The 121,896-nt window shown below is 44.5% G+C and overlaps 7 protein-coding genes and 1 non-coding gene across 28 annotated transcripts in view; 1 reads left to right on the forward strand and 7 right to left on the reverse strand.

The window, feature by feature from the left end:
- Positions 1–4,966, reverse strand: part of BAG6 (BAG cochaperone 6) — a 46,185-nt gene extending 41,219 nt beyond the window's left edge. For 4 of the 10 annotated variants that reach the window (XM_061619415.1, XM_061619412.1, XM_061619414.1 and 1 more), the window contains exon 1: positions 4,437–4,689. The gene's annotated coding sequence lies outside the window, so the exon portion shown is untranslated. Of the gene's footprint in view, positions 1–4,060; positions 4,149–4,407; positions 4,690–4,709 lie in introns of those variants that run through there. The other 6 variants (XM_061619417.1, XM_061619416.1, XM_061619411.1 and 3 more) reach the window with 4 other exon arrangements.
- A 3,543-nt stretch (positions 4,967–8,509) lies between these two features.
- Positions 8,510–17,413, forward strand: APOM (apolipoprotein M). 2 transcript variants are annotated; one of them, XM_061619419.1, is made up of 7 exons: positions 8,510–8,681; positions 10,833–10,975; positions 13,198–13,271; positions 14,011–14,109; positions 14,223–14,321; positions 15,019–15,059; positions 17,288–17,413. In XM_061619419.1, the coding sequence occupies exons 1-6, from the start codon at positions 8,571–8,573 to the stop codon at positions 15,042–15,044; spliced, it is 552 nt and encodes a 183-aa protein (XP_061475403.1). In that variant the 5' UTR covers positions 8,510–8,570; the 3' UTR covers positions 15,045–15,059; positions 17,288–17,413. The 2 variants fall into 2 exon arrangements, with proteins under 2 accessions (XP_061475403.1, XP_061475404.1); XM_061619420.1 differs by lacking the exon at positions 17,288–17,413 and adding an exon at positions 16,140–17,281.
- A 3,839-nt stretch (positions 17,414–21,252) lies between these two features.
- Positions 21,253–32,883, reverse strand: C3H6orf47 (chromosome 3 C6orf47 homolog). Of its 2 annotated transcripts, none has more exons than XM_061619423.1 (3): positions 32,266–32,883; positions 23,127–26,796; positions 21,253–22,980 (listed from the first exon to the last, which is right to left on the reverse strand). In XM_061619423.1, the coding sequence occupies exon 2, from the start codon at positions 26,762–26,764 to the stop codon at positions 26,132–26,134; it is 633 nt and encodes a 210-aa protein (XP_061475407.1). In that variant the 5' UTR covers positions 26,765–26,796; positions 32,266–32,883; the 3' UTR covers positions 21,253–22,980; positions 23,127–26,131. The 2 variants fall into 2 exon arrangements, with proteins under 2 accessions (XP_061475407.1, XP_061475405.1); XM_061619421.1 differs by having other exon boundaries at positions 23,127–27,400; positions 32,266–32,882.
- An 8,418-nt stretch (positions 32,884–41,301) lies between these two features.
- On the reverse strand, positions 41,302–53,434 carry DDX39B (DExD-box helicase 39B). Of its 3 annotated transcripts, none has more exons than XM_061619424.1 (11): positions 53,300–53,434; positions 49,894–50,127; positions 49,660–49,787; positions 49,428–49,520; positions 48,115–48,298; positions 47,008–47,126; positions 45,158–45,289; positions 44,489–44,598; positions 43,469–43,613; positions 43,005–43,152; positions 41,302–42,101 (listed from the first exon to the last, which is right to left on the reverse strand). In XM_061619424.1, the coding sequence occupies exons 2-11, from the start codon at positions 50,102–50,104 to the stop codon at positions 42,085–42,087; spliced, it is 1,287 nt and encodes a 428-aa protein (XP_061475408.1). In that variant the 5' UTR covers positions 50,105–50,127; positions 53,300–53,434; the 3' UTR covers positions 41,302–42,084. The 3 variants fall into 3 exon arrangements, with proteins under 3 accessions (XP_061475408.1, XP_061475409.1, XP_061475410.1); XM_061619425.1 differs by lacking the exon at positions 53,300–53,434 and adding an exon at positions 52,854–53,293; XM_061619426.1 differs by lacking the exon at positions 53,300–53,434 and adding an exon at positions 50,654–50,746.
- LOC133382651 (small nucleolar RNA SNORD52) lies at positions 43,317–43,382 on the reverse strand. Its single transcript, XR_009762036.1, has one exon. It is a non-coding gene; the product is annotated as a small nucleolar RNA SNORD52 (small nucleolar RNA).
- Positions 53,435–63,840: 10,406 nt separating the features above from the next.
- Positions 63,841–67,811, reverse strand: ATP6V1G2 (ATPase H+ transporting V1 subunit G2). 3 transcript variants are annotated; one of them, XM_061622125.1, is made up of 3 exons: positions 67,730–67,811; positions 67,489–67,511; positions 63,841–65,510 (listed from the first exon to the last, which is right to left on the reverse strand). In XM_061622125.1, the coding sequence occupies exons 1-3, from the start codon at positions 67,809–67,811 to the stop codon at positions 65,376–65,378; spliced, it is 240 nt and encodes a 79-aa protein (XP_061478109.1). In that variant the 3' UTR covers positions 63,841–65,375. The 3 variants fall into 3 exon arrangements, with proteins under 3 accessions (XP_061478109.1, XP_061478108.1, XP_061478107.1); XM_061622124.1 differs by having other exon boundaries at positions 63,841–65,549; positions 67,411–67,511; XM_061622123.1 differs by having other exon boundaries at positions 63,841–65,549; positions 67,411–67,514; positions 67,712–67,811.
- Positions 67,812–74,564: 6,753 nt separating this feature from the next.
- Positions 74,565–101,023, reverse strand: NEU1 (neuraminidase 1). Of its 3 annotated transcripts, none has more exons than XM_061622126.1 (6): positions 100,607–101,023; positions 83,928–84,120; positions 80,458–80,720; positions 79,000–79,185; positions 77,410–77,629; positions 74,565–75,297 (listed from the first exon to the last, which is right to left on the reverse strand). In XM_061622126.1, exons 1-6 carry the CDS (start codon positions 100,805–100,807, stop codon positions 75,077–75,079), a joined length of 1,284 nt encoding a protein of 427 aa, XP_061478110.1. In that variant the 5' UTR covers positions 100,808–101,023; the 3' UTR covers positions 74,565–75,076. The 3 variants fall into 3 exon arrangements, with proteins under 3 accessions (XP_061478110.1, XP_061478112.1, XP_061478111.1); XM_061622128.1 differs by lacking the exon at positions 100,607–101,023 and adding an exon at positions 95,257–95,349; XM_061622127.1 differs by lacking the exon at positions 100,607–101,023 and adding an exon at positions 89,700–89,813.
- A 3,559-nt stretch (positions 101,024–104,582) lies between these two features.
- STK19 (serine/threonine kinase 19) lies at positions 104,583–121,539 on the reverse strand. Of its 4 annotated transcripts, none has more exons than XM_061619433.1 (8): positions 121,431–121,539; positions 110,853–110,954; positions 110,226–110,371; positions 108,645–108,740; positions 108,405–108,544; positions 107,359–107,456; positions 106,274–106,421; positions 104,583–105,115 (listed from the first exon to the last, which is right to left on the reverse strand). In XM_061619433.1, the coding sequence occupies exons 2-8, from the start codon at positions 110,935–110,937 to the stop codon at positions 105,070–105,072; spliced, it is 759 nt and encodes a 252-aa protein (XP_061475417.1). In that variant the 5' UTR covers positions 110,938–110,954; positions 121,431–121,539; the 3' UTR covers positions 104,583–105,069. The 4 variants fall into 4 exon arrangements, with proteins under 4 accessions (XP_061475417.1, XP_061475418.1, XP_061475419.1 ...); XM_061619434.1 differs by lacking the exon at positions 121,431–121,539 and adding an exon at positions 121,287–121,373; XM_061619435.1 differs by lacking the exon at positions 121,431–121,539 and adding an exon at positions 121,219–121,238.
- Positions 121,540–121,896: the final 357 nt, after the last annotated feature.

Raw genomic sequence — 121,896 nt, forward strand, 5'->3', positions numbered from 1 at the left:
TAGTTAACAGAGAACCAGAAGAACTATGGAGTGAAGTCAGAGACATTATCAGGGAAGAATGCAAAAAGACAATACCTCTTGTTAAAAAGAGAGAAAGACCTCAATGGATGACTGAAGAAACTCTTCAAATGGTTAAAGAGAGAAGGAAAGCAAAAGCAAAAGGAGATAGAAACACAGTCAGAACCCTAAATGCAACAATACAGTGACTAGTATGTAGGGACAAAGAGAACTATTACAATAGTTATTGTATAGAAATAGAAGAGAACAGCAAAAAGAGAAGAACAAGACTCCTATTCCAAAAGATTAGAGAAATGAAAGGGAAATTTAAACCGAGAGTGAGGATGTTGAATAATCAACAAGGGAACACACTGACTGACTGAGATGAAATAAAAGGAAGATGGAAGCAATATACTGAAGAACTCTATAAAAGAGATGCCAGATTCATTCATGGAAGAACCGTATGATGAAGAACCAGCAATTCTAGAATGTGAGGTGAAAGCTGCTCTTAAAATACTTGGAAGAAACAAATCACCAGGAACAGATGGCATACCAACAGAGGTGCTACAAGCAACTCAATCTGTCCACATTTTGACAAAAAACTGTCAACAAACACGGAAAACTAAACAATGGCCCACAGACTGGAAGCATTCAATATACATCCCAATTCCAAAGGAGATCCCAGGGAATGCAGTAATTATCGAACCAGTGCCTTAATATCCCATGCAAGTAAAGTAACGCTCAAGATTCTACAGTAAAAGCTCTTATCATATATGGAGCGAGAAATGTCAGGTGTCCAAGCTGGATTTAGAAAGGGAAGAGGCACAAGAGATCATATCGCAAACATAAGTTGGATAATGGAATGGATCAAGGAATTACAGAAGAAAATCACCCTGTGTTTTACAGATTACAGCAAAACCTTTGATTGTGTAGATCATGAAAAACTATGGAATGCTTTAAAAGAAATGGGCATGCCAAAGCATCTGATTGTCCTGATGCACAACCTATACTCTGCACAAGAGGCTACTGTAAGGACAGAATATGGAGAAACCGACTGGTTCACAATCGGAAAGGGTACGAGATAGGGGTGTATTTTATCACCCTATTTGTTTATATGCAGAACATATACAGAAAGCGGGATTGGACCAAGATGTAGGAGATGTGAAAACTGGAGGGAGAAATATCGATAATTTAAGATATGCAGGCGATACCATACTACTAGCAGAAACCAGTAATGATCTGAAGCAAATGCTGGTAAAAGTTATAGAGGAAAGCACAAAGGCAGGACTACAGCTGAACATCAAGAAGACTAAAGTAATGACAACAGAAGATTTATGTAACTTCAACGTTGATAATGAGGACATTGAACTTGTCAAGGATTATCAATACCTTGGCACAGTCATCAACCAAAATGGAGACAATAGCCAAGAAATCAGAAGAAGGCTACGACTGGGGAGGGCAGCTATAGAGAGCTACAGAAGGTCCTCAAATAAATCACTGAACACCAAAGTCAGGATCATTGTCACCATGGTATTCCCGATTTCTATGTATGAATGTGAAAGTTGGACAGTGGAAAAAAATGGATAAGAGAAAAATCAACTCATCTGAAATGTGATGCTGGAGGAGAGTTTTGCGGATACCATGGACCGCAAAAAAGACAAATAATTAGGTGTTAGAACCACAACTGTCACTATAAGCTAAAATGATGAAACTGAGGTTATCATACTTTGGCCACATAATGAGAAGACATGATTCACTAGAAAAGACAAATTCTGGGGAAAACAGAAGGGAGTAGCAAAAGAGGAAGACCAAACAAGAGATGGATTGATTCCATAAAGGAAGCCACAGACCTGAATAAGACTGAACAGGGTGGTTTACAACAGATGCTATTGGAGGTCACCAATTCATAGGGTCACCATAAGTCGTAATCAACTTGATGGCACATAACACACATACACACTAAAAGAGTACAGCGAAGTTATCTGCCTCATGTCAATGGGCAGGGAGTTCCATAGTGTCGAAGCTGCCATGCTCAAAGACTGATTCCTTCCATGTAAAAGAAAACATTATGTGGCACTTGTAAAACTGCCAGTATGCAGATTGAAGTGGGCACATATAGGAAAGGAAATTCTTCAAGTAAACTGGTCCCAAATTGTTAAAGGGCCTTATATACTAATAGTAAGACCTTGAATTTCACTCAGTAACAAATCGGTAACCAGTGCAGATTTCTGAGCTGGGGTGTTTTATGCTCACGTGTTTCACTCTCGTCAGCAACAGTACTGCAGCAATCTGTGCTAGCTGCAGTTTTCAGACCACACACAAGGGATGCCCCAAATAGAGTATATTGAAGTAAATCAAATTGTGAAGTTGCCAATGCCTGCATAATTTTACTGTTTACTTTCAGGCTCATGAAGCCTGGTGGCATTTGTTTCTTAAAGTTACAGAGGCTGTTCAGGGGGAGGAAGAGCTAAAAGGAGCTGGATTCTTATTACAGCTAATGGAATGGTCCTATTTCCTATCTCCACTGCAGCCTGATGGAATGGCCATTGTTAGTGAGAGTTACAGGAGAAGAACCAAAAGCAGCAGTCTCTGCCTCATTCTCTCCCATAACATTCAAAACATCTTGCATCAGGGATGGGGAAGCTGTGGCCATCCAGATGTTGTTGCCCCAGGAAACATGGCCAATTGTAAGGGACAGTGGGAGCTGTCATCCAACATCATCTGGAGGGCCACACGTTCCCCAATCCTGTTTTTCACAATAGTAACTCACATGCAGGAGATCAGGTAGCTCAGAGTGGCATAAATGGATCAGCAAAAGCCACAGGGATATATTGTTTTATTGTTTCTTTACCACATTTCTACTATGCCCTTATTCTTATTCTGCGGAGCTCATGTTGGGTAGTTAAGCATTAACCCATTTTAAGTTAGGTTGCAAGATAGTGACAAACCCAACAACGCTCAGTTTCGTTCATGGTTGAGCAGAGATTTTAACATCATGTTTCCTAATATTCTAGCACCACTACATAATACTGCTATCTCCCCAATGTCAAAACTGAAGTTGTAAACTCCTCTGGCTAGAGGCCTTTTTTTTACTACTCTAGAAAGCACCATAAACCTCAAAGAAGCTACATAAATACTGTTCATCTGAACACCACAGAAAGCAAACCCAATCCAGTCACATTCTCTCAAAAAGTCTTCTCTGTAGTACACTTCTCTCTTATCTGCAAAGCCAGAACAAAGGGAACCTGTACTGCCTTCAAGTCAATTCCGACTTAGGGTTTTCATGAGGCTGAGAGGCAGTGACTGGCCCAAGGTCACCCAGTGCGCTTCATGGCTATGTGGGGATTCAAACCCTGGTCTCCCAGGTCATAGGCCAGCATCTTAACCACTACACCACACTGGCTCTAGAATACAGCCAATTACAATCACAGTGAGCAAAGGGCCATTAGAGGAGAGTGAGTGATCTGGTGGCTTACGATGAAAGCCTAACAGCAGTAAAAGCCCCATCCACTAGCGTATAGCTGTATAATTGGGTTTCAGGAACATTTAGCTCTCCAGACATTGCTGAACAACTAGTATTAAACTCAGCAAGCATGGCCAATAGCTAGGGGTGATGGAAGATATAGTTTGGCAACATGAGAAGGGCTAAAGGTTCCTCACAACTGCTATATATAGTTACGAGCTAGCAGATCTCTGGGGCTTGACATGAAGTTTCTGGATTTTAGCCTCCTAAAAGGGGAGGTGCGATATCTCAGGGATAAGAGCCTTAATAAAGAGGCTAGAACAATTTCTATATAGTCTCAGAGCTTTTTTCCCTTTAATCCCTACGCAACCTACACCAATGGGGCTCTTCCTCTGAAAACCCTGCCCCAGAGACTCCACCCCATAGGTCCAAGGGTTTGCCACCACGTCGCAGGTTCTGAGCCTCGGGAGATCTGGGATCTATGTATCTTTATACTACCACCTGTCAGCCACGGAGACGGAAACATCCCCCCTTCTTTTTCCCTCCTCCTCCTCCCACCATTTTTGTTAATATACTGAACCACAACATTGTTTTTCCAACCTGCCCTCCGTCCCTTCACTTCACGTCGCCGAGCACAAAAATCCCTATTTCCGCTCAAATACAAGACACTTCCGGTCAAACAAACGACCGTTCAGAAGCCTATCCACTGATGCACTATAGAGATACAAAATGAAGAGTCATGCGCCATTAATATTCTCAATTAATATTCCCGATGTCAAACAGAACCTACTTTTCACACTTTGCGTCCATTCAATCCATAGCATAGAGGTGATTTCAGCACAGAAATGCCAAGAAACTAAGCAACGTCATTACGCAACAAAACAGAGTAACATAGACGAAGACTTTCAAGTATTATATCGGAGGATCAACTTCTATATCAGTCTAACCTTTTACTATCTCTATGCCATTCACTTGCCTCTCTCCCAAGATGGCAGCGTTTCCGCTTCCCTCGGCGACGATAGGCAAAGGGGGTTTACTTGATTGCCGGATTTCTTCCGGTTTTTTCCTTTTCACGAAATTCCTCTCTACACCGCCACCGCCACCCTCTAAATCCACAAAACCCTGAAGAGGCCGTTGGTGACGAAACTGCCGCCAGCCTCGCGCCTGGAGCGAGACCTGCCTCGGCGCCGCTGCGTGCCCCGCCTCCTCACTACTACGCATGCGCGAACAGCCCAGCAGGCCTGCTTACTTCTTATTCTTCCGTTTCTGATGTAGTTGACTGAAAAGGTGCCTGCTACTTTGCTTGCAACATGACTTTTCGGTTTTAGCTTCCTTAGTCCATACTTTTAGTCAAAGTACGATTTAAAATAATTCTTAGTATCTAAACGGAGACCGTATTGTCTCTAAAGATATGTTTAACTATTCAACCTCCGAACGAAGAGGGAAGATTTCGGTAGCTTGACGCCTGCGCGCTATTCACTTGACGTCGGTATGTCTTTCTATGACGCAATGACCTCTTCGTCAGTCCGTGGCTTGAAAAGCAATTTATAAGGAACTGAAGGGCCCTACGGAGGCGGGTTTTGAGGATGGCGCAAGGCAAATAGCTGTGATGAAGCAAGCTTGTCTGCCATCTTACTTACAGGCATGGGAAATCGCCTTGTCCGCCATGTTTGTTTAGGACAATTTCCCTCCAATCCTGAAAACTACCCTTTCGCTACCATCTTTGTTTACCTTGTTTCCTAGCAACTTTTGGCCGAAGGGGAAATCTGGAGAGGACTACAAAGAAGTACAGTCTGAACAGATCCTATTGAATACACATGTGACATTAGTTTGCCAATCCCCTAAGTTCTTTGTAAGTTCTTCCCTCTTGAAATATTTCCAACAAACCAGATAGCTTTATTACAATGAATTCATGTATATTTATAATTTTACAGATACCGCCCATCTCATTGTCTTCATGTCTTCTTAGATTGATGTCAATCTGTCCCCTTGACTGATTACCCCTATTCTACTGTCATAGTTACTGATGATTTTGTACTATACAATCCATTCTGTCATGGCTCCTGATCAGTCAAGCTGGCCAGGGACATCCCTAGAACATTACAACATGTTCTTTTGATAATACCATGATGTAAGGCCAAGTTCAGTTCACTTAAAGTGACTGGAAATTCTATGTGAAATTCCACTTGTAACTACCTTGCTATAGAGAAATATTAATTTTAAATCACCATATTATAGCTGAAAATCACACAACATAAAGGATTATTAGGGAACACAGTAAAGAAAAAGGGGTAACTCTGAGCCAGCCACTCTCCATCAAACACAGAGGGTTGGAGGAGGAAGCCCACCTCAGAACTCCTCACATTTCATATATTTATGAAATAAGATTATACACATCATGCTATTATTAAAAAAAATTAGTATCAAGCTCTCCTTAATTCCACCATGAAGACTTCCCTTAGCTGAGGCCATTGCTCTTTCCTCTTTCCCAGGAACAAATAGTAAAAAGTATATTAATCAAGAGATTGTAAAACAATACCAAATTAATGATCTGCTGTCATGCATTAGCCAATTTTGGCACAGAAAAGAGCTCAGGAATTTGCAGTAAGGTGAGCTTGACCTTTTCCTGCTTTTCCCTACACACACAGGCCTGCTTTAATGCCTGTTGTGTGTGAATGAGGGAAAGAAATCCATTTTCCCTTCATCACTTTCAAGGGCCCAAATTGCTTGAGGCCAGGATGCTTAAGGGGTCCCATCAGACCTAAATGGGGGCATGACCTCCACCACACACACAAATGGAGTCGTCGTAGATTATCACACAACCAATAGAAAGTGCTAAATACCCCATTCATTGTCATAAGATTTCTGGCATTAGGGGTGGCTCTTTTGGATGTACCACCTTTAGTTTAAGCCTGCTATATGGCCAAGTGGGGGTAGAGCCTTCTTGGGGGTGGCACCCTGGTTTTGGTCTCTCTCTCCTCTATGATAAGGCCGGCCCCCACTTTTAGACACAAGCTATAGCCCTGGATATACTCCCCAGTCTTTTGGTGGAATCTGATGCTAAAATTTATGTTTTTACTTGGCAGGCTATAACTTTCCTGCTTTCTTTTTAGTAACTCTACTGTGAATTTGAAACTCTTTTAATTGTAGTGTGTCCTGAAATTGCTGTACAATGAAACACAGATAAATGTTTTAAATAAATGCTTTTTTTTTATTTGTAGGGGTCCCCAGTCAGGGCAATAACCCTAGGCTAATCGTAAGCCAGTGTGGTGTAGCAGTTAGAGTGTTGAACCTCTAACCTGGGAGACCAGCATCTGAATTCCCACTCAGCTATGAAGCTCACTGGGTGACCTTGGGCCAACCTCACAGGGTTGTTGTGAGGATAAAATGGAGAAGAGATAACCATGTATGCACCACTTTTAGCTCTTTGGAAGAAAGGTGGAATATAAATGTAATAAATAAATCTTTTGTGTCATATTCCAAAAAACACATCCCTCTGCCCCAGCATGCTTCTTGTTTTTCTCCCCATCACTGTACCTGTACACTATGAAAAACTGCACCAATGTTTTTGCTGGAATAGGAGGTATGCCAATAAGATGGCATATTTTAAGGGCAGAAAGACTGGTCTACAAAGCAGAAAGCACTCAGTTTCTATCAAAAAAATTCCATGAACTGGCTGGGGGGTGGGGGTTAAGACAACTATTTATTTGTTTGTTTGTTCCTTTTCTACACATATATGAACACTCAAAGTGACTTACAGTTAATAAAAAATTAAAACAGTAAAATATTTTTTTTAAAAAAGGTAAAAACAAATTAGTGTATAAGACAGTGGAGCAACCTTCTTAGGAAGGCTACACAACAGAAGCCTTCGAAAAAAACTTCCAAAGTTAAGAACCAAATGCCTGGGAGAAGAGAAATGTTTTTGCTTGGCACCTAAAGATGGATAATGATGGAGCCAGGAGTAGGGAGAGCATTCCACAAACACGGCACCACTAAGAAGGCCCATTCTCATGTTGCCACTCTCCGCACCTCCTTTAGAGGAGGCATACAGAAAAGGGCCTCTGATGCTGAGCACAGGATCCGAGTTGGTACATTTAAGGAAAGGTGGTCCTTGAGGTATTGGGGTCCTGAGCCTTATAAGGCTTTATAGGTCAAAACCAGGACTTTGCACTGGGCAAACATAGGAAGACAACAGGCTAAAATGCACCTACTGATTTTAACCAACCAGCCACTATCTGTGGATCAAAGCAACACACAGCAGGTGAGAACCACCACCCCTCCAATGAATGAAATTGCACAGGATAACTGGAATGGTCAAACTAATCCAGAAGAAATTCCTCTTTGATTTCAAATATTTATTGTTTCTATTTATAGACTCAACCTTCATTGCGTAGGATCCCAGGATGGTGAACACAAGATAAAACAATAACACAAATAATTGAAACCATTAAACCAATAAAATAATTCACCAGCAAGCGTCAGATTAACTATGCCCACTTACAGACCTTTTTCCAAATGCCTATGTGAAAAGTTGTGTTTTAAGCTGTCATTGAATTGTAATTGGGTATATTAATTATGTATATATTTTATCATTGATACTATGTTGTAAATGCTTAGAAGCCATTTTGGCATATAAGTGGTGTATAAATCAATAAATCATCTTCATCTAAAAACCATCAGTGAGGGGGACAGTCTTATCTCTAGAGGGAGTTCTACAAATAGGGGGCTACGGCAGAGAAAACCTTACCATGCTTCACCATGCAACAGGCGAATCTTGCCATTGGGATGGCAAAACAGGCCTTCCTGGCAGATATGGAGAGAGGCATTCCATCAGGTAATGATTATCTTCTCCTACCATGATAATATCGTCTCCATCACCAGAAGCACTGCTGAACTCATGAACCCCTTTGTTTGCTATCAGGGCCCCTGGTTTTGCCTACTAGGGTCTTTCTGGATTTCAGCTTCAGCCACAGCATGAACCACACGACAGCCCAGGGTGGACTCTAGACCCCAGAGAGCTAAACATTTAACAAGCAGGGGGCAAAGGTGAGCCTTGCAGGGTATTAGTGCAGAGGCTGATTCCCTGCGCAAGTTGCCAGCAATTCCAGCGATGGAGGGCCCGTGGTCCTGTCTCTTCTACCTCTACGGGGTCCTTGTGGATGCTCTCTCCCTGTGTGAGAGTCCCGTGAAGCTGCATGCCAGTGAGCTAAACCGAGACCAGGTAGTTAAAATCTAGGGAAGGCAGCTGGGGTTGATTGCAGGTGCATGGAGGAGGAACATCTTCAATTACTTCTAAGTCCAAGCTGGCTCCGGTCAGGAGCAGGCAGAACCCTCTAAGAAAGAAAAGATATTCAGCTGGCAAGGGTGGCAGGGGAGGCACACTAGATGTACCCAGTGCTAGTTCTTCCCAGAATAGACCCATTTACAATGTTATAGCCATCCTCTCCTATCACCCCCATTGCTGTGAGGTTACTCCTCTTGGGGCCATTGCTCACAAAAGGGCAGTCACTTCCCCTGCCTGGCGCTTCCCCAGCCAGACCTGTTATAGCAGTAAGAATGGGCTCTGACTGGTCTTGCTTCTGGATAGAGGCACCCTTCCACAGGACTCCAGTTTCTCTTCAAAGTTTACCAATTTGGGTTATAGCCATCCGCTATAGAATTAATTAACCTAAATTAGTCACGTCCATTAATTTAGTTTGCTCTACTGTGAGTAGGACTAGCATTCGATACAACCCCAGTTTTTATCACTTCTATATTATTATTATTATTATTATTACACTAGAAGCAGTATTTTGTAATAATGAAAGCAAAGTATATGGATGAAAATTAAGAACATTAAGAAAAGCCATGCTGAAACAGATCAAAGATCCATCCAGTCCAGGGAATGGGGAATCTGTGGCCCTCCAGAGGCTGCTGTATATCAATCCCAGCCAATAATCAGCTATGATGGGAGTTGTAGTCCAGCAACATTTGGAGGGCCACAGATTTTCTTTTCCTGATTCTGTCAATAATCCTATTTCTAACAGTGGTTGACCAGATGCCTCCGGGGGGCACACAAGCAGGGCACAATTCCCTTCCCTGCTCTTCCCACCCCTGCTCACAAGCTGTTTCACATCCCTTGTGGTTCCAAATGTGAGAGCAGAAATACCGTGGCTGTCATTTTTTCTGCTGAAAATAGCCCCTTGTAAAACTCCTTTTCTCTGGGGCTCGGGTCCCCAACATGGTGTCCGTGGGCATCACAGTGTTCTCAGATACCTCTCTTGGTTCCCACCAAGGCCCCCTGACCCTCCAGAGGTGCATCTGGCACCACAGCTGTGGAATGCACTTCCTATAGTAAATCACATCAATGCCTATTTTATATTTTCAGCAACTGGCAAAAAAAATTTTTTTTAAGTGTTTAGTCCTCTTCAAAGTAGTTTCATGCTGCTTTTCAGCACTGTCTTATTTTAATGTCTTTATTTTTCTGCATTGTGTTGTATTTGTGTGTATGTATACATGTGTGTATATTTATTTTATTTATTTAACGATGTATATGCTGCTTGAATAGGTTAGGTTTTATTATTATTGGTCGAGATTTTAATATTTTAATGTAACTCTATGTTTTAATTTTGTACGTCGCCCAGAGTGGCTGGATTGCTAGCCAGATGGGTGACTAATAAATTTAATAAATAAATAAATAAATTTATTTTTTTAAATCAGATTAGGGAGGTGTTTTATGGGTTGTATCTAACTAACTCAGGGATTCTTAACAAGGGGCGGGGCTTCAGGGAGTCTGTGAACAGGGCACAAAATTTGGGGGTGTATGTGGGTTTATGTGCATTTTTCAGGGGAGCGGGTCCATAGCTTTCATCAGATTCTCAAAGGGCTCCATGAACCCCCAAAAAGGTTAAGAACTACTAAACTAACTGTTACCTAGAGTAGACCCACTGAAATGAATGGACCTAAGTTAGTTATGTCAATTAATTTCAATGAGTCTCCTCTGAGTAGGACTAACATTGAATACAACACTTTGTGTTTTACAGATGGTAGTCCTGCTGTGTAGACCCATAGACATTAATGGATGTAAGTTAGCCATGTCCATTAACCTCAACAGGTCTCCACTGTAGGACTAGCGATGAATACCACCCTATATGTTTTGGATGCATCTAGGTGTTTTGATTCGGGTTTTGGGGAGTTTTCTTAGTACCATCAGTTTTTCTTCTGTGATATGAGTATTTTGTGAGAGCCATGACAGTTTCTTAGGTTTCCAAACATGTCCTAGTCCCAGAAAGATTGTGAAAAGCTACGGAAACAGCCATCAAAGGTAAAATACACATGTTTACATGTGACATGTTATCTGTCCCCAAGAGTGACCTGATGCTCACTTTTGCAGTATCTTGGCAGATGGCTCTTCATAGCGGCAGCTTCATCATCTCCTTCCTCGCTGGCGACATTCACCACCACCGACAGCACCGTATTTAGCATGACTCAGAGCAAAAGTCCGGAGCAGTTGCAACTACAGGCTGCCATCCAATTGTGAGTCCCACCTCCCTCAGAGCTTTTGACCTCTCCATCCAGAGCACAGCCCCTTCTCAGCCCTCCTGGGATAAGTTTGGACCAAGGCTGTCTAGGACTATTGAACCAGCCTATGGACTGAAGGCACATAAGGCCAGCTCTCTGCTAAAGCTAAGCAGCGTCAGGTCTGGTCAGTGTCTGGATGGGAGACAGCCTGGGAACCATATGTAAGCAGCCTTGGGTTTCTATTATGAAGAGAAAGGCAGGGTATAAATGTAATAAATAAACTTTGGCGTATGGGAATAATAAAAGTGCTTATTGAGCATGTGCAGAGAGTAGGATATTTTGACAAGGCAAAAAAAACCCACGTGGAACTTACTCTGTGGGATCCCCCCACTCACACACACTTTGTAGAAAATGTGGGAGCCTAAACTGGGGAGGTAATGTACAGGGATTGGGTAAAAATGGATCTCTGTGTTGGTAGACACCCCCTGTCCTTGCAGAAAAATACCAGGGGGTCACACATAAGAAAAAAACAATAAAAAGCAAGAGTTGTACATGTGCACTGCCCTGATTCTTACAGAGGCGGGGCCAACATCAGGAGTTTGCATCACTGGGCACACTTGCCAAGGCCCTCACACTCGTCCAAGGGGTCCACTGTCACTTGGGAACCTTCTTCCTCTTTCTCCTTGGTGTTGCTGCCTCATACCCTACTTTCCAAACACGCAAGAATTTCTCACTTGCTGTGTGCTCTCCTGGCAGGGGGAGCAGGGACTTTTACAGCCCAAGGGCCGTGTTCCCTTTTGGGCAAACTTCTGAGAGCCAAATGCCAGAGGTGGGTGGTGCCAGAGGCAAAAGCGGGCAGAGCAACTGATGTTAATATTACCTTTGTACAGTAGGTCAGTTTCTACACACACTCACACACCTCTCTCTATCCTCCAGTTGGGCAAGCAAGAGGCATTGTGGAAGTTCAGGGACACATTCCAGCCAGGCAAAAGGGTGTGAAGAATGGCCAGAGGGGGTGGGGGCTGGGGAGAATGGCTGTGGCATGGGGAGAGTTTCAAGGGCCAGAAGAGCCACATTTGGCCCCCAGACTTGTGGGCCGAGAGGGAGAGGGCAAGTGAGCAGGCAGTGGAGAAGAGCAAGAGGTGGGTTCATTCAGAGAGGGAGGCCCAACAAGGGCAATTTCTCAAGAGCCCCCCAAAACCTGGAAGTGACACTGCTCTTACAGGGAAGGCTGCCAGCAGAGAGAGGGCCAACCAGCTGTGGCTGCTTCCTTTCAGCCTGGAGCCTAAAAGGGGGGATTTATCATTCTCCCCTACACCCCAGTCCTTTAAGATGAAAAGGGGACTAGTCCCTTGCAGCTTAAGTGACCTTAAAGAGAAGGGGGGGGACACGAGCCTTGAATGACATCCTCTGAGACTGATCCTGCATTCCTTTGACCCATGAAATAATCACAGGTCCCAACTTTAGTAGTAAATTAAACAAGTTTTAATTTGATGGCAGGCAAAATATGATGCCTTAGGCAGATGTTTGGGTTTTTTTACTTTGTTTTTGCTCTATTACAGGGATGAGGAAACTGTGGCCCTCCAGAAATTGTTGGACTATGATTCCCATCAGCCCCAACCAGCATGGCCAAGGATCAGGGACGATGGGTGTTACAGTCCAGCGACATTTGGAGGGCCACAGATTCCCAATCTCTGCTCTACTGCCTCATGGCAGGGGCCGAGTTCTGAATGCCCATGGCCACAGGAAAGGCTTCCAGGTCAGAGGTCACAATTTCCAGGTAGAGTCCAGAGATCTCACACCTTGTAACTTATTTACCAAATCTGTTATTTTACCATCTTATCACACGTTCATTTAGCTAGATGCTCAAACATCCGTTGCTTATTTTCTGTATTAACTAAACCCATCCCTCTATCCGTGTGTTTGCTCATTTGGCTGTCCAATTCATTCTTTTGTCAAGGAAAAGACTATTGGGTACTTCCCATAGATATATGTAGTAGCTGTGAGGAATCCTGACCTGGGATTTTAAATTTTTGATTGAATGTATTGTTAAGTTAGCTGGAGGGACCTTGACAAATCTGAAGGATTTAAAAATAAAGAGGTGACATGTTAAGGTTTCACATTTCAAACCTCCCAGTTCTCTCCGATTCCCTAATTTATCAACCCAGCCTCAAAGCACCCATTACATTTGGCTGTTTGTCCATTCGTCTCTCTCTCTCTCTCTCTCTCTCTCTCAGGAAGACCGGTCAGTGTGTTCCCAGATCATGGATTTACTTGCTTAAGGACCAAAGTGCTGATCTGGCTACAGAAGGTAAGACAGAGCTTTTTTTTCCTGACAGCCCTTCTGATAACCCCACTCTTTAAGCTAAGCTGAGAACAGGGCCGGTCCTATCATCGGGCAGAGTGAGGAGGGCTGGGGGTGAGGAGCAGCAGCACGATGTTGGGAGAACAGGGCTGTGTGTGTCATATGGCTTGCCTGCTGACTCAAGTACAGTGGAAGACCCTGTTTGAAGATCCAACTGCAAGTCCTGTCAGCTTCTCCATGTGGAAATGGGAGGGGAGCATCATCTTTTTTTTTGCCTCATGCAGCAAACTGCCTTGAAGCAGCCCTGGCTCATAAGAATCACATGATATAGCCCAGGAGGTGAGGAACCTTTTCCAGCCTGAGGGTCTCAGAGACCATCCCTACAGACCCTCTTGGGTGTTAAGATCAGCAAAGGGGGCCTTTTGGTAGTTCAATCATCCTTAGCAGTTCTGAGGATGGTGGCCCAGGAGAGGACTTTCTCTGTGGCGGCCCCTAAGTTGCGGAATTCCCTCTCTAGAGAGGTGCATCTGGCATCTTCTTTTTACAGTTTTCAGTGACTACTAAAGACATACCTCTTTACCCTGGCCTTTGGCACTTGAGATGTATGTTTTCAGGACTCGCCCTATTCTTGTGAACGTAATGTGTTTTAATACTGTTTTTAATACTGTGTTTTAAATTTCTGTAACCCAGCCTGGGACCTACTCTCAGCAAACCAACATATTTTTCTCTGACTTCACCATTACAGGCCGGCCCCACATGAAGACAGAGCTGTTCTCTGGCAAGTGTCCCAACTCCATCATTGTTCAGGAAACAGACCAAGACTATCAGAGGATCCTTCTGTATTGTAAGTCCTTCCCCCAGATGTCCATAGTGGAGTTTGACAGTGTTAAGGTACTGGGATCCACGTATCCTGAGCTCTCTCCTTGGACCTGAGCTGCACCCATCTTCTCTCCCCAGCCCGAGTTCTCCATCCTGCTGAGGACTGTATTGCTGATTTCAAGGACAAAGCTGCCTGCCTTGACATGGACGAATTCCTGCTTATACCCAGGACCCAAGGTAGGTATGACTTGAGAATTAGGTGGTAAGTTACATCTGTTACATCTTACTCATTTTTAGTGCCTGTTTAAGGGTTCCTCTCTGTCAGATGTGGGGTGGCCACATCCATCACCCCAAAAAAGGACAAAAGACACCAATATCCTCATTTATATTGATAAATGCAAATTTAGAAATAATTATTATAATTTTAAATAGCAGTACAGTACAATAGGGCTCACACCACAATGGGGAAGAATGACCAAATGAACTGTGTGTCTCTCTTCTGCTTCTCTTCTTAGGGTTCTTTATCTTTGCATTGGACTTGAACTGGCCAGCCCTTTCAACAGAGGACTCTTTCAAATAGAGGACTATCCTTTGTCATGTAGGACACCTGGCCACCTTAGTCAGATGTGATAGGTTGTTGTGTCCTTACTTCTTCCTATAAAGACTGTTTGGGAGCATCTCAAAATCAACATTGTACATCCCACAGCAACCCTAAGCAAAAGAGTATCTTGACATTATAGCTCAGGGCTGGACAGCAGAATTCCTTGTCTGTGACACGCCTGGCTGTGAAAACAACTTCACATTCCCATCCCTCGTTCATCCCAGCTAACTGCAGACTCAAATTCACTTCTGGATTCCAAAGACCAGAGTCACAAATAACACTGCAAAAATTGAGCTCCTAATAATTGTCTTCTGTTCTCTCTCTCTCTCTCAGGGACCTGTGGATTCCAAGAACCTTGACCCTCAAACTCTTGGGTAAGATAAACCACTCTGCCCCCATCCTATATACATACATAGATTCCTCACTGGCATCCTAGAATCACAGGCTCCCTGTTCTGTGTCAAAACATCTTACTTTAGGGTGCCAAATAGCAATGAATCATATCCTGACTCTGTAGATCAGAGGTGGCCCACCAGATGTTGTTGGACTCCAACTCTCATCAGCCCCAACCAGCATAGCCATTGTAAGGGATGATGGGAGTTATAGTCCAACAACATCAAGTTTCCCCATCTTGCTTTAGATCAGGGATGGGGAACCTACAGCCTATGGGCCAAATTTAGCCCACCAGGCCTCCCCATTTGGACTACAAGGGCATTTCCCCCAAACTACAACCATCTGCCTCATACCTGATGTCATACATGATGTCAGGTGTGGGCCAGGTAGAGACGCAGCCAATCCTTGCAGAAAGCAGGACTGAACTCCCCACACATCAGCTGTTGTGTAGAGTTCAATCCTGCTTGTTTTCAGTCCACCAATTCCCCACAGGGAACTCTCTTGGCAGCCAAACCCTGCAGAAGGCAGGACTGAACACTGATATGTGGTGAGTTCAATCTTGTTTGGTTGCTATTTCTCCCCACTCGCTTGGGCCACTTTGACAGGTGGGTGGGACATGATGATTGAAAAGTTGAGTGATTGAAAGTTGGGTGGTCCCACCCACTTGACGAAGTTGGCCTGTGGGGTGGGGAGAGAGAAAGGTTTGGCCCACAATCCAAAAGGTTTGTTGCAGATGAATGGGTTTAAACTGTGTTCCATGGATCCTTGGTGTTCCATGAAGATAATAAGGGGCACCTCTAGAACCAGTGTCAGCACCTGGCATCTTTCGGCAGTTGTCAGGAACTGAGCATCCTGGGGGGTGGGCAATGCTGATGCCCAACCTGGGCTCTTAAAAAAAAAGGTTTTTGCATAGCACTCTAAGAAGCACCAGGCTGCTGGTGCCATTTTAATTTGCCACAGAGTAACACCACATAAAGGGCATTGTGGGAAATTAAAATGGCAGCTAGTCCCACACAGCTGGCACTGCTTGGGAACACTGCCAATGCTGCTCATTGCCTCCAGGTTAGACAACCAGGGCCCACTGAGGGATGACGGGAGCCATCAGTCAGCATGTTGTCCAAGACCCCATCAAACCTGGAGACTGCCCAGTGTACCTCAAAAAGACCAGTAAGAAACATAAGAACTGCCTCATACACAGTCTGACTACTGGTCCATCTAGGTCAGTATTATCTATTCTGACTGGTTGTGACTGTCCAGGATTTCAGGCAGGGCAGATTCCCTGCCATACCTGCAGACACCGGAGATTGAACCTGGGTCCTTTCTACATGCAAAGCAGATGCTTAGCCACTGAGCTGCAGCACTTCTGGAGCTGCAGACAGACTTCTCTGACAGGCAGCTGGCTCAGCAATATCAATCTCTCCCTGGAATGTACAACTGTATTGTGCATTCTTCCCTAGGGTGTGTTCTTCAGGCCACACTCTCAATTCAAGTAGAGAAAAGAATGAACACCTTGGGGAAAAGGCCATAGGTTAGGTGATTGTTGTTGTTATGTGCCTCCAAGTCGACTACGACTTATGGCGACCATATGAATCAGTGACCTCCAAGAGCATAAATACTATGCACGGTGTGGAGAAAGGAGAAATATATATATATATCCTCCTCTCATAATGCTAGAATCCAGGTTCATCTAAAGTGCTGAATAATGGAAGATTCAGGGCAAAGAAAGTATTTGATCACATAGTTAAAACTATGGAGTTCACTCCCACAAGCGGCTATGATGACCACCAACTTGGATGGCTTTAAAAGAAGATTAGACATATTCATGGAGGAAAGGGATATCAATGACTACTAGATGGGCCTTTGGCCTGACCCAGCAGGCTTTTCTTATGTTCTTATTAAGCTAACCACAATTAACATGTATGTCAGTGATCATGTAACACTGCACCATGGCTAGGTTGGAAAAGGGAAAGGAGGGGTAATCTGCACACTGGGCAGAGGGAGAAGGAATGTACAAGCCTGCAGGGCACTCCTGATATCCCGACAGACTGGAAACATGAAGTCTGCAACAGGCCTTTGTTTTCTAGAATCTCCCTCTTGGTAGATCCAATTCCCCACCTGCCCACACAACCAATGAAATGTGAAGCTTCAATTTTTTTCATTATCACACACACCTCACTTCCTCATTCATTCCTTTCTTGTTCTGTCATCAGCTTCAGACCCGCTGTGGCAGGACTTAATCATCCACTGAAGTTCATTTGCCTCGCTCACTTGGAGAAGTGATTGTTTTACTCATCTTGTGGTGTTGAATAAAGTTCCTTTTCTGGTAGCCAAAAGAACCCCCATCCTCAACTGTTATAGACCATGCGTCAGGAACCTCAAGCCCAGGAGCTGTGGCCCTCTAGGTCTATCTAGCCCTTGGGACTCTCCCCAGGCTGCGCCTCTCCTCAAATGCTTTTGCCTGGCTGGAATGTATCCTTGAACTGTGATATTGCCTCTTGCTTGCCTGGATGGGGAGATGTGTTTGAGGATACAGAAAACTCTTTTGAGTTTTACATGGTTAGAATGTAGCCTAGTGTACCAATCTAAGGGTCATATCAGTTGCTTCTCCCATTTTTGTCGTCGTCCCCCCCCCCCCCAGAATAGGGCTCCTAGGCTGAAAAAAGTTCCACACCCCTGACACAGACAATTGAATACCAATATAACATTACAGTGGGTGGCATTACGGATGATTGAGGCTAGGACCCACAAGAGTTGCTGGCTAGATCATAGGCATGCTCAAGAAATTTGAATTCCAATACGAAACGCTTTCTCATCCACCCCTCTTGAACTAATAGGTAAATCGTAAATAGCTATCCACTGGCCTTCACACCTCTCCAAATGTTGCAACACCTTTTTTTTAGCAGGTTACACATATCAAAAGGTTTCAGTATGAATTTTGAGAGGGTTTTGTGTTTTTTTAATTGAAGATGAATGCAGAAACTGAACAGGTTTATGGGTTAAAATGTGAACATGACATGGACTGGAAGCAGACAGATTTGCCCAACCCTATCCTGAAAGAAAATACAATCACTGGGAGAGAGTTATGGAATGAAGGATTTAGACAGAATCTATTAGGATACTAAATAACTTGCAGACTCGGTCCTTAGTACTGCTTCCTCAGAATGGAAGAATATTTCTGGGCTCTCAGTCATGGGTCTTTCCACAATCCTGTCAAAATCCTCTAACTCAGGGTAGGGGATCTGTGGCCCTTCAGTTGTTGCTGAACTCCAACTCCCATCATCACTGAGTACTGGTCATACTGTCTAGGGTTGATATAGTTCAGCAATATGAGGGCCACAGGTTCTCCAGTCCAGCATGAAGGACTGAGCACAGGAATACATAGAAAGCATATACTCTGCTGTTGAGCTAGAATCTGAGGGAGGAGATGTGTGTTGGGAAGACCAGAGTCCAAACCTTAGATAGAGAGGTTTTTCCCTCGCTCATACTAGAACCCAGGGTCCTCCAACAAAGCTGAATGTTAGAAGACTGAGGATAAACAAAAGCTAGACTTTTACACAGTGCGCTAGTTAAACTTCAGTTTGCTCCCAAAAGATGTAGTGATGGCCACCAACTTGGGTGACTATAAGAGAGGATTAGACAAAGTCATGGAGAAGATTATCAATAGCTACTAGTAGTGTATACTTCTGAATACCAGTTGCTAGGAATCACATATGGGGAGAGTCCTACTGTGCCCAGGTTCTACTTGTGGGCTTCCATTTGGCATGGGTGGCCACTACAAGAACAGGATGCTGGACTACATGACTTTTGGTTTGATACTGCAAAGCTCTTCTTATGTTTTGATAAACCCTGTGATTCCCTCATAGGATGAATGCAGGAGAGACTCAGCAAACAGGAAAGGCTTAACCTGCCCCACCCAGAGTCACCACTGCAGATGCCCCACCCCAGCCATTTTAAGGCTGCAATCCTATGCCCACTCACCTGTGATTCAATGGAACTGAGTAGGCATGTGTCGGATTTCTTTGTAAATTATCCCCGCCCCCAGCTAAGCTACAAAATGTAGAAGTAAACCCAGCTGAAGGGGGGGGGGAGAACCCAGCAGGTATTTGCAGAAGAGAACTGGCAGGCACCTGAGGGGTTATGACCCCCTTTTCCTCTCTTATCTGTCCTGCAGGTGCCCTCTCTCTCTCCCCTTCCCATAATCTTTGCAAATGCAGGTTTTTGTGTTTTTGCTGAGACAACATATTCTGAACTGCATAAGGGAACCGCATCCAGCCTCAGTTTTGAACAAAAGCTGTCTCCTTGCTTGACCAGTTGCCATGAGGATTAGCGGTTGCAGTTGAGTATTGTGGAGCAGGCAGTGTTTTTTGAAGTTTTCCCTTTTATTTAAATATATAGATATATTAACACAAGTTGGAAAAATAAACAGTTCCAAAACAATAGTGTTTAAGCTGTTAAAACAGCAGTCAGGATAAAGATACACAGGTTAGTTTGTGTAATTCTCACACCCACAGCCCCCCCCCATGCATTCCCAAGGAAAAGAGAGTAATTTGGTCCCCCCTGAATGAAGAAAACACAACACACACAGAGCGACATCCTTTCTAGAGCAGGCCCTGGAGAACATTGAGACTTCCAGAGTAGTGCAAGACTGAGCAGGACAGGGAAGAGGTGGTGGTGGTGGGTTTAGCTATCAAGGGTTTGTAAGGATGCTTCATTTTTTGGAGACACAGAAGCACTCCTTCTCCTGCTTTGCATGATACACACATTTATTTTTTTCCTCTTGCATTTCCTTAACTGGCACACATTTTCCTCACAGTTTTCATAAGAATGCCTCAGGCTGGACCCTATTGAAACCCTAGCATCCCCCCTCTTGACACACACAAGTGCAAGTGGCGTCACTGATGAGTACACAATCCCTCATCTGTTAATTCCTGACATACCGCAGATCAGAAAAGGTACCGCCAGGGCCAAGAAGATGCCAGCATGGTTAACAAGCAAAGTCAAGGAAGCTCTTAGAGGCAAAAAGTCTTCCTTCAGAAAATGGAAGTCTTGTCCGAATGAAGAAAATAAAAAAGAACACAAACTCTGGCAAAAGAAATGCAAGAAGACAATAAGGGATGCTAAAAAAGAATTTGAGGAGCACATTGCTAAGAACATAAAAACCAACAACAAAAAATTCTATAAATACATTCAAAGCAGGAGACCATCTAGGGAGACAATTGGACCCTTGGATGATAAGGGAGTCAAAGGTGTCCTAAAGAACGATAAGGAGATTGCAGAGAAGCTAAATGAATTCTTTGCATCTGTCTTCACAGTGGAAGATATAGGGCAGATCCCTGAACCTGAACTAACATTTGCAGGAAGGGATTCTGAGGAACTAAGACAAATAGTGGTAACGAGAGAGGAAGTTCTAAGCTTAATGGACAATATAAAAACTGACAAATCACCGGGCCCGGATGGCATCCACCCGAGAGTTCTCAAAGAACTCAAAGGTGAAATTGCTGATCTGCTAACTAAAATATGTAACTTGTCCCTCGGGTCCTCCTCCGTGCCTGAGGACTGGAAAGTGGCAAATGTAACGCCAATCTTCAAAAAGGGATCCAGAGGGGATCCCGGAAATTACAGGCCAGTTAGCTTAACTTCTGTCCCTGGAAAACTGGTAGAAAGTATTATTAAAGCTAGATTAACTAAGCACATAGAAGAACAAGCCTTGCTGAAGCAGAGCCAGCATGGCTTCTGCAAGGGAAAGTCCTGTCTCGGTAACCTATTAGAATTCTTTGAGAGTGTCAACAAGCATATAGATAGAGGTGATCCAGTGGACATAGTGTACTTAGACTTTCAAAAAGCGTTTGACAAGGTACCTCACCAAAGGCTTCTGAGGAAGCTTAGCAGTCATGGAATAAGAGGAGAGGTCCTCTTGTGGATAAGGAATTGGTTAAGAAGCAGAAAGCAGAGAGTAGGAATAAACGGACAGTTCTCCCAATGGAGGGCTGTAGAAAGTGGAGTCCCTCAAGGATCGGTATTGGGACCTGTACTTTTCAACTTGTTCATTAATGACCTAGAATTAGGAGTGAGCAGTGAAGTGGCCAAGTTTGCTGACGACACTAAATTGTTCAGGGTTGTTAAAACAAAAAGGGATTGCGAAGAGCTCCAAAAAGACCTCTCCAAACTGAGTGAATGGGCGGAAAAATGGCAAATGCAATTCAATATAAACAAGTGTAAAATTATGCATATTGGAGCAAAAAATCTGAATTTCACATATACGCTCACGGGGTCTGAACTGGCGGTGACCGACCAGGAGAGAGACCTCGGGGTTGTAGTGGACAGCACAATGAAAATGTCGACCCAGTGTGCGGCAGCTGTGAAAAAGGCAAATTCCATGCTAGCAATAATTAGGAAAGGTATTGAAAATAAAACAGCCGATATCATAATGCCGTTGTATAAATCTATGGTGCGGCCGCATTTGGAATACTGTGTACAGTTCTGGTCGCCTCATCTCAAAAAGGATATTATAGAGTTGGAAAAGGTTCAGAAGAGGGCAACCAGAATGATCAAGGGGATGGAGCGACTCCCTTACGAGGAAAGGTTGCAGCATTTGGGGCTTTTTAGTTTAGAGAAAAGGCGGGTCAGAGGAGACATGATAGAAGTGTATCAAATTATGCATGGCACTGAGAAAGTGGATAGAGAAAAGTTCTTCTCCCTCTCTCATAATACTAGAACTTGTGGACATTCCAAGAAGCTGAATGTTGGAAGATTCAGGACAGACAAAAGGAAGTACTTCTTTACTCAGCGCATAGTTAAACTATGGAATTTGCTCCCACAAGATGCAGTAATGGCCACCAGCTTGGACGGCTTTAAAAGAAGATTAGACAAATTCATGGAGGACAGGGCTATCAATGGCTACTAGCCGTGATGGCTGTGCTGTGCCACCCTAGTCAGAGGCAGCATGCTTCTGAAAACCAGTTGCCGGAAGCCTCAGGAGGGGAGAGTGTTCTTGCACTCGGGTCCTGCTTGCGGGCTTCCCCCAGGCACCTGGTTGGCCACTGTGAGAACAGGATGCTGGACTAGATGGGCCACTGGCCTTATCCAGCAGGCTCTTCTTATGTTCTTATCTTGACATGGTGTTACCTTTTTTTTTATTAGCTTGGCTGAGGGTGAGTGCTTACTAGCTTTTTCACATCAGCGCTTGTATAACTCTTTAATAAGAGAGGGTTTTTTTAAAGTGTTGTGTTGAAACCAGCATAAGTCAGTCACAACTAAGAGGGTAGAAACTTCATGGTGTGTAAAAAACACAAGGTTTCCAGCTTCGTACATTCCTTTCAATATGTGTGTGCGGTCAGGACACTTGCAGGGAAAAATCAGTGGTTAGGCAGAAAGGCTTAACCCTTCCTCCATTTGCTCATTCTTCTCAAAAATGCCCTCTTTTGCAGTTGTCATGGGCTCCAACATCACCCCCGCTCCTGGCTCAGTTTGGCTAAGGAAAGAATGGTGTGGGGAGGGGGAGAGGCAATTGTAGCTGGAAATCAACAGGCGCAGGAAGGATTAAAGCACCTCCCCTAGGAAAGTTTCCATAAACTCACATTCAAAGATAAGTTCTCCCCTCAAGTGCTTCAAAGTTTTTAAATAAGACTTATTTGAAACTCATTTTAACTGGATAGTGAGAGGGGGAAGAAAGGGGCTTGTCTGTCTGCCCCTTAGTAACACTGTTATATTTTCCTTCTCTTCCACCCCACCCCATCCCTCTTTTTCTTTTAAAAACAAGAATTTCCCCTGCTGGAGGGGGAAAGTCATTCCCATTGCTCCAAAACAAAAAAACAATCATTTGTACAAGCCCTCAGAAACCCTGTTCTGCCAGCTTCTAAAGTGTGAAGGCTATAGATCCTCCCCATCTACTGTCTAGATCAGCCTTTCCCAACCAGTGTGCCTCCAGATGCTGTTGGACCACAACTCCCATCAGCCTCAGCCAGCATTGCCAATGGTCAGGAAAGATGGGAGTTGTGGTCCAACAACATCTGGAGGCACACTGGTTGGGAAAGGCTGGTCTAGATTGACCCTTCTTCTAGGAATAACCGTTAACTGACATTTCAAGACCACATGGTGGGTGGGTGACTTCATTCTAGACCAGAGCTGCATGCACATCGTACTTTTAAAGCACATGACTTCCCCCAAAGAATCTTGGGTACTGTAGTTTGCCCCTCACAGAGCTACCATTGCCAGCATGCATAACGAACTACAGTTCTCAGGATTTTTTTCGGGGGGGGGAGGAATAATGTGCTTTAAATGTAAGCAGATGTGAGTTAATAAAGCCCATGGTCAGAGATGATAGGAGCTGTAGTTCAACAACTGGACGGCCACAGGTTCCACATTTCTGTTCTAGAATTAGAATCTAGAGGACACAACTTAACACGTCTTAGGCGAGAGGGCATCCAAGCAGCACAAGGGGAAGAATTCTGTAAGACTTTGTACTAAGGAAGAATGGACACTGATGATTTTGTTCTGGCCTGGCTCTCGCCATTCTGGATTGCATTAGAAATTTGATTTATTATAGTTCTACTGTATGCCAGACCCTGATGTGCTGTGGTGAGGTCTCTTGGTCAATTTGAGGACACAGCCAATTCAGCTGCAAGAGCCAATTGGTGAATGCATGCATGCATGAATTGTACAGTTGCATGGCTGCTCTACAGCTCCTGATGTACATCAGAGAAAATTAGAAGGGGGGGGCTGAGGTGATAGACTTCTTTGTACCACAACTGTACATCACAAGAGGAGATTTTATGAATTATTCAAGGCCATGGTATCATAGATAAATGTTGTACATGACTGGCACTAGTGATCAGCTTGATTGGTCAGCTGCTAAGGCCCTGATATTGGGGGGGAGGGGGTACCAGTACTTTTTCTGTTTGGCTAGCATGATGTCCAATGCACCCTCCTCTCTCACTGCTCTCCAGAATAAAGTAAAGGTGTCCCTGCACTTATAGTGCGAGTCGTTTCCGACTCTTAGGGTGATGTCTTGCGACGTTTTACTAGGCAGACCGTATATATGGGGTGGGATTGCCAGTTCCTTCCCCGGCCTTTCTTTACCCCCCAGCATATGCCGGGTACTCATTTTACCGACCACGGATGGATGGAAGGCTGAGTGGACCTCGACCCCTTTTTACTGGAGATTCGACTTCCTCCTTCCGTTGGAATTGAACTCCGGCCATGAGCAGAGCTTCGGCTGCGTTACCGCCGCTTACCACTCTGAGCCAGAACAACAGGAGAAAAATTGTGTCCCACCTCTGGACAGGAGACAATCATGATGCACTCTCAGTGGGAGGAGCCTGCTCCTGTTTGCCTCATGATGCAATCCTCACCAGCCTCCCTCCTGACTGCTTTCCTCAATGGCAGGCAGCAATGGAGAGGGATGGGAAGGGACACACACACCCCATCGACAAAACCATGCCGGTTGCTTGCACTCCTCCTTCAGCAAGGGGGAGGATGTGGGGGGCGGGGGGGGGGAGGAGTGAGGGAAAAATGGTGGGCACTTCAGATTTCATATCTGGATACCTAAAGACCCAGAGATACCGGGCGAAGAGAACAATTTTCTTTCAGTTCCTGACTCCTTCTGATTCAGTACTGGGGAACCTGTAGCCCTCCAGATGTTGCTGGACTACAATTCCCATTCCTGATTATTGACCATTCTTATCCTTTGGTAGATTGATCCTCTTGCCAAGTGACAGGTCGAGTTTTGTATTCTCTGCATGGCTCAAGCAGAACTGGACCAGCAAGAGGCATGTTTACCTCCTCTCTCAACTGCACACAGCTCCTTGAGGCAACGCACCTCCCACACTACTGTGGGCTCCAGATCCAGTGGAAATAATATTGCCAGGGGAGGGAGAAGGAAGAGATCAGGAAAACAGAATGAAGAGCTAGTTCCACAGCTGAAGAAAGTTCTAGATGCTGGTGACTGTGGAGCAGGTGGGATCTAGCTGAAATTTTAGGCTCAGAATTGCTTATCCCTGAGGTTTGGGATGGAAGAGATCAGCTTTCTAAACATCCACCCAGACCCATCAGCATCTCCTTCAGAATAAGCTATGGAGAGTCAGCCCTCTTCTAACAGGGAATAGTGAAGATTCCTTCCCAGTAGTTATACTCTTTTCCCCTTGGCTGGATTCTCCTTCAGTAGATGTATGTCATAGCAGTCAGAAGACTCTGCCCCCTCCTAACATATAGTTCTCCCATGGGCTCATTTGAATCCTCTTGTTCAGGTACAACAGGTCTCTCTCATACATACACTATATTGCACCTCGTTTTTCTGATGAAGGTAATTTGTACAGTCTACTGGATCTGATCTTTCGTTCTCCAATCCATCACACTCTTACCCTGATTAAGAGTCTACTGCGGCTCAGATAACGATAGATAGATCCACTCTTTGGTCCCAGTTAGAGCAAAGAGGGCAAGTGGCCAGGCAGAAGGGTCCAAGAAAGGATGACATCACCAGCCTGGAGTTTATAGGACCTGAGTATGTACTGGTCACCCATCTACTCTCCTTCAAAACTGCCAGCCAAACATACTTCAGCTATAAACCAGTGCTCAAATGGCTCTCCATTAAGGAACCCTGGAAACCCTCACCCCTCCCTCCAACACACAACTACAAGGTCCTCTGGAAGCAGACATGGCAGGAAAACCAGTTTCAAACTGGTTTAGATGTGTAGAATAGCTGCACCCAACTCTCTTCCACACCATGATTTCTGCTCTCCAAGACCCACTAGGCAGTAACAGGTCTGGCTGGGTTACCCTCCCTGCCTAATGGAGTCTCCCTTCAAAGCTATTCACAAATTGGACTCCTTTCAAAGTAATTCACAAATTGGACTTGAAACTAGATCTTATTGCCTGAGCCATTACCACTTACTCATTTTTGCAAACATATACACACCACAAAACACTCTTTTTTTTTTGTCTGTCCAGCCATCCTAATCAGGGACCACCTCAGTTGATCTCTTTGGCTTCCATCCCTCATTTCTTCCCCAACATCCACAGGAGGTGGATCAACACAGTCTTCCTCCATACAGGAGCAATTACTGGTTGCACGTGTCAGTTGTCGACAGTTCCTCTTCCTTGTCTGGGTCAGGGCCAGTGGCCTGTTCAACCTCTTGGGGCTCCGACGCACCAGCCTGGATGCTGACACACAAGACCAGGGTCTGTAGGAAACCGTAGAGGCAGGCAAACTGCACAAGATACTCCTGCACCAACCAGAGGGCCAAGTACATCCCATAGGCGGTGACCAAGAAACAAGCAACGCCATGGATCCAAACCTTAAGGGGACCCCCAAAGCCCAGGATATCCAAGGCCAGCCGGAAAGCTGGTGAAGATGCACAGAGCAAAGTCACCACACACAAGTCAAAGAGGTGGCGAGTGAAGTTGAAGCAGATCTGGAAGTGCTCTGGCAATTCGACAGATGGCTTTGGGGGGCTGAGAGGCTGAGGTATCCCAGACAATAGGGAATGCTCTCCAGCAGCGGAACTTTGGCCCCATCCAATGGCTTCCAAGAGCTGGTGGCCGCTCCACCACCTCACTTTGGGAGGCACCATGCACTCCTGCGGCTCCTCAAGCTCCTCCTTCAATCCTCCCACCTGTTTTTTTGAGTCCTTTGCCTTTCCTCGCTGCCAAGGCAGTCCGGGGAGCCACGACTTGACTCTGCTGAAGAACATGACACAGGGAAAGGACTTGGGCTCTTTCCAGCCTAAGAAAAATAAATAATAATAATAAAAGTAAAGAGCTGAGGTGGGAGCTTATGCCCAGATCAACCAAAGCAAACTTGAGCCCCGACGTTCTGGAAGATCAGCTTCCTGCCACAAAGGATATGTGCTAGCACTGCATGTTTTCCTCCTCCTGCGGGCATCAGCTTGGCTTGTGATGTTTCAGATCTCAAGGCTGCTGGCTCAGTCTCCAAGTAAACCACAATTGTGCCTTATCCATAAATCAGGGCTTATCTGGGCTTGGAGCTGTCCTAAGCTTTGGCTATTGAGAATATAAATTTTCTCTGTCCAAGGAAATACATGTGGTGAGATTTGGTTGACTCACACAGAAGGAAGGTCAGCTGCCTGCCACATCACACTGACTTTTTCCAATACCCTTGACAAACTAGCCATCTCACGACATGCAGGTTCATTTCTCAAAATGAGCATATTGGGGGGGGGAGCTCCCTCCCCCGTTTCCAAAGGGGTATATTGGTGCCTCCCCAAAAAGAAAAAAAAACAGCTTCTTATTAATTCAGAGGCTCCAAAATCTCACATCACACCACCTCCAATCAAAGATGGGATCTTTCGCTCCAGAACAGGTTCCCTCTGAAACAAAGCAAGAAATTTTCGATCAATGGAACTGCTTGCACCAGGGACAGAATGGCATTATCAGGAAGCTAGTCAGGAATCAGGCAAAGAGTGGGCTCCCAGAGCTATGGAAACAGGTGAAAGAGAACACAGGAAGGAATAGAGGAAGCTGCCTTATAATCAGTCAGGGCACTGGTCCATCTAGCTCAGCACTGTCCTCACTGACGGGAAGCAGCTCTCCATGGTTTCAGACAGTCGGGGACTGAACCTGAGACCTTCTGCACGCAAGGCAGATGCTCTACCTACCACTGAGCTACAGCCCTTCCCGTAGCTTAAATTCTATTTTGCAGCTCTTAAAGAAATAGGTAGGATCTTCAGATCAGTGGCTGGTAACTTTAAGGGCACGTATCCAGCGAAAATGCAAAAGGCTCACTTTTATAATTCTGATTCCTTTTTTTACCTAGTTTGTATCTTGAAAAATGGGGATAATAGTGTCCCACTAGCTTGTTCTGAGGGTGAACATGAAATAAAAAGACTAAAAAGTGCTCTGTAAACCAAAAGTTAATTAAACTTTAATACTCATTCCTTATCAAGATTTTCTCTCCAGCTAGCAGGGAATGTTTTGTGTCCCAAAATACTGACAAGAGCCTGAAAGCAACTGTGTCCCCTGGTTGCTTCTTTAGAAGATTATCATTTAAAAACCAAAGACATCACCGACCAATATTCACATAGGCAATGACCGAAAACAATTCACCACACGTTCTCAATATTGAAAAAGAGTCAGTGTGGCTTAGTGGTTACAGTGTTGGACTACGATCTGGGAGACCAGGGTTCGAATCTCCACACAGCCATGAAGCTCACTGGGTGACCTTGGGCGAGTCACTGCCTCTCAGCGTCAGAAGAAGGCAATGGTAAACCACCTCTGAATACCGCTTAGCATGAAAACCCTGTTCATAGAGTCGCCATAAGTTGGAACCAATTTGAAGGCAGTCCATTTCCATTTTCTCAATATTGATTGTATCCAATAATAAAACCATTATTTCATTGATCAGGTCTGTAGACTCATCCTTCCTACATCAAGCTCAGGGTGGCATATGAAGGGGCTATCTCAACAACCCTGCACAATAGATTACTCTTCTGTTTGCTTGTCTATTAGGTATATAAGCCTGCCCTTTACCTAATGGTCCCAAGGCGGGTTACACATAAAACATTAAATACAAGTATAAAGCAATACCTAAAACTTAAAAGAATACAAATCAGCAGAAATCAATTGAAAGTATATGACTGGCACATCACTCCAGCCCTCCAAAAACCTGAGCAAGGAGGTACGTCTTTAACTACCCATCAAAAAATAAATAAACAATGCACCTCAGAGGTGAGGTCATTCCAAAGGTGGGGTGCTTCTACTGAGAAGGCCCTATCCTACACCATCATCCCACATTCTTCACCTGGCAGTGTAACCCAAAGAAGGGCCTACCCTGTTAATTGTAACACATGGCCAGGTCTATCTAGAGCAGGGATGGGGAACCTGTGGCCCTCCAGATATTGCAGGACTACAATGCCTATCAACCTTGACCATTGCCCAGGCAGGGTGGTGGAAGATGGAGTCCAAAAACATCTGGAGGGCCACAGCTTCCACACCTTTGGTACAGGGAGAGGTATTCCTCCAGATATTTGGGGCCCACATCATTTTGGACTTTAAACATTGACATCAGCACCTTGAATTGGGCTTAGACTACCAAGTGAGTTTTCACAGACGAATGGTAATTAAGAGCCAGTTTAAAATAAAATGGTAAAACTTTTCCAGGTGCAGGTGAGGGATGAATGTTTGAATGCATGCGCGCACGCACGCACGCACGCACACACACACACACACACACATACACACAGAGTGTGTCCCCACATGTAGAAAAGTAGCATGTTGGAAAACAGTTCAACCTAGCCTTCTCTCCATTCTTCCAATTGTCTGGAGGATTTTCTGGTAGGGAAACATCTAAACATATTCCCCCACCTGCTGCCTGAAGCAGTACAGTAAAAAACAACCACCCCAAATCCCTTTAAGTCACTATTTCTGCTGATTCTATACACTGACCCTCATTTCTCTCTACTTTCTTCTGGCATTTTCCATTCAAAATACATTCAAACAGCCAACAATCCCCCCCTAAAAAAACCCTCTTGATTGCATTGGAATTTCATTGCAACACTCTAGAAGGAGTTTTTTATTTATTTATTTATTTATTTATTTATTTATTTATTTATTTATTATTTGATTTATATCCCACCCTTCCTCCCAGCCGGAGCCCAGGGCAGCTCCAGAATCTTCTTGACCATGTAATAGACAAATCTTAGGGTTTTTTCTCTTCCTCTAATCAACTCCTTTGGATGGCATGAACCCAAAATATGTAGAATATAAGCAGATGGCTATCAACCGGCTGCTGCCACAAAACAATATTCCCATTGCGTAATAAATGGGTGGCATATTTTGCAACATCAAGCTGAAACCTGTTTTTGTCTTTTGACATATTTCTGCTGCTGTGGGGGAAAACCATGCCACTAAAATAGTTTCAGTCCTCAAGATGCAAGAACATCGATTAAAAAAGGTATTGAACTCTCAAAAAAGAGACAGAATAGTTTTTATTACTACATAAAGCAATATGGTGCCGTCCAGATATCATTGCACTATAACTCCCATCAGCCCCAGCCGGCATGGCCCATGGACAAGGATGATAAGGGCTGGAGGGTGCCCCATTGGCTATCCCTGGATTAACTGTTGGCTGCCAGGAGGGAAAGTGTATATACACCACTCAGCAGCCAACTACATGATTGCTGGAAACTAGGGGTTCACAAAGAGGGACCGCAAACACCTCAGAAGTAGTTATAATGAAACAGAATGCTTCTGAGCATGTTCAGAGTGTTTTTCTGCTCACACAGGAACACAGGAAGCTGCCTTATACTGAGTCAGACAGACCATTGACCTATCTAGCTCAGTATTGTCTACACTGATTGGCAGCGGCTCTCCAGAGTGTCAGACCAGGGGTCACTCCCAGAGCTACCTGGAGATGCCATTCAAAGCAGATGCTCTAGCACTCAGCTACAATCCTTCCCCATCATAATTTGCACTAATCGCACCCTCACACCTGGAATTAAGGAAAATGGCCAAATAATAAATAAAATTTATTTATTATTAAATTTATATCCCACCCTTCCTCCCAGTAGGAGCCTAGGGCGAATCTCTGACCAATCTACCCCATGTCTGAAATGGAACAGCTTCCCAACAGAGAATTACCCACAGCCGCCTTACTTTTTCACAGGCGGTAAGGTCAGTTTTAATGAAGTGCAACTTTTTGAAAACCTGGATATCATCCTGTATTCCACTGTTGTTTTAAACTGCTGTTCATTATAACTGCTTTGGATTTGCTCACCAGTTTTTTTATCTTATTGTCTGCTATACTGATTTTATATAAGTTGCCTTGTGTATTTTTCGTTGTAAAAATAGGTAAGATATAAATAATAATGAAAACACAAAGAGCTTCATAACCAACCACACACACAAATACCTGCAAGCAATAGGAAGCTTCAAACCTTTCATGCAGAGTCCACCTCAAAACATGTTTTTTAAAAAAAAAAAAATAAGAAGGAACTATTGCTCCTTTTGACATTATTATTTGTATGTGTATGAGACAGGAAGGGAGGTATACCTTTGGGATCCCTCTTGTGGGACTTCCAAATTGGCCAGGGAGTCTGGGTCTATGGTAATGATGAGGTCACATGCATGCTTATGGTGCTGGGGGGAAAGGGGAAGGACCATCCCAACCCATGAGGTTTTATCCAGCTTAGAGGAAATTGGGTCTACGGAGCTACAGGAAATTGGGAGAGGAGATTGTGATGTGGGAATAATTATATTATCAGCCATTTACTCTCTATGGCTCTGGGATGTGCATGCATGATTTTTGCAGGGTATAGATGCTTGAAATCTTCATCAGAATCGCTTTTGCAGGAGTTTTGCATGTGTATATTTCTAGCCAAACACTCTAACCTTTAGAGAGGCATCCGGTATTGATCGCTTTAAGTTCTACAAATTGTGTGTGTGTGTGTGTAGGTGGGTTATATTATTTGGTGCTCTATAATAAAGATACCTAGAATTTATCTAACACATTGCAAGTGATCAAAGTATTTCTCACACGCACCCACACAAACACATTTAGCTCAGAAAGGTTTGACATTGTGTGTGGTGCCTGCATGGCGGTGTGTTGGGGGGATGTGAACCAACATCTGATCTATTTATAGACGTGTATGTCTGTTTATGAGGCTCTCGGTGAAGGGAATTGTCCTCATAGGCCTTTATTGCACATAATACACATTTTCTAAATTAAGGAATCCTCACAACCCCCGGCTTCTCTCTTCAACCCTAATCCATGCAAACACCCTCTGTTCCCCCCCCCCAAGAGCAAAATATCAAGAGCTTCAAACCTTGTTTGCTGCTCTTTTTCCTCAAAGATTCCCGCTCCCCACAGGAATCGATTTAAGTCCCCCCACAGTTCCTAAACTATGGTATCCAACGATCCTAATAAGGGTCGTTCTCCCGATTTACCCCACCCCTCCAAATAAACCTCATGCACATCTGTCTAGGAATATCCCCCAGCTTGCGAGAGACCGCAACGCTGCAACAACACCCCCCTTCCCCGGATTTAGCACGTATCAGGAGCGAGACAGAGAAGATGCCTCCAGAGCAACTCCCCCGCCCCCCGGATTTCTTTCTCCTTTCCTTTCGACCTCAGATTTGTCTTGCAAAAAGGAAGAGTAGGATAATCTGATTTTAAAGGGGCTTCGTCCTTTCTGCGGGGAGGAGGGTGGCGAGGCTCTTTTTTTAAATGTCCCCTTACCTTGTTTTTTAAAAATAAAATATATAAAATAAAGTCCAAACACCAGCAACGCAGAGGATTTTCCGAGGATCTTTGGCCCCGCCGAGCAAACAAGAGAAAAAGGAAGGGAAGAGGAGAGACTTGCCCAGCCCTAGATGTGGAGAGGGGAGGGGTAAACTCTCTTCCTTCGGATTTTCTGGTGGGGCTGGATGAGAAGCAGAAGCGCCACCCGAAAGACGGGAGGAGCCTCAAGGGGGAATGCATCTGGGAGGAAACGAAGGAAACTGCCTGGGGGGTGGACCGGGGAGGAATTAGGAGACATGGAAGGCCGGTTGGGGTGTCTCCCGGGGCCTAAAGGGCGGGAAAGCCTCCCCCCAGGTAGGGCACTTAAAACTGGCAGCCGGGACTCCTGGGTTCATTGAGAGGGAGTCAGAAACTAGGTGGCTCCTACGCTGAAGTAATAACGAGGCTGGGGGCAAGCCCGCACTCCTGGGTTCTCATAGAGCTGGAAGTTTCATAAGTTTTAGTAATAAGGGAGGCTGGAAGCCAGGGTTCTCCTGAGAAAGAGCTGGAGCCGGTTGTGGCCGTCTTAATGGTGGTGAAGCAGGGGCTGCGGGCTAGGACTAGGGTAGCCAGATGCACACAGGGTTCCTGAGCCTTTTATGTTGTTGTTACAACAACTTTTATAGTTGGGTGGAAAGCAGGAATTTCAGCAGGCTTGTCGTGCTATTAAAACTGCTGCTGCTCCTGCAACAATTCAAAGTGCCAGAACCCTGCCCACTTTTTGCATCTGGCTACTCCTAGCTGTTGGGTTTCCAGGGAAGAAACTAAGGCTGTATTTGGTACTGCAGTACATTTGGAGCAGTATTATACCCCTTTAAACAGTCATGGCTTTCTCCAAATAATTCTGGGAACTGTAGTTTATTAAGGGGGCTGAGAGTTGTTGGGAGACCCCCGTTCCCCTCACAGAGCTACAATTCTCAGCGTGGTTTAACAATTGATCCCTCTTCCCAGGGAACTCTGGGAAATGTAACTCTGGTAGGGGTCTCCTAACAACTTTCAGCACCCTTAATGAACTACAATTCCCAGAATTCTTTGGGGAAGCCATGACTTTTAAAAGGGGTATAATGCTTCTTTAAATATACGGTGCAAATGGAGCCTAAGATGAGAGTAAGGACTCCCCAAGTTATGGTGGGAAGAAGCAGAATGCCTGGGTTGTTTGACATCAGGACTACAAGCTTGGACTTGTGTGTTCTTTTGAGGAGAAGCTAATTGGAATTCCTTGGGGCTTGTAGTAGTAAGGCTGGAGGAGGGGTTGGGAATTAGGACTTCTGAGTTCCCTGAGAAGGAGTTTGGATGAGCTCTAGGACCTGGGAGTTCTAGATTTGTTTGTTTTTGATGTTGGAAGGGGTGATTAGGTGGTTAAAAAGGGCAGGAGTGTAAAGTGGAAAACTGGGTGCTGGATTTTTTTACTAGCAGAAAGAGGAATGGGAGCCAGAATAAAATATTGTCTGGGATTCCTTTGGCATTAAGGTTTGGGTAGGAGGTGAATGTAGAAAGGAAATCTGACAGTTGAGTAGTTAGAGGAACAGATAGGTAGGGTCTATGTGCCTAAAACAGGGATGAGAAATCTCAAGCCCTGGGGCCAAATGCATTCCTCCAAGCCTCTCTCTACCCTTTCGGACTGTCACTAAAAACCCCTCTGCACTATACATTTAAAGCGGTATCATACCATTTTAAACAGTCATGGCTCCCCCCAAAGAATACTGGAAACTATAGTTTAAGGGTGCTGAAAGGTGTTAGGAGACCCCCTCACAGAACTACAGTTCCCAGAGTTCCCTGAAAAGGACTGATTGTTAACCCACACTGGGAATTGTAGTTCTGTGAAGGCAATGGGGTCCCATAACAACTCTCAGCACCTTTTGCCACACTCCTCACTAGCCCTACTCCCTTCCCTCCTTGGCTGCTTTTGCCAAGCTCAAATGTGTTCCACTGTGATTAAGCCTTCTGCTTGCCTGGATGGGTGATGGAGGGGTGTGTGTGTGTAGACAGCTCTGACTTCTGTGTGGCTGGAATGCAGCCCAGTGTATAAAGGTGAGAGTTGCATCCATTACTCCATCCACTTTTGCCTCTGGCCACACCTATCATTAGCAGGCTGCCCCCAGAACATTGCCCACAAGGGAATGTGGCTCCTGGCTTGAAAAAGATTTTTCACCCTGGCTTAAAACATCTGGATTCTATGAACATACAGAGAGTTATACCACATTCACACCATACATTTATTCCACTATTGTTCCACTTTAAATCCTCATGGCTTCCCCCAAAGAATTTTGGGAAGTGTGGTTTGTGAAGGGTGCTAAGAATTGTAGGAGACCCCTATTTCCTCTCATAGAGCTACAATTATCAGAATTCCCTGGACAGAGGGATTGACCCTTAAACCACTCTGGGAAACGTAGCTCTGTGAGGTGAATAGAGGTCTACAGCTCTCATCATCCTTCACAGGCTACCCTTCCAAGGATTCTTTGGGGGAAGCCATGATTGCTTAAATAGTGGGCTAAATGTATGGTGTGAATGTGGCCTTAAAGTATAATTTATTTAGTGTTTATAACTATATAATGCCATTGCTGTATATTGGGGCTATAGGAAAAGGAGGCAATAACAGCAAGAGATGGATGTGAGTAACTGCATTTTATCCATTTAAGCTTTGTTTCAACCGAGATTGACCTATCGTATCTGATCATACCTATCCTGCAAGGTGCTCAGGGTGAGGTACAAAGTTCAAGCTCATTTTATTCTCACAATAGCCAAATGAGGTAGATAGAGAGCAACTGCCCCCAGTCGCATAGAGGAATTCCTTTCATGGAGGAGGAATGCTTCCAAACACCAGTTGCTGGAAACCACAGGAGGGGAGAGTGCTCTTGCAGTCAGGTCCTGATTGCAGGTTTCCCATGGTAACTGGTAGGTCACTGTGAGAACAGGATGCTGGACTAGATGGGCCTTTGGCCTGATCCAGCAGTGCTGTTCTTACAAAAAGGATCACCTTTCCCAGAAAAGGAGTTATAGGAAGCTGATGACCCAAGACTCGTGAGTTCTCTTTAAGAGGGGAAGAAGCTGCACTGAGTGGCCAGCTCCACAGCCTCAAAGAACCCTTGTATATTTACGCCTTGTTGAGGCAGGCATGGTGAACCTGTAGTCCTCCAGATGCTGCTGGCCATTGCTGGCTGAGGCTGGTGAAAACAAGTACAACGTGTGGAGGGCCTCAGGTTCTTCATCCCTGCCATAACTGCTCATGTGCTAATTGTACCAAGGCTGACATTCGAAACTTGGTGGCTTTGACTTTGAGGATGCATAATTTACAATAGCACACTTGTTTTTAAAGAAATCACTTTGAAACAAATGGTCAGAACCCTGTCAAGAGGATTTTGGGGAAGGGCCATTGCTCAGTAGCAGAGCGTCTGCCTTGCATGCACAAGGTCCCAAATTCAGTCCCCCGCAAGCAGGGCTAGGAGAGAACCCAGTCTGGAATCCTGGGTAGCTGCTGTCAGTCAGTGTAGACAGTACTGAACTAAATGGAAAAGTGGTCTGACACAGTATAATGCAGCTACTTATGAAATACGACACCCCATTTTATTTTTCAAATGAATATTGGGTTTTGTTAAAACCAGCCAGAAAATATCCATCAGATATCTTATTAGGTGCCATGTCAAAACTATGTTATTTTCTCATGCTTCTGGCCAATTATAATACTTCTTGCTAGTTTAATGCTGCTACTAATTCTTTTCTACTCTGTGACTGTTTTTCTGGTATATGGTTTTATTAAAAACGCATTAATATTTTGGGGAGTACTTTTTTCTACATGGGAGAAGATGACAAACTGGTTTGTTTTTTTAAAAAATATATTCTCTTTGAATATCTAAGGGAGCTCCTGTAACAGCTCAAGTCTCCTCAACGTGTAGATGCGGGAGCTTGCAAAGGAATTTCGTTTTACAGGATTACAGATCCTTCCTTTCCCCTTAGGGGTCAGAGCTGCTGTAAACTGCATCCTATCAAATAGTTTTAACTGGGGGGAAAATCAGAAGGGTCAAATAAGGTATTTCGGGAGATTAATACAAGAAGAGCTATTTTAATAAACAGAGGGGAACTTTTCAAGCATTTACAGTATTCAGTTGGCACCAAAACCAATGGGGTTTTTGCAGCTACTGCACATGCTCCTTTTTAGCAAGGAGTGCAAGGGAGAAAACAGGTGCTTCCGTTGCTATAGAAACAGTGGCTGAGGCCTGTTCTAGCTTTAGCAGAATCTGTGTTGTGTTACTGTAATCAAGACAGGACCCTGTAATAATAACTTTAAAAATATTGTCTTCAGGTCTGGATTGGCCATTTGATAGTTCTGTCAAGGGGTCAGTGCACTCAAGGGCCAGTCTTCCTGGGGGATTTGTTTATACAGATATATCAGAGGAGGCAGACGCACACATCTTGCAAAATTCTTGTCACTTTAAAAGGGTTTCTTTTGGAAATGCGGGAGGCGGCAAGATTCACTCCTACCCATCAGTCACTCAGCAAAAATATATTTAGCGCATATTATCCTAACTTATTTGTGAGTCCTTGCACAAGGGGAAGATGGGGTGTGAGCTGGAGATCACCCTATTTGTTTAATCTATATGCAGAACATATACTGAAAGTGGGACTGAACCAAGAAAAACGTGTGAAAATTGAAGGGAGAAATATCAATAATTTAAGATATGCAGATGATATACTACTAGCAGAAACCAGTAACTATTTGAAATGAATCCTGATGAAAGTTAAAGAGGAAAGCACAAAAGCAGGACTACAGCTGAACGTCAGAAAGACTAAATGACAACAGAAGATTTATGTAACATTACAGTTGACAACGAGGATATTGAACTTGTCAAGGATTATCAATACCTCGGCACAGTCATTAACCGAAACGGAGACAATAGTCAAGAAATCAGAAGGCTAGGACTGAGGGAATTAGAAAAGGTCCTCAAATGCAAAGATATATCACTGAACACTAAAGTCAGGATCATTCAGACCATGGTATTCCCGATCTCTATGTACGGATGTGAAAGTTGGACAGTGAAAAAGGCAGATAAGAGAAAAATAAACTCATTTGAAATGTGGGGTTGGATGAGAGCTTTGCACATACCATGGACTACGAAAAAGACAAATAATTGAGTGTTACAACAAATTAAACCAGAACTATCACTAGAAGCTAAAATGATGAAATTGAGGTTATCATACTTTGGACACATCATGAGAAGACATGATTCACTAGAAAAGACAATAATGCTGGGAAAAACAGAAGGGAGTAGAAAAAGAGGAAGGCCAAACAAGAGTTGGTTTGATTCCATAAAGGAAGCCACAGACCTGAACTTACAAGATCTGAACAGGGTGGTTCATGACAGATGCTATTGGAGGTCACTGATTCATAGAGTCACCATTAAGTCGTAATCAACTTGAAGGCATGTAACAACAGCACTGCTCCATCTAGTTCAGGATTGTCTACACTGACCAGCAGTGGCTCTCCAGGATTTCAGGCTGCTGACATTCCTAGGCCTACCTGGAAATGCTGGGGATTGAACCTGAAAGCTTAAGGATGCAAAGCAGATGCTCAGCCACAGAGCTATGGCCCTTCCTTTGCTGTAGATTCAACAGCTATCTGATAGGGAGACCAGAAGTGTGGCAATAGGGATATGCTCCACAAAGTTTGTAGAATTTACTTCCTAATGAGAAAAGCATTCCTATTTTCCAATTCCACCCCATCCTAACCACAATTGATCTGGGAAGAAGCCTCATGAAGTTTTCCTTGCAGAGCAGTCTCTTTAGGAATGCAGCCTGTGCGATTTTGGATGGAAATGGTTCCACTTCACTAGGAGCTGCTGGGGGGGGATTAAGTTTCTTCTTTTATTCTGCTCTGGTTGGAGGCGGTGTATAAACGTAATTGTGCAAGCACAACACAAGCCAACTCCTCACCACCACCTCAAATTCTTTTAGTCTTTAAAAATGCACCAGTTTGCAACTCCTAAGACTAGATGAGGTTATCATACTTTGGACACATCATGAGAAGACATGATTCACTAGAAAAGACAATAATGCTGGGGAAAACAGAAGGGAGTAGAAAAAGAGGAAGACCAAACAAGAGATGGATTCATTCCATAGAGGGAGCCACAGACCTGAACTTACAAGATCTGGACAGGGTAGTTCATGACAGATGCTCTTGGAGGTCACTGATTGATAGGGTCGCCATAAGTCGTAATCGACTTGAAGGCACATAAGACTAAATGCTCAAACTGTGCAGGATCACACCCGGCAGGAAGGTGCACCCTCAGATTTTAGCTTGCAGAATGAAACAAAACGGGGGAATGTGTGAAAGAAGCAGTAAACGTCACACACAACTTGAGGGAATAAATTTTAGGTGAAAGAAGTTTTTGTGTGCATCATGGAATGGTTTGGAAGGCTCGGGATCTTCTTTGCTTAAACCAAGAGTGCTGGGCTGGAAAAACTGAAAACGAAGCTTCAAGCAACACATTAGGGATGAAGGGGAAACGCGTGTGACAGTTGTGTTTCTGTAGGGTTATCACTTGAGTGAATTTATGCATTTTGGGATTGCTCAGAACTGGTTTCGTAGGTAACTGTACACCTTTTTCCATTCTGATCTCCCCACCACCTCCAACATTATTTATTTATTGGATTTATTAGTCACCCATCTGGGAGGTTGTCTCAACCACATTAAACAGTAATATAAAACATTAACAGATTAAAATCACAACCGATCTCTACAGAACCTAACCCATCTCAAAAGCCTGTTTGAACAACCAGCGAAAACTCAACAGAGAGGGGGCCTGGCGGAGGTCATTTGGTAAAGAGTTCCATATGGTGGGGGCTACAATTGAAAAAGTTCTCACTCTAGTCCTCACCAGCCTAGCTACTTTGACTGGTGGGATAATGAGTAGGCCTTTCAAGACCGATCTTGTTGAGCAGCACCCATGATGGTGATGAAGGCGTTCCTTTAAGTTGGACCAGCACCATATAAGGTCTTAAAGGTTAAGGCTAATACCTTGAATTGGGCCCAAAAAAACTACCGGTAGCCAGTGCAACTCCTTCAGCACTGGAGTGATATATCGGCGGCAGCTGCCTTTATTCAGGCGAGCCATTGCGTTCTGTACCAATTGCAGCTTCCAGACCGTTTTCACGGGTAACCCCATGTAAAGTGTGTTACAATAGTCTAGGCGGGAAGAGACCAAGGCATGTACCACCGAAGGGAGCAAATGGTTGGGGAGGTAGGGGCGTATCCTCTGTATTAGATGAAGTTGATATAGTGCCGTCCAGCTCACCACAGAGACCTGAGCCTCCATAGACAGCTGGGAGTCAAGAATGACCCCCCGACTGCAGACCTGGTCTTTCAGGGGCAGTTGTATCCCATTGAGCCTCAGATCAAAACTCCCCAAACTTGTCTCCCACCAACAGCACCTTGGTTTTATCAGGGTTCAGCTTTAGCTTATTCCTTCTCATCCAGTCGCTCACCAACTCCAGGCACTTGGATAGGGCTTCTACAGCCAGCAGTGAAGATTTAAATGAAAGATAGATCTGCGTGTCATCTGCACATTGATGACATTGCAGGCCAAATCTCCTGATGACGTCTCCTAGCGGCTTTATATACATGTTAAACAGCATCAGGGAGAGGATGGAACCCTGAGGCACCCCCCACAAGAGGCCAGGGACCCAAGACCTCATCCCCCAACGCTACTCTCTGGTATCTCCCAGACAGGAAGGAGCGGAACCACTGTAATACAGTGCCACCTGTACCTAACCCAGCCTTTTTCAACCAGTGTGCTTCCAGATGTTGTTGGACCACAACTCCCATCAGCCTCAGCCAGCATTGCCAACGGTCAGGAAAGATGGGAGTTGTGGTCCAACAACATCTGGAAGCACACTGGTTGGGAAAGGCTGACCTAACTCCTCCAGGCGATCCAGCAGGATACCGTGATCGAAGGTGTCAAATGCCGCTGAGAGATCAAGGACGAGGAGGGTGCATTCGCCTCTATCCAACGCCCTCCTCATATCGTCTACTAGGGCAATTAAGGCTGTTCCCGTCCCATGTCCAGGTCTGAAGCCTGATTGGAATGGATCCAGGTAATCCGCTTCCTCCAAGTATGCTTGCAACTGCTTCGCCACCACTCGCTCGACCACCTTACCCAGGAATGGTAAATTTGAGACTGGGCGGAAGTTGTTCAAATTAAGGGGGTCTAAGGACTTCTTTAAAACATTTATCTACAGATAAAGCTGAGTAAAAGATTTGTGTTATCGAGAATATTATCTCCCTTTATCCTGCTAGTCTCTGCTTTAGTGCACAGCCATGATCAACGAGATGCAGGTAGCCTGTTGAAAGCTGAATTTGAATACAACTGAAAGAATAGGAGGTCTGTATTTGGAGAAAACAGGAACTGTCTTGTATTTCAAGTTACCTCATTGATGATGACAACCAACAAAATGGCATTCAGTGTAAATGGGGGGGGGCTAGGGCAAGCCCTCCATACCTTCTGTGGCCAGCATAGAAATCAAGGGGATTGGCAGAGAGACAGGCTTGCTCTTCTGCAAGCCCCCAGTCAGTTAAAACCTTTTGGTATCTTACATGTACCAAACAGCAGCCAGTGGGGTTGCATTGCTCTCTTGGCTTCCCAACACTGTATTGCTGCAGCTTACCAAAGGGGAGAAAGGGCAAGGCACAAGGCAAGCCACATGGCAGCAGCAGCATCCAATTGGCTGTCATTGCATGCCACGCCCTGCTGAGCTTCCCCCACCTCCCTGCAAGCTGAAGTTTTGTCTATTCTTCTGCTTCATTTTATATTTATAATTTTTTCTTGTAAACTGTCCTGCAAGTTTCTACAATTCCTTTACTCAGAGTCACAGCCTTCACCTGCATGTGTATTTTTCCAATGTTTTACACACTCATCTATATAAGCACTCCCCCACCAGGAAAGATAAGCTCCTACCCTAAAGAATGAAGCCACACCCACAAAAGGTTACTCACAAGACTAGTTTAATTCAACACCCATAAGAGCTGGGCTCCTTTATTACCAAAAAATAAAAGAGGATATCAAAGGGAGAGAGAACAAGCCACAGATAAAACATTACTGATCTTTCACTACAAGTTTACCTGCCAATAGATACCAGCTGGAACAGGGGATCAATTTTAACATGCAGACAAAATTATGAAGTGATGGGGCATACACACACACACACATACATGAAAAACAAGAGCTTTAAAACAGGATGAACAGACATACAAAAGAATGTTCGTGTTTTTAGTTCCCCCCAGCCTCAAGGTTTTTTTTCTATAAAACAAAATGTAATTTTAAATGCCAGGTATTCACAGAGCACCCCACCTGGACTCCTCCCCCCCTTTCATGTTTCCCATCACAGAGGCAGATCACTGAGTAGTGCTGACATAAGGGTGAAGTAGGGCAATGCAATAGGTGCAGTCCCAAAATCTTGTTGGCAGGCAGGCAGTGGAAGTCCATTTGAATGAGTCTCTTGTGGAGGCACCAGCAGCAGGGACCTTCTTTGTCATCTTAGTGCCAGTTGAACAGTGAGACTTTTGCCCTGAGGGAGCGCAGGAGGTCTGCTGATGTCAGCCCCATCTCCACTACACACAGCTTAGTGATAGAAGTTCTATATCTGCCACAGGAACGGGGTGTGTTTGCATGTTCCAGACTGTCAGTCACCTTATTCTCCATCAGATGAAATTAAACGTGAAGTTCCAGGGAAGTGGAGAAGGTCAGGAATTAAAACCAAGGTCAACATCGAGAGGCAAAGCCCCCTTTATCGGGTCTGTTCAACTGTAAGAGACACCACATGTTAGGCAGAACATGGCAAACAAGCTCTGGCCGCTGATTCAGTTCTGTTTCTGAACACCCTTTTCACCAGTCTTCAAATTTCTGCTGGAGTGACCACCACTACCAAACCAAGTACTCCCCTGCCCAATTCCACATGGCAAATAGCAACCCTCCTGCGCCAGCAGCCTGTTTCTAGTTGCATCCGAACACTCATTTCATCTGGCAATTTCTCTTCCCAGCTTCCCTTGCTCTCTTGTACTGCTCATTGTACCATTCTACTTAACCAGCTTAAACAGTTAAAATAACTTTTGGAACCCCAATATTTATAATTTCTTTGGGGGGGAAATTAAGTTTTTCTTAAATAGCTTGGTTAGTATTAAATAACTGGGTATGTACTGTGTAATGCTGCCCTTGAAGATCACTGATACCTGAAGGAGCACCTCTTCCAATATCAGTCTGCCCAATGTCTTAAGGTCAATGGAGGATCTACAGCTACCCTCAAATTGGGCTCAAAAGCCAACAGGCAGTAACTCCTTCAGAATCAATGTAACATGAAAGCACTTTTCATGCAGAAGGTCCCAGGTTCAATCCCTGCCATCTCCACACAGGGTTGGGAATGGCCCCCGTCTGAAAGCCTGGAAAGCTGTAGCAAGTAGGTGTGGACATTACTGAGCTAGATGGACCCATAGTCTGACTCTTCCTAGCCCATCTGGCTGTGCCGATTAACGTTCTGGCAGCCGCATTCTGCACTAATTAAGGCTTCCGAGTCAGACCACCTTGCCAACGTATGCCTCCTTCAGTCCCAAAATCCCTGTTTGACTTCCAGCCCCAACCAAGCTCTTCCAGGAGAAACCAGATCTCCCCTCCTCGTTCCAGCTGCAATAGAAGGTCTCCTGCTGCACTCACTGTAGGAGGAGATGTCGATCTCATCAGGCAGCTCACTGATGTTCACCTCAAAGCGGTCCTGCACTTCGTTTAGGATCTTAGCGTCATTCTCATCCGATACAAAAGTGATTGCCAGACCTTTTGTGCCAAAGCGCCCAGCACGAGCCACCTGCAGAGTCCACAAAGGAGAAGATGGGCCCAGGTGCCTATGCAAGTAGTCCCAGCTAGGAGCTTCAGGAAAGAAAGAGGAAACTCTGCTCCCTCTAAGGCTAAGGAAAGAACTGGAAGCAAGAGGCACTGGGACATATCCAACCCCACCTTGGACTTAGGTGCTGCTCAGGGCTTGGAGAGACATCAGAACAAGTCAGAGACTCTAGTCTGAGCAAACTCATCAATGCAATGACACCTTGGACTTTTCTACCCTTCCCAACTTAGGCCTCAAACCTCAGACGGTTTGGAATCCACTTCTGACTAGCCTCACTCACCCGGTGCAGATAAGTGTCTGAATCCTCTGGCATGTCATAGTTGAAAGCAATGTTGACTCGTTCAATGTCCATTCCACGACCAAAGAGATTGGTGGCCACCAAGATCCGGCGCTGGAAGTCCTTGAATTGCTGGTATCGTGACAACCTGCAAGACCCACCTCTTAGAAAAACAACAGAAGCGCAACTCCCACTCACCCCCTATTCTACCAAACCACCAGACACAACTGCCAAACAGACAAAGAAATAAGACAGAGGTGCAAACAGATGGCCTAGGCCAGCCATGAGCTATGCTTGGACCTGTTCCCTCGAGTAGGCAAGAAAGACTGAAGGAGGTTGCTGTCACACAGAGGACTCACTGCTTGCCTAATTTAAATAGCCCCACCTTCTGAAGTGAGTGGGAAGAGCAACCTAACCAAGGATTTCCTCCATCATAAAGGAAGTGCAGCTCCCACTCACCGTCTGTTCTAACCCATCAGACATGACCACCCTTACTAGGCTCACATTACACCATTGCAAAACTGGACTTTGACCTCCCCCCAACTAGCCTAGTCAACATTTTGCCCCAAAGCCCTCCTTTAAGACAAGGCATTTAATCTTGTATTGATCCTGACCAGATTCTTGCTGAATTTAAGGATCAGTTTTCCAGCTCCAAATGTCAAACGTAAGACAAAATGCTTCTTTTTTTCCTGGATCCCAAGGGCAACTTAGATGCCAAGAAAGATGAGGACTGCATCACTTTCAACAAGGTGAATCACAGGAATAGTGCTCTCTTTTGCCTGCATGTGGGACTAGACACCTTTTGTTAAACATCTTTTCCTGCCTACACTTGGCAGACTACACTTGGCAAGAGAAGGAACTTCTGCCTATGTCTCAGCAACACAGCTTCTGCAGGAGCTATTGCTCAGGGCTTAGAAAAGCATCACTTAAGAGTCAGAGACTCTAGTCTGAGCAATTTCATCATAGCAAATTAGCCACCTGCAGCTCAATCCCATCCCTCCCACAGCCTTGGGCCCTTCTCACCTCTCTTCCTGGGGCATGCCCCTGTGGATGGCAATTGCTGGGAAGTTCTGCTCCACTAGTAACTGAGCCAATGCTATGCAGCGCTGCACAGACTTCACAAAGATCACCACCTAGATGCAGGAGGGAAGGATCAATCACACCTATTCACTGCTAGGGGGTTGCCAGTGACATTTTACGGTTTTGTTTGCTTTGTACAGGCCCTCCTGTTAAGTCTGTTCCCAAGGATGGCCAGAGTGGGCATTGAGCTTCCACTCACAGGAAGCCATGAAGGCAGAACCAAACTTCTCCACAGCCAGGCTATCTCCAGGCCAGTCACTTTGTGCTCATTATTTGGGCCATCATTAAGCTTCAAATTAAACCTGTAGGACTCAGTTCATCAGATCTTAGGCCAGTCACTTTCTCTCAATCTAACCTACCTCAAAGGATTGTTGTGAGGATACAATGGGGAGAGGGGAATCACATACACCACCTTGAGCTCCTTGGAGGAATAGTGTGGTATAAATTTAAGAAATAAAGATAAACAATCCAACCAGGACAAAGTCAGCAACAGTTCCCCACATTCCACCAAGTCAACCCTCTTATCTTTGAAAGTGGTCTGGATTTTGCAAGGTCTGGTCCCTCCCTCACTGGCCACCCGTCCCTGGAGCAGAATCTACTCCCAGAAGGCACCTGGTTGAACTCCAGCACGTCAAGCAGATCAAAGAGCTTGCGGTTTTTCTCGTTGTCTTTCAGTTTGACATAGTACTGCTGCAGGCCGTGCAGCGTCAGCTTGGTCTCGTCATCCACGAAGATCTCCATGGGCTGAGGAGCAAACCCAGGGCCGGTTAGACCAGGGCAGGGCTGACCTGGGCTTGGAGGGAGGGGTGAGGGGGACAAGAAGCACAAAACGTGCACAGGAACAGCTTCCCCTGCCACATGCACACCCGTGGTCCTATATTCCCTCAGGGAAGATTAGAAAAGCAGAGATGCCCCACCTGCTTCAACCTCCAACAAATTCAAAAGCCAAAACGCTTCCAAAATGCAAACGATCCTGGGAGACAATAGTCTCCTTGCTCAGCCAAAAACATCTCCTGCAAAGCATTCTGGGGGGAATGGCTAGCACTATCACCTCCTGAGACAATTCTTCCCCTTTACAAAGCACTAGTAAATCAGCCACCTTCACAAAGCCAAATTTGGCAGGATACAAACTTTAAACATGAAAACAGAAGTCACATGTTTTCCTCCAAAAACTTAAGATTTCCTTCCAACCCCCCAGAAACCCTAGAGTTAAAAAAAAAAAAGCAACAGCACTTGTACAGAAACTAAATCAGTGCATGTTAAAGAGCTCCTTTGGTCTTTGACCCTTCCTCACAGGTTTTTCCTAAGAGTAAATGGGGGAGCTTTGGTCCAGTGTAATGTACCACTTCCCGTGTAATTTCCAACACGCGCTATCTAGTGACTCTAGCATTGGCATCAAGAGCCAGTGAAGTATCTCTTTTCCCTTTTGAACAAGTACACATGAAAAAGTTTCTGCTTCGACCATTCCTTCCCAAGAATTCGTCTCTCCAACTGACTCCTCAAGCCCACTATTTGCCTCACAAATCCTGTTTATTTCAGGCATTCCCACAGCTACTTTTCAGAGCGGAACTGATTCCAGCACCTTCCCTACCACACAGTTTGATGGCTCTTTCAGGGTAAAAGCCGTTCTCTTCCCCCTCTCACAACGGGAACCCTTCAAGCCAATCCCTTTCCCACATGGCACTCGGGGGGGGGAGGAGATAGACAATAAAACGCGCTTTCCCCAGTTCAGAACAAAAAAAGGATAAAACTTCTCCAGGTCGCCAGGCGTCTGCTCCGCTGGCTGCTGCCGATCTCTCGGATCCCTCGGGGAGTCCTTCGCCGCAGGTCTCCAGAGTGCCAGCCAGAGTGAATGGGCAGGGTGGGACAGGGCGAGGAGGGCAGGATCGTGTACATGCATGCTGCCAGTGCGTGTGAACCTAATCGCAATGCATGGCAGTGAGGAAAAAAGGAAGCCACACTTGCCTGGGTGTGTGTGGGCCAGGATCTTCTGAACACGGTGCTGACAAGCAGGTGGATCCCACGCTGAGGGAGTGCAGGGAAAACAGGATAGCAGGGAGGCGCTATGAATTCTGCGCCCCCCGCCAGGTGTGAAGGCACAAGAGGATCCTTCTGGGATGGATCCCCCTTTGAACAAAGGTGGACGATCTCTAAGCCTTGTGTGCCAGCTGGGCGGAAGAAGGTCATAGTGTGAATGCTCTCTAGCCCTATCGGGAAAGGCCTGTCGTTCATGTGTGCAAATATGCTGGCTAGTGTAACCCGAATGATCTTCCGGAAGGTATGTGCCCTACAAGTGCCTTGGGGGGACTGGGGTAGCCGATGGGCCGCAGCGATGCAGCCCAGGGTGCTGTAGACTGTGGTGGTGTTCTAAGCTCTGGCCCCCTGCTCCTTCCCTGGATGGGGAGGAAGGGAGGCTGGCCAGCCGGCCAGGTGGATAAAGAAGGTAGAAGGGATTTAATTACGTCTTGCATGAATTTGCGGCACACAGGGCGGATTTCCTTGCTGAGAGTGGCACTGAACATCATGACCTGCTTTTCATGCGGGGTCATGCGGAAGATCTCCTGGACATCCCGGCGCATATCTGTGAGAGAAAAAAGGGCCAACAGGTTAGAAACGGCTCTTTGTACTACTCCAAGAATCCAACAGGCCTACTCTTCTCCATTACCAGGCCTTGTTCACGTAGAGGATTACTTCCAGCCTCACAAACTCTTAACAGCTCCTTGTGCTGCTCTTTCAGGAGTTAGCATTAAAGGGAGGGACAGGAGTATGGGCTGCTTTTTAAAGAGTGCATTTCTGTATGTTGTTGGATATGTTTGTTGGTCTTCTGTTGTTTTCACTGGGCAGTAACTAGGCTGCTGCTTTTACTTTAAGATTTGTATTTGATTATAAGCTGCCCCAAGGAAAATTTTCTTATAAATTGTTCATGAGGATGCTACCTGAAGAGGCCAAGGGAAGGGCTACTTTTCGCCAAAAAGCAATGGTGACAGAGAATCAGGGGAAATTTCCCATGACTTTATTCTAGCTGCAGCTGCTGTATTGCAGTTATCTGGTGATGCGTGCCAAGATACAGTTGCACAAAGTTACATCCACCTATCATATTTTCCGTCAAGAATAAAAACTACTGTCTTCCTCTTCCTATCTGAGGTAAAGAAAAACTGACCTCAAGGAGAAAGATAAGCTACTTCCTTGTCCAACCCATGCCCAACTCTTTCAGAAGTTTGCCTCCAAGAGGAAGGAATAATAATAATTAAAAAAGCGCCACAGTGGGAACCACTGGCTTGAGGAGAAAAAAAATTATTGCACCGTTTGTCCATTCTTTGGATTGGATCCTGACTTGCACTCAAGCAGAGTTCAGATTCCTCCTTTCCCCATAGACCCCTGGATCCAGTGTGTTCAGAAATAGCACCCATCCTTTTGTTCATGAAAACATAGTTTCCAAGAAGTCAAAAGTCTGGACTCCCAGCTATCCCAAGCAATGCGTCTGGTACGGAAGTAATGAACTGGCTGTCCATTAGACTAAGCCCAGCCCACCTGAAGTGCACATCTGCATACGCACACACAGAGCTCACCAAGCTGCTCAAGCATCTTGTCGCATTCGTCCAGGATGAAGTGTTTTATGTGCTTGAGATTAAGGCTCTTGTTGCGGGCCAAGGCCAGGATGCGGCCCGGGGTCCCCACCACAATGTGGGGGCAGTTCTTCTTCAGCACCTCCTCATCCTTCTTGATGGACAGGCCCCCAAAGAACACCGCCACCTGGGGAAGGAGGGAGAGAGAGAAGGGAGACTCTCACATAAAGGCTGGCTACTAGGAGACACAATGAGCCCAAGGGTGCAGAAATTGGCAGTGGGAAAAATGATAACAGGACAAAGGCAGAATGCAAATTCTGTTGCATTTGTAACTGATGGAAACTGTCAACGTTATCTCCAAGTTAGTTTCAGCCCCAAGCCAGGAAGTCTTCCATCCCTCTCCCAAAATTCTGTAGGTATTATTGTTGTAATTATTATTATTAATTGCATTTATATACTGCCCCATAGCCAAAGCTCTCTGGGCGGTTTACAACAATTAAAAACATTAAAAACAAATACAGTAAGGCCCCACTCATACGACGGGTTACATTCCAGACCCCCACCAAAAAGCAGAACTCATTCAACAGAATGGAGCCCAACACCCGAAAAATGCCGTAAAAGCGGAACAAGCGCTGTATGAGTGGGGCCTTACTCTAGTTGAAAGCCGCTGTATTAGCAGAATGCCGCAAAGCAGGGCCCTACTGTATTCAAATTTAAAAACACATTTTTAAAAAAACAATTTAAAAGCATATGCTAAAATGCCTGGGAGAAAAATCTTGACCTGGCGCCGAAAAGATAACAGTGCTGGCACCAGGCACACCTCGTCAGGGACATAATTCCACAATTTGGGGGCCACCACTGAGAAGGCCCTCTCCCTTGTTGCCAGCCTCCAAACTTCCCTTGGAGTAGGCGCCCAGAGGGCCTTAGATGTTGAGCATAGTGTACGGGTGGCTTTGTGTCGGGACAGGCGTTCCATCAGGTATTGTGGTCCCAAGCCATGTAAGGCTTTATAGGTCAAAACCAGCATCTTGAATTCAGCTCGGAAACATACAGACAGCCAATGCAAGCAGGCCAGAATTGGTTTTATATGTTCGAACCGTCTGGTCCCTGTTACCAATCTGGCCACTGCATTTCGCACACGCTGCAGTTTCCGAACCGTCTTCAACGGCAGCCCCACATAAAGCACACTGCGCTAATCTAACTTGGAGATATACTTTCTACTGATCACTCTCATGATACTTTCACTCCCATGCAGGAAAACATTGTGCATAGGACTTGAGAGACAACAGCAGCAATGGCCATTCCATGTCTCTTACCTTGACGCTGGGCATGTACTTGGAGAAGCGCTCATACTCCTTGCTGATCTGGAAGGCCAGCTCACGTGTGTGACACATCACCAGCACTGACACCTGTCAAGGAGGTCAGAAATACCTTTCAAGCCCCTACTGATTATTACTCCTAGTCAACTCTCACCCAGATCTATTTACCTGGCAGGTTACCATGTTCTCTCTGCATTCACCCACCCTTACTTTCCTTTCTCAAACATACCTGTCCAGTGACTGGTTCCAACTGCTGTAGTGTAGCAAGAACGAAGACGGCAGTCTTGCCCATACCAGACTTGGCCTGGCACAGGACATCCATGCCCAAGATTGCCTGTGGGATACACTCATGTTGCACTGCGTTGAGAATCAAAGAATATAATGAATATCTCCTGGCAGTGCATTCAGCTCCCCTTTGCTAACTTCCCCAAATCTCCCCACCAGACAAGGCATCTGGCCTCACCTTCAGAGGGGTGCTCAAAGCCACAATCGACAATGGCACGCAGCAGCTCTGGTTTTAACAGGAAGTCACGGAAGCCAGAACTGTGGATGGAGACATACGATCCCTTGACATCTTTCTTAGACGGGACCTCCACCCCATCTCCAGTTGCCTGGTTTTCCACCTCATCATCCTCATAATCCAGCAGCTCATTGTCAACATCATTCTCAGTCATGGTGATGCCTCTCTCTCTCAAAACTGAAAAGAAAGATTTGTGTGAAACTGGAGGGGGAAATCCTAGGCCACCACCCTGACAGAGCAGGACAAGATAAACCAAACCACTGCACACTTCAAAGAGATTCACCCTCCATCCCTACTTCTAAGTTGTTAATATCCACAGGGGTAACTGTTCTAGCTATGTTGTAGCAAGACCAATAACGTGTCCTGCAGCACTTTATATGCAAACAAATTTATCATGGCACAGGTTTTCTTGGATTACAGATGTATAAAGTGTTACCTCAGCGAGTAGGCAGATATATTTACAAGGGTACGGGGGGGGGAAGTATAAATATTGGAGCCAAATCATGTAAGGGCTAAGAGTGCAATGATTCTACATAAAGCCTGAATGTATACAAGAAACGCACAGTGAACATTCACATCAGCAGCGACAGCACAACTTTCCTAGCTTGGTTTATGTTAATTAACATTTGTATTGTGTGAGGAAGCTATTGTCTTGCTTCAGGCCTCAACACACAGAATCAGATTTACTGGTACAAAGCCTCACTTTGGAGGGAGCAGAGTGTCCTGGAAGTCTATAATGTTCTCCAACTGGTTACGTAGATTCTTTTGCTGTCTGCATACGCAAACAGGTCAGTCTCTACACACAAAAAAAATGGACATTTGATATCAAAATTTCTGTGCCCCAGTCACAATCTTTGTTTTATTATGATACCTGTATTTATACAAGCATTTTCAATCTGCCCTTTTTATTACTCTTACAAAAAACAAGAAAAGGATCATTTAAAAAAATGGCAGGATTCAAACCAGCAGAATATTACAGTTCCCACAGAAAACTATGGTTAACACCATATACCTCATGCTTTGCGTTTTATTTATCTGTCAACATCTGATCATGCCTGTTGCGTTCGTCTTATACCACAATATATCTGCATCTCTTGGGAAAGCATTTCTGCCCATCACAGCTAGAATATTTTGAATTCTAAACGGCAAAATTAGCATAAAACACACAAGACCCTCACATGTTTTTACTTAACATGATTCTCCTTTATGAGGAACAGACTGCTCATAACCACATAAAACACTAGAGAAGTAAGGCAAACCCTCCTGAGCAGCACTAAAGTCAGGCATAGGGACTGTGGTCCTCCAGATGTTGCTGGGATGGAGTCCAATTTCCATCAGCTCCAGCCAGCATGCCAAGATTCAGGGATGACCCGAGTTCTAGTTCAGCAACATCTGGAGGGCCACACATAGTCACCTATCACTAGTTTGAGCACAGAATAGTAAATTTGAAAGAGATGGAACTGTACTGCCCAAGGGTAGACTGACCTACATAAAAATTACTACCTAATACGTTTTAATGGGCTTGAGACCACAAAAACATGTACCATAATAAATTTGTCAGTTATTATGGTGCTATATTATTATTTGTTACTTTACCTACAACAGACCAACGTGGCTATCCTTCTGTAAGAGGTCTTGGAAAGTGCATGGAAGGGGTACAACTAGGACCCCTAAAAGTTAAACAGGCTGTATTCAGCAGAAACAATTCTAACTTCACTATGTCCTAAAAGGTAAGTTACCCTTCTACTCCCTCCTCACTTAACCCCATGAAAACATGCTTTACTTCAGGCTCATAACTCAAATGCTGGGGCCCCTGCAGTGCAGTTCAAGATATGCATACTCACCTCACTCCTAAGCAAGCATTTCAAAAGTGAGAAAAAGAACAAGGAAGCTTGACCCACACCCACGCTTTCCCATTTCCAAAACCATGCAGGAGCCAAACTTTAAGACACTGGGATTCTAACATCCAGGCATATGCCATAGCAGGAATAACAGACTGACACCATGAAACTGAAATTCACAACCCTTATGAAGATCCCCATTCCTGAGGTGCTGTCTGTGCTTGAGGCACAGATGGGATCAGGGAGAGGCAGTGAAGAGATTTAGGAATAGCCGCCTAAAAATCCTCCTAGGCAGATTTCACTCACCAACAGTGAACATTAGACTAGATTTTATTATGGTGAGACCAGTAACAAATTTCTTGTGGACCTCATGACTTTCCTGCACAAGCACAGCTTTTTCTTGTTACCCTACAAATCCACCTTAAAAAAAAAATCTGTATTTCAACACTATAAATACCTAGAGGAACACCCCCTCACTACAATAATTTAGCCTCTCGCATCCCAGTAGCTTCCGGAAAACCACGTGGATGTGATTGAAAAAGATGTTTACACGGCTAGGCCCTGTCCACACCATACAAAGGACAATAAGAAACAGTAAACGGGGACGGGGGGAGGGATCTGGCTTCCTATCCAAAGCCACGCTCCCAGGATAAGCCCCATACTGTCACATAGCTCCTGTTAGGCCCCACACTTTTTAGGAAATAAAGAACAGCCCTGTCTTACCTGCCATTCACTGCCCTGCAGGCTTATCAGTTCTGCTACAGTACAAGCCATACTCCCCAAACCTCCGAACACACCCAGTGAATGTCAGACCACCTACCCCCCTTCTCCAAATAGAGAGCGAGGCCCTAAAAATTTTAATTTGCAGACCAACACAAATGCACGTAAGGAACTGTTCGGGCAAATCCTCCTATATGGATGCACTAAAAAGCAACATTTGCAACGGTCCCTAAAAACCCCGTTATAAGAGGCAAGAGATCCATCCGCCTCCGCTCCCACTCCCCTCACTCAGTATCATTAACCTGCACCACCCATTCCCTATTATTTCCTTATTATACATACCGTGCTATTAAACACGTGAAAATGGAAACGGGGGGGAGGTAGTCACACCACAAGTAAACCTCTGTATTTCTAATTTCTCCACTTTCTGGAACAAAAGGGAACACGCAAGAGGCCCCTCTATCCAAATGACCAGGTTTGGAAGGCCTAGGTGACACCACACGGCGGATGTCTATCGATTACAAACACCTCCGGGGAGCAAAAACTGCGCGCAAAAGAAAAAGGCGCCATCTTAAATTCTGCCGCTTAGCCCTACAATGGCAGGGATGAGGCATCCCTTCCCCCCGCCCACACCCGACACAATTTTTGGAGACCGGGACGGGAAAACGCCTCCCCAAAAAACGAGCCATCAGACAGAGAATAGCCTGGAGAAAAGATATCCGCCCCCATAAGGGGCGGATGACTAAACCGAGAGCCGATAGAGGTGCGATTGTCGGTGAGAATCTTACCTCTTGCAAAGGGGAGGGGCTGGACAAGTACGCAGAGCAGCGACCGCAGTACAGACTGCGCAGCTTCCGGTAGAGGAGGTCGACAGCGGAAGCCCCGGGGGGGGTGAAATCAGCTATGAGGACCCCGCTGGTTTTTCATCTGATTCAGAGCCTGTCTAGATATATGCCAGTCTATATATAGCTAGATATCAACTTGAACGCACATAACAACAAAATAGAAATACAATTAGTAGACGTTTCTATTGCCGAAGCCATGTTTAAAAAAACCACATGTAAGTTCAACTCGTACTCGCAGTATTCAGAACACGGTGTAGTGGGGGGGTTACAGGCGTTTGTAATGTTCATCCTGTGGGAGTAATTTAGTGCAGGTCTAGGATTGGTCAATTTCAAATAAATCTGGGGTTGTGAGCATTCAAATACAGGGCTGCTACCAGCTTGTTTACACAGCGTGGTTTGTCTGCATTTCTGACAGCAGCAATGAAACAGAAATTTAACAAGAGCGGTTTCTCCTAACTTTGCACTCTATGCTGGGAATTTGCACCTGTTGAGTGTATATTGTCAGGCAACTGTTAAAAGTACAATAGCTCTGCCAGAAAAAACCCCAAAACAATTAACAACCATTATCTTGTCATCATAATGCTCAAGATTCTACAACAAAGGCTCTTACCATATATGGAGTGAGAAATGCCAGACGTCCAAGCTGGATTTAGAAAGGGAAGAGGCACCAGAGATCATATCGCAAACATATGTTGGATAATGGAACAGAGCAAGGAATTTTGGAAGAAAATCACCCTGTGCTTTATAGACTACAGCAAAGCCTTTGACTGTGTAGGTCATGAAAAACTATGGAATGCTTTAAAAGAAATGGGGGTGGCTACACCATCTGATTGTCCTGATGCGCAACCTATACTCTGGACTACTGTAAGGACAGAATATGGAGAAACCGATTGGTTCCCCATCGGAAAGGGTGTGAGACAGGGGTGTATTTTATCACCCTATTTGTTTAATCTACGCAGAACATATACAGAAAGCGGGATTGGACCAAGATGAGGGAGGTGTGAAAAAGGGAGGGAGAAACATCAATAATTTAAGATATGCAGACGATACCATACTCTTAGCAGAAACCAGTAATGATGATGTGAAACGAATGCTGATGAAAGTTAAAGAGGAAAGCACAAAAGAAGGACTACAGCTGAACGTCAAAAAGACTAAAGTAATGACAACAGAAGATTTATGTAACATTAAAGTTGACAATGAGGGCACTGAACTTGTCAAGGATTATCAATACCTTGGCACAGTCATTAACCAAAATGGAGACAATAGTCAAGAAATGAGAAGAAGGCTAGGACTGGGTAGGGCAGCTGTGAGAGAACTAGAAAAGGTCTTCAAATGCAAAGATGTATCACTGAACACCAAAGTCAGGATCATTGTGACCATGGTATTCCTGATCTCTATGTATGGATGTGAAAGTTGAACAGTGAAAAAGGCAGATAAGAGAAAAATAAACTCATTTGAAATGTGGTGCTGGAGGAGAGCTTTGCACATACCATGGATTGCGAAAAAGACAAATAAATGGGTGTTAGAACCACAACTGTCACTATAAGCTAAAATGATGAAACTGAGGTTATCATACTTTGGACACATCATGAGAAGACCTGATGATAATGACAATAATGCTGGGAAAAACAGCAGGGAGTATACAAAGAGGAAGGCCAAACAAGAGATGGATTGATTCCATAAAGGAAGCCACAGACCTGAACTTACAAGATCTGAGCAGGGTGGTTCATGACAGATGCTCTTGGAGGTCACTAATTCATAGGGTCGCCATAAGTCGTAATCGACTTGAAGGCACATAACAACAACAAATGTCCGATTGAATTCAGTGGGGCTTACCTCTGAGTAGACATGTATAGGATTGCTCTGCACAACAATGTCTACTCAGAAGTAAGCCCCAAAATGTAGCTACCTCATTATCATCCCAGTATTAGAAAATAGATGGCTGACAGAATAGAAGCAGGTCTACTGAGTTCATAGCTGGGGGAGTTAAGCCTGGAACACAAATCCTGCATAAGGCCATGACAATATGGGAATGGAGAGAGAATAACTGTGGGAACTATTTCAACAGGCCCTGCTCCTGGGTTTTTAATATCAGCCTATTATATTCCCCCCCTACTTTACTTAGAAATAAAAACAATTAATAGATTTTTTTGTAAAGCAAAATGAAGATTGTTCTGTACATTTCATTGGAAAAAAGTTTACCAAAACCTGAAGATTTTTCTATGCATATCAATCCTAGTTTTATTTATTTATTTAACAAAATTTATGTCCCTCAATTGTGAAAAATCTCTAAGCGGTTTACAAGAAACATTTCATCAGTTTCATGCTGCTCTGGAGGGCTGGCTCTGTTGGCTCATGATTAAGCTGAGTCATTCCCCATGTTGGGAATGGGTTAACTGAAGCTCAATTAAGTCAAGGACACACAGCTGCAATTGATCTAAGGGGCTGGCTATAAATTGGAAGCCGAGAGAGCCAGGCGGGGGGGGGGGATAGTAGGAGCATGTAATGTTGGTGAATGTATTTGTATTTGTTAACTGCACGTTGATAAAGATTTCTGTTACTGGCACGAAGCTGGACTGTGTCGGAGTTCTTCATTCCTGTTTGCCGCCTTACTGGAACTGTGTTGGCTGTAAACCTCTGTGTCCTGTGCAGCAAGCTAATTCTGCCTTGCCTGTGCAGACTAGAGCTCAACAAAGGATTATGGGCCCAGTCATTGCAGCTGACACAACGATCCTGTGAGGTTGTGCTACAGGCAAAGAATTACAAAGTGCAAAAGAACTGAACAGCCAAGAAGGGTGAAAAGGATGGCAGCGTTAGGAAGCGTGTCTTATCCCTTGGAGAGGCTGGGGAGCACCAACTACTCCTACTGGAAGGTAAAGACTGAAATGCTGCTGGTGAAGGAGGCCGTCTGGCACACTGTTGCAGAAGACCCCCCAGCAGCCCCACCGGCACAGTGGATAAGAGCAGCAGAGAAAGCTAAAGCTCTGCTTATCCTAGCTCTGGAGAATGAACAGTTAATACATGTCAGTGGCTTAAATACAGCAAAGGAAGTTTGGAATGTTTTACGTGCTGTACATGTGAGAAAAACTGCAGGCTCTAAAGTTTTACTTGCTAAAAGACTGTACCAGACCCGATACAAAGAGGGAGAGTCCATGCAGAGGCATTTACAGAACTTACAATGTTTGTTTGCTGACCTGCAAGAAATGGACATGCAGCATACACAGGAACAGATGGCATATATTACGCTGTCTACTCTAAATGATTCCTGGGAAGGAGTGATAAGTACATGCAGTATTTATCAAACCTGATTAAAGGGGAATTGGCTGAGGTATACCAATATTTCCCCTCAGACAGGCCCGTCACCTATGCTGAATTCAAAGAAGCAGTGTTTAAAAGATTCAGACTGGGGCCTGATTATTTTAGAAAGCTTTTCAGAAACTGCCAGATACAGACAGGGAGGTCTTTCGTGGAGCTGGGGGCAAAACTGATGGACATATTTGGGAAATGGCTGACAAGTGCAAAAGCTCAGTCTGTGGAGGAGGTGAAAAACCTCATGATATTGGATCAATTATACCATCAGTTACCACCAGAAATAAGGCTCCTGGTCAAAGACCGTTTCCCTACATCGGTGCAGGAGGCCGCAGAGATGGCGGATCACTTCGCCTCCAACAGAACTGGCTGGGGGGGGGTAAACATCAAGAGATTTTAAACCCAGACCATATAACGCTGGCAGAAGGGATGTGGTACCACAGAGAATGAGTCCTCCAGTAAAATTTGAAGGGCACAGGACACCCCAGAGTGGATCTGTGTACCCTAAAAGTGAGGAGAAATTATGCTACAAATGTGGTAGACCGGGGCACCTACGTTTTCAATGTGAGGTTGCCAACCCCATTAGTAATCCTGTTCAGACAAGGGCAGTGAAAACAGAGCCCAAGGCTTTAGAAACAGCGAAAAAGGTTCAGTTCTGCCAGATAAACTGGACAGAAGTAACAGACCTTGATTCAAGTCTGAGAGAGGAAGTGAGTGTACAAGGGGCAAATTATTGGGCATTGCTTGATACTGGTGCCGCTCAGACGTTACTGAGGCCAGATTTAATAAAATCTGAGGTAATATTACCTCAGGAAACTGTGACTATCCAAGGAGTGAGGGGTCAACCAGAAAGTTTGCCTGTGGCCCTGGTGGAAATGACTTGGAGAGGCCGAGAGGGCCGATATAAAGTAGGCATTAATGCCCAGCAACAAGAACCAGTAATACTGGGAAGAGATGTAATGGGAGCCCAAGGAAAGATATATGTAGTGACCAGACAGCAAATTGGCAGAGAAAATAGAAGCCATATTAAGGGGGGCTGAAACAAACAGGGTGGAATCTGTAAACCAGCCTCAGGTCACCATAGCAACCACTAGCAGGCCTGCTGAAGGAGACAAACTGTATCAAGTGGTCTCTGATAAGAAAGAAGCAGAAGCACTAAGATCTGTAGAAGCCCCTGTAGTGGCAGAGGCTTTATTAAAAATCTTTATGAGGCTGGGTTTTCCTCATGAAGTGCTGACGGATCAAGGCAGTGTATTCATGGGAGAAGTGATGCAATGTATGTGGAAGTGTTGTGGTCTAAAACATCTAAAGACCACTACTTACCATCCCGCCACTAATGGGTTAACAGAGAGATTCAATGGAGTTTTGAAGGGCATGATAAGAAGCTATGTTCAAGATCACCCACAAGACTGGGATGAACGGTTGGGATGCTTCTTATTTGCATACAGAGAAGTCCCTCAGGAGTCTACAGGCTTCTCACCCTTTGAACTCATGTTCACTAGAAAAGTGAGGGGACCTTTGGAACTATTAAAAAATTCATGGGAAGGAACCCTGGGAGAGTACAAAACATCTGTAGTAGATTTTGTATTGGAATTCCGCAATAAATTAACATCAATGATGGAGGTAGTGAAAAAGAATTTGAGTCAAGCACAGGAGAAGCAACGTTACTGGTATGACAGAACAGCCAGGGAACGTGTGTATGATGTGGGAGATATGGTTATGGCGTTCATACCCAGGAAACATGACAAATTACAGGCTAACTGGGAAGGACCATATACCATCAGAGAAAGGCTTGACACAGTGACGTATGTAATCACCACAGACCAATTAAACAAAAGCAAAGTGGTTCATGTAAATATGTTGAAGCCTTACTATACCAGGGATGTACAGGTGTTGCAAGTTACCTTATTCCCTGAGGGAAGTGGGCCTGAACTTCCAGATTTGGTACAGGAAAGCAAAGACAAAGGAGGGGTAGATCAAGTGGAATGGTCAGAGGAGGTGAAGGAGGAAGTAAAAGAAGAGATTCTGAGAGTTTTGAAAACCTATAGGAATCTCTTTAGTAATAAACCTGGCCGAACCAGTATAGTTATACATTCCATTGATACTGGAGAGCATGCCCCAGTCAGATCTGTACCGTGCTGTGTGAATGGGAAAGTTGTGAGTGAAGTAATCTGTGTAGGACATGGGGTGGGGAGTGGGAAAATCACCTCCTTATGGAGCAAGGTAGAGGCAGTGCAATTGTGGCCTATCCCCTTGCATGAATTAACAAAGAAGAAGTGTTCTGAGCGTGTGGTATGGACGGATGAATGTCAGAAGGCTTTTGATCTACTGAAGCAAGCCTTGTGCCAAGGACCCATATTAATAGCACCAGACTATGAGAAACCATTCATCGTGGCTACAGATGCGTCGGACCTGGCGCTGGGAGTCATCTTGCTGCAGGAGAGAGAAGGCACCAGACATCCAGTGGCATACCTGAGTCGCAAGCTGATGCCGAGGGAGAAAAACTATTCGTCGGTCCAGAAGGAGTGCCTAGCGGTCGTGTGGGGACTGAACAAGTTGCGCCCATACGTGTGGGGACGAAGATTCACAGTGACTACGGATCATCGGGCCTTGTTATGGTTGCAGACTATGAAAAACCATAACTCTATGCTGCAGAGGTGGTCCTGGGCCCTACAGGACTATCAAGTGGACTTCCAGTTCATAAAAGGCAAGGACAATGTACTGGCCGATGGACTTTCCAGGCAAGTGGCTGGGACTGCAGTGATGTGACCAGACGGAGGAACAAAGAAAGACATTTTCCCCATAGAGACTTTTATTTGTTAACGCGACGTATAAATCCTGGAACAGGAATAATACTCTGCCGTTGTTTTAAGGGGGGGGAAATGTCATGTTCCTATATTAATGTATATATGGTAAGTGTTGGTTGTTTAGAAGATACATGGTAAGTGGAGTTAAAGAGGAGGGGGAGTGAATGGGCAGTAGGATGCTAGATGATTGGCTGAGTGTTTAAAATGGCTGAATGTATAAAAGGAAGAGTGAGAGTGGAATCTGGGGGGAGAAGAGAAAGAGGGGGTTGCTTGGTGGGGTTTGAGAGAGTTGTTTGCCAGGAGAGAGTGGAGAAGGAGGGGGGTGGAGTTCGGATTAGTATTTATTTATTTATTGCATTTGTATACCGCCCCATAGCCAAAGCTCTCTGGGCAGTTTACAACAATTAAAAACATTAAAAACAAATATACAAATTTAAAAACACATTTTTAAAAAAACAATTTAAAAACACATGCTAAAATGCCTGGGAGAAGAGGAAAGTCTTGACCTGGCGCTGAAAAGAATGTCTGGTGTTGGCGCCAGGCGCACCTCGTCAATAAAATAATTCCATAATTTGGGGGCCAACACTGAGAAGGCCCTCTCCCTTGTTGCCAGACTCCCACCTTCCCTTGGAGTAGGCACGTGGAGGAGGGTCTTGGATGTTGAGCGTAGTGTACGGGTGGGTTCGTGTCAGGAGAGGTGTTCCATCAGGTATTGTGGTCCTAAGCCGTGTAAGGCTTTATAGGTTAAAACCAGCATCTTGAATTGAGCTCGGAAACATACAGGCAGCCAATGCAAGCAGGCCAGAATCAGTTTTATATGTTCAAACCGCCTGGTCCCTGTTACCAATCTGGCCGCTGTATTTTGCACAAGCTGCAGTTTCCAAACAGTCTTCAAAGGCAACCCCACATAGAGTGCATTGCAGTAATCTAACTTGGAAGTTACCAGAGCATGGACAACTGAAGCCAGATTATCCCTGTCCAGATAGGGGCGTAGCTGGGCCACCAACCAAAGTTGGTAGAAGGCACTCCATGCCACCGAGGTACCTGAGCCTCAAGTGACAGAGATGGTTGTAGGAAAAACTCCAAGCTATGAACCAGCTCCTTCAGGGGGAGTGCAACCCCATCCAGGACAGGTTGAACATCCACTATCCGGTCAGAAGAACCACCCACTAGCAGCATCTCAGTCTAGTCTGGATTGGGCCTCAGTTTATTAGACCTCATCCAGTCCATTGTCTCAGCCAGACACTGGTTCAGTACACTGACAGCCTCACCTGATGAAGATGAAAAGGAGAAATAGAGCTGCGTGTCATCAGCATACTGATGGCAACGCACTCCAAAGCTCCGGATGACTGTACCCAATGGTTTCATGTAGATGTTGAACAGCATGGGGGACAGAGGTGACCCCTGCAGAACCCCATACTGGAGAGTCCAGGGTGCTGAGCAATGTTCCCCAAGCACCACCTTCTGGAGCCAACCCGCCAAGTAGGAGCAGAACCACCTCCATGCAGTCGCTCCCACTCCCAACTCAGCCAGTTTTCCCAGAAGGATCCCATGGTCGATGGTATCGAAAGCCACTGAGGGATCAAGGAGAATCAGCAGAGTCACACTCCCCCTGTCTCTCTCCGAGTCCCGACAGAGGTCATCATACAAGGTGACCAATGCTGTTTCCGTGCCAAAACCAGGCCTGAAACCCGACTGAAATGGATCCAGATAATCAGTCTCATCCAAGAGTGTCTGGAGCTGGCCTGCCATCACTCATTCAAGGACCTTGCCCAGGAATGGAACATTTGCTACCGGCCTATACCGTGTGTGATCCTACCTCTGTGTGATCCTTTTTTAAACATCAGCAAACTAAGCTATTTGCCTCAGAAGCTAAATGAAAGAGTGAATGTGTACAACATCTGAACATATAAAGTTTTACTTGGCCTAAAAAGATTGAAATTGAGAAAGAGGCAACACTGGTGTGTTTTTGCATTCAAAAAACCAGAAAACCTTTGATATTAGGGCCCTTGGTTTTTATGCCTTCATTTACAGGATGTTGACAAAGGCCCTCGAAGCTTTCATGCTCTCCTTTCCCTTGTTAGCTTTGTTATCTTTAATAAATACTTAATTTGGTTTACCAAAGGCCTGATCCTTGGCTGGGGTTTCACAGACCAGAAGGGAGGGTAAGGTAATGACCAAGGCTGAAGGGAAACTGTAACAAATGGTGGCAGCGGTGAAGAGAATAACAATACCAGTATTCAGAGTCTCTGGGAATACTAGTATTAGGACGTGACTGGTGGTTGCCTAGCAGGGGGATCTGTTGAGATCTGTGCTAGAGCGGGGAGAGAAACAATAAAAAAGGACAGTCCGGACTGGTGGAGTCCCTGGTGGTGCCTAGTGACAGGCAGTAGCCACGCGCAGGTAGGAACCTGACAGGGAGAGCCAGGGAAGGGCGTCACAGAGACCCCGTCTGAAATCCTGGCAAGCCGCTGCCAGTCAATTCTGAGCTAGATAGGCCTAATGGTAGAAGGCAGATTCCTGTGTGGGATGCAGGGCAGACCGTGGCGCTCTGGTCATTCCTGGAGGCCTTGTTGTTCTGAGGCTGCATTTCCAGGATAGCTGTCCTTGACTAGGAGTCGCAAGAGCATCCGTTGTTGCAGGTTTCCAAGTGGGTCCTGGCCCTTGCCTAGTTGAAGGCGACTGCTCTACAGTAAACCTGCACCCCAACCTCACATGCAAGTGATAAGAGACCAGGATGGAAAGAAGGGGTTGTTGCTGTCCCTATGAGCAGCACTGAAGCATATTGTTATGCAGGTGCACCCCACTTCCAAATGGTGAGAAATTTCAGGGGTGCAGCATTTACTGAGAGTTCAGTTTCCTTTGGGATGAGGTTACTGAAGGTTTGCAACATTTTTGTATCCTGTGGTTTACTGACACCAGCCTGCCCCTGCCTGGTGCCCTCCAAGTGTTTTGGCTACAACTCCCATTGGTCCCACTGAGCAGAGTCATGCTGGCTGAGGCTGAGGTTTTGTAGGCCAAAGCATCTGGAAGGCACCAAGTTGGGAAAGGCTGGCTGATATATATATAGACTGATGGAGCTTAACTGTAAGTTTCACAACACTCCAGCAGATCTTGCTTGCCGTTAGGTTTCAGGGGATGTACAGGGACACACAGGCAGGCAGGCAGGCAGACAGATACATACACACACATACATACCCTTCAGAGCCCTCAGGAAATGTTCAGGCTGACTCTCAAAAACTAAACCTGCAGTTTCCTCTCTAAAGATTTGATGTCATCATCTCCCACAGAGAAGGGGGGAAACTACACCCCAATTCCCAAAAGTCTCCCTTTCTTCAGAATAGCCCATTTATTGAGAGACAAAGAGCAGATTACTACTGTAAAGGAGCTCCATTCCACCCCAATAATTTCTAGCAGTCCTACTGGTTCCATTAACCTACTCCTGAATAAACCCCAGCCTTTCAATCAAGAATCATAGGGTTGTAAGGGACTCCAGATGAAATCTAGACAACCTTCTCCCCCCAAAAAAATATTAGATTATGGCAGAACCCAACCAGCGGTTAATGGAAACAGCTGTTTGGGTTTGGCTGCAGGAGCCCCTAAATTGTAGAACGTCTCCACAAAGGAGCATTTAAGACTATGGGTCTTATATTTTGGAAATCCAAGGGGTGCTGACAGTGGAAAAGGTTAAGAATCACTGATTTATGATCTTCCCCTTGTGTAGCGTTTGCTGTATGAGGACACACCTCTTTACCCTGGTGTTTGACAATTGGCTGTTTAATGAGCGTTCATTCTGATTGGTTTGCGAGGAGGTTAGATGACATGGTGTCAAAGCAAGTGCTGTCCCACATTTTTCCAGTGAATTTTCCTGTTGCAGCAAAATGTTTCATCTTCGGGGGGAAGTGCAAGACCTTGCAGTCAACTATAACTGGACAATCTGCCAGTGTGGTATTGAATCCCACCCCAAAATAGCAACAATCTGGAAGCACCTTATACTGTTCTGGTTGGTATGGTTTTACTTGCTTTTATAACTGTAACTGTATTCTATCTGCTGTGCTTTAATTTGGATTCCCGCATGCAGGGGGTTGGACTTGATGGCCTTATAGGCCCCTTCCAACTCTGCTGTTCTAGGATTCTGTGTTTTATTTGCTTTTATGACTGTATGTTATATAACAACATGCCCATGAGACTTTATAGTAAAGAGCAGGTAAGAAATCTTATAAATAAATAAATGAAGTATAGAGGTTTTTAAAATAAGAAATACCAGCCCCGTTCTTTCACCAGCTGGATTCCACGCATCTCTCAGAGAAATCAGGAGTCCTACTCCACAGCTGTAGAATGACCACTTTTTATCCATTTTAACCACCATAATGTCACTTTTTATTAATCATAGAAGTGACTACTGAAATGTCCAGTTGTATGTTTCAGGAGGGGGAACAGGAGAAGGAGCAATGATGAAGCAGGGTGGACTGGGGTACAACAGCAGCAGAGGAAAAATAAGAAGCTACAGTTTCAGCACACATACATACACCAGCAGGAAGCTAGAGGACCCTCCAAGGACCCTCCATTTTCTAGACGCACCACTTCATGCCATGGGGTTGAGCAACAGGGAAAGAGAATCCAGAACTGTGATGTGGAAGGTAATAGATAGACCCATTTTGCGGGGATCGGCTAAGGGGACCTTACTGCCCTTCCTAAAAAAAAAAAAGTTTGGGAAGCAGAGAAACGGGGCTGCATAGAGACAAGTGCAGATTTAAAGCTGGGATACCTTGTTCTAGAGCAGGAGTGGAGAACATTGGGCCCAGGGTCCAATTGTGGTCCTCCAGGCTTCTCTACCTGCCCCTCAAGACTTTCCTAGGCCACATCCCTCACCGGCCCTGCTCCATGCCCTTCTTGAGTGTTTTTGCCCGGCTGGAAGGTGTCACTGAACTGTGATAATGGCTCTTGCTTGCCTGGATGGAGGATGGAGAGATGTGTGCAACTGTAGAAACCTCTGACTTTGGCATGATTGGAATAATAAAGCCTTCTGTACAAAGGCAAGAGCCATATCTGTTGCTCCACCCACTTTTGCCTCTGGCCATGCCCACCACTGGCATGCGGACCCCAGAAGGTTGTCCATTAGAGGATGCGCCCCTCAGGCTGAAAAAGCTTCCCTACCTCTGTTTTAGAGTAAGTCCTGAGGGCATCCATAGAACTCCCATAGAACTCCCCTTACATTGAGGGATAACGGAGCGCTGGTATCATCATGTGCTATTCGTAGCCTTGGTATGAGACATATGGAAGTATTAGTTATGTTTTTTGTAAACTGTTTGGAGGTTTTCTACAATGAAATAGTATATAAATTTTCTTAAATAAATAAAATATATGTTTTTTTAAAAATTGGTGTGAACAGTGGGAGCAGAGATTTAAATATGTAATTTTAGGCAGAGGTTGGGAGAGACAGAGGTTCTGGGAGCATGTGATCTCTAGGCAGTGGCACCATCAGAGTAGGACTTTGGAGATGAAGTCCAGGGCCCCACTCAGCACAATGTGCAGGGGGGACCATAAATGCAGCAAGGCTGTCAGATCACATTTTGAACTAAATGAAATAATGCACATTACCATCTATAGCAGAGGTGGAGAACCTTTCATCCTCCAGATGTAGCTGAACGACAACTCCCATCATCGGCCATGATAGCTGGGGCTGATGGAAGTTGGAGTCCAAAAACATCTGAAGAGCCAAAGGTTTCCCCACCACCACCGATCCCTGTAAGACCACTGAGTCCAGAGACTGAAATTACTTAACTGGGCCACTGTCTTTGGAGATCAGGAGTCTTACACTAGCTGTGGGTTAGTGGAGGATGTGTGTCAGTAAAGTCCCCTAGGCAATCAGATGACAATTGCAGGCTGGGTCAATGGGTCTGCTAAACAGCCAGGCGGTAATTGGGGTGCATTTGGGGCCGCACATCCCAAACAATGGTGAGAAGTTGACGCAGGACCCGATCCTTGCCCCGGGCCTGGCCTCCCTGCATTGCCTGCAGTTTCTTGCGCGTTTGGGCCTCCACCTCAGCAGACAAGTTCCCCTGCGAGCCCAGAGCCTGTTGGAAGAAACAGCAAAGTTATACCAAAATTGAGATTACACACACAAAATGATGCACATTCACCCATCCACACATCCACACACAAAGCAGCTGGGGGAAGATGGAAATGAGAAACCAAGGCTGTGTACACACTATACATTTAAAGGATATCCCCCCCCCAAAAAAAATCCCAAGATATAAAAAGTTACAGGATTTCAGCAGGAAATTACAGGGCATGTCCATCCCAGAACCTTTGCAGGCACAAACAGTACTGAAGTGGGGTTGCATATAACCACCCCAATTCCACCATAAATCATAAATACCCAATAAAAAAAGATGTCTGGAGGGGCCCCTATATCTAGTCTTTATTGAGTATTAATTCTGATTTGTTCTCTGGGAGGTTGTATGACAAAGAGCATTCATCCTGCATGCATCCAGATTTGCTTGTGGGATGTTCAGACACCTTCCTGTTAATCATTAATTCATCTAACACTTTTCAATGCTTTTTCCTGTCACTTTCCTAACAGCAAAAAAAAAATTTTTTTAAAGTGGATTTGTTGCATTCTAGGGCAACAGAGCTCTTTATTCCAATTCAATTGTGCAAATCTAAATTTACAGCATGTGCTTGAAACCCTCCTGCAAAATACTGACCCTCTGGAGGCACCCTTGCTCTGATCCAGCAGGGCTCTGCTATTATCATAATCCAAGGGTAGCCAACGCGGTGCCTTCCAGATGTTGTTGGACTACAACTTCCCTCAGCCTCAGCCAGCATGGTCAACAGCCAGGGATGATGGAAGTTGTTGTCCAGCAACACCTGGAAGGCACTACATTGGCCACCCCTGCCCTCATCCATCACTGCCATAAGGAGGACTGAAAAACACCCTAAACTGATTATTTATTTATTTATTTATTTATTGCATTTATATACCGAAGCTCTCTGCATAGCCGAAGCTCTCTGGGTGGTTTACAACAATTAAAAACATTAAAAACAAGTATACAAATTTAAAACCATACCAAATTAAAACCCATAAAAACCGATAGGCAAGTTAAAAACGTGCTTTTCAAATGCTGTTAAAAAATGCCTGGAAGAAGAGGAAAGTCTTGACCTGGCGCCGAAAAGATAACAGTGTTGGTGCCAGGCGCACCTCGTCAACACAATCATTCCATAATTTGGGGGCCACCACTGAGAAGGCCCTCTCCCTTGTTGCCATCCCATTTAAAGCCATCCTGTCCTCTGTACCACACTAACAGAGGAACTACTCCTACTGAAGCCTCCGTCCCTTACCTAAAAGTACATGAGCCTGATTCCAAAATTCCCAATTCTAAGAAGGGGAAAAGTTTGGAGGATTGCCCTATACTGGTATTTCTCAACCTTGTTTTTTTTAAACCCATGCCCCCTTTTAGCTAACATAAAAATCCCACACACACCCTTCAAACCTGGCTCCCGTAATAAGGCCAGACTACTGCGTACCTGTGATGACATGCAGATTATGTACTAAGCTGTGTACAATCACACCTTCCAAAAGTAACATTTCATACTATCATATTTTAATATTGTTAATTGTTTACTTATATTGTGTGTATTGTTTGGAAACACTCACATCCTCCCCCTTGAGATCTTCCTACACCACCACCCCCAGTTGAGAAACACTACCCTATACCATCACCCTCTCAATGGGCCTCTGAGCCACCATTTTTTCTACCTCCCCTCCAAATTCCCATAATGCCTCCCTAAACATCTCCCAAGAAATCCTCCCTGAATCCTTCCCTCACCCACATATTCCAAGGTTGCTGATCATACCTACTTTTTCCTCCTGAGACCCACCCTCCATTTTCCACACACACACACCAGGGATCCCAAATCCCCCCCCCCCCTCACCGCCTGCTGCTTCTGCTGGAACTCTTTCTCACGCTCCAAGCGGTATTGCTCAATTTCGGCCTGGGCTTCTTCCTTGGCCTGTTTCAGCCGCCGGGCCTTTCCTGGGATGAAGGTGGGGAGAGAGACACAGAATGTCAGCTGGAGAGACATCCCCTCTCCAGGGACTTTGTAGCTTCCTAGAGCTGCTGCCCACCCCGGTCCTAATCCTAGTTCATTTCCCTCTGCAGTAACCCATTGCATCACAATCCTTTTCTCCAGAGAACTCAGGGAGTTCTGCTCCTACTAAATCCTCCCTCAGAAAACAGGATGCCTGTCTCACTTTTCCGAGCCTCTGCCACCTTCTCTGCGGCTCTCTTCTCAGCCTGCAGCAGCTGCTGGATTCCCTGGGTCTGGCTGGCCATGGTGCTCTAGTGATGATGCTCAAAGCAGTTAATCCTCTTGCATCCACTGAACTGGGTACCACATCATCCAAGCAAGGCAGCCCGAGGTCCTAGTGCCCTTCCCTTTTCATATGTTTAACTGTCTGCTCTCTGCAGCCCTTGGATTGCTATGGATGGCCAAATACTACAATCTACAAGGACTTTTAATAGCCTGTGCTTTTAATTGTTTACATAGGAAAGTGTGTTGTGTGCACGTGTGTGAAGCAGGCAGACTCCTGGCACTTCTAGATTGTTGCTTTTTTTAAATTCAATCACATACCAGCAAATTCAGGTTGCACCATTACAGGTGATTGGAAGGTCTTGTGCAACAAATCCACTTCCCCAAAAGATCACTTTTTGCAGGAAGGAAGGTGATAGGGACACGTACTAGAAAGGGTGGAATAACACTTGCTTTGACACAATGCCATCTAACCTCCCCACAAAGAAAGCAGAATGAATGGTCATGAAATATAGCCAGTGTCATCCATCCTCCCTGCAAACAAATCAGGATGAATGCTCAATTATATAAAACAACATTTGGCATGGAGCAATATTTCACATTTCTGACAGCAGCACCTTTGAGAAAATCATTCACAGCTTACGACTTCAGACTATGCCCTCTGCTTTTTTGGATGCGAGATTTTCTAACATTCCAGCTCATCAGAGTTTGTATCTTTGAATCTGGTGAAGTTCAGGACATTGTACATTATTTACTAAGCTGCCCCCTATACAAGTCCCCAAGGCTTAAATTTCTTTCCTACATCCTTCGCTCCTTGTCAAATAGATCTTTCCTGGAGCAGATATATATTCTGCTAGCAGGCAACAATACATCTTTAACTACCCAGGTGGCAAAATTTGCTCTAGCTGCGGGGAAACTAAGAGCTAGACACACACAAAAACCCCTTGTGGGGTGTGCCCCAGCACCATTATGGCTGTAATACTTATCCACTAAGTTATGGGGTGGGTCAGTGTATCTTTCACTCAGGAGAAGAAATTTTATTTGAAATTTAGTGCCGTTGTCCCTTTATTGTGTGCTGTTTAACTGTGTTTGTTGAAATATGACTTGTATTTTAATGTCTTTTTTTCCTTTGACATGTGATGAATTGTGGTAGCCTATGGCTTTAAGCGATAAAGATTCATTTCATTTTTCATTTATTAGAGTGTTTGGAAATGCTCCTTGTCATGCCAGAGGACTGCAAGAGTGAGAAAAGCTGGCCTTTGCCAAATTTCTCCCTCTTCAGCTACCAAAGAATTAGAAGCAGAAGGAAGCCTCAGAGTTTATTTATTGCATTTACATATAAGAATATTTATAAAACATCAACTCATAAATATTTATATGTAAAGGTGGCATACCATAAAATTAAAATTTAATTGTTATAAGATCATAAAATACAGAACGGCTAACACTTAATCAAATGAATTAATTAAAACATTTGGTGAAGCAAAAACATTTTCAGCAGGCAGCAAAATATTGGAATTGCAGGTGCCTGTTTCTATTTAATAACAAATGATCACTCCTTGTTAGAAGCAAAGGTCATCTTTGATTTTAAAAAAAATCCAAATATTAATATACCAGAATCTAAACAGCCTCGCTTAATAAACAAGTGTGTGCTTCATGACAGCTCTACCAGTTAAAACTGGGCCCGCTCAGTAGATCAACTCAAACATTGGTTTTGATTGAGCTATTGACTAAAACGTGAAGCTCTGTATGCACACAGTGTCCTGGTCAGCTAGTTGTTTTTCTTCCAGGAATCTGCCTTGATGACGTTTATGTTACTTGGTTGTTGTCTGGGGTAGAGCAGACCTTGAGTCAACAGTTAACACTTACCTGCGTTTGCTATGTCCCTATTGGCTGTTGTGTTGCCAAGGTAACAAATTTATCTTCTTCAGGGGATTCAGAGGACAGTTGCCTGCCTGCTAAGCAATGATCAGCCTTGCACACAGGCCCTCAGCATCAGTAAAATCACTTTCCAGGGGCCAAATGCCAGTGGTGGGCAGGGCAAAGGATAAAGCAAAAATAAGCTCAGGTGGTTTTAAAAGGAATTTGACTAGGAAAATGTTTCTCTGGGTCTTCCAGTGGCCATTCACCTTGAACTTCCATAGTCAGAGGCAGTTTATCACAGAAAACCAGTTGCTGATGGGGTCACCAGTAAGGATGGGCTATTGCTCACAAATCTGACATGAAAACACTTTGAAACTATTGAATTATGGAACAGTCTCCCTGATGAGGTGCGCCTGGCGCCTACTCTTCTATCTTTTCGGCGCCAAGTGAAAACCTTTTTATTCTCCCAGGCATTTTAATGTTAATTGTTTAATGTTAAGTTAATTTTATATCAAGTTGTTAAATGCTTAAGCTGTCTTTTTTAGGGATTTTATCTGATGTCTATTTTATAGTATTGTATTTTATTCCTTGCTGTGAACCGCCCAGAGAGCCATTGGCTAAGGGCGGTATAGAAATGGAATGAAATAAATAAAATAAATAAATAAACTCCCTGCCTATTGACATTGGGCAGGCTCCTTTGCTGTGCTCTTTTTGACACCTGCTCAAAACATTTTTGCTTAGGCAAGCCTGTCCAGACATGTAGAAGCTGACATACATTTTAATCTCTTTTTAACTTACTCTTGATTTTAATTATCTTTTGAATATATTTAAATACCTGTTTTTTTACTGCCTATTGACAAATTTAATTTTTTTGTAAATACCTCAGTTTTTATTACAATCAGACCGTATATAATTTTTTTTAATAAAGTAAAATAAAAATGGCAGCATTCAGGGTACACCAGGGTAGGGGTGGGAAACGTTTTTCAGTCCAAGGGCCACGCATGCCAGTGGTGGGCAGGGCAAAGGATGCTACTTTTACTCTTGTACATAAGGCTACATCTCAGCCATGCAAAAGCTAGGTTTCTACACTCACTGATGCACTTCCCTCCACCCAGGAAAGCAGGAAGCATTATCATAGTACATGGACATATTCCAGCCAGCCAAAAGAACTTGAGGAGGGTGTAGCTCGAGAGGCAGCTTGACTTGGGGAGAGCCCCGAGTGCCAGAGAGCTCTAGAGGGCCACATTTGGACCCAGGTCTGAGGTTCCCCAATCCCTACCCCTTAACTAGGGGAAGGTTTCAGCCTCCCAAGATGCTGTGCTGCTGACCTGAAACATTGCCCTTCTTCAACAAAGGAGCTTTGAAGAAAGACTCCAGAGTGACATTTCTGAACTACAATTTAACATTGAATTTGATTGTTTAGGCCTCAGCTGAAGCTAATCGTTTCTTCTCTCACTACTGTTGTTACATTTGCACTGCAACGCTAGGAAGATTACGTTATCACCAACTGCTGCTTTTGTGAGTTGTCCCTGTGCACCCTCTGGTTCAGATTCAAACCTTTGCTCACTAAATCTAGCTGAAATCGCATCACCCATGCAGAAGAGGGAGGTATCAGCGGACCTGTGAGCTCCCAACGTTTACAGGAGTATAAAAAAATATTTAGGAAACAAAAGCTTCATGGGGAAGGAAACCTCTTTCTCCCCACCGGCCATGTAGTCAAAAAGAATGGAATAGAGTGTCTGGAAAAGGGTGATGAAGCACATACATATCAAAAAATATAGAAAACCATCTAATTGATGGGACCTGGGAAACTAGGGTTCAAATCCCCACTTGGCCACAAAGCTCATAAGGTATCCTGGGGCCAGTCACCAACTCTCAGCCTAACCTACTTCACAGGGTTTTTAAATCAGGATTAAGACAGAGGGACAATCATGTATGCCATCTTGAGATCATTGGGAAAAGGTGGGATATACATGTAATAGTAAATAAATAGATGTCCCCAGGGCCGGAAGCTGCCCAGAGAAATCAATGGAGAAATCTAACGTTTTAATGGGACTGGGATGGGACACAACTGTATCCCAGCACAGCTCCATTCCCCTGTATTTTATATTTGAAATTTCTGTAACTGTCCTTCTTGTTAAATCGCTTCAAGATTATTTGATAGGAAGCAATCCATACATGAAAATTAAATAAATAATAAATAAATCCACCCCCAACAATGGGGAGGGGGAAAATGCTAACTGAAAAAACAAAAACAAAATGCAAAGCATGTTCAGTGGCCATGAAATGCTGACTGACTATTGGTGGGAGAAGAAATGGCCAAGCAGGGGAGAAGAATGAGAATGGCTGGAATCCTGAACAGGAGAACTCCACACTGCTACATTTTGTTGCAGGTACCATTTGTATACACTGAGCTTTCTATTGAATTATAAGAGAGTAGGCATTATTTCCACCCCATCCCTAACCCCTCACACTTAGATGCTGAAGTTCTGAATGGGGATTCTTTGTTTGTTTCATCTGACTACAATCAGAGTTCCCAATTGCAAGGACGATTCTAAGAATGTTCAGCCAAATGTGCAAAGAATCCTCCTTTGGAACTTTGGTCTCAACATGTTTGGCGTACAGCCAGTGGGGGTGGTGGGGTGGGGGTGGAGGGGAGTGAGGCCGGTGCACACAGCCCCCCTCCAAATGTTCTTGGGAGTAATTACTGGATAGGGCTTGCATTTCAAGTTCATTTGGCCCCATTGTTAATACAATTTCCCCTCTACACCCATGTATATTTGCCAACTGAGGAAGGTACTTCCTGCATACGAGGTGGGCTCCAGTCAATGAAAGCTTAGGCCACAATAAAAATGTTTTAGTCTTTAAGCCTCTTCGTTGCTTGTTGCTGCATCTAAAACTGGTTTTGGTTGAAAAGGTAGCCAAGACATGAATTAAATAAAAAATAAAAATAGGAAGAGAGACTGTAGTACGTGAACTGGATCATCAGGGTTTTCAGTTCTGTGTAAGACTATTGTCCCAGCAGCAAAGCACTTCAATTTCAAATAAAGATACCCATGATTATCTTGGAGCTTTTGTGATAACCAACATATTAGTCTGCAGCTGTAAAAACAAAGGATATCTGGTAGTGCATTGGGGGGGTTGGTGGTGGGGAGGCCTATGAAAGATGGCAAAAGATTATGGATGTACAAAGCCAAATAGGAAAGCTTACCCACAACACATCTGTCACATCCTGTCCCAAAACTTGCAATGACATGGCAAAAATTAACCTAAAGAATTAGCTGCCACAAAACATAGACAATGACTTTAAAAAAATTAAATTCATGAAGAAGAAGTCTATCAGCAGGAATTAGTCATAATGGCAGGGCAACAAGAATAGGCTTTATGTGCCCTGATGGTTGCTAAGAGACGCCATACTTCAAGCCTAGAAGGACAAATACCCGCCAACCATTCTGCAATAGTTTGATGACCTAAATACCCTCGCTACATTTGAGCGTTGTGATGTTCCTGTATTAGTGTATATATGGTAAGTGCTGTTTGTATAGGAGATACATGGTAAGTGGAATGAAAGAGGAGGGGGGAGTAAATGGGCAGTAGAATGCTGGATGATTGGCTGAGTGTTTAGAATGGCTGAGAGTGTAAATGGAAGGATGACAGTTAAATCTGGGTGGACGTTAGTGGGTTGTTTGACAGGGGATGTGAGTGGGTTGTTTTGGTGGGTTGTTTTGGTGGGTTTTTGAGAGGAGATTGTGTGGAGAGCTGGTGGATGTGAGGAGAGTGTGGAGTTCGGATTAATACTAAGATAAATATCATAGTGATAGATGAAACCATATGCTTATGTGCCTTTATAAAGTAATCTTGTTATCTTTGTTATTTAGTAAATACTGTATTTGGTTTACCAAAGGCCTGATCCTTGGCTGGGGTTTCACAGACCAGAAGGGAGGGTAAGGTAAATACCAAGGCTGAAGAGTGACAAATGGTGGCAGCGGGGAAGGGAAGAATAACACCACAAGTATTCAGAGCAAACCAGAATTATCTGCATTGATACAAAGGGATTGGGACAGCTTAAGCACGCAGTCACAGAGGTAACCTGATTGACAGAGACTCAGGCAGAGTCTCTGGGAATACTGGTTATAGGACGTGACTGGTGGTGCTGCCTAGCAGGGGGATCTGGTGAGGTCTATGCTAGAGCGGGGAGAGAAACCATAAAAAAGGACAGTCCGGACTGGTGGAGTCCCTGGTGGTGCCTAGTGACAGGCAGTAACCACGAGCAGGTAGGAACCTGACAGGGAGAGCCAGGGAAGGGCGTCACAAGCGTACCTTCTATAAACACCAATTTCATCTGGATACATATTTGGATGGTGTACATTGATCATTTGTGTGATGTATAGATGCTGAAATGTTTTGTTAACATGAGCTGACTGAGGGTTTTTTCCCCTTCCCTTTTTTTCTTAATGAAATTGCCATTAAAAAAATCAATTTTTTAAAAAAGGGAATTATGCCATAACGGAAGGGCTGTCACTCAGTGGCCAAGTACATGCTTCGGATGTAGAAAGTTGCAGGTTCAGTCCCCAGCATCTCCTGGTGGGGCTTGGAGAAGATTGCCTGTCTGAAACCCTAGAGAGCTGCTACTGGTCAATGTCAACAACAATGCGCTAGATGGAACAATCTAATACAAGGGAGCTTCCTACACTGCGCTATAGATAAATGGGAGGTCCATATTTCAGGCTATGGATGCTGGGGATAATGACAGGAAGTGGCTGCTTCCATCACACTCCACTTGTGAACTTCCAGAGGTATCTGGCTGGCTAGATGGACCTTTGGCCGCATCTAGCAAGGCAGTTCTTGTGTACTCCTTCTCACTAAAGAAACAAATTAAATTAGATAGAGACAATAAGTAAAGGTGCAGAAATTAATTTATTCATTATAAATCTTTCCGATTTTCTTCTTCCCAGTTGATTCCACTAATAAGAAATCGCAATCCAATCCTGGATAATCACTTGCTTCTTTATCAGTCAACTTTCTTCTCTGTTGTCATCGTCTTCCTCTTCCCACCCCCAGAAATCTCCACCCACCCAGAAATTCAATAGCAGCATCTAAAATTAGGAATGTTTTTGAGGTAGAATGGCAGCCCTAACATCATCGTGGGGAAAGGCTCCTGTTCGCATTCCTCCCTAGGGAGGCCTGCAGAGTGTAGGGCAAGGATGAGGGACAGACTCAGCCCTCCTAAAGATCCACTCCTACTGCAGCAGGGCCCTCCCAAGTCCTGTGCCAATGCCCTTCAAATCACAACATTCAGCCCTCCCACCCAGCTCTGCTGATTTCTCCCAATGCAAATTCCCTTCTGTCCTAACCCAGCAGTCACAAGGTTCAAGAGTGATAAAGGCACATGGGGAGGAAGCAGATGGAGGACGTAAAGGTGTGGTCAGAGCTTCCCGTTGATGCTAATCTTGACCACAGAGATGCTCTCCGTGGACTGAACCCGTCCCTTCTCGTAAATGATAAAGAGGCTGTGGGCATCCTCTGGGGAGGTTCCGTCTAATGATGTCATGGAGGAGTAGCCGCTGGCTCCGCTCCAGATCTGCAGAGACTCCTTCCACCATGAAGACCCATTGGTGAAACTCCAGCGTAGCGTCATGTTAACCCCTGGGTCAGAGAGGGGACAGAGTGCAAGGTCATAAAGGGCTGGTGTGATTTTGTGGGGTTTTTTTGACACCTCTTCCTCGTTCATAAGGTCATTCTTTTGTCAAACCTTTGGTTTGGGTTTTTTTTTTTGCAATGCCTTCAGAACCAAGAGCATTTTGCAATGCCTTTAGAACTGTAGTGGTTCTAGAGTGTCAGACTCGAACTGGGGAGGCCCAAGTCTAAATTCCCACTCAGCCACAGTGTAACCCACCACCATCACTCAGCTGCCTGAACCTATCTCACAGGGTTGTTGTGAAGCTTATCAGGATACTGAGTTATGCACCTAATACCATGTTGCCCACGCTTTCTGAACCTAATGTAGAATCAAAGAACACCCACAGTCACAGCAATAGCAAAGGTCCTGCTACAATCATTCACCATAAGCGGACTTGAACCACAGGATTTTCAGTGGATGTGCATAGTAACGTCTATCCAATGCATCTCTCTGGAAAACCACAGGCCTCCCAGAGACCAGTTCTTTGCCTTGCTGTGGTTGGCATTTTATGTCTAGAGAGAGATAAAAGGGTGGTGGCCAACCACAGCAGGAAAGGATTAAGCCAGGTGAGCCAGATGTCACAACCAGCAAAGTTATAGTCTCTGGGAGGCCTGTGATTTCCACAGAGATGCATTGGCTAGTAGGAATGGGGCTTCAGCCCAAACACTGAAAAGCTTATGGTTCAAGTCCAGCAAAGCACCCGCCATGGGCTCTGGCCTGTTCCTGCTTTCACTCCTGCTAGCATCACTTCGGTTCCTTCTTCCCCCCAGCTCCTCTACATGCTGCTCTCCTGGCACCACCCTGCAAAGCCTTTCTGGAATTGACTTCAGCCTGGAGTTTAATTGTTGGGGAGGGGGGGACACAGCGAGCTGCTCAATGGCAAAGTGTATGCTTTGCACAGGGAAGGTTTCAGATTCAAACCACTGCCATCTGCAGAAAGAGCCAGTAAGAGAACCGTGCCTGTAATCTTGGACAGCTGCTGCCAGGCAGTGTTGACAATACTGAACTAGATGGATCAGTGGTCTGACTCTGCTCTAGGGTCTTACACTACTCAGTGGAGACTAGTGGTTCCAAAGTCAGTGGGGCATTGAATCTGTTCTGGGTTTGAATCCGAACTTTCAAGGAGCCGTTCAAGGTACTGAAAGTTCAGACTAAAACCAGGAGCGGATTCACTGTCCCACTGACGTCAGAAAAATAAGTCTCCACTGATGCTACCTCTGCCCAAGACTCTGGAGGGTCAATGCTGGTCACAATAGTTAACACTAAGCTAGATGAACAAATAATCCGGCCTGGTAACGAAGCAGCGCTTTTTATGTTGTCCCATTCATCTTGATCCTTGGACAAAATCACCTCTCTGGAAAAGGATCAGCCCCACAAAGACTTTTTTTTCCCCCTGAGAGTCCCTAACCCCCATGAGGAGTAGAGAGACCTCAGTTGTGTAACCAGGTGGCAACCGGGCAAGATTAATACCACCAACGGAACCAGCCACAGGACAGACTGTCTGAAAGCAAGGCAGAGAAGATTCTTGGTGCAACAGACAGCAGTGTTTGGTCAGGAGCCAAATAAACAAATATGCCTTACAACCAGCCGATGGAGGAAGCTGCTTTATGCCTAGTCAGACCCTTGGTTCATCTAGCTCAGTACTGTCTATGCTAACTGGCAGCACCTCTTCAGGATTTCAGGCAGGGAGTCTCTCCCAGCCCTACGTGGAGACGACAAGGATTGAACCAGGGACCTTCTATAAGTAAAACAGATACTCTAGCCCTGAGCTGCGGCCCTTCCCTTCCTGGAGGCCAATGAGAGCACTGCAGACTCCCCTTCTGCAGTAATATTGAACATAGCCCCTTAATCGTGAAAAATGGGTGGCTCATCAGACTAATCTCAACAGTCAACCCGGGGGGCCTGGTTTGAAGCCTAGCTGCCCGTCAGCTTTGCTAACAGGCAGAAAATATTTGTGCCCTGACTTGGGACACAAGCTCGCTGTGACAAACACAGCCTAGCCCAGGCTTGCCTGGGCCAGTCTCTGTTTCCGACCCACATACAAGCCAGTCTCTCTCATACACAGATTTTTCACTCACGTTGGCTCTCGTGGGCCGGGTTGCTAAAGAAGACAAGACCAGATTTGACAAGGGCCCCTGCAGCCACAGCTGGATCCACCAAGGTGCTATCAAATGTCACGTTCTCCAGTGGGAGGGTGTCGCAGGCATCGTAGCTGCGGATGACGATGCGGCAACTGCAGTGGTAGAAGTTTTGGTTCCTGGCGTTGATCACCACGGAGCCATCCAACAGCTCATAGGGCTGTAAAAGAAGATAATCGGGGAGGTAGATGAGATTAGGGCAGATTTGGGATGAACAAGGAAGTTTCCTTGGTCTAAGCTGAGTGCTCCACTCCAAGTGCTCCACCCATCTTCCGCTTCCTTCCTTTGTACCATTTAGCATTTCAAAAACAGGTAATACAGGAAGGAAGAAGCTACTATCAGATGGCACTGCTTTGAGATTCCCAGGGGAAGGATGTATTGGCATGGCAATGGAACAAACAGTCTGGCCCTCTCAAAGATATTCCAGATCCCTTCTTCAAATTTCATCTAAAAAGTAATGAGTATCTTGAAAGTTTTATTTAAAGAATTAGAAGAAGGGGGGAAAAGGCAAGCAGAATCCTACCCAGTTGCTGAATGAGAAATCTGCTCTTAGCATTTGGAAGAGTAACTGCGCAGAGAGGAGGAATGCAGGAAGCTGCCTTATACCAAGAAAGGGAAATATGTAACATGAGTCTACAGTCCAATACACAACTGAGAATAAGCCTCACTAAGTTTAGGGGGGCTTACATCTGAGCAGCCTCGCACAGGATCAGGCTGCCTGTGCTATGTATGGATGTGAACGTGAAAAAAGCGGGTAAGAGAAAAATCAACTCATTTGAAATGTGGTGCTGGAGAAGAGCTTTGCGGATACCATGGACTGTGGAAAAGACAAACAATTGGGTGTTAGAACTAATTAAACCAGAACTGTCACTAGAAGCTAAAATGATGAAACTGAGGTTATCATACTTTGGACGCATAACGAGAAGACATGATTCACTAGAAAAAACAATAATGCTGGGGAAAACAGAAGGGAGAAGAAAAAGAGGAAGGCCAAACAAGAGATGGATTGATTCCATAAAGGAAGCCACAGACCTGAACTTACAAGATCTGAACAGGGTGGTTCATGACAGATGCTACTGGAGGTCACTGATTCATAGGGTCGCCATAAGTCATAATCAACTTGAAGGCAGATAACAAAACAACTGGGCTAGAAACAATGAGAGCTAAAAACGGAATCTTTTATTTTTAATTTCACTGAATGAAAGCTAAGATTCTCAGAAATCTTATGGTTGTCCTTGAGAAGCCAAATCCTAAAATAGGCATGTGGAATCTGTGGCCCTCCAGATGTTGTCAGATTCCCATCAGCTCCAGCCAGAACAGCCAGTGGTCAGGATGATGGGAGCTGGAGTTAAGGAACAACTGGAAGGCCACAGGTTCCCCATCCCTGCCCAGAGTACTATTAGCTTGTTTGCATGTACAATTATCACAGCAAGCACTTCCATGCAACACAGCAGTTGGAACTAGGTTCTTGTTTCTTCCCTGCTACTTGCAGCAAAGTAACAAAATGTGTGTGTTCAAGATCACACCCACCTGGCATTCATCAGGATTGAAGTCACTGGGAAGCTTCACCCCACCGTAAGGGATCCCATGCAAGGGTTGCCGCCCATATCGCCAACTCCAGCCATGGTCATCACTGAGGAGGCAGGAGATCCCATCCCGCGATATCGTCCCATGGCCACAAACAATCAAGCGCCCCTTCTTGGGCTCATAACGTTTCTGCAAGCCAGAGGTAATCAGATGGAAGTCATCCCAATTAAAAACATTGACAATTTTACATTAAAGTCATAAAAGAAAACCACAATAACCAATGAGAAAGTAACAAAACAGCACAGAATAGCAATGCAGGAGGAAGAAAAGACAACCAGTCAAATAGAGGCCTGGGTAAAGAGGTGTGTCTTGACCAATTCCCAAAAGCATGCAGGGATGGTGCAAGATGCACTTCAGAAGGGAGGTCATTCCACAACCTGGGGGCACCACAGAGAAGGTCATCTCAAGTGCTGCCACCCCTTAAACCACAAAGGGCGATGGCACTGCCAACAGGGCCTTTCCTGCTGATCTGAACACCCAGGCAGGTTAACGTGGAAGGAGGGGCTCTTCAGATATTTGGGGCCCAAGTCATTTAGGGCTTTATATGTAAGTGTTAACACCTTAAATAGGGCTCAATAGCAAATTGGGAGCCAGTGCATATCTTTCAAGACCAGTTAATGTGCATCTTCCTCCGCAGCATAATTTGGAGTGAAGGACTGGTCTGCCTAAGTTTAAGCTATGAATCAACAAGTCACTCTCATTTGAATTTGACCTCTGCCATGAATATACTCAATGTCCTCGGGCAACTTTTTCTCTCACAAATCTGGAATATGGGAGAATATTAATACTGAGCCGCTTTACAAGATTGGGCACAAGGGGCAACAAGAAGATCATGTATGTGGAAGCACTCAAAAGCACCAACAAAACAGTGCTTTTTTTTGGTATTGTTCTCCACTATAAATGGGGCTCAGCGAATTCTCTTTGATGCCCTCCCTGTAAAAAAAGACTTCTGTGCACAAACACCCTGAACACTGCAGAATTAATTAATGAAAATAAGAGAATTTTGGCAAATTTGGGGAAATTATCTTGTTTTGATTAGTAAATTCTGCAGTTTTTGCAGTGGTTTGCATTATGTAGTCTAGTTTTGCTCAGCTGTGGGTGGGGGTGACTAGGAAGCAAGAGGTTATGCACGATACTGAAGGCCCATCTCAACTCTTGCCACCCCTCTGGCTTCTGAGATTTTATCAGGCCTTGTCATGTGTTTTTGAGCACATCTTTAGCAGCCATGAGGACTAGGAACTTGCTCTTTTGAAATTCTCAAAAAGCTGAACATTGCACCCAGTATACTACCCTCTGGCCTGTTTCTGCGGACCTGTGGAATCATGGAAAACACACAACCATGTCAATTAAAAACAACACATAAATATATACGAACCCTACATCTGGCTTTTGCCTGCTCACCTGGATACCATAGCCCGGTCCAGGGGCAAACATGGTTGTGCCAACCTCCTCAGAGAGGTTCCGGGGGATGCTCCACGTGACCCCGTCATCACGGCTGCGAATGATCATGGTGCTGGCAATGGGACATTTGTTATAGTGGGCGCAGAGACTATATATCAGGAACACAATGGCCTCCTCTGAATCCACCACCACGGCTCCAAGGTTGAGGCCGTCGGCCAGGGAACCATCGTTAACTATGAATGAAGTTGGGCTCCACGTAGTGCCTGGGAAAGATACAAGAACTATGTTGGCATTGGCCCACAGAAGTAGTAAAGAATGTGCCTTGCATGCCAAAGGCCCCGGGTTCAAATCCCCAGCATCTCCAGGGAGGGCTGGAAGAATTCTCTGCCTGAAGCCCTGGACAACCACTGCCAGTCAGCGTAGGCAATATTGAGTTGATGGACCAGTGAGTCTGACTCAGTAAAAGGCAGCTTCCTAATGTTGTATTTCTTATTAAAAAAGCTTTTAAGGTGCCACAAGACTCTGAACACAAGTATGGCATAAGCAAGCCTTTGCCATTTCCGTGCTGACTGGGGGCTGATGGGAGTTGTAGTCTAAAACACCTGGAGGGCACCAGATTGGCCAATGCTGGCATAAGCGTTCACGGACTACAATCCATTTCATCAGATGAAGTAGACCACATTCCGCAAAAGCTCAAGTCATAATATTTATTTATTTAAACTATTTCTATCCCACCCTTCTACCCTATAATAGGGCACTCAGGGCAGCTTACAAAAATAAAACATGTACATAATAAAATTGTAAACAATAAAATCACAAAAACATTAAATAAATTAAAATACATAAAATACAATTAAAATACATAAAATACTGTACACACACACACACAAACGTAATTCTGTTATGTTTTTAAAAGGTGCCACGTTTTTAAAAGGTGTCCAGAGTGTTAACTGGGGCTGGTTACAGGGACCATACAACTCCCTTGTTACAAGAGCTCCACTGGCTGCCAGTCTGTTTCCGGTCACAGTTCAAAGTGCTGGTTTTGACCTATAAAGCCCTGTACGGCCTACGTCCAGGCTATTTGTCAGACCGTATCTCCCTACATGAACCTGCCCAGGCCCTGAGATCTTCAGGAGAGGCCCTTCTCTTAGTCTCAACACCTTCACAAGCGTGATTGGTGGGGACGCGAGATAGGGCCTTTTCGGTGGCTGCTCCTAGGTTCTGGAACTCCCTTCCTAGGGAGGCACGAATGGCCCCTTCCTTGCCATCCTTCCGTTGGCAAGTAAAGACTTTTTTATTCCGACAGGCTTTTGAGATAGAAGGTGTTTAGGATTCGGCTCTGCAAGGTTTGTTTATTGTTTTATACTGTTATTTGTATTATTTTAAATTGTTTTTTAGTATTTTAAGTGCCTGTTTCATGGTTTTAAGGTTGTGTATAGTGTAATTGTATCTTAATTGTATATTTTTATATGTTTTTAACTACATGTAGTTTTATTTGTAAGCCGCCCTGAGTTCCAGTTTGTAAAATGGGCTGGGAAAAAATAAAGTTTCATTCATTTCATTTATTTATTCGCAAGCTCTTTCTCGTTTCTGCTGTGAAAAACACAGCCTCTCCTCTGGAAATTATTCATGATAGACACAGGCAGCACTTGAGGTGATGAACAATCCAAGTAGTTTAAACAAAACAAAACAAAACGGTAAAATACATTCTAAAACCAGCAGAAAATGAAAAACGACAATGTTTGGGAGAAACCAATCTCCTTTGGACCGGCAACACACATTAGGCCTCAAGGCAACTCACAAAGCACCTGACCATCATGGAGGCCTTTCAGGTTCCTTCCCTGAGTGATCCAGCCTAAACACAACACACCCTCGCTGCCACAACTCCTTTGTTCACCTGGGCAGCAAAGAATCTCTTCAGAGTAGGGAGGAGCAAAGCGTGCAAATGTCTAGCTGTTGCCAAACAGCTTTCCCGCACTCTCCAATTGCTTTTGGGCCTGGAATGAGATTGCCTACTTTTTATGGTCATTGCTTCTTGCACCTTTAAAATGGAATCAGCAAAAGCGTTAGCAGACAGCCAAGGATTATGCCTCTAGGCGGCAGAAAGCTTCACCTGCCAGATTTCTGCAGACCAAGCTACTGTTGAAAAGGCACAGGAAGAGGCCAGGAGCACTTTTTCAGGTCAGTTGGCAACAATAATTTGGAAGCAGTGGGAGTATTGGTTACCTAGCAACGGCTAAGGTCTTCTCCCACAAACAGCAGTGGGATTTGGTGGTAGTGGGAAGGCCAGGATGGGCACAGAGGGGGTTGCTTAAGTGACAGCCAGAATCAGCTCACCTTAATGCTCCAACTTTTTCCCCCTCTGTGAAATATATTATTCATTCATTCAGCTCTATTCAGAATAAAGCAATTTAATTGTGGATGAAGGGGTCAACTTGACATGTATAACCCAGACCTAGACAGATGGGCCGGGAGGCCCTTTGCTAACCCACCTTTGTATTCAATGCGGCACCAGTCCCAGTCAGGGTGTGTGTGGTTGCTATCATCCATAAACATTCCATCTCCCTCACCAGGAGACCGATCCACACTGTGTATGGGTTCAAGGGATTGTTTGTAGTGCTAATGATAAGACAGTATTGCCCTCAAGCTTACAATCTAAAAGACATGACACAAAAGGAAAAGGGACTGGGGGAAGGAGGAAAAAAGCAAGCTTGGGCACTATTTCTTCAAGTTCTTGTAATGACCATCTGCAACAGAAGGGTAGCTTTCTGACATATGGAGGGCAACAAGGGCGTGATGGAGGGGGCAGGACCAACGGGTTTGTCCCTGCTCTCCCCCCTCATGGAATTCTCTGTGTGTGTGTGTGTGTGTATGTGTGAATGACTAGAGTCCTCCTCTTATCTGTCTTGCGTTTCCCTAAGGCTTGAGTTATGGTGGGGGAAGAGGTGGGGGGCCTTAACAAAAGCCACAAGCTCCATCCTTTCATGGAGGATAAGGCTATCAGTGGCTACTAGCCATGATGGCTATGCTCTGCCTCCATAGTTGGAGGTAGTATGCTCCCAGATACTAATGGAAACCGCAGGAGGGGAGAGGGCTGTTGAGCTCAGGTCCTGCTTGGGGGTTTCCCATTGGGACATCTGGTTGGCCACTGTGTGAACAAAAAGCTGGATTAGATGGGCCAACGGCCTGACCCAGCAGGCTGTTATGTTTTCTGGCTTCACCCAATTTTAACCAAGCCATATCCTTCAGCCAAATCATGCTCCCAAAATTTTGCCAAATCATGCCTTCCCCAAAAAAAGGAAGATGGGAGGACAACATAAAAGATGAGGGGGGCTGGGGTACATTTGTCCTCCCCTGACATTCATTTCACGGCTTTCCCCTCCTTAGGGATCTGCGGGCACATACCTGACTTGCAACCCACACCCGGGCCTTGCTCCATTCCCCTCTCCCCACCCCTCAGCCTCACAAACCTTTGTCCAGCGACCTGCGAAGGGCTATGAATTTAGCTCCGATGTCAGAGGCCGAGTGCTTTCTGGCTTCGGAGAAGGCCAAAAGGGTGCCCCGAGGCGTCGCTGTGATGAGAGGAACTCTGAAGGTGTTCACCTCCCCAATCACGCTGCCACTCAGCCACAGCAACTGCTCCATTGTGATGGTGGGTTTCACCTGCCGAGACAAAACCCAGGAGGGAGTGTCAAGGTGTTGTTGCAACGAAACTGGCACGGGTGTCAACAGAACATCTTCATGTTCCTCGCAGGAACCAATGACAGCTGTTTGCTGGTAAGGCCCAAAGTATGTGCCTGGAGTGAGATGCAGGTTTTGACTCCAGTTACCTTCATCAAATCAAACTCAAAAGGGGGCATGAGTGAGGAATAACCCATCACTAATCTACTGCACAGCCTCGCCCTGGTTATTCGGATGTGATGGAATGCAGGAAAGGACCTTTTTTCATGTCTTCTAACCGTGATGGCTATGTCCTACCTCCCCTGTCGGAGGTAGAACACTTTTGAATACCAGTTGCTGGAAACCGCAGGAGGAGAGAATGCTGTTGTGCTCTGGTCCTGTTTGCAGGCTTCCCACGGGCACCAGGTTGGCCACTGTGCAAACGGGATGCTGGACTAGATGGGCCATTGGCCTGATCCTGCAGGCTTTTCTTCTAACAGCAAACTCTGGTGGTAAGTGCTGACAGCAGTGGGACATGTTTCAAATGCTTCACAGAACTCAATGAGGCAATTTATGGAACTGCCTTCTAATGGCTATACATTTGGCTCCATCACTATAAACTTTTAAGCAGCCTTCAAAACCCATTCCTTTCATCTTGCTTTTATTAGAGATGTTAGGATGAATTTTTAACTACTTAATGATCTACAACGTTGCTGGTTTTAAATTGTTCCAATTTTATATGAGCATGCTGCTGGAAAGAATTTGTTTAAATGAATGAATGAACAAACAGAAACCATTTACTCTCGTGGGAAAAAAGGATCTGAGACAAAATTCCATGGATAGTGCTATTTCCCCCCACCCACCCCTTTGCAACTGTATCTTAGGCTGCATTGAGTTTGCCCCAAGTACCTCAATGGAAGACACAGAGAACCAAATCCCACCCTCAACTGCACAGTCCCGCTCTGGTTTCTGTATCTTGGTTATTTTTATTTTTTTAGACCAAATATTTTATTAAATTCATACAATCCGTACAAAATGTAAACATCAAGATTATAGACGATTTAAGAATTCATATAAAGATCACAGTGTTTACTATTACAATAATAAAATAAATTGTGTGTGTATAAATAATTAGCTGTTAAAAAGAATATATTCTTCAACTGGCATCCGACGTATTCTTCACAACTGAAACCTGCTCTCCTCTTTTCTATAATATTATAAGTTTCATAGCTTCAAAGATACAGCAGCTAATCAGTTCCCTGCTCTGAAATTCCCAACTCTCTGTATTACGTTACCAGGTTCCACTCACTAATGACTTCTCTAAACCTCTTTTTCTTTAAGCATCACTGTTAATTTAAACAACTTTAAGCTCGTCCCATATCTTTCTTGCCAAGTCTATTTTACTGGGTTACCAATTTTCCATGCCTCTGCATATATTGTATTCTCACAGGCACGATAATATACAACACTTGATTTTGATGGCATGCTCTATATGGTCTTTCACATAATTTAATTTCTTGGTTATCTTACAACAGCCTTCCGAAACCTAGGGCCCTCCAGATGTTGTTGGACTCTTAACTCCCATCATTTCTGACCACTGGCCAAACCAACTGGGGCTGATGGGAGTTGGGAGTCCAACATCATCTGGAGGGCATCAGGTTGAAGAAAGATGCACGAGAACATGAGGAGACAGAAGAATACAGCAGCTGGTTTTTAAATAAATGATAATTTATGTTACATGTATACTCTCTAGCTCAGAGCTACCTACTTAACCTCACAACAACCTTGTGAGATAGGCTAGCCTGAGAGGGAGTGGCCTCCCAAGGCAACCTCGCTTTTGAAACCAAAGTTTCCTGTGTCTATGCTCCTGAGTCACTGCGCTACACTGGCCCTCAAAGGCTGGTGGATCCTTTTCAAAGGATGAAGGAACAGATCAGAGAATCTTTGTCAGCGGTGGAGATTGCAGTATACTCTATTAAGTACATAGTAAGTAAGCACCCAAGGCTGTAGACTCATCTGCAAGTATACTATGGTCCAGTGAATTTATCTGGGAACATCAGATGCTGCAGCATGACTGAAGTGAAGGGTATATGAACCTAATCTGCAAAATCTGGATGTAAAACCACCTGGAACCCATGTAAGAGCAGACAGAGCTTGGTTAAATAATTGAGAGCTAGTGTGGTGTAGCAGTTAAACTGTCTGACTAGGACTGAGGAGATCCAGGTTCAAATCCCCAATTATCCATGAAGCTCAACTGGGTGACCTTGGGCCATTTCCTTTCTCTCGTCATCTTGAGCTCATTAGAGGAAAGTGAGATAAACAGACACAACACAGGGCAGAACGGAGCCAATGTTAACATGTATTTTACAATGTAGAGAAGACCAACTTTTATGTTATATTCTTATGAAAGTGCAGATTAGAAATACTTCAGTAAACAAACTCTGCTTCAGCTTGGGATGCTGGAAACAAAAACCTAGAGGAAATGTGAAACTTTCCACGGATTGTTACACATCCTGTGCCATCCCTCTGCCTTTCTTTGCAGAATTGTTATTTCTGCCAGGCATGTGATCAGAGGTGCTGATGAATCATCGGCAATCAAGCTAAGAGGAAAATGTCAAAAGGCCCCTAAGCGTAGTGTCATGAACCAACCCCAGTTCAGTCCCAGGACTCAGGGCAATTAATCCTGGTAAGGCACAACCCTGTGCCTCCCCTTACTAGGGCTGAGTAAACCAACAACAACCCTGTAAGGTAAGTAGACTGCCACCACCCCTTAACCTGGTCCCCCATTCTGGGCCAAGGGGAAACCCAAAGTGCCAGAAATAGACCAACGGATTCCAACAAGTGGTGCTGGGGGATTCCTGTTCGACCCCTTGGCCATTGACCTGTGGGGTCCCTCAGGGCTCAGTTTTATCCCCTACGCTATTTAACATCTACATGAAACTGCTGGGAGAGGTTGTCCGGGGGTTTGGGGTTTGGTGCCATCAGTATGCTGATGACACCCAACTCTATGTCTCCTTTCCACCTAATTCAAAGGAAGCTGTCTCGGTTTTAAACCAGTGTCTGGCATCAGTGGTGGACTGGATGAGGGTGAACAAATTGAAGCTTAATCCAGACAAGACAGAGGTGCTCCTGGTCAGTCGTAAGGCGAATCAGGGAATAGGGATACAGCCTGTGCTGGATGGGGTTACACTCCCCCTGAAGACACAGGTTCGCAGTTTGGGTGTGCTCCTGGACTCAGCGTTAAATTTGGAGTCCCAGGTTTCTGCAGTGGCCAGGAGTGCTTTTGCACAATTAAGATTAGGGTGCCAACTGCGCCCGTTCCTTGAGCAGTCTGATCTGGCCACGGTGACACATGCCTTAGTTACATCCCGTTTAGATTACTGTAACGCGCTCTACGTGGGGCTGCCTCTGAAGACTGTTCGGAAACTTCAGGTGGTACAACGTGCTGCAGCCAGAATGCTAACTGGGGCTGGTTACAGGGACCGTACTACCCCCCTGTTAAAAAAGCTCCACTGGTTGCCAGTCTGTTTCTGGACACAATTCAAAGTGCTGGTGCTGACCTATAAAGCCCTATACGGCTTAGGTCCAGCCTATTTATCAGACCATATCTCCCTGTATGAGCCTGTCCGGGCCCTGAGATCCTCAGGAGAGGCCCTTCTCTCAATACCCACATCTTCTCAAGTACGACTAGTGGGGACGCGTGAGAGGGCCTTCTCGGTGGCTGCCCCTAGGCTTTGGAATTCCCTTCCTAGGGAGGTAAGAATGACCCCCTCATTGCAGTCCTTCCGCCGACAAGCAAAGACCTTCCTATTCCAACAAGCCTTTGGAATTGAAGGCTAAGGATAGGGCGTGAAGGGTGCTGCATTGCTAATGTCTATTATATCATTTTTAAACTACTTTGAACTTTTTTAGCTGTATGTGTGTATGGTTTTAATATTGGAAATAGTTTAATCTTATTTTAATGTAGACTTTGTATGTTTTTAATTATATGTATTTTTTATCTGGAAGCCGCCATGAGTTCCAGTTTTGGAAAAATGGCAGGGTATAAATAAAGATAATAATAATAATATTTATAACAAGTTTCCCTTGGAGCTCTAGGCAAAATAAGCAATTATATGTTAGTCTGTGGTCAACTGGCCAAGGTACGGGATTCAGGGCCACACTACGCCTTCTTCAAAGGAGAGTATACTATCCCAAAAGTGTTACTTTTTAAAAAGTTATTTTTTCCCATTCCCATGCTTACTGCCTTATGATGGGACACATGACTCCCAATTTTTAAGCTACATTAATTCTAGCCAGAATAACCCAAGTTATTCATCAATGCTTTTTGTGTCTTCGTTGAATAGCATATTTTACAGAACCCCAATAAAGCAAGTGGAACATTAGTGTTTGATTTCACAACCCAGAATCTTGACTAGGAACATGTGGACTGTTAAAGCACTTTTTAGCCTCACGGATCTCAGTGGGAAGGTTAACCACGTGGCTAACCCCTCTCACAAAGAACTCAAATGTGTATCACGTTTAGGATATTAAAAAGCCTGTCCCTGTTTCACACCTCTGAAACCTTAGACAGTATCATCATCATAACATTTAGTAACAGCGATCTCAGGTCTCCGAGTACCCATTCTTAGGTAGCCAAAAAGGCATCACCTTCCTCTTTCAACAAGCCTTTTATGTTGAGACCTTATCCCAGTCTGCTTCTGTGTTGGAATTGCTTTTTAATATGTTTTTAAACCTTTTTTTAAAAAATGTTTTTAACCTTTTTAAAAAAAAGATGTCTTCAAAGCTTTTTTTAAAAAAAAATGTTTTTAAAGTTGTTTTGTTTTAGTGTATTTTAAAGTCTGTTTTTATGATGTTTTAAATTGTTTTTAGTACTTTTGTTTGCCGCCCTGGGCTCCTGCTGGGAGGAAGGGCAGGATATAAATCAAATAATAAATAAATAAATAAAATCAGCCACACACAAGGAGGAGGTATCAGCAGGATTGGGGAAACCCCAAGGTTGGAATAAGTACCAAAAATAACTTAAGTAAAAGAAACCAAAAGGAGGAAAACACACACACACACACACACACACACACACAGAGAGAGAGATGAGTCCAATGAGGATTGAACATACTCAGTGGGTACAGACTGCAGGCTGACTGATGGTGGAGAGGGTATAGGAGAATCAGAATAGTAGAGTTGGAAGGGGCCTATAAGGCCATCAAGAGACATAAAAACAGGAGGGGGAATATAATGGAGTACTTGGAGCCCCCCCCACCAAAAAGGAACACTGCATATCAAATCAAATCAAATCAATCAAATAATACTAAATAAAATATGCTGCGAGATTATGTTGCAGGTCCCTCATGTATTTGAAGCTAAAAAAGTAAGACGTTACAAAGGGGAAGAGAAACAGCAGGGCCAGGACTAAGGGTGTGCGTTTGTTTAAACTGGCTTTTAATATATATATTTTTAAAGAAAGCAGTCCACACCAGCCTCAGTATTAAGCCACGGATTGTTTAAACATTGCACTAGTTAATAAATGCATATGCAGCGTTCTGACACCTATTGTTCGGCACTTCAAAAGGCTGGCAACGTACCTGGGGAACAGAGCGGCCAAGGTTGGGGTCAGCTTGACATCTCTCTCCCACGCCAAAAACAGGAAGGAAGACTGGATACGTAGGCAAATCCGGCATGAGGGCCAGCAGGCGGCCACATCACAAAGAAGTGCAGTCACTGTGGAGACTGCTGTGAAGGCTCCTGAGAACTTTTAACTTTCAGGAAGTCAAAGCACACCCCGAAACCACCCCTGATCATCAAACATGATTTGGGAGGGCACTCTGAGTCGGGGCAGGGAATCCATCTGGGCTAAAAGATCTACTCCGGGGTGCTGTTTCCAGGCAGAGGACGCTCCCTAAGAACAGAGTTGCCACCCACCCAGGGAAGGGGGGAAAATAAACCCGCCTGGTCTGGCCACGTTTTGTTTTTTTCTTGTTAGCCAATTTGCCAGCAAAGCAAGGACCAGGCTGGTTTTAGTACTCACTCTCAGCCCTTTGGGGAAGGGGGGGGCTGTGTGTCTCCGCAAGTGTGTCCATGTGTGCACACATACACACACATGAAAAGTATTTTTATTATTTTGTTACAATAACCAACTTTAACAAACATTGTAGTCCTGATGTCCTTGTCATATTACCCTTTTTCCTCTTTGAGTTCACACTTCTGTTGCAACACATTAAAGTATGAATGGGGCCACATGTCTCCCCACAGTGTCCCATGTGCCAAAGGGAAGATCAGTGCCAGGATATGAAAGGCATCCAAAGTATCAGCATATTTGGCCTTCACTTTCGGCCTTCTGCTAGCGCTGCAATTTTGGTCCGTGCATGTTTTTAGCTGCACACAGTATGTCAGCCTCCTCAGCCTGGTGCCTTCTGTCTGTTTTGGACTACAACTCCCATCAGCCACAGTCAGCATGGCCACTGGGCAAGAATAATGAGAACTGTAGTACTAAAAAAAATGTGGAGGATGCCAGGCTACGGAAGGCTGCCTAAGGTGAACAGCATTTGGGGGGGGGGAAAGCAAACTATACATCTCATTCCAGGAAGCCCCTGAGCCTGTCTCCTCTTTGTTCAATTTAAAGTGAACAGATTTTGTACTGAGCTATACTCCAAACATTTGAGCTCCATCCTCAGTCCAGCTTAAAACCATAAAAAGGCTCCCATCCCAGATTGCTGTCCCCCAGTCCCTCCCTCCCTGGAAAACCGGTTTTATTTCTATGTCAAGAATTTGCAAACTTAGCCAGTGAAAAGCGCTACCTGAGGCAGCTGCCTTAACACCATCTAGCTCAGTATTGTCTACAGCAGCTTTGCCGGACTTCAGACACAGAGTCTTCCCCAGATCTACCTCCAGATGCCGGAAATCAAATCTGGGACCTTCCGCATGCCAAGCAGATACCCCACCACTGCATGATGGACCTTCTGCCTAATCTGCATCTTTGATCAAACGGGCCTCGCCCTCTGACAGAGAAAGGCTGGGGACAAGTTCTTGGTATATGTGGCATTAATGAGGTACTTGCAGCTCTTCCTTGTACCTTGTACAGGGCAGGAGGATTTTGCCACACTGTGTGGTGCGGACAATGGAGGTGTTACTGGAGCTCAGTGGTTCAGCTCATCCTCTGCACATGGAGTGACATCGCTTTTAAAAAGAAAAAGATAGCAGGTAAGGTGAAAGGTCTGAGTCCATGGAGATCTGTTGCCAGTCAGAGCAGACAATACTGACCTAATAGTGCCCCAGTTGAGATTCAGCGACGCACTTGTCCATGCATCCCCTCCTCTTCTTTGCTGAATTACCTGGTTCCTTAAACTGCAGTTTCTCCAAAAAACTAGGGCATGCCAGCAAGATGGAGTCCCTAACTCACAGTCTGCCAGTTTGGGATGTTTAAGAAACCAAAACTGCTTAGATGAAGCCTTTTACACAACGGGAGAAGGGAAGAAGAGCGCTAATAATAAATAAAGACATGGCCATGGGGACCAAGATAATTGCATCTGAACCTATACAGCATACTCTGACCTATAAATTAGACTCCCATGTTCCTATCTCATGCAGGTTGGGATGAAGGAGCTTTTGCTAGGGTTTCTATAAGGTTTAAACCTCTGACCGTTTCCTGGGGATTCACGGCGCAGCACGTAATGAGTCAAAGAAGTTTGTATGGCACTGATACAACACACAAATAAGATTTCAAGAGCTGAGAACACCGTGCAATTCTGAGGTTAAAAGATAAATCTGATGGATCAGTTTAAAACACATCTCGGGGCACAGCTAATCTCTCCATCTGCAACATCAGGAAGTAGTTGTGGCCGCAGGGCACACAGAAGACCAGACGATCAAAACAGGAACAGGGCAAGAGAGGGCACATGCAGAGCAGGGGAGGGGAGAAACCAATATTACCAAAGACTCAGATTCATGAGGATAAGAAATAAAGGAAGTAAAGCAACAAGGCAGCCCCACCCCAGAGGTTTTTCCTCAAGAGGAGCCAAGTATTGAGGTCTGGTTGATTCACAAGGGATGTGCCACACACCCATAGATAATTCACATGGCTGTATACCATTCTAAATCCTAGAACAGCCTTTGCCAACCTGGCATCCTCCAGATGTTTTGGACTATAACATCCATCACCCCAGCCAGCACTGGCCACAGAAAACATGAAGCAGCTTCAAGAAGGAACTGACCCATATTAAGTGATTAATAACTTCCTCTTACCAGCTTTGATTTTATTTTGACCGATTTGTGGATATACAAAACAGACTGGAAATGAAACGGCCAGGCTTACTCTCTCAAGATTTCTCGTGCTATCGTTCTTAGGTGAACGAGGCAACAAACTGTTCATTGCTCCTCTCTGCATAAGTTAATCTGGAGCAAACTTAGAGTGTAGAGAACTCTACCAACATAGGGAGCGGGTGGAACGAGATTGGACTTCAGTGTATCTGACGGTCATCCACTCAGCTGATTCTAGACAGTGCGGTACTGGATCTAAGACTGCCAAGGAGGCAGAAGAAGAAATGTCAGGGAATGTCCTGTTCCCATGGATGAGGGGAAACAAAAGAGACTAGATTTAAAAAAGAATACGGGGGGGGGAATTGCTGTTGTTTCCAGTGGCTTCGTTTACAAAAGATTTAGGAATCAGAGTGGGTTATGAAACAGAAAATCTGTAAACTATATGAATGAGAAGACACCTAACGAAGAGAGGACCCATTTAAAACAGGGCTGGGGAACTTGTGACCCTCCAGATGTTGTTGGATACCACCTCCCATCAGCCCCAGCCAGCATGGCTAGTGGACGATGTAATCTACCAACATCTGGAGGGCCACAGGTTACTCACCCCTGGTTTAGAAACTTTAGAAAGACAGTGTAATATACTGGGTGGTTTGTTGGACTGGGACTGAAGATTATGGTTCTGATCCCTGCCACGAATTTCACCAAATGGAAAATTCCTCTCACTCTCTCTCATATAATTGCTTAAAAAGGGAGTGAGGAGCCTGTGGCCCTCCAGATGTTACTGGACTACAACTCCCATCATCCCTGGCCATAGGCCTTGCTCCCTCTTCCTGGTTTAGAGGATAAAATGGGATCCCATGTACGCCATAAGAGCTCCTTGGGTGGCTAACCCAACCACATTCTATTCACAATTCAGTTCTCAAGAAAAAGAAAATATATCCCTAGAGTTGTATACAGAAAATGATAATGCCACAATTTAATATTACAGTTTTGGGGGGGCTTTAGAATCAATGCTCTGGCCTTTAGAAACCTAGGCCAGAACTGAGGAAGTCTGAATTGCATGGCAAAAATATACTCCTCGGCCTCAGTCCACTGTAAGAAGCACAGTCTGGCCTCCAAGAACAAAGGAAATGATAAAGAGAAACAAAAAGTTATTAATGATTCATTGCATTTTCAGGCTGCCCTCTTTTTCTCTGTGGTATGACTAGGTATGCTCCACACATACACAGCTTTTAAAAATGCTGATTTTTAAATTTTTATTATTTGATTTATATCCTGCCCTTCCTCCCAGCAGGAGCCCAGAGCGGCAAGCAAAAGCACTAAAAACACTTTAAAACATCATAAGAACAGACCTTAAAATACATTAAAACAAAACAACTTTAAAAACATTTTTAAAAAAAGCTTTAAAAACATCTTAAATAAAAAGCGTTAATAAAAACATTGCTTAGAAAAAAAGGTTTTTTTAAAAAAAACATATTAAAAAGCAGTTCCAACACAGACACAGACTGGGATAGGTCTCAACTTAAAAGGTGTGTTGAAAGAGGAATGTCTTCAATAGGCTCCAAAAAGATAACAGAGATGGCGCCTGCCTAATATTTCTGGAAAAAAAAGAGGTTAAAACCAGATGTTAAAAGCAAGTTACCAGGAATTTTAATGCATATTTCATATAACTTGCTTAGAAATTTTGATGATTAAGCAGTATATAAATCTTGTTAAATAAAAAAGGAAAAAATAAAGGTATGTACAGTATGTATACATTTCAGATGAGCCTATATTTGAGCCAGTGGCTTTACATTTTGTTGGGGTGGAGAAGACGTCAAGAAACCTCATCCCATCCCCTGAGACAGGTACTAAGACTGCCTGCTCTGTCTGAAGAGAGAAAAGGCTCCACTGCCATTAATGGATCATGACAGACTTTTCCAGCATGGCACAGTGTGACCAATTACAGGAAAGGCCCTGTTTGTTGCCTTGTGACAGATGCCCTTCAGCCTCTCAAAGCATGTCTAGATCACCAAGTATAGAAGCGTCAGACAACTGCATCTCACTGACTCGGATCATAAGACAAATGGCAATTTTCAGACTAATAAATCTATACAGAGATGGACTCGTTTTGTCAGTTACTGGAATGCAACTTCTGGAACCGTAAGGTTTGAAAGGAATTTATTTTTGTTAACAATGGATTATATTGCTTGGTATTCTGAATAACTTTTTTTTAACAAAGGCATCCCACTCCCTCCCCCACAAAATTTCCATGGGGCTTTCCACATCCCATCTTCTACATTTATAGCTAAATTTCAGTTTCAATGCAAAATTCATATGGCTGCTTACAAAAAAGAAAGGTGAAGAACCATCTGATGCCCCATTCATAAGACAGCACCCTTGTACGCCAAGTTAATACTAGATTCCTATTTAAGAATATAAGAGCAAAATCCCAATTTTCCCCCTAAACATGCCTTTAAAAAAGGAAGGAAGAAAGGAAAAGACTAAACCCACCCTTTCATGCCCACTAATTGTGAGGACGACATGTGTTAAGAGATCTTCAGTTAGCACCCTGATGATGTCAGTTTGCATAAAATAAAATGGACTGCCTTCAAGTCGATTCCGACTTATGGCGACCCTGTGAATAGGGTTTTCATGGTAAGCAGTATTCAGAAGGGGTTTACCATTGCCTTCCTCTGAGGCTGAGAGGCAGTGACTGGCCCAAGTCACCCAGTGAGTTTCCTGGGGTCGTAGTCCAACACATTAACCACTACACCACACTGGCTCTCACATTAAATAAAAGACCCCTTTATTTTTGTTATATAAATATCCGTGCACTGCTTTCCTCTCCCGTATGCCCCCCCCAACATAATATCAATAAATTCAGTTTAAAGACAAAGAACTAACTTCAAGTAGCATTTGCACAGCACCCTTCTCTCTGTGGTCAGGATATGGCTACAGGGATGACCCCTGCATACGTCGGATGAAGTGGGCTCTGGCCACTGTGGTGTAATGGTGTCACTCTAAACAGGAGAGACTCAAGTTCAAATCCCCACTCCATTGCAAAACTCAGGGAATGACAATGTGCCAATCACTCTCTCAGCCTAACGTAGTACCTCACAGGGATGCTAAGAAGGTAAATTTGGGTGCAGGAAGGGGGGAACCATGTATGCCCCCTTGAGCTTCTAGGAGGAAAAAAGATTTATAAATGTAAAAATAAGCTGAGTCATTCCCCATGTTGGGAATGGGTTAACTGTATCACGGTAATAATGTGAAAGACACACAGCTGCACAGGATCAAAGGGGCTGGCTATATAACATTTGCCTAGAGACCCAGGCTGTGTGGGGGGAATGTATGTAGGAGAGACGCTTATGTTGGTGAATGGTTTATTTATGCACTTGGATAAAGTTTGTTTTACTGGCACAAAGCTTAAGAGTGTCAGAGTGTTTTCTTCCTGTTTGCCGGCTCAAGGACGCTGTTAGGCTGGACACCTCTGTGTCCTGTGCAGCAAGCAACGTCTGCCTTGTTGGTTCGGGGCACAAGAGCTCAACAGTATGCCCCCTTGAGCTTCTAGGAGGAAAAAAGATTTATAAATGTAAAAATAAAAATAAATAGCATTAACCATAACGGCCAGAATAAATGCCTTTACTTTTTGTTTTGGAATATAAGAAGTTGCCTTTTACTTGTCCATCTAGCTCAATAATGCCTCCATTGACTAGCAGTGACTCTCCAGGCAGGGCCAGCCCCAGACATGCTGGGGCCCTTGGGCACAAGCCTGCCCCAGGCCCCAGCGCTCCCCTTCCGTGATTCGCGGCAGATCGCTGCCACAGATCTCATGGCGAGAGCTTTGGGGCTCCGCCATTCCCTTGCTTAACCTACCTTGTTCTGCGGTTGTGCACGCAGCGGTGCCCTTAACAAAGATGGTGGCTGAGGTTTCCCTAAGGAGCTGAAGCCTCTGCCGCAATCTTGGTTCATGGCAGGGATGCGTGCATGCAGTATGCATGTGTGCGATCAGCCAAGATGACAGCAGAGGCTTCAGCCCCTTAGGGAAACCTTAGCCGCCATCTTTGTTAAGGGCACCGCTGTGTGCGCAACCGCAGAACAAGGTAGGTTAAGCAAGGGAATGGCGGAGTCCCGAAGCTCTCGCCGTGCGATCTGCAGCAGCGATCCTGCTGCAAATCACGGAAGGGGAGCAGAGGGACCCCTGTAGCCCCAGAGGCCCTCAGGCCAGTGCCCCACCTGGCTGCCCTTTGGAACCGGCCCTGTCTCCAGGGTTTCAGGCAGGAATAGAGTCAGACCCACTAGCTTAATATTATCTATTAAGGCATTAATACTGAGAATGAGGGCATTCTCAGTGGCAGCCCCAGTCTTTGGAACTCCTTCCCACAAGATCTCCGGCATGCCTCTTCCCTAAATGTGTTTAGGAAAGCCTTAAAGACCTGGCTCTTTCAGCAGGCCTTCGGGGTATCCGGGGAAGGTTAATTGTTATAACTGTAATGCTTCCTGCCCAGTTTTAATACTGTTGCTGCAGATGTATTGTTTTATATTCTATTACTGTATTCTATTAATTGTATTTTAACATTTTGTAAGTCGCTTAGAGTGGCCATTGGCCAGATAAGCGACGAAGAAATTAAATTTATTATTTATTATTATTATTATCTACACTACACTGACTGACAGCTGCTCTCCAGGGTTTCAGGCAGGAGTCTCTCCCAGCCCTACCTGGAGATGCTGAGGATTGAATCCAGGACCTTCCACATGCAAAGCAGATGCTCTACCACTCAGCTTCCAAACAGTCTACTGTGTTGATCCAGGGGTGGGGAGCCTGCAGCCTGGGAAAAAGTTTATACAAACACATTTGGGGAAAGAGTGGAATATTTTATTGTGCTTCTAACTTCTCTTTCATTAAAACAAAAACATGCATTAAGTGTCCGCTAACTTGTTGATCTTTATCTTGAGAATGCAGTGTTATGATAGTAATTTTGTGCCTTGACGGTGAAGTTCATGGTCTCATTATCACAGAACTAAACTGGTATGCAACTGGCATACAAGCTGTTGGTTGCATCCAGCAAAATCATTGTTTGAGTGGAACCACATCTGCTCGCGCAGTGAAACTTACCCTCCCTCTCCTCCCTCCATGTACCCCCTTAACCCCCAACCTGCTGTGAAGCTTCCCCTAACCCTCCAGAGCAGATTTGGGGTGAGTGTGGGCTTGCACGGTGGGAACAGAGGGTGGGGAAGTCATTCTGCTGTCCCAGTGACTTTGTTGGATTCAACCTTCTGCCTTCTGTATGGCATTCACTCATCTCAAGTTGTTCTGGTGTTGCACAAAATGTTCATAATTTTGATCTGTTTATTGATTGCTTATTCTACAGCATTTGGATAGTATTTCCCCCAGGTCAGAACCAACAGCAGGAAAATATATTATGGACAGAAGAGCTAGACATAGAAATCTGCTGTGGGATCCTGGCTATTGAGGACGGTGGGGGCAATATTTGAGGCCACCTTCCCTTTTCAGGTTCAGAAAAACCAAGGGGATCCTGATAATTATTTTATGTTCATGAAGGGGACGCTTGGTACTAAAATGTAACAGTGACGTCTATGTATGGCCCAAACCAGGGTCAATAATCTTTTCTAAAATTTATTCTGAACCTTTTGGACTCTTTCAAATAGGGTGAACTTAGATAGTGGGAGATCTTAATTTGTAACACCATGATGGGCTGGGCCAGAAGGGGATGGGTAGGAAAATTAACAAAGAACAATAAATGCATCTCGCAAACCTTCTGCAGTCACATAACTTGAGGAATGCATGTTGGCTGGCTCATCCTGTTATGGGTCCCTCTCAGTAATTGAATATATTGTGCTTGATGACTCTGTCCTAAGTATCGTTTTGCACTGCAGTGGGGATGCGGAAAGGTTCACCATACCCCTGTTGTGGTTTCCTTCCAAATTTTTGGTCTAATCTACCACTATTTGGCAGCTGAATTCAGTTCTTACCCGTCAAAGCTCAGTTACAAGCATTGCAGGATGCAGTCAGATAGTGCATTGTATTTAACATGGATAGTGGCCCCTCATATACTCTGTCATTTGGGATGCTATGAAAGTGGTGCTTGACGGGGGTGGGGTTGATTAGTGAAACACCTAAATTAAAAAGGCTCCCCCCCCCAAGCATTTAGTTGTAGGCAGACAATAAGGAGCTTGAAAAGCATCACTGACCAACAGGATCTTTTAGGATATACAGAGCTTTGGAAACTAAGAGGCTGTCTCTGGAAGCATTGGAGTGTGACTTGACACCACAGTCTTTAGTATACTTTAAATAAAAAATGCTATGAATATGGAAATAAGAACTCTAGATTGCTCATTCATGCATTATGGAGAAAACTGGTTTAATCTAGAATTCTCCCAATTCATAAGGACTGGGGTGAAAAGCTTTGGGGCCCTGGGGCTATTAGTGGTATTTTTGCTAATTATTGTTCCAACTCTTTCTCCTCTACTAATCCGGAGGTCCCTCCAATTGTTAGATTTCTGGATTGTGTGGATACACACCCTTTTCCAGATGTGTTCCACATAATAGTGCAGATTACAGAGGCAGTCATTGTGAAACTAATGCACCACAAGTCCTCTGGACTAGATGGTCTGCTGGGAGGCAGTTATAAATGTCTTTGGGACTCTTTCCTCCCATACTTTTATACTTTTAATACTTTTAATACTTTTTTAACAGTTTATATTTTAGTACGAAGTTTTGTATTTGTTTATATGTTTAATTATGTTTTGGTTTTTTGGTATTTCATTTCATTTTTAGTTGTTTAATAATGTTTTAATTGTATTGGATGTTTATATGTTGTGCACCGCCCAGAGAGCTCCGGCTATGGGGCGGTATAAAAATCTAATAAATAAATAAATAAATATGTTGCTGTACTTCAAATCCCATCAGCCCCAGCCAGCACGGCCAATTGGCACAGATGATGGGAACTGTAATCTAACTGCTGAGTTACAAACTGGGCTAAGTGGTATACTAGAGTGAGTTATTGAAATGATTAATATAATTTTAATGTAAATTTAATAATAAATAACATATGACATATTTTTAAACAACCAAAATATACAATTAAAATATCATAAGTACAAACATACATAGAGATGGAAAGCTTGCATAACAAACACAATTTCTCACTATCTTACGTATCTGAACATGCCAACTTCACAAAGGGATCCTATTCTGACAACTTTCCAAATGAACAACGCACACCATCAAGATAGTCTAATCTCAGACTGTCTCTAACCAAATGAATTTCCACTTTTATCAGATCTTCTTCATGTTCAATTGTGTTATGTATTACATTTACACTGAAAAATGAAATGAAGTGCCTTCAAGTGGATCCTGACTTGTGGCTACCCTGTGAATAGGGTTTTCATGGTAAGCAGTATTCAGAGGGGTTTACCATTGCCTCCCTCTGAGGCTAGCCCTCCCCAGCTGGCTAGGGCCTTCTCAGCTTGCCACAGCTGCACAAGCCAGCCCCTTCCTTGTTCGCAACTGCCATCTGGGAGGCAACTGGGCTCCTTGGGACTATGCAGCTTGCCCACGGCTGCACAGGTGGCAGGGCATGTAAACCCTGAGCCACTCACTGTGGGGGTGATCTTTAGCTGGCCCTTGATACCCAGGAGACACGAGCGGGGATTTGAACTCACAGACTCTGGACTCCCAGCCAAGCTCTCCTCCCCACTGTGCTGTACCAGCTGTTATATGTTACATTAACTTTTTATCAATCATTCCAATAACTCAAGCTGGTACACCACTTAGCCCAGTTTTGTAATTCAGCTTTTGTTAAGATCGGGTTCTCATCGTTTGAAGTTGCAGTTTTAACTGTAGTCCAACAACATCTAGGAGGGCTAGAAAGATGCCATTAGATTCTGTTGTTGTTTTCGCCCTTACGTGGGGTAGGAGCAGAGAGAAGACAATATCTGGCCAGACCGATTGGTTCTGCGGGTCTGCCCCCCCATGCCTTGGCCCACCTTAACCTTCCAGTTTGGGGGTGGGTGGAAAGTATAAGGAGGGCCACGCCATGATCAAAAACACAATGATCAACACAAGCCGCCCTGAGCTCTTACTGAGAGGAAGGTCGGGATATCAATCAATCAATCAAACACACACACATACATACAAGGGGGGAAACCCCAAACTCCTGGGCTCCTGCTGGGAGGAAGGGCGGGATATAAATCAAATAATAAACAAATAAATAAAACATTCCCACCCTACCTGATCAGGAGTGGCCACCCCACATGTTTTCCGGCAGCAGAGGACCAAAAGCAGCAGCAGCAGCGCCCATAAGGAGAAGCCCAGCCTGTCCCGAGGGAGGGATCTCCTCCTGGGATCACCCCTGGCGCTCATAGCTTCGACAGTCAGGACCCCCCTCGAGGAGGAGGAGAAGGGCGCGGGCGCCTTTCCCCACACCATCATTCCCCCGCGATCCCGAACCGACTTCCCGCCTTGTGGTCGCCAGGCAGCCTCTTCAGCAGCAGAAGTTTAAAAATTAAAAGGGCTCTTTAAAAACCAACCAACCAGCCCACCCCGAAGAAGACGACGGGGACCATTCAAAGGCTTCAGCTCCCGGAGGAGCTTACAGGAAGTAGCTCTGCCAACTGTAACCACAGTGAACTGTCAGCGCGACGCGTCGTTCTACGGCTCCCCCCCCCATGAAACCATAGATTCGACTAGCTCCTCCCACTAGCCGGCTCTTTAAAGGGGCAGGGCGAAGACAGTAGGAAACAAACTCAAATGGGAACGTTGCGTGGGAGTCGAGAAAGAGGCACGGGAACCCAAAACTTCTAAAAAGCACTTTCTTAGAGATGGATTATCTAAGAGGGAGGGGAGACATATACATGGCGGAGAGTTGTATGAGCAGCTATTAGCTGTAATAGATAAGTGGAACCTCCAGTGCCGGCAGCAATATAGCTCTAACTACCAGATGCTAGGAGCAGGCAAAGTGGTGGGCAAGTTGCTTTTATGTCTGGCTTGCAAGCTTCCCAAACTCATCTGGGTACCTACTGTTAGAAATCAGATGTTAGAGCTGAACCCTTGATCTGATCCAGCAAGGCTCTTTAACGGCACCCTTAGTATGAGATGAAATGAAAGCATCAGTCTTACATACGCTTCTATACAGCATGATCTATTGATCCGAGTATGAACATACAGTCACAGAATAGTAGAGTTGGAATGGGCCTATAAAGTCTTTGAGTCCCACTCCCTGCTCAATGCAGAAATCCAATTTAAAGCATACCTGCTGTCCAGCTGCCTCTTGAAAATCTCAAGAGAGCCCTTCATCTTCCTAGATAATTAGTTCCAGTGACATACTTCTCTAACAATTAGAAAGTTTTCCTGATATTCAACCAAAATCTGGCTTCCTGCCCTGCCCATTATTCCATGTCCTGCACTCTGGGATGATCAAGAACAGGTCCTGGCCTTTCTCTGTGTGGCAACCTTTCAAGTACTGGAAAGCACGATCATATCTCTCGTTTTCTCTTCTCAAGGCTAAATATGCCCAGTTCTTTCAGTCTCTCCTCATAGGGCTTTGTTTCCAGTCCTGATAATCCTTGTTGCCCTCCTCTGAACCTTTGGGTACAATTCTGTAGCCAACTGTGGATCCACCCGATAGTTGTTCCATCCAGCCCACATTTAGTAAGCTTGCTAATCAGAATATCACGGAGCACTTTGCCAAAAGCTTTGCTGAGGTCAAGATATATTATGTCCATAACATTCCCAGTCTACCAGAGCGGTTACCCTGTCCAAAACTGAGGTAAGTCTGGCAGGATTTGTTCTTGACAAATCCATGTTGGCTTCTAGTAATCACTGCATTGTTTTCAAGTTATTTACAGACTGACTGCTTTATAATCTGCACCAGAATTTTCCCAGGGATTGATGTCAGACTGCTCTGTAGTTCTCAGGTTCCTCCTTTTTGAAGATAGGGACATTAGCACTCCTCCAGTCATCCAACACTTCACCTATCCTCCATGATTTTGCATACATAAGACAGTGGTTCCAAGAGTTCTTCAGCCAGTTCCTCCATTACTCTAGGATGCAGCTCATAGGAGCAGGTTGTCAAGCAGGGATGGGAAATCTGTGGCCTCCAGATGGTGCAGGCCTACAACTCCCATCATCCCTCCCTGTTGGCCATGATGGCTAGGACTTGTTGGAGTCAAACATCATCTGAAGAGCCACAGGTTCCCTAGCTCTGCTATAAAGGTTCAAGGATGATCTCAAATACTCCTCCTCTTTAAAGGATGTGGTCAGGTTCACTTCTGGTCATGCAACAGCATGTCACCTTCCTCTCTGCCCCCTGCCCTCCTTCACCTCCAAATTCTGCTCTGGATGGTCCCTCCAATCCTCTGGAACAGAATGTGGGGGAGTGATGGCCCTGTATTGTTATGTCTGTAAATATGGTAAGTGCAGGTTTATTAAGGTATATATGGTAAGTGGATTGAGTTAGAGAGGTGAGTACATGGGTTAGAATGCTGGAGAATGCTGTATGATGATTGGCTGAGCGTTTGAGTGGCTGAAGGTATAAATGGGAGGATGACAGTTGGTTCAGGGTTCTGTTTGGTGGGGGAGATGGTGATTGGTTGTGGAGTGTGGATTGGAGTTGGTTGTGGGTTGGATTATATTTGGCTGGTATTTAGGCAAATTATATAAGACTGGAAACATAAAGAGTGACACTATATGAAACCATACGCTTGTTGAACATTCCTTAAGTAATATTGTTATTTCCTGGTGTTATTAAATAAATATTTTTGTTGCTTTACCAAAAGCCTGATCCTTGGCTGGGGATGCACAGACCAGAAGGGAGGGCACGGTAATTACCGAGGCTGGAGGGAAACAGTATCAAATAAATGGTGGCAGTGGTGAAGGGAGATATTGTAACATCGTCAAGTATCCAAAGCAACCCAGGATTGTATGCTTTATAGACAAAGATACAAGGGGACTGTGGACAGCAAGGGCACCCAGACACCAAGTAACAAGCCACAGGGAGACTAAGGCAAAGTCTCTGGCAGTATTGTTTACAGGGAGTGACTGGTGGTGGTGCTGCCTAGCAGTGGGATCTTGTGAAATCTGTGCTAGGGTGAGCTAAAGAAAAAACAAAAACTAACATTCTGACTGCTAGTAGCCACGGGTGGGAGCCTGACAGGTGGTGCCAGTGGGAGGAACTTTACAGGATGGTCCCCCCAATCCTCTGGAACAGAATGTAGGGGAGAAGCACAGGGTGCTGGAGAGGAAAGAGACCCCCTGTTATACAAGTGGAAGTCTGCTCCACGAGCACAACAGCATGATTAGATATAACATGTCATTTTCCATATACTCTATTTGTTAAGAGGTTTAATCTTTTTCACATTGCAGAAATAAAATCTCCATCATCTTTATTCCACTTCAGTTAATCTCTGAAGACTATTTTGCTTTAGGGACAGTACCTTGTGTATATGCATATATGAATGTATACACTGTATGTTTCTGAGGAAGAAAAAACATCTAAGTTGAAACTGAAGGGAGCAGTCAGACTATCTAACTGAACACAGTTCCAAAGCCAGCCTTTCACAGTGTCATTTCTCTCCCCCCCCCCACCCCCACAGAGTCTTATGTTATTTTAGCTCAGTCAGCAGGCACATGCTGCGCGGACAGAAGATCACAGACTCAGGCCCTGCTATCTCCACTAACAAAAAGATCAGTAACAATGTGAAAGATTGCTGCCTAAGCTGGACAGCCACTGCTAGTCAGAGTGAGTAGACAAATACTGGGCTAAACAGACAAGTAGTCTGACCAACTGTGAGGCAGTGTCTGACATTGGAGAAGTTCAAGGGCTCCTTAGGGAAGGAAGGATGGCTATTTGCCTTGTACAAAGTAGAACCAAGCTGTAGCCTAGGGTACTTTGTGCTAGGACAGCCTTTTGTATCAATTTGTACAGTTATGATCCAGGCAGAGACCATAGTAAAGTGGGTAGTACACAAAAGTTAATGATAAGTAAACCAGTTAATATAAAGCTCAAGGAAGGGGGGGGAGAAGAGAGAAAACAACATAAACCAGTAGTGTGCACAGTTGTGTTCCTAAAAATAGGTGTGAAGAGTACATATGGCAGGTTGTCCTCCCTTAATGAATCTTAACAGTATGTGATCGTATGAATATATCCTTCTGCCGATATGAGGGAAAACCTCACATTTTAAGAACAAGCTGGTGAGCCAAGAAGCAATGAAGTAGTAAGAATTGCTTTTACTCAAGTTTCAGTGTATTTTCTGAGACCGATGTCCTATAAGAGACCAACACTCATTCACATACAAACACCACATGACAGGAATGAATTGCCTGTGGAGTGTATTGGCTGCGGCTTAGATGGGTAGGGTTCACATGCTGTTTCAGCATCCAGAATTTATGCCCGGATATTGTACAACAAGCTCCCTACTCTCATCCACAGCCTTGAAGCAATCACAGCCATTTTATGGCAGTCACAGGTCCTGCTAAGATCCTCTTACACGAGGACCCATATTAAGTGCAAAATATAAATCTGTTCATAAATAAGAGGGTGGTGGTGGGGTTTTGCTGGAAGAAATCCTTTTGTTCCCACTGATGCTGGTAGCTCAGACAGAAGCGCTGCACCCCCTGGCATAAAGTCGAGTGTCCCAAGCACCGTCAGTTCACGTTACACACAATTGTCAGCTTGATGGTGAAGTGGCACACGCTTAATCATCAGCCAGGCGGAGGAGGGTGCCAGAGCTGCTTGGCACGCTAGACAAAAAGGAGAATGAGGCAGTCAGGTTAAAAGCAGGAAAGAATCACAATTAAGATTCCTACAAACTGTGGAAAAGAAACAACAGCACTTCTTTTTGTACATTTAAGTTCCGAGTACCTGGTGCTAGAGAAGACCATCACTGGGCTAGATGTATCTTTTATTTGACAAGGCATCTGCTGGTCTTTGACCGCAATAAAGAAATCAATCAATCAATTTGACAAGGCAATCATTTAATCCTTAGAACCCTGTAAAGTATACTCGCATTGTTATTCCCCTATTGCAGTTTTGGGGAGCTGGGAGGGTAGCATGCCAAAGACCACTCCATTAAGTTCACAGCAGAGGCAAGACTGAACTGTGGACTTCTCCACTCATAACTCACTGTCTGTATGCTATATCAATACTCAATCCAGAGAAACTGGATTCTCCAAGGTTCTTGGAGTCTTCAGAAAAGAGGAGAGAGAGAAAAAAGCATCTTACAGCGCAATCCTATACAGAAGTAAGTCCTACCAAATTCAATGGAACTTAATCCCAGGGAAGTATATAGCAGAGGTGGGAAAACTTCAGCCTGAGGGCCTAATTAGGTCTGGCAAGGGGTCCCATTTGGCCCACAAGGTTGTTCCCCTCAGACTACACCCACTTGACTCACACCTGATGTAATATATGGGGCAGGTTAGGACATGGCTATAAAGAAACAATAGGGAGCCTAAAGGTCGTTCCTTTGCAAGTGGGGCTTGCTGTCAGTGCTGATCAACCAACTGGTGCTGAAAGCAAGCCCTTTAGTTCTTGTCACTTGGTGCCATAATGACATCACATGACAACAGCTGGGCAGCCTTGCCTACCTATCAAAATAGCTGACAGTGTGGGGGAGATCGGGATCCAGCCCACCAGCCCAAAAAAAGGATTCCACAATGGTATATAGGATTGCAGCCCCGGTTGGTTACATGAGTGCAGGACTGAGAGCCAGAACATCAGGCTGGCATCCAGGAAATGTAGGGTGGTATTTAACTAAGTTGAACTCAGAGCAAAAGGCCCACTGAAATTAATGGACCTAATTTGGCCATGTGCATTAATTTCAGCAGGTCTACTCCAAGTAGACCTTAGTTGAAGACTACCTCTAGTTTTCATGGGAGGGGTCAAGAACAGGGATCTAGTACCAGTCAACCAGCTGGGCTCCAATAAGGTCATGTATGTGGTAAGGAAGACCCAGCTTCACGGCACTCGGTGCTCGGCGGTTCTGCAGATTGGACAGCAAAACTTCTTTGTATTTGGCTTTCTGGATCATACTCAATACAGCTTTCCTTCCTGAAAGAAAGGAAGAAAGAAAGAAAGTGCAGATCAGAAGGCTGCCCCCCTTTAGAGCAGTTCCAGCTTTTGAATGGAGCATCAGACTGCACTGTGAGAAACTTACTGATATGCTGCCCTGCATTGTAAGCTGCAATGACAAATCAGGTTATTAAAAAGAATAACATCCCAAAATGCTTGGTCACGAGGACTCCTAGAATTTGAAAAACTTAATATACAGCCCTCTAGAGCAGGGATGAACAAACATTAGGCTTTAGGGATCTATTTTCTGTTTTGTTTCCCCACCCCCCCTCCAGAATCATAAGGTCCACCAACCAGAGGGAGGTACAAAACAATGGCCGGCGGGGCCCAGACTTGCACCTTGATTTAAGGAATAGGGTGCCTCAAGTATACATTCAGGCTGGAAGTTTGTTTTCAGTATCAGAACTATGCTTAGAGTCCTTCGACTTTTAAAAAATAAATCCACTCATTTTGCACAGGCTTTCTTCCATTCAGCAGCCTGATTGAGAAAAAAAATCCTCTTAGTTGTTTCTGTTGCTAAACAACCAGCAGCCACCATCCTTGCCGATTTAAGAACCTAGGAAGCTGCCTTATACCGAGTCAGACCCATTGGTCCATCTAGCTTAATACTGTCTACACTGACTGGCAGGGGGTCTCCAAGGTTTCAGATACGCATCTCTCCCCGCGCCACCTGGAGACACCAGGTTTGAATTGGGACTTCCTGCATGCAAGGCAGATGCCCTACCACTGAGCTATGGCCCTTCCTCAATTCATTCAGGGATTTACCTTCTGTCCCTGCTTGCTCTACAGGGTTGGTATCAACTGTGAAGCCAGAGTTTCTACCAAATAACTTGAAATATATTGTTAGCCTCTGCATCAGATTTTTCCCTATATTTACAATTCTAGTCCTGGAGGTTGCAGGAAGATGCCAACAAACCTTTGATGAAGCATTTGACAAAACGGCCTGCTCCAGGCACTGCCAGCCACCAGCTCCCAGCATCACGGACAGTCAGGACCCCAGCATTCACCAGCTGCCTGAACATAAATACAGGACAGGTTGGTGGGACTGTAGTTTTCTTCATGATGATTTACTGCTTTATCACCAAGATACACCTGCTTCTAGGACTGGAGAAAGGAAGCCTAAGGAAAGTATACTCAGGGGTACCACCAGAGTAAGACTTTGGGGCAAAAGTCCAGGGCCCCATTCAACAGAATGATCAGGAGGGTCCCCAAATGCAACACAGCTAGCTTACCACATTTTGAAATATTTATTTAATTTATATCCCATCCTTCCTCCCCAAAGGAGCTTAGAGTAGTACCTATTATAGGGGTGTTCAGCCCATTTACGTTCACAGTCTACAACTACCTAGCTGCACCACTGAGTATGCTTTTGGGTCCTTGTACAAACAGCTCTTTCCTCCTCTGAGGCTGCCAGATCTCCGCTATGGGCAAGCCAGGCCTGCACAACTTGTTATCCATCAAGGTGAACGCAAGTCACCAGTCAGATACGGTGGCCCATCAAAGGGTCCAATAAGCCTGCTCTGGATTGCAAAAGGGGAATTGTTGTGAGGCTAAAATGGATAGGGAGGAGAACCACGTATGTCACCTTGAGCTCCTTGGAGGAAAAGTGGACTAGAAATGTAATAAAGCAATAAAATATAAATTGTAGCCAACTAACTCCTACTCAGAGTAGACCCATTGAAATCAATGAACCTAGGTTAGTCATGTTTGTCAACTTCAATGGGTATACTCTGAGTAGGGCTAGCATTGGGCACAACCCATGGTCTTTAATCCCATACACAAGTATGCAGATTTAAACCAATTCAAAGAAATAACAATCCATTTACTAAGATTTCTTGTACTTGGACAATGAATGTGATAAAACACTGAGGAAGAACACAGCTATTACGAGACTCATTTGCCTCACAAAGGACATTCACAAGAAAGGGGACACCTCTGCCTCCACCCAAAACGTTTACTCACGTGATTTCTGCATCACTGAAACGAAACTCTCCCAGCATCCTTTTTTTGTCAAAACTGATGTCAGGGCAGGAGGTGAGGACAGAATCCAGGAACTTCCTCACTGTCCTGGCAAAGTCCTTCCCAGACACAAACTCCAACACCTGAGGAGTAGGGTGGGGACAGAAAGAGCTATCACAATCTCTCCAATGCTTCTGCACCCCCCACTCAACCAGTGATCCTCTCCCTGGACAGACACAAGACCTTAGATTTATAACTGTCCGTGAATGCCACAACAACAGTGTCTGCATCAAAACCGTGCTGGAACATCTGAATCCGGCCCTCATCTTTCAGCTGGTTCTGCAGAGAGAAGAGGGTTTTGTTTATTTTAACCCATCTCTTTCAAAAGTCAAAGTTCACATGCAAACTCTGAACGTCAAGAACTGGAGGTAGGAGGGGAGGAGGAGGAGTTTTGTTGACCTGCTGTAGAAGCCCCACACACATCAGCAGAAAACAGCAAGGAAAATCAGAATGATTCTTTCCCCACCCACACCCCAAACTACAGAGTGTGAGGGTAGCACATGTACACTACCTCTTGCTATCAGGGAATGTGCCCCCCTTCATTGCTGAAACAATCAGTAGCAAGGGATCAGGCACGCTCAAAGCTTCATTTTCCACACACCCCACTTCACTGGAATTGTTGGGGGAACAGGGAAGGATGTTTATGGGTTTCCCATAGGATCCTTCAGCTCTCTTCATTTTATGAAACACCCCAAGAAGACATTCTCTCTCATTCAGAATGCAATTAGCACAAGGGTGGGGAAATCTTAGGCCTAAGGTCGAAATGCAGCTCTCCAGGTCTCTCTCTCTGGCCTTTGGAACTTGCCTCAGGTCACGTTCTCTCCCGAAAAGCAACCCCCCCCTCAGTGGGCCTTGCTTCACACCTAATGTTTTTTCACCTGGCTGAAATAAGCCTTGAAACTTTGATAATGCTTCTTGCTTACCTGTTTTGAAGATACAGAGGGGTGTGTGCAGAAGCTACCCTCCTGTACTAAAGTAAAATTCACATTTGTTGCTCTGCCCATTTTGGCATCTGGCCTGAGTCATCACTCTCACGTGGCCCTTGGAAGATTGTCCCAAGGGGGGGGGAAAGCCCATGGGCTAATAAAGGTTCCTCACCCCTGTGTTAGTGCTACATCCTGTATCAGCCCCCAACAGCCCACTTCCTTGTTACTTCCATTTTAAGGCCATCTGGCTATTTCATTAGAAAGCCACCAACTGCTTACATGCGCTCCCCATTTGTCTCCCATCCAGGCACAGTTTATTTTTTATTTATTAAATGCATATCCCTCCCTTCCTCTTAAGAGGAGCCCAGGGTGGCAAACAAAAACACTAAAAGAACTTCAAAACATCTTAAAAACAAAAGACTTTAAAACATTAAAACAAAACATCTTTAAAACATCTTAAAAAGCAATTTCAGCAAGGATGCAGACTGGGATAAGGTTTCTACTTAAAAGGCTTGTTGAAAGAAGAAGGTCTTTAATACGTGCCGAAAATATGAGAGATGGTGCCTGATATTTAAGGGGATGGAATTCCAAAGTGTCAGTGCCACAACACTAAAGGTCTGCTTTAAAACGAGATGACCTATGCACACAGACCATAGTATATAAGTGACTAGGGCAGACAACAAACAAATGAGATGACTAGGCCTCATTAGCTTCACCATTGCTAAAGGATTAGATGCTTCCAGAACACCCAACTGGGACTTAAGCTAGATCAGATAGGACCGTAAAGGTTGATGGAAGGCTGGGATCAAGGAGGACAACTGGGGAAGGAATCTCCTACCAAGCGCCTGTCCACAGTTGTGCGGTCTTTGACGAGACTGTAGATCTGGTGTCTCAGAACCAAGGGTGGCAGCGAATCCTCAAATAGTTTGCGAGGGAAGAGAGATGTCAAGTATTGGACAGCAGATTCTACTGCTTCAGGGCCCTCTGAGGAAAAAACACAGACACAATTATTATTATTATTAACATTTATATCCTGCCCTTCCTCCCAAAAGAGCCCAGGGCGGCAAACACACCAACAAAGAAATTTAACAAAAAAATTCTAAAAACAGTTGCAGATAAAAAGATTCTAAAGACGGATCCAGATAAAAACATTATTCCATCCAGTGATCTCCTGGCTGCCAGGCAACAGTCTCCTTCACCTGTCAAATACCTGGGTAAACAGGGAAGTTTTCCGATTCCTCCTAAAAGTCAGTAACAATGGAGACAGACACACCTCACCAGGGAGGGCATTCTGAACAAAGCACAAGAACCCAGAAATCCTGACACTCAGCCTTCCCTAGAGCCAGGATACCATCCAGGATTTGTGGCCATCTCTCACTCACCATCCCCTTCAAGCCCTCTCACTCACACCACCCTTTTCAGAGAACTCAGATGTCTTGCAATACAACCTTCCCTCCATTCTCACCCTGTTCCAGAGGATCCAGTCCAAGAACTGGCCGATGCTTTTTAGCCTTGAAAGTATCCGAGATGAGCTGATGCTTCCGTTTCATGTGGCTGGAGTGGAGGGCTAAAGATTGAAAACAGATCCGTTAGAGAGTTGCTCCACAGACCCTTTGGCTTCCTTTGCTAGCCTCCATCCCTCCCCACCTCACTTCAGTACAGAGTGCCACTTGGGAGACAAGCCTTCTCAAACTCACAAGCATCTCAGCCTCATGGCCGTAGAGCTCCTTCACCTTCCCTTCTTCAAACAGCTTTCTGGGTGTTTTACATGGAGCTATATTCCTTCCTGTAACCCAACCCAAAAGGTCCCTCAGCACTCATTCTAGCAAACATCTCGAGAGTGGCTGTATACTATAGTCAGCAGGGATTTTTCACATTCCGCAATGTTAAATGGAAAATATCCCCCATGCCATTCTGAGGCTTCCCATAAGCTCATTTCAAAACAAAACCTTACAAAACTTATAGTTCTGAACTCAGAAACGCTTGCTTAACAACCCTGTCAATTTTCATAGTGATACACAAAACAGTCAGAGAGAATCAAGAGTTCATAGTCCAAACAGAGAGAGAAAAACCTCAGAGCCCTTTTGGACTTTTTTCTGCGAGTTCTCATAATCTGTTGAAATTCATTAAAAATCAGCCATGATCACAGAGTACCTGTAATCCTAATACTGACCTTGCCCCATACTCTGACCTTCATCTACTGCAGTTTAAAAGTTAAAAAATCCCACTTAACTCAATAAGCATGCAAATGATCAATCCATTCTCAGCAAATTTGCACAGGATCCCATTTCTTACCTCCCGGATTAAAAAGCAGGGAAATTCACTAATACGCAAAAAACCTTGAGGTTTAAGAATGTACCTATAGCCCACAGATACCAAAAAAGCAGGGAAATTGGGCAGCTATACTGAATGCACCAGGGGAGCAGGAGACCTGAACTCCACTCTGAGATATTGTACTGCCCTACAATGTTGTCAAAATGCAAACACAATTTGGGACTTCCGGGAAGGGTGACTTAGCCTGTGCCTGCTTTTGAGACGGGCTCCTGCCTCAAAAGAAGCTTATTCAGATATATCAGTCAGTTTTTTCTTTTTTTTTTGACTGATTAAACTTCTCCCGGGTAGGGAGAAACGAAGAGATTAACCTCAAAGCCTATTTTTGTTGGGACGACCAGATCTCATTAATTTATGGGACGAGGTCCAGCCGACGAAGGTGGGACGGATTTTTAACAGCAAGCTCTATCTGATAAAGCGAACGTTCACCTTATCTTCTAAGAGAGAACGCACTAACAGGCAAGCACCCTTCTTTCTATATTTTTCTTTTACTTGACTTAAATTGTTGCTGTTTAAAAGAGATTTGCCAGATTGATCAGTTTTTGACATCTCACTGGGGAGCCATAACTTCTCTCTGCTACGCACTAATTAATAGCTTATCTCTGTTTTTGTTGCAAAAAGCTGTCCTGGATTTGCATTCTAAAGATATACACAGAAGAGGGATTTCTATTCCAGATTTTTATTTTGAAAAATATTATACTGTTTTGAGACTACTCTCTTTTTGGTCTATTTTATTTTGACGAATCTGTTTCTTGACGATTGCCATTAATTGTTTCGATCCTGGGAACTGCATTTTGTTTACTTAACTATTGGAGAGATAAGGCTGTCTGCTCTGTTTATACTGTGATGTCACCAAGTTTGGAGTATTAACCCAATTGTTGCTGAAATAAGAAGTGGTTTTCCTATATTTTTCTTTTAAAATGGCAATTAAGAAAGTGGCTGAAAATCTGGAAATAACTATGTTTCAGAAAATAATGGATGAGATTGAGATAATGAAAATTGAATTGAGTAAAATGAAGCAGGAGATTAAAGATATAAGGGTCCCTGTGAGAGAGGTGACCCTGGAAGGGGTCCCTGTGAGAGAGGAGACCCCGGAGATTGGAACAGGGGTCCCTGTGAGAGAGGTGACCCTGGAGACTGGAATAGGGGTCCCTGTGAGAGAGGAGATCCCGGAGATTGGAACCAACGTGGAACAGGAACAAGATTTGGAGTCTATGGACTTTAGAAATAAAATCTATTGTTTGGAACTCAATGTTATCTCTGAAGAAATGAATGAAGATTCTAGAGATAAAGTTATCAATGGCATGGATAATCTTCTGGACTGGAATGATGTGATGGAGCCCAATATAGAGAAAATCTATGGAATTAACTGCAGCCATGTGACAATGGAAAAACTTTTAAGAGATGACCCAGTGTATTTTGAAAAAAAGAACAGAGATATGATTTTACAGCAGTATTTCAGCAACCTATTCAGAATGGATGGCAAGAAAATATTTGGGATAGAGGTAATCCCCATCAGACTCTTACTATATGACTATGGCTTTGACAGCAAGATTATTATGGAATACTGATAATGGAAGATTGGATATTGAAATTACTGGACTTAACAAGACTACTGAAGATGGAAGATGGAAAATGGAACTAATAGAGATAATAGAACAATGGCTACTGAAATTATTGAACCTAACAGATTCTGATGTGATGGATTAATTGAAATGTTTATTTTGACTATGGTTATGACAATAAGATTATCATAATTAGTAATGAGATGGATTAATCGATATGCTTATCTGGAAAAAAAAATTGATAGATATATTTCTTAAAGAATTGAAACCTCTCTTTGACTTTTTGTGGAAAGAATAAAGTAATGTTTATGAGATTTGATGATTAAGTAAGATAACTACTGGAGGAAAGTGATTTTATAATATGACTTAAGAGACAGGATTGTTATATATTATAGACTTATAACTGATTTGATCTTTGACAAATGGGAAGTCAATATTTTACTCTTTATTTTTTATTTTTGTTTTTTTTTTTTCTTTTTTTCTTTTTGTTTAACTATTTTTGATTTTGTTTTTTGTCTTTGAATGTTTTATGATTTTGTCTTGTATGTTTTATGAAAATCTGAATAAAAATTATTGAAAAAAAAAAAAAAATGCAAACACAATTTGGGTTGGTCTTTCACAGTCCAATCCACTTGCTGTGTAGCTGGGAAGAATTTGGTAACGTGCCTCTGAGCATATGGTGAGTGGTGGCAACACCTGTAATCAGCCCAAATAATAGAAAGATATGTCCTGTGCTGATCTTGTTTTAGCCGGGAGGAAGCAACATTATTAAGACAGTTGATATAGTTCAGATGGTCACTTTAAATATGTCTGATTTACTTTGCAATTTTAGTGAAGTTTTCTATAGGAATTCATTTTCTTTTGCTTTTGTTTCTATGAATATGTGAAGTACAGCAACACTTTGCAAAATTTATACTAAAAAACGCCAAACATAATTGTGGAATAATGGCACTGACGTCTGCAAAATAATCTCCAGTGGACCTCAGAAGTGTCTCAATTTGCACAAGATAAAACAGTGGGAGGTGAAATATATTCTAGCAAAATTCTAGGTGTGCCCTATGCTTTTAATTGATCGTGAACACCTTGCCTTAAATAAAGTGGTTTAAACATAGCAGGCTGAAAACATGCATCCTCTTTTTTCCAACAACTAGAGCCATTGCTAAAGTAGCAGCATATTGGAATCAGTCTGATTTTACATTAAACTGCAGTTTTAGGTCCAACTGTTAATGCACCCAAAATAGAAATAGACCATAACCTCCAGTTTGAAACAAAAAAAGCTATCTTCACCATCATATGACATTGACCAATATAAAGGCTTTGAAATTAATAATAATAAATTTGACACAGATTTCTAGGATGAATAATGAGGGAAATAAAATTTTCTAGTTTAGATTATCTGTAGAAACATTAGTAACACAGGAAAGAAGCAAAGTAAGAAGAACACCAACAAATATACAATAATATAATTCTCTATCTTTGGAGATGGCAGGTGTTGCCACCACTCACCATATGCTCAGAGGCACATGTTACCAAATTCTTCCAAGCTACACAGCAAGTGGATTGGACTGTGAAAGACAACCCAAATTGTGTTTGCATTTTGACAACTTTGTAGGGCAGTCCAATATCTCAGAGAGGAGTTCAGGTCTCCTGCTCCCCTGGTGCATTCACTATAGCTGCCCAATTTCCCTGCTTTTTAAAATTTGGTATCTGTGGGCTATAGGTACATTCTTAAACAGCAAGGTTTTTTGCCTGTTAGTGAATATTAATAATAATACTGTACCAAACTCTCAACTTCCATTTCCCTGGCACCTCTGTTTAACAATGACAGCTTTTATACTGGCTGGCCTGTCACTTGTGCTTTTATTGGCAGGCTGGCATGTAGAAATTAAGAAGGCAAAGCTTTTCCCTCATCACTTCACTGCCATGTCCTGAAGAACTTCAGTTGCTTAGCATCTGTAAGTCAGGCTACTGCAAAAGCACAGGGGCAGTAAAACAAGTCAGGTGTGGGGCACACCTATGCCAATTAGCTCATCTGTTCATCCAACTGGATGCTGTATTTTCATGTGTTTTACATAGGACCAATTCACACTTGCTGCTTTTTCCTGTATGGCTTCATCTTTTGGCTTCACTTTACCTTTTTCTTCTTCTCTGTGCTCAGGGCATATCTATTCACACCAACCTACTTTCCTGGAAGCAAAATTTAGGTTGCTAGGTAGGATGCTGAAAGCCAGGACCTCCAAGGTGGCTTTCTCTGAAATGCTACCGGTTCCACGTGCAGGACCAGCCAGACAGGCCCAGCTTTGCAGTCTCAATGAGTGGATGAGACGATGGTGTCGGGTGGAAGGGTTTGGATTTGTTAGGCACTGGGGAACATTTTGGGCAAGCCGGGCCTGTACAAAAGGGACGGGCTCCACTTGAACCAGAATGGAACCAGACTGCTGGCACTTAAAATTAAAAAGGTAGCAGAGCAGCTTTTAAACTGACTGAGGGGGGAAACCCGACAGGAGCTGAGAAAGGTCCGGTTTGTAATAAACCTCCCCCTGGGATAAAAACCAAAGAAATGATGACATTTTAAAAGGGGTAGGCCTAGAAGTAGGCATTGTGAGAGCAGGGGCACAGGATATAAATTCAGAAGAGCAAAATTACCACAGGCCAAACCACAAGTGCCAAAGACACTTGAAGAGAGACACTGCTTACAAGTGCCTGTACGCTAATGCTAGGAGCCTCCGAACCAAGATGGGAGAACTGGAGTGCTTGGTCTTAGAGGAGAGCATTGATATAGTGAGCATAACCGAGACCTGGTGGAATGGAGAAAACCAGTGGGATACGGTTATCCCTGGATATAAACTATATCGGAAGGACAGGGAAGGACGTATTGGTGGCGGAGTCGCTCTATACGTGAAAGAAGGCATTGAATCCAGCAAGCTCGAAACCCCAAAAGAGGCAGACTCCTCCACAGAATCGTTGTGGGTGGTGATACCATGCCCAGGAGGGACTTAATACTGGGAACGATCTATCGTCCCCCTGATCAAAATGCTCAGGGAGACCTTGAGATGAGATATGAAATTGAGGAAGCATCCAAACTAGGACATGTGGTAGTAATGGGTGACTTCAACTACCCAGACATAGACTGGCTGCATATGTGTTCCAGTCATGACAAAGAAGCAAAGTTTCTAGATATTCTAAATGACTATTCCCTAGACCAGTTGGTCATGGAACCGACCAGAGGGACGGCAACCCTGGACTTAATCCTCAGTGGGGACCGGGACCTGGTGCGAGATGTAAGTGTTGTTGAACCGATTGGGAGCAGTGACCACAGTGCTATTAAATTAAACATACATGAAACTGGCCAATTGCCAAGAAAATCCAACACGGTCACATTTGACTTCAAAAGAGGAAACTTCACAAAAATGAGGGGATTGGTAAAAAGAAAGCTGAAAAACAAAGTCCAGAGGGTCACATCACTCGAAAATGCTTGGAAGTTGTTTAAAAACACTGTATTAGAAGCTCAACTGGAGTGCATACCGCAGATCAGAAAAGGTACCGCCAGGGCCAAGAAGATGCCAGCATGGTTAACGAGCAAAGTCAAGGAAGCTCTTAGAGGCAAAAAGTCTTCCTTCAAAAAATGGAAGTCTTGTCCGAATGAAGAAAATAAAAAAGAACACAAACTCTGGCAAAAGATATGCAAGAAGACAATAAGGGATGCTAAAAAGAATTTGAGGAGCACATTGCTAAGAACATAAAAACCAACAACAAAAAATTCTATAAATACATTCAAAGCAGGAGACCATCTAGGGAGGCGATTGGACCCTTGGATGATAAGGGAGTCAAAGGTGTACTAAAGAATGATAAGGAGATTGCAGAGAAGCTAAATGAATTCTTTGCATCTGTCTTCACAGTGGAAGATATAGGGCAGATCCCTGAACCTGAACTAACATTTGCAGGAAGGGATTCTGAGGAACTGAGACAAATAGTGGTAACGAGAGAGGAAATTCTAGGCTTAATGGACAATATAAAAACTGACAAATCACCGGGCCCGGATGGCATCCACCCGAGAGTTCTCAAAGAACTCAAAGGTGAAATTGCTGATCTGCTAACTAAAATATGTAACTTGTCCCTCGGGTCCTCCTCCGTGCCTGAGGACTGGAAAGTGGCAAATGTAATGCCAATCTTCAAAAAGGGATCCAGAGGGGATCCCGGAAATTACAGGCCAGTTAGCTTAACTTCTGTCCCTGGAAAACTGGTAGAAAGTATTATTAAAGCTAGATTAACTAAGCACATAGAAGAACAAGCCTTGCTGAAGCAGAGCCAGCATGGCTTCTGCAAGGGAAAGTCCTGTCTCAGTAACCTATTAGAATTCTTTGAGAGTGTCAACAAGCATATAGATAGAGGTGATCCAGTGGACATAGTGTACTTAGACTTTCAAAAAGCGTTTGACAAGGTACCTCACCAAAGACTTCTGAGGAAGCTTAGCAGTCATGGAATAAGAAGAGAGGTCCTCTTGTGGATAAGGAATTGGTTAAGAAGCAGAAAGCAGAGAGTAGGAATAAACGGACAGTTCTCCCAATGGAGGGCTGTAGAAAGTGGAGTCCCTCAAGGATTGGTATTGGGACCTGTACTTTTCAACTTGTTCATTAATGACCTAGAATTAGAAGTGAGCAGTGAAGTGGCCAGGTTTGCTGACGACACTAAATTGTTCAGGGTTGTTAAAACAAAAAGGGATTGTGAAGAGCTCCAAAAAGATCTCTCCAAACTGAGTGAATGGGTGGAAAAATGGCAAATGCAATTCAATATAAACAAGTGTAAAATTATGCATATTGGAGCAAAAAATCTGAATTTCACATATATTCTCATGGGGTCTGAACTGGCGGTGACCGACCAGGAGAGAGACCTCAGGGTTGTAGTGGACAGCACGATGAAAATGTCAACCCAGTGTGCGGCAGCTGTGAAAAAGGCAAATTCCATGCTAGCGATAATTAGGAAAGGTATTGAAAATAAAACAGCCGATATCATAATGCCGTTGTATAAATCTATGCTGCGGCCGCATTTGGAATACTGTGTACAGTTCTGGTCGCCTCATCTCAAAAAGGATATTCTAGAGTTGGAAAAGGTTCAGAAGAGGGCAACCAGAATGATCAAGGGGATGGAGCAACTCCCTTACGAGGAAAGGTTGCAGCATTTGGGGCTTTTTAGTTTAGAGAAAAGGCGGGTCAGAGGAGACATGATAGAAGTGTATAAAATTATGCATGGCATTGAGAAAGTGGATAGACAAAAGTTCTTCTCCCTCTCTCATAATACTAGAACTCGTGGACATTCCAAGAAGCTGAATGTTGGAAGATTCAGGACAGACAAAAGGAAGTACTTCTTTACTCAGCGCATAGTTAAACTATGGAATTTGCTCCCACAAGATGCAGTAATGGCCACCAGCTTGGACGGCTTTAAAAGAAGATTAGACAAATTCATGGAGGACAGGGCTATCAATGGCTAATAGCCGTGATGGCTGTGCTGTGCCACCCTAGTCAGAGGCAGCATGCTTCTGAAAACCAGTTGCCGGAAGCCTCAGGAGGGGAGAGTGTTCTTGCACTCGGGTCCTGCTTGCGGGCTTCCCCCAGACACCTGGTTGGCCACTGTGAGAACAGGATGCTGGACTAGATGGGCCACTGGCCTGATCCAGCAGGCTCTTCTTATGTTCTTATGTTCTTACTTAGGTTGCCACTTCATGGATCTGACAAAGTAGGCTCTGCCTCATGCAAGCTAATGCTGCAACAAAATTTTTAGGATTTAATTTTTAAAAACTTTACAACTGATACTGACATTTATGAACATCACTAAAAGAAAATGCAAATTTATGACACATCGGTCTCCTTGACAAGGGGGAGAGCTGAAGCTCAGTGGTAGCACATTTGATTTACATACAGAAGGCAGACAATATTGAGTTAAATGAACCACGGGTCCAAATCTGAACAGGCTGCTTCCTATGTTATTTTGCAAATACACTATTCATTATAACTATAGTTAAAATACCTAGCTAACAATGCTTCCACAACTCTTTATATAACTCAGTCAGCTTTTAGTCCTTTCTTAAAGCTTTAAAGACAGCTGGTATAGCACAGTGGGGAGGAGAGCCAGGCTGGGAGTCCAGAGCCTGAGAGTTCAAATCCCTGGTGGGTGTCAAGGGCCAGCTAAAGATCACTCCCACAGTGAGTGGCTCAGGGATTACATGCCCTGCCACCTGTGCAGCCGTGGGCAAGCTGCATAGTCCCAAGGAGCCCAATTGCCCCCAGATGGCAGTTGCAAACAAGGAAGGGTCTGGCTTGTGCAGCTGTGGCAAGCTGAGCAGGCCCTAGCCAGCTGGGGAGGACTAGCCTCAGAGGGAGGCAATGGTAAACCCCTCTGAATACTGCTTACCATGAAAACCTGATTCATAGGGTCGCCATAAATCGGGATTGACTTGAAGGCAGTCCATTTCCATTTTAAGCTTTAAATGACTACAAGATTCTCTGAACCAAACTGAACATGACTGGGCAGCCACATCCACTTGATTACACATTTGGTGTACAAATCTAAAGCGAAGGGGGGCACATTTTTACAATAAAAATTATGCATGGGTGATGGGGGGGGGAAAGGAATCCTGCCCTTCTGCCATTTCACCTCCCTGCATCTCTTCACTACCAGTATTTTTCTCCCCAGCCATTTGGGAGAAAAAATACTGAAGGTGCAAAGCATGGGAAGACAAGGTAGAGAAGAGGAAACCACCCACCCACTTCTTTTGAGGTTAAAAAAGAGAAATAAGGCCCCCACACAATATATATATATACTATATAGGTCAGTGGTTCTCAACCTTTTTTGTTCCATTCCCCCCTTTCACCATTGTTCAGAATATAATTCCCCCCTTCCTAAAATAGTATCTCATAGCATGTTGACGTTTCGCAAGTGACAGTGGTGTTTCTCGTGAGAGAAAAATTTCTTAGTTTATATTATAACAGAATTTCTTGGAGCACTTTCTGGTCTTTAAATAGTAATTTAATTTTGCAAATGAAAATAATGCTGCATGTTCAAGAATCGATTTTAATCTGTGACATTCAATAAACTTTATTGAATGTTGCAGATTAAATTAAAAACAAACTACAATTTTACAGATTGTACATAATCTACAGGACATCACACTTTGCTGAACAGTGGTCCCAATTCCCCCCCTGGAACCCTAAAATTCCCCCCTTGTTGAGAACCCATGATATAGGTGAATGGGGCATGTCAACAAACAAAGCTTCCCTCATCATGTCTAATTCAGTCCTCTGTTGTTTAAAAGGAAAGAAAGGAAAAATGGGGTTCTGGATTTCTACCCCAAATTGTTGCCCTGAGAACACCCACTGATCCGGGTTTAGGAGCAGGGTTTCCAAGAAAGGAAGACCTCACCTCGAAGCAGGCAGAGTTTCTGTACTATTAACAGTTGTACAGAAGAGAGAATTTGAGCAGCTTCATAAAAGCTGCACCTGCTGAAATATCTTCTTCTATATTGAAGGCAAAATTCAAAATGGCTTCCACCCTAGTTTAATGCACTTAGGATCCCAGCCATACCATAGCAATCATATCCATAGACTATTATATATCAACAATTATATCACTCCATCCTCCACAGTTGCCTTCTGAAAAACAGCATCTTTGCTGAGATGCAATGCAGGTTAGAGTACACCAGCTGCAATCGGATACCCATTTACTCAGGAATAAACCCCACTGAACCCTTGGCCGCACTGGGAGGAAGAGGAGGATACCAGTGTAATAAATTAATTATAGATTTCTCAACATCCTCTCTAAACGCATGACTCATGCCCAGGCTCTCCCACTGTCTTTACCCATTGAAAAAGAGAAAAAGCCTTATGACACTTTAATGCATTTATTATAGTATATTAACAGCTTTCTTGGATTAGAGCCTACTTTATCAAATATAACCAGACACATCATGCTCTCGTCTTTCTCCACTCTCCGAGGTCGCTTCTCCCCACCTTTTCATACTCTTCAGCCTCCACCCACAATTTCCGTCTTTGTTAAAGCATCTCCGCCCTTCTAGTGAGACCTCCCGACTTTTGTTTTCCCTTCCCAATAAATCCCCCGCCCGGACAGTTTGCCGTTGACGCCGCAGCCGGTACCTCTCAAACACAATCCTCACACGGCGCACTCACGTCGGCAAAAACCAGCCGAGTCTCTGGCTGACTTCAGATGCCGATACTCCCTCCTCCTTTTTAACTCTCTTACAAGCCCGCCTCCCTCTTCAAGCTGGGAGGGACGGAGGGAGGGAGCTCCCCGATTGACTGCTGAGACATCTAATGAACGTGTCTTCCCAGGCTAAAAAAAAAAAAGCCGCCATCTTCGTTGAGGAAATGTTTGAAAGAGAATGATGCCGATCTGGCGGCCATTTTGGATATTGGAAATAAAATGTCTAGAGAGCTTACGTTTTACGGAAGGGCGGTTATGATTATTTATTGCGGAGCTGTATTTGAGTTCAGACAGGACTCATCTTCGGAACTTATTTTCAATACCGCAGTTTAGCCATGTTCTGTCTACCAACTTTGTCTTAGTAGTAGTAGTAGTAATAGTAGTATATTTTTGTTATCC

Source organism: Rhineura floridana, chromosome 3, assembly GCF_030035675.1.
Source record: "Rhineura floridana isolate rRhiFlo1 chromosome 3, rRhiFlo1.hap2, whole genome shotgun sequence".
NCBI classification, from domain to species: domain Eukaryota; kingdom Metazoa; phylum Chordata; class Lepidosauria; order Squamata; family Rhineuridae; genus Rhineura; species Rhineura floridana.

Bases quoted from the DNA above. Each gene is read 5' to 3' on its own strand.
- C3H6orf47 (XM_061619423.1), bottom strand. From the start codon at position 26,764: ATGTTCTTCAGCAGAGTCAAGTCGTGGCTCCCCGGACTGCCTTGGCAG.
- STK19 (XM_061619433.1), bottom strand. From the start codon at position 110,937: ATGAAACGGAAGCATCAGCTCATCTCGGATACTTTCAAGGCTAAAAAG. The intron at 108,545-108,644 runs GTCTTGTGTCTG...CCTACTCCTCAG, and splicing joins CGGACAGTTATAAATCTAAG to GTGTTGGAGTTTGTGTCTGG. The intron at 107,457-108,404 runs GTGAGTAAACGT...ATTTATGTTCAG, and splicing joins TTCAGTGATGCAGAAATCAC to GCAGCTGGTGAATGCTGGGG.
- DDX39B (XM_061619424.1), bottom strand. From the start codon at position 50,104: ATGACTGAGAATGATGTTGACAATGAGCTGCTGGATTATGAGGATGAT. The intron at 44,599-45,157 runs GTGCCTTCTGGG...TCCTGCATCTAG, and splicing joins ACGTGCTGGAGTTCAACCAG to GTGGTGATCTTTGTGAAGTC. The intron at 43,614-44,488 runs GTGAGAAGGGCC...TGGGTCTTGCAG, and splicing joins GGCATGCCCCAGGAAGAGAG to GTTGTCACGATACCAGCAAT.
- NEU1 (XM_061622126.1), bottom strand. From the start codon at position 100,807: ATGATGGTGTGGGGAAAGGCGCCCGCGCCCTTCTCCTCCTCCTCGAGG. The intron at 79,186-80,457 runs GTGAGCAGGCAA...TCTGGCTTGCAG, and splicing joins GACCGGGCTATGGTATCCAG to AAACGTTATGAGCCCAAGAA. The intron at 75,298-77,409 runs GTGAGTGAAAAA...TCTCTGACCCAG, and splicing joins CCCGGCCCACGAGAGCCAAC to GGGTTAACATGACGCTACGC.
- ATP6V1G2 (XM_061622123.1), bottom strand. From the start codon at position 67,811: ATGGCCAGCCAGACCCAGGGAATCCAGCAGCTGCTGCAGGCTGAGAAG. The intron at 67,515-67,711 runs TTTCTGAGGGAG...CCACCTTCATCC, and splicing joins AAGTGAGACAGGCATCCTGT to CAGGAAAGGCCCGGCGGCTG. The intron at 65,550-67,410 runs GTGAGGGGGGGG...TTCTTCCAACAG, and splicing joins TCCAGCAGAAGCAGCAGGCG to GCTCTGGGCTCGCAGGGGAA.
- APOM (XM_061619419.1), top strand. From the start codon at position 8,571: ATGGAGGGCCCGTGGTCCTGTCTCTTCTACCTCTACGGGGTCCTTGTG. The intron at 8,682-10,832 runs GTAGTTAAAATC...TCACTTTTGCAG, and splicing joins GTGAGCTAAACCGAGACCAG to TATCTTGGCAGATGGCTCTT. The intron at 13,272-14,010 runs GTAAGACAGAGC...TCACCATTACAG, and splicing joins TGCTGATCTGGCTACAGAAG to GCCGGCCCCACATGAAGACA.